The sequence below is a fragment of the Lontra canadensis genome, unplaced genomic scaffold (assembly GCF_010015895.1).
Source record: "Lontra canadensis isolate GAN:19392208 unplaced genomic scaffold, GSC_riverotter_1.0 scaffold53, whole genome shotgun sequence".
Taxonomy (NCBI): domain Eukaryota; kingdom Metazoa; phylum Chordata; class Mammalia; order Carnivora; family Mustelidae; genus Lontra; species Lontra canadensis.
In genome coordinates, this window is record NW_022631047.1 from 13,549,027 (window position 1) to 13,652,515 (window position 103,489).

The window sequence follows — 103,489 nt, forward strand, 5'->3', positions numbered from 1 at the left end:
TTTGTATCAGTCTCGCTCCTTTAATCACGGACCCATTATTGGGGCGTAACAGTATAACTAAGATCCTAGACATTAACACTTCAGAAGTAAGGCTTTTAAAATTGTTTTATTTATTTTTAGAGAGAGGGAGAAAGAGGGAAGGGGGTGGAGGTGGAGGGGGAATGGGAGAGAATCTTAAGCAGGCTCCACAGCCAGCATGTTGCCCAATGTAGGATTTGATCTCAGAAAACTGAGATCATGACCTGAAGGGAAATGAAGAGTCAGATGTTTAACTGATTGGGCTACTCAGGCGCCCCCCCAAAATAAATTTTTGAGAGTCCAAGCTATGGCCTTAGAATTCATTTGCTAAATGGAGTGAAAATGATTATTGGAGGTGGAGGTCCAGAAACGGTGAAGTCATCCATGATCAATGATACTGCCCAGAATAATGGTAGGGATGAAGGCAGAGAGGCACTTGAACCATCGAAGTCCTCCATAAATAAAAGAATAACCAGTGATGACAGTAATGAGGATAGATGGTGGTACAGCCGAATATCAGAGGCCTCAATGTGAGGCAGTGGCGATCAGTAACAACGTAAGCACAACAGCCCTTATAATCTACCAGTTCACACCCTGTAGTAGTAAAGTGAGAAAATGAGCACCCTCAACTTGAAATAGCCCTAAGGTAATGTAGCTGAGAGCCAAGTTCCACTTAATGAAAAAGTAGGGAAGTTCATAAAAGAATAGGGAAACCAGTCTCTATTTTATATATATAATCTCTGCGCATATATATATATATGTATATATATATACATATATATATATGTATATATATATATATATGTATATATATATATGGTCTCTGCACCCAACATAGGGCTTGAACTCACAACCCCAAGAGAGCCACATGCTCTACCAACTGAGCCAGCCAGGTGTCTCTCTATAATACAAGAAATTGGAAGAAAGGGCCGCAATGGGAACATGAATTGGGGATAGTAGGTAACAGCAATGGAATACAAGGAGAGAGGACTGATGACTGGATAGGCTTCTATCATTTATTCTTTCCTTATTCTTTTCTCTTATTGTAAGTAGGCTCCACACCCAACATGGGGCTTGAACTTAAAACCCTGAGATCAATACTTGAGCTGAGATCGAGAGTCAGACACTTAACCAACAGAACCACCCCAGCACCCACCCCCTCCAGACACCAATTTTAGATGGCAGTAATGAATTACAAGGATGAGAAGCCAAGTGTGTTAAACCAGCCTTAATGTTCCAACTGGAACTCTGATGTGTCTATGACAAAATAAATAGAAGCACTGAGCCCTGATCAAGACGAGGTGTGCTTGAACGGTTGTTCTGGGTTCCAAACAGTATTAGTGATAACCATCTTGTGTCTCAACAAAGCTTAGCCCCCAACTCAAAGAGGATGGCAAGCTTAGGCCAGAAAGAAGACTAAAGTAGCGTACCAAGACTGAAGACCAGTGAGTGACCTACTGGTTTCAGCACAGTGCAGCCTAGTAGGGAGAGGGAAGAGGCCTTTGCTTTGAGTGGTGGAAAGATATTACTAAGACCAAATACCAATTCAGGAGGAGGAGTGGCACACTTAGGTCCGTCAAAACGTATCTGATACTCTCACCTTCCCTCCGCAGAGCTGGGCACTGGATAGAACAGCAAGGTGCCAGTCTTGGTGCTTACATAAAAGTGCCTGATAAGCTCTGCAAAATTCAGACCCAAGTGAAGACTACGGGTAAGCTCTAATATGTAAGTGACTAAGTATGTAATATTTACATTTTCTAAAAGAATACTCAACTGTAGTCTGCATATTCCCTCATCAGAAGTACTGAATAGATCTATCATTAAATAGGGATTTGGACATGTCCAAAGTCCATCTGCCTCTTGAAATTCTGTAAAAGTTTTAGTAGGAAACATCCTTAAAAACCATCATCTGTCTCACCCTCTCTTAAGGGGAGGAGCTATAACTTAAATGTCTTTCTGTTCACACAAACTAGCCCGCACATGGTAGAAAACCCAGTCTCAAAAAAAAACTAATATAAGGGTGCCTGGGTGGCTCAGTTGGTTGGCCCACTGCCTTTGGCTCAGGTCATGACCCTGAAGTCCCAGGGTCCTGCATCAGGCTCCCTGCTCAGCAGGGAGTCTGCTTCTCCTTCTGACCCTCCCCCCTCTGATGCTTTCTCAATCTCTCTCAAATAAAATCTTTTTTAAAAATTTTTTAAAAAGATTTTATTTATTTGACAGAGATCACAAGTAGGCAGAGAGGCAGGCAGAGAGAGAGGAGGAAGCAGGCTCCCCACTGAGCAGAGAGCCTGATGCGGGGCTCGATCCCAGGACGCTGGGATCATGACCTGAGCCGAAGGCAGAGGCTTCAACCCACTGAGCCACCCAGGCGCCCCTCAAGTAAAATCTTTTTTAAAAAGCTAATATAAGGTCATATACAGAGCTAAAACCCATTATTTATTTGACTCCTAAATCTTTGTTCTTTACTTTATGTAATCCTAAAGTCCTCATCTTTTTGAAGTTTTTGTTCATTTGTTTTTGTAAACTACAAACAATTCTGACTTCATATTCTGGGGAACCCACCAGGGTTCCTTAATACAAGGTTTACGAGCTGGATCCATTAAGCCATTTTCTAGACTTCCTGTGGTGCCTTCTTTCCCTTAATAAGATATTCAACCTAGCTCCAAAGACAAGGTTAGGAAAAATCTTTGGTAAAGAAATTTCATGGAACTTTACTATATGGAAATGTGAATTAAATCTTTCTTCCTACTAAAAGTAGTGCAGAAATATATTTCAAAGAACAAGTAAAAAATAAATTCCAAAATCATTCTAAATTCATTCATATATTTTTTTTCTGTGTTCTCTTTTCTCTCCTTGTATCAAGTGCTGACTTCCCAATTAATGGCTAATGGCCAAGATTCAGGCTCTTCAACTTATTCATATCAACCACAACGCTAAGGTCCCATGAAATATTTGCTACACCGGGAGGATCCCACATAATTCTTAAACAAAATCTGTCACTGTATGGAATTTCAGGGGTCCTCTTTTGTTGGTAAGAAAAATATTTTCCAATTTAAGAGATAACCAGATTTTTCCCCTCCTTCCCACCAATTTTCCTCACCAATACATACATATACACAGTCACATACTTCGTATTTGAGGCCAATTTCACAGAAAGCAGAAACATTTTCAGCAACGCCTGTATGACCTGGTAACGTCAGCAATGAGTAAAAAATGCAATCTCTAAAGTCAACTGCAGTTTGAACTAGTTTAGAGCATTAGGAGACCAAAATATAGTACTGCCTCATTTTCCTTCTATTACTGGTTTGCTGCAAGGAAAAAAATGCTCAAGAATGACAGGCCGGGAAATGTCCGTTGGTCATCGCTGGATTCTTGCTGAAAACAGAGGAGAACTGAAATCTTCTGGAATCACTTCTTCCACTTCACACTTTCTGAAAACACTGTTCTCAGGAATAGGGTAAACACACCACTGATCAAATTATTTGAGGCCAGTATTTTATTTTATAGAGAGCAATTGCAATATTAGAAACTGCTTTGGCACAGGTTGAAAGTGGCTCTCGGATACTTGCCAGTTTTCCCCAGGTTCAATACTCATGACCAAAATAGACCTTTACTTGGTTACCATTTAGAGTTGCCACCAATGTAAATGACAGAGTAGGGGGGAACCTGAGCACACACACAAAACTTTTTATTTTTTCAGATGTAATGCAAATAACCGTATCTAATATTCTTTCAGAAAACAAAAGAAATGGAAAACATGCTCAAAAAAACAAGAAATAAAGTTATACTTTTCATAAGGCACCACCAAAAACCCTGGTAAATTAGAGTCCGTATTATATTTAAGTGTCTCACTAACAGTTAAATAAATATGTAAGAGGATAATCAATAGAGGGTCTTGAGGTTTACAAAAGACATTCCTGTTCAGACATCTTGGAGTATTGCAAAAGTAAGAATAAGCAGGCTCCATCTGAACCCGGCATCTCCTTTCCCAGTGCACATTATTCATTGCATAGTGGTGACTGGATATGATCCAGGCCAAGAGAAGACTGCAATTCCAAAACATATTCACATCCCATTCTTTCCTTCTCATGTTTTGAGTATCACTTGGCACATCCATATCCAAAGAAGTAATGATATGATTTAATTTTAAAAAGGGGGGCAGGGTTCAAAAGGTAAAAGACAAATCAGTTGCCTGCTTTTTAAAATTTAGCTTAACAGACCTACTGCAAAAGCAACTTTCTACACGCATACGAAGCTAGTTCCATATGTAAACCTTTATTGAACCTAGTTTATGTGGGATTTAACAGCTTAATTCTTTCACAGTTCACAATTTCTAAATCCCACTCCAAATTGTCACTTTCTCCTTTAAAAAGTAGATAGTCCCATCGTTTGAAAGAAGGGGTTTCTCAATTTCTCCTTTCATCTTCCCATTTTAAGTACTGGCTGATAGTCTCACAAATGTACTACAGAATTAAAATATTGACAAGCAGGGAGTTTCTTTTATGTGCACTGAAACTGTATCCAGAATCTTAAAATTAAGAAAAGCAAATAAACGGACTTTTTTTTGGACACCAAAGACAAAAGCAGAGAAGAACAGAAGTGAAGCACAGGTAAAATTATTCTAATCTTACAGGTCTGCTAGCCTTTGCTAAGATTTTGATTATTAAATAAGTAGATGGCAGGCAATAAGATTTAATGCTCATCTTCTCAATTATTCAAAGTATGACATACAGTAATTTGTAATTTTATTGAGGCACAAATTTGAATCATGCAGTGCAAAGGTGGTTTGCAGCAACTCAGGAAGGGAGCCTTAGCATCTAAATCTCAACGTGGCTTTGTTGCAGTAACTATCAGTAAGTAAAATAAACATTTGTGGGAAGAAAATGTCCCTTCTTCTGCCAACAAGAAAGCAAACTACTAATGCTATAGTTGTAAACTTGGGGATTTGCATAGCTCCAATGACCTACCCCTTTTGAGAATGTTAAAGACTTACATAGCATTTTTTTCATTTTTCTCTCTATAACCTTCCCCAACATAGTTATAATGAAGGTAGTAAGAAATACCTTTGATAGAATTAACATAGAAGTTAAAAGAGCAATGGTGAAAATTTGCAACTTTGGAGAGAAGGGTAAAGGAACATTTTAAATCAAGTTTTAATATAAAATGTTATAACATTGAAGAATGGAGTAAGTTGTAAGTAAGTAATTTCCTCTAACTGAAAACAGTGTTTTATATTATATCAGGACATCAGCATGCCTTTAAATACATGAGTCTGAGTTCATTAATTCCAAAATTACAGACTTGTGTATGTTCATTTTTCTTCCTCCCTCCCTCTCTCTCCCTTTTTAAATTGTTTTTAAATTAATTTCTCTTATCTCTTCTTCTCAGCCTTGGTCAGGAGTCAGACCAAATCCTTTGTGACTTAAAAACAAATACAGAAACGCTCATAGTATCAACTAAATGATATATTTAAGTTTCAAAATACCAGAAGGTAAACAGGGAGCTACTCATGGGGGAAGACTGCCTAGCATCTCTCTCTCACATCTCCAGCAGGTGAATACCATATTAAGGACATAAATTATTCCCTAAATAGCCACCTATAACCATCCACCATACTCCAGAAGCAGAGCACCTTAGCCATCTTTCTCAGCATCTTCATGCCCCTCCACTGATGGCTGAGTAAAGCTAACAGGTGACTAGGAAGAAAAATTAAGTATTTTTAAATGTAGTCTACCCAGGCAGCCATCACTTAAAACTGCAATTTTTTTACTCACAAGTATTTGAAGATCTTTACAGAGAGGATGAAAAGGCAAACAATATTGTGCTTTCTTTTATAACCAGATGAAATTATTAACTAAGTAATATCTTCATACAGATTGGCAAAATGAAAACTTACGAAATTGGTTAACAGTTACTTTGCAGTATCCACTGAAATCTTAAATCATATACACACTTAAGATGAGATCATGCACAGTGACACTTATGAACCTCTTAATAGGTCAAAATACTAAAAATGTTATATAAGATTAAGGGAAGAATGACTAAAAATTAGGTAGTATGAACCACAGAGAATGCATTTACAGAAACTGGGTTTTACAGGAAAGCTTTTGCTTTTTTGTAGTAAGATGCCTTTTGAGTTAAATCTCATACCCACTCAAACTGTAACTGGACAGTACATTTCACTTCTAGTTACTAGAAGACATTTCTTTAAAACAGATTAGGGCCAAAAGGGAAAAGCTGTTCTCTAGGCCCACCTTGCTCCTCCCTTTTAAAAAGAAAATCAATGAATTAAGTCAAACCACAGATTTTTAACCAAAATAAAGGGACACAGAATAGTGAAGACCAAACACTTCTTTCAGGGTTTTTTTTTTTTTTTTTTTTTTTTTTTTTTTTGTCCTTTAAAAAAAGATGAGTCCCCTTCTAATGAACATTTCCATACAGCTTACCTAACACCTTAACAAGAATAGAGAACACAACAGGAGGAAAGAGGACACAGCACCATAGTTTCAAACATTCACATACAAAAACAAAATAAAACAGCCACCACAGAAATAGTAGGACCAAGTCTCCCAACAGATAGGGACAAGTTCTAACACACAAAGGAAATGTAATTATCTATTTGAACAAAACAACATGGAAAATCTGGTCAGGCTAGGACGGATAAGGAAGTGCTAACTCCTTGTACTACAAGGAAGGAATGGGATTTCTTTATTGAAAAGCAAAAAAAGAGAAAGCAAGCCCCCAAATGGATTTTTGATGCTGAAACTCTGTCATATGCTGCTGGTAACAGTAAATATATATATTTATATATTCATATATGTGTATTAAAAAAGGAAAAATAATCTATTTATAGAACAGTCAGTAGTCAGAGACATTTAGAAAAAAGTAAAAACAAGTCCTTTTTTCTTTTTTTAAAAATGGATTTACTAAAACAACTTTATCACCCAGAGGTGCTACAACCCCACATTCTCTGATGAAGCCATGGTGTTATTCAACAGCATCTGCTGTGGGCCGCAATCAGAAATTGCCAGTGTTGGAAATAGCAGACATTGGGGTCAGGGCTGCAAGGCAAAAAGCTGTTATTTGCTGGTCTTGCTCATGGCCATGCCTGAAGCCTGGTGGTATCTGGTATACTTGTGAATGAAGGTTTCCCCGAAAAGCATGCATCACTGTGTCTCAGTAAAACATTCTGACTTGTCTTCTCTTCTTTAGCAGGAGCCTGGATCCATGTACCTGCTCACCTCTAAATAGCAGACCCAAGATAGCAAGACTTCTCAAAGCCAAAAAAGGGCTCCTTGACTTGAAATGAGAAAAGCTCTTCTTTGCAGAATCCAATCTAGTCAGATTTCTGAACTAGAGGACATACTTCTCTCCTTGGGAAGATAAGGGGATCTGCCTCTCACTTAGGGTTTTCTTCTTGGTACAAACACACAAGTAGCTTGGATCTAGACTCTGGCTACTATCCCATGATTAACAGGAGTAATTCTGGCCCTGTTGCTCCCATCGTTGTATCTGTAGGGCATTATATGACAGGTAACAGCAGAAGGGGAGTGGTACTCTCACTCCTCTCCAACTGTCCTAAGGAGAGCCAAGTCATCGGCACCTCCAGATGGTGCTGCCGCTAGGTTGTACTCCACTAATACCAACTGGCCATGAGCCACATCCTACACGCCCTGCTAGCATCCCAGTGTATTAATGCCAACCAGCATTCCAGAGCTCAATCACATGTCTGGCTGTAAAGTAACAAACCATACTCAGAGGAGACAAATTGAAATATTGGCTGCTGTACCAAAGACACCCTCTGCATAGATGTGTTGAAGAGAATGCAGATCACACAGTCCATGCAAAGAGGAAGTCAGCTAAGAGGACTTCCTCTGAAGGCCATTCGTCTTTGGAAGCAACATTCTGAGTGGATCTAAACCACTCTACTTGATGACTAAGGTCTCAACGTGGTCCATTTCTCCCCATGTCCCAAACTAACCCAGCAACTGCTAACTGGTCTCCTTAAGATCCTCCATTGGTAGTTTGTAGCTCATTATGTAGGAAGGAGGTGGTGCTTGACCTGGGCTATCTGGCCCTTGCTTCTTTGCACAGTTTATACAGATGTAATCTTCATTTTCAGCCATTTCTGGAGATACACCCACACAAACTTGATGAAACCACTCATCACAGCCACCATCACATTGTACCCAGTCTACCTGTAGGAGACAAGATTGGGGAATGTTTAGGTTACATAAACATTAAGCCTAGGGGAAAAAAAAAAACAACAACAACAAACAAAAAACAAAGAGCTTTCTTGGCTTAAATGATAGCAAATAATTGGGATGTCCAGAGACAGACAATGACTTCTTACGGGGCTACTTTTTAAAGATAGAAATTGGGAAGTTAATACCCCCAAATTCTATTTTACCATAATATGTCCACAAAATTGGGCCTCTTAGGTACTCCATTACCTCATAATTACCCGGGGCTCCTTTTGAGACAGAAACATTATTTGAGAAAAACTTGACAAAAAAGGAACTTCTAATAGAGCAGCCAAGTAGTTTTAGCTAATATTAACAATTTCTAGGCTCTAAGACAATGCAATTATCGATCAAGAAAGGAAGAATACAACAATGTGAAGGCAATCCTGTGTATTAGCTTTATTTCAAAGAGATAAGCCAAAGTACTAAGAGCATTAAATACCTTTTTAGAAAAGCAGTCACATAGGCCACTTTTAAAACTAATATTTTTTATTCTTCTCTTCTTCCGTTACAAATACAACTCCCTATAAAAAGTTAGCAAATATCAGAGGTCAAATCTTACAAATTATCCAATTAAAACAGTCAAAGTCACAGGTCAATAGATTACTCTGGGGTTTCAAATTAGAGTCTGTATTACTGATAGGTCAGTAGTGGACACTAAGCAAACTTTGACCCTCCAGAGAATATTGTGATTATAGGAGGCTAGACAGCGACTGTAGTTTGGTGACTTTAAGCCTTGGGCCTAGAGATAACAAGAAGGTGATCTGGGGCTTTTGTATTTGGAGGGTGACTGTTGGTAGTTTTTATAGCTGATGTCACAGCAGATGAGAACATTTAAGATTAAAAGAGCTACTCCTCAGTATGAAGTGGATCGTCTCACTGGCAACTTACAAAGCCACTTACAACACTGAGCTCCGCCAGTTTTCAGAACAAAGAGGCATGAAAGGGTATAATAGGTACCTCAGTGCAGCTTATGAGAAAGAAGAGGAAGGAGGTTTTGGCTAGGTAAATAAGTGTCAGGGAAAGGGAGTAGTTTCCAAAATTAGGTAAGAATTATCAAAATGAGGATATTCATATTAGTGGTTTTATGGTTGTGATATAGCATGGGAAAAATCATTGGTCAAAATAATCTTTCTGCTTCTACTGTTCCTATTCTAGAGTTCCAGATCTTAAGTGATGGTGTTGTGACAAATGAAGACTACTGAATTCAGTCACAAGTTTTGAGTTCTGATATGTATGGTTTGAGGCTAATAATTTAATCTCATTAAGGCTCAATTTCTTCATCTGTAAAATGGAGATAACATCTTGTTTACAGGATTACTTAGAGGAAGAAATGAAATAGCATATGGCAAAACAGCTAGTTCACTGCCTAGGATACTGGAGGCATTTTTTAAGATCACGGTTTCATGGCTCTCTCATTACCTTATCTTACACAAAAAGCATTTTGCACCTTGAATAACTGCCTACAGCACTGTTTCTCAAAATGTGTAGAGTACCTGCATAGAATTACCTATTGTGTTTGTTAGAAGTGTGGCTGAGACCCATCCCAAACCTACAGCCTCAGAATATCTTAGGGGTACAAGCCAGAAAACTACATTTTCAGTCAGATTCTAGGTAATTATATATCCTAAATCTGATCATCCCTGGCACTCTGTGATACTGTTTGCTAGTAAATTCACAGCCACTTAACAACTTGTCCTGAAACAAATTCTTTTTTTGTTCTGAAGTTATTTATGTAATATTTAGCTTCTGAAGTCTGTATAGTAAAGAAAATTGATCAAAATGTTCCTATTGCAGCAAACTAGTACGTGCAAGACAGAAAGGGGAGATAAATGACTTCTGGGCAACAAACTAAAAATACAGGTAGTACAGCTATGAAGATTTACAAAATGCCAATCTGATGATGGTAAGTGCTCTGGCTCTTTGAGCTGGTCAAGAGAACTGGGAAGATGATCCGTTTCTCTGAGCTGCCCAAATTTCAGATACTGCCCTCTTCATGATGCCACCCTGAACCAAGAGACAACTCTACTCCTACCTTCAACCCTCTTACTCCAGTTCAGTCCTCAGTCACGCTAATCCACAGAATAAGAAATCTCCTAATTTATCAGTTATCTGCTGCCAAGAAAAGCGGTTCCATGTTTCTTAAAATCTAATTCTTCATTACACTCACTGGCTTCCAGGTTTCCTCAAATTAAATCTGCCAACCTCTCGCAAGTAAGGAAGACATGTTCTCTTTTGTGATTTTGGCTAGAGATCCATTCCTAAGCCTAGCTCTCCCACCATTCCAAAAAAGTATAAACTTTTCTTGAGATACTCACCAGTACACAGATTCTACCCCAGCCTACGGATTACCTAACAGTTCACTTCAATAATCGAGCAGGGGAAAAAAAAAACAGTCCTTCCAAGTATCTTTTTTTTTTAATCACATTCACATACTAACAACCAAATCCAGTGCTATTTTTGTTTGAAAAGGCCCACTGGATCATAAAGCAAACTAAAGTCTGGAATGTCAACAGAATCCACTGATGATTCTGACACAGGGGCAACAGAGTACGTAGTGGCCTGAAGACACAAGAACACAGAATGTGGCTGACTGCATATTGAGTTCTAACAGTCACTTCCCCTTTCATTATTTTCAAAAGATCTACTTATCAAATCACAAAAATAATTATTAAAAAACCTCAAAGCTATAAGCTGTTCGAATCTCAAAGGATAAGAGATTTGTAAGTATTGTACAAACAGGCTACCAGCTCGATTTGGGGAAATTTTAAAAAAGAAATATGTTAAATAAAAGAAATAATGTTAATTTGGCATGTTTTGCTATATGGTTTGGAATTTACCCTTAAAAATATCTTGTTCACTTTGCAGAGCATACTACTGCACTGGGGAAAAAAGAAAGCCTGGAGATGTAGTGATATTCTTAGCTTAGTTCCCCTTACTGAGCTTTTATTATTTTGGCATTCAACTCTACTTCACCAAGATTCCTTGCAAAAACCAGATAAAAAAACTAAAACAATTTACTAAAAGTACAATGCAATAATGTTCAGAATCCTTGTGTTTATTTTTTTGGTGCTCTCAACATTAAGGGACTAAGCTTCCTAGCCAGCACAAGATTGCTATTTCCCAAGACACAGGAATTTCACTGCTAAAATTAAGAAAATCCAGGCAAATTGGAACAATTGGTTAGCCTATTTCCACATCACCATAATTTCTGTGTGTGTGTGTGTGTGTGTGTGTGTGTGTGTATTACACACTCACTCAGGGTAATCCAACCTTTGATTATCTGTGCTTTTATTTTTTTTTTAAGAGTTTTTTATTATTTATTTGACAGAGATCACAAGTAGGCAGAGAGGCAGGCAGAGAGTGAGAGGGAAGGAGGATCCCCAATGAGCAGAGAGCCTGATGCGGAGCTCGATCCCAGGATCCTGGGATCATGACCTGAGCCAAAGGTAGAGGCTTTAACCCACTGAGCCACCCAGGCGCCCCATGATTATTTGTGCTTTTAAAAAGAGATATGAACTAGTAACACAAACACTATAGCTGAGACATCACCATGAGAATCTTTTAAAATGAAAATGACTAACAATAAATGTGAGAGACACAGGCTTATAAACCTAATCTCTATTTACCATCCCAAACTTCTTATGGAAGTGGTAATGGGTATGGAAAAGGCCCACAGGAAGAGTTTGGTTAAAAAAAAAAAAAGGGAAAAAAGTCTATTTTCCTAAATAAGATGATTAAGTATTTACTCTAATACAGAAAAAAAGTTACCTAAATGTTAGCTTGAAAGAGTTTGTTCCTTCAAGTTAACTTGTTTTACTCTTGGTAACAGTTAAGACTGAATGAAAGGGGCAGACCTCAGGGAGAAAAAGATTCTGAACCTTAAAAACTAATTTTTTGAAAGTACTCCTTATTATTTTATTTTTTTTTTTTAAATTTCACCTTGAGGTTAATTTGACAATGATGGAAGAGACAGTTTTTTTTGCTCTTTTTTTTTAAAGCCCTTTACAGTATTATTCTTTTTTTTTTTTTTTTAAAGATTTTATTTATTTATTTGACACAGAGAGATCACAAGTAGGCAGAGAGGCAGGCAGAGAGAGAGAGAGAAGCAGGCTCCCTGCTGAGCAGAGAGCCCGATGCGGGACTCGATCCCAGGACCCCGAGATCATGACCTGAGCCGAAGGCAGCGGCTTAACCCACTGAGCCACCCAGGCGCCCTACAGTATTATTCTGATAATGTTTTTCTTTTCTCTTTCTAAAACATCCGGAAATTGAGCCTACATATATTCAGGTAGCCCTTCAAAGTCTTCTCAGTCTGCATGTTTTGGGGGAAAAGTAATAGTAATTACTGGTTAGAAAAATGGTAAATGTACATTTACCTAAATATGAATAAACTCAAGAAGTTATTTTTGCTGCATGACATTTAAAGAGCATAGACTTCTCTCAAAACATTCTTTTCTTATCATTTTGTTCTGAAGATATGTGTCATGCATGTTTTCTTAGAGAAATACTATACTTCACACTAAGAAAGTTGTAAGATTCTTTTACAAAGCAGTTAAAGAAATACACCTTTTATTTAGTGAAACTAGCGCTGAGAACAAACCTAGAGAACCATAAATATTGCAAAACAGCAACGATAGGCAAAATGTTTACAATCTGAAATAATTTGTTTAAAATTAAACACATTATAGAAATACAACATTTACTAAGTTTCTTTTATGTAGGATGATGACAGGTTAAGATATACCTTCCTCACTTTTGTATGTGTTTTAACAGTTTGAAACAGACATTTTATCTGAATGTTCAGCTAAGTCTCCCTTTGTTCTATTAAGAAAACTTTGTAGGTTTTTAAAAGAATACCTTTAGGGGCACCTGGGTGGCTCAGTGGCTTAAAGCCTCTGCCTTCGGCTCGGGTCATGATCCTAGGGTCCTGGGATTGAGCCCCGCATCGGGCTCTCTGCTCGGCAGGGAGCCTGCTTCCCCTCTCTCTCTGCCTGCCTCTCTGCCTACTTGTAATCTCTCTCTCTCTGTCAAATAAATAAAATCTTTAAAAAAAAAAAAAAAAAAGAATACCTTTAATTTTAGGAGCAAATCTTAAGGCTCATTTAAAAATAACCATCACATTTTAACACTGCATTTTGTTAGCAAGTACTTTCATAGAGATTATCTCCTCTTATTCTCATAACCCTGAGACTATGCAGGGCATGTGTTAACAATTTCATAGCAGACGAGGAAAAAAAACTTCCTGTTAGTGTTTATATGCTACAGGAAGATAACAGATGACCTGAGCGGTATTTAAAATACTGAGCAGAGGAGAGGGAAAAGATTACTAAGTGAAAAGGTGAAAAAAGAGAGAGCAAAAGGTTCATGATGGATATAAACATTGTAGGAAGGATGACAGGAAAACTTGAAAAAGAAACACCACTTCTTGCTGCCAGTCTGATACTACCACAAAATCAGTTAGAAGAGAAACAACGGGAGAAGGTTCTGCCAACACTAAGCTGCCAATACTTCAGCACCCAAAGAGAAACAGCCTTTCATCAGCCTCTTTACTGAACAAATTCAGATGAGAATAAATTTAAAATGAAAGAAAAATAAAAACACACATATAATGTAGCTACTAAAATACTTTAAAAATGTTTATAAAATAGAAACATATTTATGAAATCAATAAAGACACAAAAGTGAAAGACAGTATGACATGATATAAAATAAACTATATGGAAAAAGAACTAGAAGAAAACACACTAAAGTATGTATAGGTATTGTCCCTGGAAGGTTAGACTATGGGGATATGCCTCTTACCAAAATATATTCGTTTTCCAAAAGTAAGTGGAAAACATTTAATAAGTATAATTTAAATCTAAGTGTCATTTAGTTTTGGAATGTGTTTTTGTACTTACATCTTAATTATCGGTAGGGTGGGGATATTAGTGAAGAAAACCTGGTCTGGGAGCCAGGAAACCTCGGTTCTACTTTTGGCTCTGTACTACTTAGCACTGTGACTTTGGTCACATCATTTATCTTCACTGAGTCCTGGTTTCATCATTTGTAAAATGAAGACCTTGAACAAGGTGACCTCGTCAAGCTCTAACAAGTATTTGACTGAGGAGGGAAGTAAGGGAGTACCGATGCAGTTGTATTTATTCTGTTCATATATTCAAATTGAGGAGGTAATAAAATTTTAAATATCAAGTGGTATAATGAGCAAAATAAAATTAAAACTATGAATTACTAATCTTGATGGGAACCATAACAGATGTCTCCAGTCATTCAATGAACTGGGATTTTTCATAAAATCTATCCATCTTTCTCAGAAATTCTTAACATCAGTATTACCTAAAGAACGGCCATCATGTAGTAACTATACTTAAAATTTAGGGCCGAAACTTTTTTTTTTTTTTTTTAAAGATTTTATTTATTTATATGGCAGACAGAGATCACAAGCAGGCAGAGAGGCAGGCAGAGATAGAGGAGGAAGCAGGCTCCCCACTGAGCAGAGAGCCCGATGCGGAGCTCGATCCCAGATTGTGACCTGGGCTGAAGGCAGAGGCTCCAACCCCCTAAGGCACCCAGGCGCGCCGGGGCCGAAACTTTTAAAATAGTATCTTCAAAGGTCTTAATTATTTTTTGCAAGGTGTCTGGAAAAAATCTCACTCCATTTTAGAAGAATGCAGATAGGCCTGAGTGTGTGTAAGACACAGACCAAAAGTGAAGCTTTAACCCCTTAGTTTTAGGTCTTTAGAACAAAAATTTTAACACAATTTGCCAGAGCTCTTAAAACACTGGCTCAGAATGTTTTGAGGCCACTGTGACTAACTAACTGACAAGGTATTTAGTCCTCTGAGTCACCCTACAGGGAAGGCAAAAGGACTCAAGGACTACACTGAACCCCGCTATGCCAACCACACATGAAATGCACGGCCACCCAGGGTTATCACTCAGCTTCTCTCTGCTCTGGTCTTCTTATGTTCACCAGGTACATGATTTTTAAAGCACAACATTTCTACCATTAAGCACACTGACCTAAGAGCCTCATAATGAAAAACAGTTTATAGAAACTGTAGAAAACATTCTGCTGGAAGCCCAAATCCTGGAATCAAAACAAGATTCTCATGACCTCAGGCTTCTGTCTCGCGACTGCTGCTCCTTGGCCTCTCCCCCAGGGGGGTGGATACAGTTAGAGCTCACCTTGTCCTTGCAGGGCCGCTGGCAGTTCTGTGCGGCACACACGGCATTTTCGTCATCAGACTCCTCCGCTCCAGACCAGTCATACTTTGAGGGGATGTCCAGCACCTTTTTCTCTCTCTTCTTCTCAGTAGTTTCTTTCACAAGGTCAACTTTGGCTGCAGCAGCCTTCTCCTTCTTTTTCTTTCTCTCTTCTTCCTTTGCCAATTTCTTGGCCAGTTTATTCAGCTCCTTTGATTTTTCTGCACTCAGTTTTAATTTCTTCTTTTTAGGTTTATCCATTTTCTTTAACTCCTTGGACTTCTGTTTTCCTTCTCCAAAAAGTTGTTCTACTTTTTCTAACTTCCGTTTCCGTTTCTTCTCTGAAGAGTCTTTTCCTTTTATTTTTAATGGTTTCTCTTCCATGCTGTCATCCTTCAACAATATCAAATTAGAAAGAATTTTAAAGCAAGACATTTAAAAAAGTTTTATTCTCTTGTAGGAGGTACCCTGAATAGACAACTTCATAGAGACAGAAAGGACAAGAGAGGTTACCAAGGGCTGAAGGAAGGAGAAATGGGACTTATTGTTTAATGAGTGTGGGGGTTCTGTTTGGGATGATTCAAAAGTTCTGGAAATGGACAACTGCAATAGTGTAACACTGTAAATGCCATTAGTGACAAGTGAACTGTATACTTAAAATGGATTAAAATGGTAGATTTTATGTTGGGTACATTAGAACACAATAAATGTTATAAAGATATTTAAAAGACATTTTAAGAAAACAAATGTAATAGGGGTGCCTGGGTGGCTCAGTGGGTTAAGCTGCTGCCTTCAGCTCAGGTCATGATCTCAGGGTCCTAGGATTGAGTCCCGCATCGGGCTCTCTGCTCGGCAGGGAGCCTGCTTCCCTCTCTCTCTCTCTGCGCCTCTCTGCCTACTTGTGATCTCTCTCTGTCAAATAAATAAATAAAATCTTAAAAAAAAAAAAAAAAAGAAAACAAATGTAATATTCAATAAAAACAGAAAAAAAAGAAAAGCCTGTAGAAAACATGTGACTTAAGCTTAATAGGGAAAAAAGATCATTGTTAGCCTGTATCAGTATATGTGTAGCACCTCTAATTGAGATAAAACATACATATAAAGCTAAAAGTATTAAAAGTATTAAATGTAATAATTTTCTTGGTCTTCACTTAGCATTACGACAGTTCTTTATTAACTCATAATTCCCAATGGCTAAGAAGTTATTAAAATTGTTGGCAAGACAAAAAACTGTATCCATGATCTCACTACATATAGTGACTCTGGCAAGGGCTAGAGATGTTGATGTGACAAAGCAAAAAAAACCCTTATTTTTCAATTTTCTAATATTGTTCCAATTTCTACTATCTGCCGATGTAATACACATTAAAATTTTTAAAAAATTTTTTAAAGATTCTATAATTATTTGAGGAGGGGAGAGAGCGAGGGAGTGCATGAGAATGGGGGGAGGGGCAGAGGGAAAGAACCCCCACACAGACCCCCTGCTGAGCAGAGCCCAGTGCAGTGCTGGATCCCATAACCCTGCGATCACAACCTGAGCTGAAAACAAGAGTCAGGATGCTTAACTGACTGAGCCACCCAGGTGCCCCAGCATTAAAAATTTTTCATAGTGAAAGTGTGTCTAGCACACTTTCAGAAGAACAGGAGGAGGCAGAAAAAGAAATACTGAAACATACAAGCTTGATAATTAAATACCACTTGAGAATTCATTTTGTGACATATTTGAGACTGAAAAATCTTTGACGAGAACCTAAGAAACTGTAGAATGCAGAACACTGCATTATAAATGTCTTAAGTCAACCACATCTCTCAATAGTCTGTGTTTGCTTATGTGTAAAATAAAGAGGATCAGATGAGATAATGGATGTGAAGAAAACCCTTTGTATTTTGGAAAACAGTATCTAAATCAGGCTACCTTTAGTCTGAATTCCAAACCAAAAGCTAACTATCATCTGCCAAGTGTATCTGTATCAACTGTTGGTGACACCGTATCATTCCACTGCATCAAAATAAGAAATGGAAAAGAATAATGAAAAGAATACTCGAAGTGAAATGCCCGAGTTGGAATCCAGGTCTTTCTGTTTTTAATAAATGTGTGGCCTAGGCAAGTTTCCACATCTCTGACCCTTTATTTCTTAATATGCAGAAATAGGTCTATCCTTTTCTCTCACCCACTCAGGATTATTTACACTGAGGATAGAATGAGATCATGGATATAAAAACACTGTATAAACTGCAAACTGCTCTTTAAGTATTAATATATGAATGCAGACTTTCTTTCCCACCCCAATCTGCTGTTTAACCCTCCCCTCTTGTTCCCTTGTGCCTCCCCTATTTAGCCCTCCCCTTGCCTTTTTTTTTTTTTTTTAAAAAAAAAACAAAAAACTGAATTTTCTTCCACCTTCTTTTTTGGGCCTTTCAACAGTGGGAGTATGGGCTAAGGAAGTTGTTCCTTCCTTAGGAAAAAAACTAAGAGTTTTCAGTATCCTCCATTCTTTTTAGTGGAAATGGTGTTTGGTTCCCCCCCCAAAATATTACATAAAACTGCAATTAGACCATAAAGCAGAATTACATTTGGCTTAATAGGAAGGAGGACAGCCATAGTACTACCCACTCAGCCATCCCCATCCTGGCTTATGTGGCACCTCCAAAGAACCAAGGCATTCTAAAAAATTTTAAAACCACTGTTTAAGTAAGCTTTAACTCCTTGCCTCCATGATATGTAGGAATCTGTCTTCAGAGGGTGGGTGTGTGGCCTGCAAAATCCGCCAAATGTGTTGAGTCTCATCCAGAGATACTTCTAGGAGATCTCCAACCATCATAAGTTCTTCTAGCTGGGCTTTAGCTCCAGGTGACAACTCTAATACTGGAGGTTCCAAACTTCGGGGCACCAAAGGGCTCTTCCGAGGTTGTTTCCTTGGGGTGCTAGAACCTTTCCAGTAAGACAAAACAAAATAAGACAAAAAATGAAAACCATGGAAAAAAATGTCAGGTTCCGAAAGTATTTAAGAGAATGGTCCCTCCTCCTCCAGTACTTACTTTAGATATCTGAATTCACTATATCCATATGAAAGTGAAAATGAAATCTTCAAAAAAATACAAAACAAAAAGATCCAGAATTCTAATGCCCACTCTAAAAAATTAGTTAAGAGTAAAAAATTGGGGGGCGCCTGGGTGGCTCGGTGGGTTGAAGCCTCTGCCTTCAACTTGGGTCATGATCCCAGAGTCCTGGGATCGAGCCCTGCATCAGGCTCTCTGCTTGGCAGGGAGCCTGTTTCCCCCTCTCTCTCTGCCTGCCTCTATGCCTACCTGTGATCTCTGTCTGTCAAATAAATAAGTAAAAATCTTTAAAAAAAAAAAATTGGTCCCTTACTGATTCTTTAGTCTGTGACTAACAGTGGAAGGAGAATGGGAAAGAATATCTTATTTTCTCTCCACTTTAGAGGGGACCAAAGATTAAGCACCTGAGGTGCCCTATAAAAATAAGCTGCTATCCTCCTGATAAACCAACAGTAATATGCCACTCCGTAAGATTCTAAATTTTACTATGAAAAGAGAAACACCCTTTACTTCCCAGGCATGTGACGTAAAGCAGTGTGATATATTTTCAATAGGGAAAAGCAAAGTAGACATACGAGGGCAATTATCTACCAAGGAAAAGAGGAACTCTCTAACACTTGAAACTTTCCAAAACAAGAATGAATATTCTCAAAAAGCAACAAGTTCCTCGACAAGTGGTAATGAACAAATAGAGGCCTATCAGAGATTTTAGATAAATAGAGATGGCATTAGAAGGCCTCTAAAGTTCTTACTAGGATTCAGTAATTCCATGTAACTTTTTTAGGTTACCATCTAGTAACATAAAATGAACACAGAGACTTAGCTTTTCTTCTTTTTTTTTTTTTTTTTAAGATTTTATTTATTTGACAGACAGAGATCACAAGTAGGGGGAGAGGCAAGCAAAGAGAGAGAGGGGGAAACAGGCTCCCCGCTGAGCAGAGAGCTCGATGGGGGCTGGATCCCAGGACCCTGGGGTCATGACTTGAGCTGAAGGCAGAAGCTTAACCCACTGAGCTGCCCAGCACCCCGAGACATAGCTTTTCTTAATCAAAATTGCATTTTCAGGTTTTACAAGCATTTCATGGCCAGGATGTACATTTAAGAGAGATTCACAGTCTGGAGAGCCTGGATGGCACAGCTGCTTAAGCATCCAACTCTTGATTTTGGTTCAGGTCATGATCTCAGGGTTGCTGAGATCACGCCCGGAGTCAGGCTCTGCCCTTGGCATGAAGTCTGCTTGAAATTCTCTCTCCCTCTTCCTCTGGCTCCTCGTGCTCCCTCTTTCTAAAATAAATAACCTTAAAAAAAAAATTTAAAAAGAGGGATTCACAGCCTTGATTAATACAATGTTTTCTCTCCCTGGTTTCAGGTATATCTTTTTTTTTTTTTTTAAGATTTTATTTATTTGAGAGAGAGACAGAGATAGCAAGAGAGAATAAGAGCAGGTAGGAGAAGGAGAAGCAGGCTCCCTGCTGAGCAAGGAGCCCAATGCACAGCTCAATCCCAGGACCCCGGGATCATGACCAGAGCTGAAGGCAGACGCTTAACCAACTGAACCACCTAGGTCAGGTATATCTTCTTTACACTGTTTGAAAGGGTAATACCTTGAGAACAACTCTTTGAAGCTGAAGAATAAGCATGTTCCGCACAGAATGAAGGTGCTGTCCACATGTGAGTGACCACCTCTTCAGACTTGATGGGAATTTCTTCATCACAAAAAAGATTGGGCTCCAGACTACTGGAGGACTTCACACTGGCTGTGTCCTGAAGAAGAAACAAAGAAGGAAAAAAAAGAGGGGGAAAAAAAAAAAGAGGAAACGAAGAGGGGTATTCAGAATTAGAACCACTTCATCTACCCTGTGACAAGGACCTAACTACACGCTTTCAGGCTTGTAATATACTAAAAATATGACCTTAATGGAATACTACCAGCCATCAAAAAACTGAAATCTTGCCATTTGCAATGACATGGATAGAACCAAAGAGTATTATGCTAAGCAAAATAAGTCAATCAAAGAAAGACAGTTATCATATAATCTCACTCATATGTGGAATTTAAGAAACAATGCAGAGGATCATAGGGAAAGAGAAGAAAAAATAAGACATGACAAAATCAGAGAGGGAGACAAACCAAAACAGACTCTTAATCATAAGAAACAAATAGGGTAGCCTGAGTGGGTGGAATGGATGGGGTAAGTGGGTGATGGACATTAGGAGGGCACGAGATGTAATGAGCACTGGGTATTATTTAAGACTGATGAATCACTGAACTCTACCTCAAAACCAATAATACATTATGTTAAATAACTGAATTTATATTAAAAAATTAAATAAAAAAATTTTTAAAATATGACCTTAAAATTAAATGCACAGTATTAAATAAGACAGAAAATGCCCACAGTGGGGGTGAATGGTGGAGGGGGTCAGTAATGACTACAGTTTTAGGTCAAAATGGAAATAGTAAACCTCAAAAACAATCCAGAGATAATAAACCTATAAGAAAATTACTACTAAATAATCTACCTTCTACAGTCTACAACTAAAAAAAACTCCTATACTCCCAAGTTAGAGAACCTTGACACTTTTCGGACTTAGGAAGGGAAGAAAGGTTTAGATGTGACATCTGAAAGACACAAATCATTTAATCCTCTCTAAAGGTTTTCAAGCCTAGAGACTTATCAATTGCTCTTACAGACTTTTCTTTCTTAATACAATGAAGAGCCTAACTGACACCATTCAAATTATATACTTCTGACAGCTTTAATTAGTTCTCAGATGATTCTCCCCTGCAGTTAGTTTCCAGAAGCTCACATGTAGAGTTTTAATGGTAGAGCGCAATCAGGAAGACAGAAATCACCGGCCTTTCAACAAGGATAATTTAATGAACTGGTTAGATGTATATTAAAGGCTTGAAAAGACAAAAATAGCAGCGAGCTAACACCAAGAAAAAGTTGTCAACCCTAGAGTTTGAGGTAACAAAGGGAAGAAGTGGGGTTATTAGAACCTACAAGCTCAGAGAAGAGGCATTGCAGAGATGGGAGCCAGATCTCTAAGAAGGAAGTGTTGGCCAGTTCGTTCTGCTCTAACGGACGTGATATGGTTGGTTTCAGGGATGTGAAAAAACAACTACAAATTGGACCCAGTTCCCACTGCCAGAGCAAGACAAAAAGAAAAAGGAAAAAAAAAAAAAAAAAACATGCAGTTCAGATGATGACACAAATAGAGAAAAATAAAACATGGGAAAGATCACGTCCCTTCTCACTATTCAGGCCTTTTAAATATTTTCTAATGTCCTCTACTGGCAGAAGACAGGCAGCAGGCAGAAAACAAATGTGGAGAGCAGAGTTGGTTGGCATACTGCAACCCAGGTGGCAGCTCATTTTTTGTATGGCATATAAGGTAAGAATAGTCTATGTTTTTAAAGAGTTGTGGGGAAAAAAAAGATATCCACTAGGGACCATATGTGGCTTACAAAACCTAAAATATGGGGCATATGTAGGCTCAGTGGGTTAAGGCCTCTGCCTTCAGCTCAGGTCATGATCTCGGGGTCCTGGGATCGAGCCCCACCGTCAGGCTCTCTGCTCGGTGGGGAGCAGGCTTCCTTCTCTCTCTCTGCCTACTTGTGATCTTGGTCTGTCAAATAAATAAACAAAATCTTAAAAAAACAAAACCTAAAATATTTACTAAGCTGTGTGTGTGTGTGAGAGAGAGAGAATATACATGCACATACATATACACTATAAAAATATATTACTGCATATTAATGTGTATTGTCATATATACACTACTTCACAGAAAAAGTTTACCAGCCCATGGTGTAGAGCCCCAGTACCAGCATCATAAAGCAAAGTACAGAAGTCTAAGTTAGGAGAGGAGCCAACACCTTCATGACTAACGAGACACCTGATTCTCTTCATGGGGTGCACAAGAAGATCTGCTATTGTGAGATGATCCTTAATTAAATAGGATACTTAAAAGGTTTTATAAGAAGATTCTGGAAGACAATGCCACTAACTGAGAACAGAAGTTCCCAGTCTTCTTCCCTATTTAAGAACTTAAGCCCCAAACAGCAAGAGATGGAAGAGTACTTCAGTTCTGTCCTACTTTCATTCCCATAGCTTTTTCTCAGCGACTACAAGTGTCTCTTCTGACTCTGACTCTACTCATTTCGTTGTTACTCATACAGGGAACTTTCTGTTAAACTTCCAAAACAGAACAGACTGTGATCAAAAAATAATGATGGAAAATAATGACAGCTAAAGAGAGATTTGTTAAAAAAAAAAAAAAATTACTTCCCCAATATGAAGCTTGAAAAGTGAACATGTACAATACTGACTTTGGTAAGTTAAAGACACACCGTTAACCAGTTAACCATCCATGACGTGAATGGAACTAAAGAGTATTATGCTAAGCGAAATAAGTCAATCAGAGAAAGACAGTTACCATATGATCTCTCTCAAATGTGGAATTTAAGAAATAAGGCAGAGGATCATAGGGAAAGAGAAGAAAATATAAGACATGACAAAATCACTGAAGCAATCACTGAAAACACATAAACAAAAAGAGCTATAAGGCAAGAAGTCAATAAAGGAAATGAAATCAAACATCACATTTTTTTTTCAGGTAACCCAAAGAAATACAATAAAGGAACAAAAACCAGAAATTAATAAAAAATAAACAGCAAAATGGTCAACTTAAACACAACCATGTCAACAACTACATTAAATGAAAATGAACTAAATACAATTAAGAGAGACTGTAGTATTACTTAAAAAATAAAACATAAAAAACAAGACTCAACAGTATTATACAAATGCATACAGATGCAGAACTACAGTTCAGAAAGGACCCTACTATATATACTATCTTCAAGAGACACATAAAAAAAAAAAAAAAAAAAAAACCAGATAGGCTGAAAGTGAAAGAACTGACATACAACAAGCTTAAACAAATTACTCTCCCTAAGGAGGAAATTATAGTTCAGTCCCATTAATAGCAAATAGAAGAAAGGCAGAATGTACTCTTGGTGAGAAATGTGTTTTATACACAGATCTGTCACTCTATCTTATCTGGTATTATGCTGGACTAAACTCTTGAATAAAACGGACTCTATTTCCACCAAAGCTCAAGCAGCCCAAGCATTAAAAAGGGTGAAGAGGAAAACCTAAAAGAATCTAAGTGTTTTATTTGCCTTTCTCATTTTTTTAAAAAGATTTTATTTCTTTATTTGATAGAAAGGGAGAGAGGGAACACAAGCAGGGGGAGTGGGACAGGGAGAAGCAGACTCCCCGCTGAGCAGGGAGCCCAATGCAGGACTTGATCCCAGGACTCTGAGATTATGACCTGAGCCGAAGACAGACATTTAACAACTGAGCCACCCAGGAACCCAACCTTTCTCATTTTTAAAATAAGCAATTACTAGGTTGCAAGAAAGAGCTTCTCGGGAGAGAAACAGCTACTACTGTTGCATATCCTCCTTTCTGATGCGCAATTCTGCACATACATGCATTTGCAAAATATAAACTGTGATATGGATGGACAGTTTCAGTAAAGGGAAATCAATATGCCCTAAAAGGAAATGATCACATGAGTATGTGAAAGGGTATGCCAGCCACACATACAAAAGATCCATGACAGACTTTCCTTCATTAAACATATATTTTCCTAAGTAATGATTTTCCTGATTCAGTGATGATTCAGTGGTGATTACAAGACACTACATGCAAATGAAGTAATCCAACAACATAAAGCACAAATTAAGTGCTATGATAACTAGGATCAATGACTGAAGCTTTCATTAATCTTTCAGTAATCTAAATGCATGATTTTTCTAGTCCCTTTAGGCCACAAGGAGTTACAAGGTAAAGAAAATAAACACAGATTTTTTTTAAAAAACTCCATCCTTTAAAAAAATTGTTTTATCAGTCTGTATTCTGCAGGGCTTAGAAAAAAATGCTATCACCACAAACGCAGGATAAATAGACTAGCTTTCTCTTCTACTTTCAGGCTTCAAACATCAGTGTTCAGTAGTTTTAACAAGCCCAGTGATCAGGTATGCCTGTCCATTAATTACCTTCATGTCATAGCCATATGTCTCCCGGATATCTTCATCAGAATCTGTTTCTTCATCATCATAGTCCATTGTTTGTCGAGGGGAAGAAGATACACTGCTCACCACCCGGTTAAAAGCAGACTGCTGGAAACTAGGTAAGTGTCCCTAAACAACAAATAATTCCAACATGAACAGAGGGAAAAGCTAAATAAACAAGGGTAATTAATGTGCACTTAAGAACACCTAAATGTAATGAACTTGCAAGGTGACCAACAGAATTCAACAGTTAGTACAGATCAAATTATTTGGTTATGATGCCAAGGTCCGTCTCAATGGTATTTCCAGGTTAATGATTCACTAAAATGACCTAGGTATATACCCGAAGAAAATTCTGTAGGCGTATACAGAAAGATGTTATGGATAACATAGCTGCTGGCAACTTATGTTTTCCTAGTCAGCTGGTAAAATATATTTGATTTACAATTTATACACATAATCTCATGAAATAAAAAAAAGAAAGAAAACCCTAAACTTGCCTGTAAGTCTGGATTAGCAGCTGCTTTTTGGAGTTCTGCACTGATGATCTTTTCAGTCTTTTCTCGAGCTGCCTGCTCCACCATGCGCTGGCTCAACACAGACAGTTTGGCTAGGGCAGAGGACAGTTCATCTGTGGCTAGGGCCTGCCGTGCTCTATCTTGCCAACTCATAGCTCGTTCTGTCAAACACTGCAGGGCCTCTCCTTCAGGCAAACGTACAGGCAACTTCTGAAGAGATACCAGGAGTGAAAGAATAGTCTCTAACCTCGGCCTTCGAGACCGCATACAAAGAGGGCAAAGGAATTTTACTTCTTTAGCCTGCCAGCTAGACCCTTTTTTCTGGGAACCTGATTTAGGAAGGGGAACACAGCTGTTATGGAACCAGTCTTTGCAGAGCTCACACTGTAGCATAAACCCACTGGCCGTCTTGCGGCAAATGCAAAATTTTACTTCTTCTATACGGTCCACCATTGTCATCTTGGCTAGGTTGGCTGCTCTGAGGGAATGCATGGCTTCAATCTCTTTTTGCTCCCGTTCTTTGAAAACTGCCACCTGTACACAACAAACATTTAAGAGTCACTGAAAAATAGTGCAAAAATGCCAAATCCTCAGATCTGAGAGATCATCTCCACACTCTGCCCTCATTATGACAAGCACTGTCGTTAACAAACAAACAAACAAACATTTATCAATCATTTCCTGTAATTTGGGTGCAAACATTCCTCATCTGTGAAATGGGCGAAGTGCTGCCATAGTTGGCAATTTCTATCCGCAGAGTACCGAGAACTCTTCTGTAGGGCACAGTACAAAGATAATCTGTGTTAGAGTTAAGCAACCTAAGCACAAAGCCTGGCTCTTGTACTTACAGATGGTTGGTCTGGGGCACAAGTTTCCCAAATTTCAGTTTTCTGAAACAGGAGGATACCAACCAACCCCATTTTGTTGTTTTGAGGATTAAATAAGGTAACACATGAAAGTGCCTAACTTGGCGCCTCGAACAAGGTTAACACCCAATAAATATTACTTCTCATCCCCTTGTAATTCCTTCCTTGGAGATGACTTCTACACAAATCAATTTTTATTTCTTTCTCAACAGCTTCTCCAATTCACGCAGAAGTAGAATAACAAAGTCTGATGGCCAAATATAACAAGGTTTTACGTAATTCATTTAAAAAAATAAGTGAAAGTAAACAAAATTTAATTATCATGAACACTGCCAATGCATTTTCTTTTTTAAACTGATAGCACTGAAACAATTTTGAAATAATTTCCAGTTCTATTCATCTGACAGGACTGACTTGATAGGCAGGCTCCCTAATAAATCATTTCCACTGGCCTCAAAACAGGATCATTTGAGGGTGCCTGGGTGGCTAAGTCAGTTTAGCATCCAGCTCTTGGTTTCAGCTCAGGTTGTGGTCTTGGGGTCCAGGGATCGAACTCCACATCAGGCTCCCTGTTATGCCGGAGAGTCTGCTTCCCTGCACTCTCTCCCTCTGTCCCTCCCCCTGCTCATGCGCTCTCTCACTCAAATAAATACATCTTAAAAAAAAAAACAAAAAACCCAGGGTCATATGTAGGCAGAAACATCATATCAAGTAACTTAATGCATGCAATTCCCTACTGTTAAATAGGCCCAAACTCGTTTTTTATTTCTCTTTATATCCTCGGGCTCCTAAGTCATCTTCACACATTCCTCCTCCTCTCCAAAAACACCCATCATTCTAATTAGTTACAAGTATTTTCTTGAGCATTCACTATACTGTGAATGAGACTAAGAGAAGGGAGATATTTTAAATAGCAGCTGGTATCATTAAATGGATATAATTCCTTTTAAAAGCACAGTATTAAATGTCATAAAATGCTGTTAAATTCTAACCCGGTAATCATATTCCTAAGAGCCAAGTATATGAAAATAATCTGAAAAAAGGAAAAGACTTTATAAAGAAGTTCACTTTATATTATCCATAATAGCAAACAGTAATAATGTATTTGATGTATCAGAAAAGTGTTCAATAAATTATGGACAATCTGATGGAATATTAGACAACTATTAAAACAATAAACAAGAACAGAAATATGGAAAAGACAGTTTCACAGGGAATGAGCAGACTAATAAACTTGGATTATAAATATATAAAAATGAAATATTCTACTATAAAGCCAAAGATAAAAGTAAAAATAGTTAACATAAAACCAGCGAATCTAATAGCTTTAAAGAATTCTGTATTCACGATGCAGACTCAGAATGCATTACATAACTTCTTACCACCATAGCTGTATCTCTGGTTTCCTCCAATCCTTCCTCCAGATCACTCAGAGGCTCAAGGTCCAGATCCTTTTCTTTTTCTATTAGTTCTTTTACTTTTTTCCTCCTGTTTTTACCACTCCCATATATACCAATGTCAGTCCGGGGACTCAGCACCTACAAAAATAAAACCAAACACTGAGTTCTGGCTTTTAAAAAAATCTTAAAACTGAAAATAATAAAAAGGAACCATTTACTGACCACTCATCTTGTCCTAGGCACTTTCTTATGTACATTCTACGCACACCTAATGCAATCCTCACAACCACCTTCTTTTATAGGTGTATCACCTGTATTTTACAAACTGGGGAAACGAAGGCTCAGAAAGGAAACAACTTGCCCAAGGACACAGGGTTAGCAATTAGAGAGCCAGTTCTCAACACGAAGTACCTTACTCCAAAGCCTATGCTCTTTAACTACTAGGGCGTCCCGACTGCTCAAGATGAAAAGGGTAACACATATAAGATATTACAAGGACAGAATCCATTAGTAACAGAGATAAGATCCAGGCTGATTCCTTTTTCTGGATGCAGTACAAGATGAACTGCAGATAAGTCTGCCTAAGGCAACAGATTTCCAGTCAACATTTGGTATCACTTAATAAGAATCACTTATAAAACCATGACCAGATAAATTGAAAACAACCTTCACAAATGAAACTCCTACCTAAGGGTATTAAATTACTAACTGTTCTTTACCTGCAACAAGGTATGGCTAGAATTCTTCTTAAGGAAGGTCCTCCCAGTCCGTTCTCTCCATGCCCGAGCAGCTGCCACTTGTGATTCCACCTGGGGTAACGCGTCCAGACGCACAGGGATAGGTCGCCCTTTAGCAGATAAGCTCTCCAGCTGCTCTAAGTAAGCATAGTTGCTGCCACTCTGAAACACAAAAGTGCATTCTCACATGACTTGCACTTTCTTATGGGGTCTAGTAATATTGGTCAGAAGTTCTTACAAAGAATTTAGTGTTGAGTTTTTTTTTTATTAAATGTTGTTCTTTAAACCTAGTTCTATCTCTTGAACTAATAGAGCTTCCAATGTCCTTTTTAAAAAGTCTGAAAATTCATGCTGTTAAAGATTTCTATTAATCAACGAGGGAGCCAGTCAAGAAGTAAAAATCAGTTCAAAAGATAATCTAAAGAAAAGACACATAGGGGCATCTGGGTGGCTCCACTGGTTGAGCATATGACACTTAGTTTCAGCTCAGGTCATGATCTCCTGGTAGGAGATCAGGCTCCACGTCCAGCTCCCTGCTCAGCAGGAAGTCTGCTTCCCCTCTCCTCCTGTGACCCTCCCCCATTCACACACACTCTCTAAAATAAATAAATAAATCTTAAAAAAAAAAAGAAATTTATAAATACAATCAGGAAATTTGCTAACAGATGGAAGCATATTTAATATCATATAGGACAATTCATCTTCTCTACCATGAAGAAATCAATTGTTTCATTATAAATGTAATTGTCTTTCTACGGACACAATTCATTTGTATTACTATAATTTTTCAATAACTGACGAAGTTGTAAAATAGCCTGGTCAAAAAAAAATCCACAGCATGCACTCACAGAATAAGATGATCCTGGAGAGTTCTCCAGAAAACTTCCAGTACTCCACTAAAAGGACACCCATAATTTCTTTTGCCTATTTCAAAGGCTTTCAAACTTTTCCAATGACTACAGAGCAGTATTTTAGTGCTGATAACCACCTCCATTTTATGTTATATAAATACAGATGAGAACAGGTATTTGCCTAAGTCACAATGGTTTAATATCTCCATATAATCAAATTACTGTTTTTAGAACTATTACTGCTTTAAGTTTACTAAAGAAATCATTATAAAGAGGTGAGAGGGTTAACAAGTGATCCATTTCAAGGACGTGGCAAGAACACCTGCAGTGGGTCGGCAGCCAGCAGGCAGTACTTCAGAGTCACACCTTAGACTGGATGAAATCTCCAGGCAGAGCCCAAGAAACTATATACATGCCCTTAACATTCATTGTTACTAAGAAGCCCTGAATGAGGGAAAGGCATAGTTACATGCTATAAACAGACATTGCAATAAAAGGTTATTTCCTATGTTAACTGACTCATTGGCCTATAAATTCATTTTGAAAGTTATACTGAAACATTTGGAAAAACAGGCAAAATACTTAAGTGATTTTTTTTTTTTTTAAGTAGGCTCCACACCCAGTGTGGGGCTTGAACTCACAATCCCGAGATCAAAAGCCACATGCTCCACCAACTGAGCCAACCAGGCACCCCAACTTAAGTGAATCTTCAGTAATGATAATGGGAAGGTTCTAGCCCTAAGTGATATTACAATGGCATAATTAAATCACTGTGGTACTAGGATTAAAGAATAGACAGGTAAATGAAAGAGAAAAGAAAGCTCAAATAGATACAGCTGAGAAATACCATGTTTACTGCTATCCCTTCTTGTACCTAACTATAGCCATTTGACTACGAAAGACCTTCTGGCTAAGGCTTGACTTAGCCTGTTCCCAAGCTCTGTATCTTACAGAGTATGCCTGTCAACAGAAGTTGTCCACTTACTTAGATCTTATGAGTCAAGTCTTCCCACTGAAGGGAGGGCTTGGTGGAGGACAAGTCCTTCAAAATTACAGAGGAAACACAAGACAGCCATCTTGTAGACTTGGACCTACAGTCATAAATTAACAGCCAACTAAGGGTTATCAAATATTTGAGGACAACCAACCTCCTGAAATGGGTTAAAGATGAAACAGAGAATGGGGTGCCTAAGTGGCTCAGTGGGTTAAGCCTCTGCCTTAGGCTCAGGTCATGATCTTGGGGTCCTGGGATCGAGGCCTGCATCGGGCTCTCTGCTAAGCAGGGAGCCTGCTTCCCCCCGCCTGCCTCTCTGCCTACTTGTGATCTCTGTCAAATAAATGAAAAAATCTTAAAAAAAAAAAAAAAAAGATGAAACAGAGGAGCTGTCCTGATGAAAACAAAGATAATTTTTTTTTCTCCCAATATTTTTTAAATTCAAGTTAGTTAACATATAATATAGTACTGGTTTCAGGAGTAGAATTTAGTGATTCATCACTTACAGAGAACACCCAGTGCTCACCACAACCCATGCCCTCCTTAATGTCCATCATCCATTTAGCCTATCCCCCTATCCACCCATCTCCCCTCCAGCAATCCTTAGTTTGGAAAATACAGATAATTTTAACAATAGTATACAAAGAGCAGAGCTAAGAAGCTCCCAGAAAGAGTTAACTGAAAATAAACTAAAACAGAAGTCATTAGAACTTGACACCTAGAGTATGTTCTTTCTTGGGACAGCAGAGAGTTGGTTTCCTTTTCTTTGGATATAGTTCTACAATAAAGAGTACATACAAAAAAAAAAAAAAGTATATACATACTCAACACTGAAATGCTGCAAGGTTTTTGTAATTCAGGAGGTATGTTATATATTGTTTTAAATTAAAATATATAATACATGTCTTTCTGAGTGCCTGGGTACTATCTTTACACCCTCCCCTCACATTTCTACTCCCAAACACCTAGAATAATATCTATTATAAGTGCTATGGTGTTCAGTAAATTTTAATTTCATTTTCTTTTTTCTGCCTATTTTAAAATTTATTTGCACACATGGCAAAGATTCAAAGAATACAGCAGGGAATAAACTCCCTATTGCTAAGAGTTAAATAAATAACTAATTCCGTCATCTTTCATAGCAGGGAGTCGAGAGAAACAAATAACATTTAAATAGGTAATATTTATTCTGAATGACAGAATCAGATGGAAGAACAACTGAATTTTAAGTAGCATTATTTTATTATGGTTATTCTATTTTAAAGAATTAAAGGCTTAAAGGATTCATCTGTGAGATAGCCATTACCCAAATCATAGAGGCTCCTTACCTGAATAGCTTCCACTTTAGCTGTCCATTCTCGAGCTTTTTGTAATGCTTCTTTCAGGGACAATACATTGGGTAGAAAGGCTGGAATGTTTTTGGCTTCATTAACTATGCTTTCTAAACTTGCCACACTGTGCCGTGGTCTTAAAAAAAACACAAAGACAGGGCAGATGCATAAGGAAAAGTCAAAATGCTACCAACATTTAAATAACATTTTAGAACATGCAGAGAAATTTCATATATATGATTTCATTTAGTTCTTATCACAATCCTGTAAGGGAGGCAAACCAGCTATTACTTTAATTTCCAATTTACAAATAAGAAAACCTTAACTCAAAAATCAATTTTTTCCCAAAATCATTTAATACAGTGAATGGCACAGCTCAAACACTGATTCAGAATGAGTCTCAGACACCTTACTCTTTCCACTACACTAAATTGCATCTATGTGGGACGCCTGGGTGGCTCAGTTGGTTGGACAACTGCCTTCAGCCCAGGTCATGATCCCGGAGTCCCGGAATCGAGTCCCGCATCGGGTTCCCAGCTCCACGGGGAGTCTGCTTCTCTCTCTGCCCTTCTCCTCACTCATGCTCTCTCTCACTGTCTCTCTCTCAAATAAATAAATAAAATCTTTTAAAAAAATAAATAAATAAAATAAATTGCATCTATGTTAGTTCTCCACAATATCTGAAATTGTCAGAGATCTGTGTCAGACAGCAGTGTGGAAAGCAACAGTCTAGGAGTCCAGGAATAGTCTCTAAGTCCAGGAATTAATTCAACCACATTCAATACCACCTAGTTAAAAGATGAATAAAATAGACCTTATCCTCAATGAATCAGAATACAAGGTAAGAATTAAACTTGTACTGGGGACAAAGAGCAAATCATTTTAGGCTCACCACTATGGGAAGTTGTGATTAATTCTGCTTAAAGGAGCTGAGACAGGCTTTGAGCCGAAGCTTAAAAAAGAAGTGTGATTTTCTCAAGTGAAAGGTTAAAGGAAAAAAAAAAAAACCCAGGAATATAATGAACAAAGACATGAAGAAATGTTTTAAAATAAGTTAAAGGTCCAGGAACGCCTGGCTGGCTTATTGCGTACAGCATGTAGCTCTTGATCTCAGGGTCATGAGTTCAAGTACCACTTGGTGGGGAGGTAGAGATTATATCTATTTTTTAATTTAAAAACTAAAATCTTAAAAAAAAAAAAATAGTCCAGTGTGAGGATGGGAGTGAGGTAGGAGCAGGAGTAAGAGCAAGAAGTAGGGGAATTTTGACAGGAAAGAAAGTTGCAAACAGATATAAGAGATTTTGAGAGCCATGAATTTCGCCATGGAAGCAATAGGAAGCTACTGAGGGTGGGAACAGTTTCATTATCCATGAATCCTACCATGTGCTAGGCACCGTGCTAGGTTCTGGAGAGTATTAATACACAGGAGTGACAGAGTGACAGAGTGTCAGAGCCCTTGTCTCATTAAACATTTTAATCTTGTGGTGTCAGAGGGGGATTATTCATAGTGTTGTTAAGATGCTATCAAAATATAATAGCAGGGGGACCTAAACTGACTTGGCAGGTGATGGAAGGATTCCCAGAAGTGACGTCTAAGCTTTCTTAGCCTTTCTGAATAGGAGTGAGTCAGGAAAGCTGGGACCAGAAGCTGGGTAGAAGTATACCACAGGGAATGGGGAGAAGGGAAGAGTGTTCCAGGGGAGAAAATGAGCACATGCAAAGGCCCAGAGACAAGAAAGAACATGGCATGTCTGAGGAAAGCAGGGTGATCACTACGCTTGAAACACAGAATGCAAAGGAAGAATAGCAAGGGATGAGGCTAGATCCTTAAGCAAAGGGCTAGATTACAAGATGGCCTTATGAATTAGATGAAGGACTCTAAATGTCATCCCCAGGGGAATGGGAAACAGTGAAGGGCTCTAAGCAAGGGAGTGAAAAAAACTACACCTGTATTTTAAGAAAATACTAGTTGCAGTGTAGAGAATGGGTGAGAGCAGGGTGAGGTCCCAGAGCCTGTGGCTATGATTTAGGCCAACTATGACAGTACCCCAAAGAAGAATGAAAGTGAAAAACATCAAGGAAATATAATCAACGTGACTTGGTAGTTAACGAAGGTTGAGGGTATGGAAATGGAAAGGAAAGGTCAAAGGTAATTTCCAAAGCTTGTTTAAAGGAGAAAAACAATGGTTTAATTCAAAGGAAAAAGGAGCAAAGGACGAGATGACGGGAAAGAGTTAATGAATCCAATTTTGGATATGGGGAATCTGAGGTACCAACAAGACATCCAATGGAATAGGCAGACAGTATCTATGAAAAATATCAATGTTATAGATAAAAATTTGGAGTTAATCAGCACACAGATGGCCAATGGAGCCAGAAAATAAGAAGAAATTTCCAGGGAGATGTACAGAGTGAAAAAATAAGTGGTCTAGGCCAGAATCTTGAGGAAAGACATTATTCAAGAGGCAGGCAGAGAAGGCCAAAAGCAGAGGAGGAGGATACTGAGAAAACAGTCGTCAGGAATTAACCAATCCAAAAGGCCAAGAACACTGTAGATGTGTTTCAGAAATCTAACTTTGACAAAAGTTAGAAAACAAAAAAGATTCCACTTTCCACTCTCCCCACCAAGCCCTCTCCCCTATTTTCTTACTAATTTTATTTTCTTCGTGACACTAATTATCTGAAGTTCATTCAAACATTCATTCACTCACTTATTCACCTGTCTCTCCCCACTAGAATGTTGGCTCTATTGTACAGCAGGGACTTTGTGGGTCTTTTCCCCTACTATCTCTATTGCACTTAGAAATAGTACTTGGCATGTAGTAGGTACTCCATAAACACTGAATTGCAAAGATTAAGGGAAAATACAAGAACACCATACCTAGGTCAGTGACAATGGAGTTGAAGAAGACAGATACGAGAGACATTTTACAGGTGAGCTCCTTAAAACTTAGTGACTGGTAAATGTGGAAAATGAGAGGAAAAAAGTCTTCAAATACTACTATCAACAAAATCTCATTCTGCAGACTACACTAAGCTGCATGAGGTGTATCAAATCAGGTTTGCATTCCAGTTATTTAGCTTTTCCCATTTACTACACTCCTGGAACTGCCATGAATAATTTGAAGGTTTCAAACGGGAAAAGCTATGGATACATTTTAGTATGTATTCCCCATGACAACTAGACAGCAAAATATCCAGCAAAAATATATCCAGCCTTTTCTCGGTTAAACAAAACTGTGTCCGTTATATAACACAGCTCAAATCTATTTATTTATTTATCATCTCTCTGGAGGTCTTACAATGGACTTTTTTTTTTTTTTTAAGATTTTATTTGCCAGAGAGAACGAGAGAGAGAGAGAGCAAGCTTGAGCAGGGGGCAGCAGGCAAAGGGAGAAGGAGACTTCCCGCTGAGCAGGGAGACCAATGTGGAACTCAATCAAGGACCCTGGGATCACAACCTGAGCCAAAGGCAGATGGTTTACTGACTGAGCTACCCAGGTGTCCCAACACAGCTCAAATTTAAAGCCTTTTCCACTTCATTCCGAAGTCTTCGGGTACTTAAGTACTTTGCCAGCCACTTATTTTTGTTGCAGTTGACAGGGAAAGCTGTGTTATTTACTAACTATGGGCTTTAAGTATGCCAGGTTCCTCATCCTCACAAGAGAAATTATAGATCTTAATTTAGATCTTAATTTTAGCTGAAGAAATACTTTCATAAAGAACATTACAGTCTAATTAGTTGATACACAATCAAGTATGGTGAATGCTTTACTGAAATCTTGCAAATCCGATGAGGGTACCAATGCTAATGCAACTGTGTAATGGTCTCCTGTCTTTCTTGCTTCCCCTTTCCCACTACTTTCCTACATAAATCCTTACTCAAATAAAGCCCATTTAACTTTTGTCGCCTAACACACCCTATATATTCTTTAAACTTAATAGCTTGATCTTTCTTACTCCCCTTCCACTCAACCCCACTCACGCTTCAAAGCTTTACCTAAGTTCTTTGTTTTCTCTCAAGCTTCTCTCCTGACCACCAAAGCTAAAAATGACCTCTCCTCCTCTGAATTCCTATAGCATTTTTCTGTACCTTTCCGTTAACAATAACATATTGCAGTGAGCATTACATTTCTTAGCTCTGAACTATAGTATAGGTAATGGGAAGGTTCTAAACAAAATACTATTTTGTTTCACTTAAACTACTTAGCAAAGTACTCTGCACAAACATGCACACAATATTTGAAACTGTTTATATGCAGACTTATTTGATAATTTAGTGACTGGTCAGCAAAGGCATAAAACATCTAACTAAATATTTAATGAAACAGATACTTATGTTCCTCCTTCAGTTCTACCTTAGTTATTAAAGAGGCAACAGTCATCAATATATGTGTTCACCTTGCCTGTAGGCAGACCTTAGCCTTTTCTTCCCATCGCTCAGAGACTGTAAGGAGCTCCTGTAGTTCAGCCATTGCCTTCTCCACGGCATGGTGGGGGGCCAACCCCACCCCAGAGTCTATCAGTTTCTTCATGACATCCAAAGTGACCTGTTGTGGATCTGACAGGGTCAGTCTTACTTCATCCAACCATCGAGCCTGCTGTAGTTCCTGCTTTAGTCGGGCTAATTCAGGTAGCTCCACATAGAGACTAGAGCCCATGTCTATCAACATCTGAAGTTTGGAAGAATCCGGGGTTTCATCCATCATGGCCTCTTGAGCACGTTCATGAAACTCTTCCACATCATCCAGGAGATTCTGAAAAAGTAAAAAAAATAAAAATAAAAACAAATTTAAAAGATACAAAATGAGTATGGAATAGATGTAAGTTCAGGCAAACTATCAAATTCTAGACTAATAATTCTAATCCAATAATCCAATAGCACCAGATATACTAGTTAAGAACATAATTATGCTTCTCTGTAATTACTTACACACTTACTTTTAAAATATGATTAATTCATTCAAACAATATTTAATGACTGCAGACTACGATGCAGCCACTGTTCTAAGCACACAGCACTGAAACAAACTGAAGTCCTTGTCTTCAAGGAACATATACACAGTCAGACACTGCATATAAAATATTTCAGTTAATTTTAAGTGCTGTGAAAATAAAACAGGGCAACACAATACAGAATGACCAGAGAGGCGGGCATATTACTTTGCAACGGTGGTCACAGGAAACAGATGAACTGACACTAAAATGAGGAGCTAGAGGTGAGAACCATATGAAGACCTTAGGAGGAAGAGCAGTTCGGGCCAGGCGGATAATAACTGCACAACCTTTCACAGAGAAATGTCTTGCTCTAAAGTGGATGATGGGAAGCAAAGGGGAGAAATGCAGTTTAAAAATAAGCAGAGTTCAGATTACATAATGCCATACAGATTAGGAGTTTAGATTTCATTCCAATGGTTTTGGGGAAGCACTGGAGAATTTTAACCACAGAGAAGTGATATGATTTGATTTACATTTTACATGGATCACACTGGCTACCAAATGAAAAATAAACTGTCAGGGACAAGAGAAGAGAAAGGGAGAGGAGTTAAGAGGCTATTACTGTAATCCAAGGGGCAGAATCTAGCAGTTCAGAGCACAGTTTAAGCAATGGAGATGATGGCAAATGGTTCACTTTCGGAAACATTCTGAATATTCACACTTGTTTAGAGACTGGATGTGGGCTATAAGGGAAATAAAGGAATCAAGGATTTGATTCACTAAAAGGCTTTTAAGATGCCTTTTAGTCATAGGCAGAGGGATACAACTCGATAAGCAGAGTACACAACTGGATGTACAAGCCAGTAGGAGAGAACAAAAGCATTGAGAGCTGGTGATCTGGGGATCAATAAGATACAGGTGATATTAATGTCACTGAACAAGTAAGATGTCAGGATCTAAAAAAAGAGCTGAGACTCCTAATATACTCCAACACTTAGAAGTCAAGCCAAGGAGAAAACAAATGACAAAGAACACCAAAAAGAAGGAACTGTGAATGAGGGAAGAAAAACGGAACGTGTGATGATGTCACAGATATTTAGAGAAGAAAGTTCTCTCAGGAAGGAAAGAGTGGTCAACTACTAAATGCTCCCACAACATAGAATAACAGCAGAAACACAACTGATACTGGAATTTGCACGCGGATAACACCCCCCCCCTTTTTTTTTTAAGATTTTATTTATTTGACAGAGAGAGAGTGCACACAAGCAGGGGGAGTAGCAGGCAGAGGAAAAGTGAGAAGCAGGCTTCCTGCTGAGCAGGGAGCCTAATGCGGGGCTCGATTCCAGGACCCTAGGATCAGGACCTCTGCCCAAGGCAGATGCTTAATCAACTGAGTCACCTAGGTGCCCCTAAGCTGATAACCTTGATAAAAACCATTTTAGATACCCTGCCCATGGCCAAATCACAAACCACCACAAACTACCAGAGGATTACTAACTATGCTGATTAATATATTTGATATATACTTTTTAAGACTGTACATATTCAAGAAGCCATCAGGGCCCTAGTAATTTCAGAGCTCATATTTTTAAAAGCTCATGAACTAGTAACTTACTGATACATTCAGGTTCTTTTAACTATTTTCTTGCATCTCAATTACATCTGTGCTAAATGAGGATTCCAATCTAAAATCAATGTAGGAAAAAATTCTAAACTAACTACCTTGGTTCCAGAACTTGAAAAGGAGAATAAAAGGCTAAGAGCAAAACCAGGGGTTCTTAGTACCTACTGAAAACCTTCAAACAGCAGCATTTATGTGACAAACGGAACAAAAAGCTAGTCTAGACATACTATTTTGTTTACCCAAAACAGAAACCCATACTACAAAGGATATTACCCAAGAAAAGAACGTAATACTCCACCTTTACTTGTCGAGCTTGGCTGATGACACATGGAAGACTAAAAAGTTGTTGGACAAAGGCCTTCAATTCTTCCACTGTCAGTTTGGTCCGAGTTCTCCCACTATCTGGGCTCTGCCTGATATGAAATAATATTGAGACATAAGTAAGAAAAATCCATAGTCACCTGATAGCAAAGGAGCTTCTAGTCTCTCTAGAATTCTCACCCAAGCAATCCCAGAATACGAATGTTTGAGAGGTTCTACTGTAATGGCGATCACTTCCAAATTAGGTTTTTACCTCATTAGTTAATGACTCAAAGATTCAACTCTCCAAGTTACAGTTCCTCCAATCTTCCAAGTATTGAGCACTTTAAACAATCAATAAATTCCTCAGAGTAAAATACTATGTTTATTATTAATAAAACTAAATCTTCTACCTCAAACAGCTTAAAATGTGGAACAAGGACCTTTAACTTGGCTAGGGGACGATAAACCCCTCTGAAACGGATTCGGAATGGTATGTGTATATACATTTTTCTAAGAAGAGGGTCCCTATGCTTTTGGCAGACTCCCCAAGGGGGTTAGTAACCCAATGACAGGTGAAAATTCCCTGATCAATGCTTCAAAGAAAAGTTCTCTAGTCAAATGGTAAATAAAAAATGTACAAAGTAATTTAGAACCCAACATGAAGGGCCATAGCAAAAGCCATTCAGGAAAGTGTTGGCATGGATACGAAACAGTACCACAGAAAATTTAGCACATGTGAATTCCATTAAATCAAGGATGCATACTTCTACACTTCTTAATAATACAGCCTCTCCAGCATCCATCAAGGTTAGTCTTTGCTGCCACCTGCCTTCAGCATGTAGTATCATTTATTTATTTACAAATATTTATTGCACATCCAGTATTTGCAGGACACTATTCTAAGCACAAGAAACAGAGCAATGAAAAAGGATAAAAAATGTCTGCAACATTCTAGTCTAGAAGGTGTCTAGTGGGACTGGGAAAGAAAGGAGGAGATAATAAATAAACCAGTATATCGGGATGTGACAGGGCTAAGAGAAAAGAGCAGGAAAAGAACAAGAAGGTTGCAGTTTTATAAAGCGTTGTCAGAGAAGGCCTCTTCAAGAAGAATGTGTCAACTATCTGAAAAAGACCTGAAAGAAGCAAGGGAACAAGCCACTTGGATATGATGGAAGAGAGTTCGAAGAGCAAAGAAGTGCGAAGGCGCTAAGCAGAAGCATGCCTGGTGTTAAAAAGCTCAAAGGGGAAGAGGACTCAGAGTGGAACAAGAAAAAAGGGAGAGCAATAGGAGAGAAAATTGGGACATAATTGGAGGGAGAGAAATGACCACAACAAGAGGTCAAAGATATATAGGGAGGGGCCAGTTACACTTCTGGCTTTTACTCTAAAAGAAAAGCAAACAAGCAAAACGAAAAAATGCACAGGAAACCACTGGAGAACTCTTCTTAGTCTTACCTATGCTTCTGCTTTTTGCTCAGAAGCAGCTGAGCCACAGAAGCGCAAGTCTCAGCTTCCTTCACAGCATCTCTGAGTTTTCTGAAGAGATCATTCTCTGGGTATTTCCTATCCTCAGCATCTTCCAGCATTACTCGTAATTCAATCAAATCTGTAAAAACAAAGCTACATACTAAGACCACAGACATAAAAAGCCATTTAAAAATACTCACCAACCTCTCTCAAGTTAGTCATCAAGTTAGTGGAAACACTGCAGCTGTGAAAATCTCACTAATGCAACAAAAGCTTAAGAACAGGTGCCCATTCCTAACCCTTACAGACAATTTCTCTCCAGGAAGGTAATTCCTCTTTCTTAACCTTTAGTGGCAGTCCACTGGTAACAATGGCTCCCCAAAATACGTATCTACTGTAAGTTAGTTGTCTGTCCCATTTTATATTAACTATTTATGTAAAAGAAAATTTTCAAATAGAAATCTATCCTACCTACTAGTTGCAAATCCCATATGAAGCCTACAAGTTTCCCTTACTGGAGGAAAAGCACATAAAACAAAATAAGGCCTCTTTCAATGTGTATGCACACAAAAGCTTAACCTTTCTTGTGGTTGAAGTTGGCAGATAATGCTTCTGTAACACGGCTGACCCAAGTGTCATAGGACTGTGCCCTGACCTTCACACCATACAGCAGAGAAGGGAGGTCCTCTAATGGGTAGCGGTATCTAAGCACAAAGAAAAACAAAACAAATAAACAAAAAACACAGAAATTAAAAACGTTGCAAACCAACAACAACGTTAAAATAAATTTTAAGTAAAATCAGCTTAATAAACGACCAAGGAAATGGGGTCTTAGATCAAAGCCACTCACAGAGTTTTAAGGCAGGGAGAGACAGGGAACATGTGAAATCAATTGATAAAAAAAAATCTAACATTAGTTGCCAAGTTTAGGGCCAACTTTAAAGGACTGGTCCTCAGCAGGGAAGCAGAGACAAGGAAAAGTTCCCAGTGCACACGCGGGGAAGGGGAATTACAAAGAACAGTGCACTCAGTTTTAAAAGAAGTAACAAGTTTTACAAGAAACTTAAGGATACCTAAGACATTTCTTCTGCATGGGGCAGGGGCACAGATCAGTTGGATGGTAGAGACACACGAGGCGTTCAGGATTACAGGAGCATGTGAGAGCAGAGAGAAAACATGTGGTTCTGCACGCTGAACACTGTCGCTCATCATCAGGAACAAGTTCAAACACTTCTTCTTCTGACAGCAAGACACCCTGAAAAACAATTCATGTCACTGCATCAAGTCTTTATAAGCTCTCAAGCATCAGAACTTAGAGTTATTAAATTTTCTTCTACAGGTAAATCTGACTTAAGATATAAACACGAGGGGTACAATGGCACATCATCAAAATACTTTCTAAAATTAATCATTCTTAATTTTTTTTAAATGGGAAACATTAAACCTTTGTGTGCAAGAATACACAGTTGACTGATACAACTATTTTTTAAATGCAGGGAACTTACTACAAAGGTCAAAGCAGTCATTTTTGAGGAGAGGGAGAGAAACTGTAATTGGGAGATAATTTTGGGGTGGCTAACAAAGTCCTATTTCTTGACTAGAATTGTGATGACAGCAAAGTTTACTATATAACAACTCATGAAGCTATATATTTTGTTTCATATGATTTTGTCTTCTCCTTAAAGCAAGAAAAACATCAATTAAAAAAATTTTTTTTAAGATTTTATTTATTTGACAGAGAGAGAAATCACAAGTAGGCACAGAGGCAGAGAGAGGGGGAAAGCAGGCTCCCCACCGAGCAGAGAACCCGATGTGGGGCTCGATCCCAGGACCCCGACATCATGACCTGAGCCGAAGGCAGAGGCTTTAACCCACTGAGCCACCCAGGCTCCGCCCCCCCAAATTTTTTTTTTGTCCCAGGGATAATATACCCTTGAATCTTGAATATAAATATATTAGTAATCAATGATCTCAAAATAACATGGATATATACAAATATATGCAAAGATAAAGTAGTAAGAATTACTTCAACTATGCAAATCAAAATATAATCTACTTCAGCAAGACATCAAAAAGAAAATTCAGTCTGCCAGCTTAAGAAAATAAGACCATTTGAAGTGCATTTTATAAAGACTTCCATTTAATATACAAGGGTTCTCTTTAGAGTCACTACTTATGTAAGCAAGGTACTTATGAACCTAATTTCCCTATGAAAGCAAACTGTTTTCACTTACCCAAGGTAAAAACCCAATAATTTATTCACTGGCAGACACAATTCAGTTCTTACAAAACAGATCTTGTTTTTGATATTGGTTTTAATCTACATGTCTCTTAACCATACACCCGTATCTTCCCATTTCTGATATTAGCATTTAATATTTGCTTTAAAAATTATTTCATGTAGGGAAGCCTGGGTGGCTCAGTCAGTTAAGTGCCTGCCTTCAACTCAGGTCATGATCCCAGGATCCAGCACCAGGCTCCCTGCTCAGTGGGGAGCCTGCTTCTCCCTCTGCCTGCTGCCTCCCCTGCTTGTGCTTTCTCTCTCTCTCTCTCTCTCTCTGTGACAAATAAGTAAAATAAAATCTTTTTAAAAAATTATTTCATGTAAAAATGGTTCCAAAATGCACTGCAGGTATTTCTGAGCTTCTAAGAATTTACACAGCTTCAGAACAGCTGGCAAACAGGACATTAATACATCAAGAAATCTGGGGCACCTGGATGGTTCAGTTGGTTAAATCGGCTTGGGATTCTCCCTCTCTCTGCCCTGAGGCCCCCACCCCCTGCCACTCACTTTCTGTCTATCTGTCTCTGTCTCAAATAAATTTTACACCAAATCCTAAAGTATGCTCCAGGAACCCCTAGCCCTAGAAGATACTCTGCAAAAAATTAAATTGTCTATGGGAAAACGCTATGTATTACCCATATCACTCCCAATTTAAGAGATTAACAATGAACACCAGCATATCATAGAAGTTTTACAGTAAGGAATCATTACTTCTTTATCCCCAAGTAATTTTTTATTTTTTCTTTTTGAAGATTTTTAATTTATTTGACAAAGAGAGAGTGGGCAGAGAGGCAGGCAGAGAGAGCAGAGGAAGCAGGCTCCCTGCTGAGCAGAGAGGCTGACTCGGGGCTCCACCCCAGGACCCGGGGATCATGACCTGAGCTGAAGGCAGAGGCCCAACCCACTGAGCCTCCCAGGTTCCGCGCCCCCCAAGTAGTTTTTTCTTAATCTACTATTTCCCAAGCTTTGCTATCACAGAACAATTTTTCCTTATAATACTTTTCAACATTATATAACTCAGAAAATTATAAATTATTAGGAGGGAACAGAGAGAAGAAAAAAGAGATACAAATTAAAAGGCTATTTGAAATAATCAAGGTGAGAAAATTAAGGAATAAAACCAAACGGTAGCAGTAAAGAAAAGGGGGGTGGGGGTGGAATTAATGAGACATTGCCCAAATAAAAACTTCAAACAAGATAGCAGATGACTGTGAAAGAGACGGATGAGTCAAGGATCGCATCAAGTTTTAAAATAATGATCCTGATACTGGCAATTAGTAAAGTGGTCTGTGAAAGGGTAGATGGAGAGGAGATGATATTCTATCTCAGATGCTGAAAGTAAGATGACAAAAAACTAAACAGAAATGTCTCCCAGGGAAACCTGGATTACAAGTGGGTGACTGGACATGACACCTTTTTCAGAGTGACAATAATTCCTGTGTTTCCATAAACTAGGAGGAAATATCAAGACCTGAGAAATGAAACCACAAGGTAGTAATTGAAAAAGAGGTAAGATTCTAAGAAAAGCTAAGAATTCCTTGTAAAGTAGCACTAAAGGAAAACAATAAAAGGTCAAAGGCTGCACCCTGCAAACACTGGCAATTGAAGATGAGGAAAATAATTAAAAGTGACTGGCAAGGGGCACCTGGGTGACTCGGTTGAGAGGCTGACTCTTGGTTTCAACTCAGGTCATGATCTCAGGGTCCTGGGATGGAGCCCCAAGTTGGGCTCCATGCTCAGCAGGGAGTCTGCTTATGGATTCTCTCGCTCCCTTTCCCTGTCTCTCCCCCAGCTTGTTCTCTAAAATAAATAAATAAATTTTTTTTTTTTTTTAAGTGACTGCAAGTGTTATCTGGTGCAAGAAACAGTAGGCAAGTGTTAGGGAAAGGAACAAAGAAGCAAAATGTAGTGCGACAAAGAGGTCATGGGGATAAAAGACAAAGAACAACTAGATTTTGGCAATAAAGTCACTAGCAAATTCTGAGAATTTCAGAATGACAGTGACAATGAAGGGATAAAAAGGAAACAAGGGCACTAACCACAGAAAAATCACTCGAGTTTTTTGGTAGGAAAAAAATGAAAACTTTCTTTAAGATAGGAAAGACAAGGGCACAATATGCAAAGAAAGGGTTGAGATTAGAGTCTCAAGGGCATAAGAAGAAGTTGAGTTTATAGGAAAAGAGTCCTTAAAGAAATGTGGTCAAACAATAAATAAAATGATCAAGAGATGCAATACTCAAATTACTGCAGAACAAGGAAAAACGATACCCCATTAATAACAAAGGTTAAACCTGAAATGAGACTATACCACAAAAACCGACTTCATGAGTCTCCACCAATGTACAGGCAGACCTTGGAGATATTGTGGGTTTTGTTTCAGACCACAATAATAAAACGAGTATCATAATAAAATAAGTCAAATGAACTTTCTGGTTTCTCAACACATATAAAAGTTATATTTACCCTATACCGCAGCCTATTAAATATGCAATAGTATTATGCCTAAAAAAGCAATGTATATACCTTAATTTAAAAACCCTGTATTGCTAAAAAATGCTCAACATCATTTGAGCTTTTCACTGGTGGAGGGTCTTATCTCCATGTCACTCGGGCTGCTGCCTGATCAGGGGGATGGTTGCTGAAGGTTGGGGTGGCTGTGGCAATTTCTTAAAACAACAGAGTCTGGGACACCTGGCTGGCTCAATTGGTAGACAACAACAACAACAGAGTCTGCCACATCAACTGCCTCTTTCACGTGTGACTTCTCTGAAGAATGCAATGCTGTCCGATAGCATTTTATGCACAATTAGAACTTCTTTCAAAACTGGAGTCAATTCTCTCAAATCCTGCCACTGCACTATCCACTAAGTTTATGTAATATTCTAAATTCTTTATTGTCATTTCAATAATCTTCACAGCATCTTCACCAGCAGATTTCATCTCAGGAAACGACTTTCTTTGCTTGTCCATAAGAAGCAACTCCTCAACTGCTCAAGTTTCATCATGAGATTGTAGCAATTCAGTCCCATCTTCAGGCTCCACTTCTAATTCTAGTTTTGCTACTTCCACCATCTGCAGTTATCTCCTCCACTGAAGTCTTGAATACTCAAAGTCGTCCATGCAAGGACTGCAATCAGCTTCTTCCAAACTCCTGCTCATGTTGATATTCAGGCCTTGTCTCATCTATCAGGGATATTCTTAATAGAATCTAGAATGGTGAACCTTTTCCAGAAGGTTTTCAATTTATTCTGCCTGGATCCGTCAGATGAATCACTCACTATCATGGCAGCTACAGCCTTACAAAATATGTTCCTTAAATAGTAAGACTTTTGGGGTGCCTGGGTGGCTCAGTGGGTTAAAGCCTCTGCCTTCAGCTCAGGTCATGATCCCAGGGTCCTGGGATCGAGCCCCGCATCGGGCTCTCTGCTCAGCGGGGAGCCTGCTTCCTTCTCTTTCTCTGCCTCTCTGCCTACTTGTGATCTCTGTCTGTCAAATAAATAAATAAAATCTTTAAAAAAAAATAGTAAGACTTTTTAAAGTTGAATTACTCCTTGATCCATAGGCTGCAGAACAGATGTCCTGTTTGCAGCATGGCAGAGTAGGTCTAGATCATTTGTAAACAAATGTGCTGTCATCCAGGCTTTGTTGTTCCAGTTACAGAACACAGAGTAGATTCAGCTAATTCTTAAGGACCCTGCTTTTCAGAATGGTAAATAAGCACTAGCTTCAACCTGAAGTCATGAGCTGTATTAGCCCCTAACAAGACAGTCAGCCCCTCCTTGGAAACTCTGAAGCTAGGCATTAATTTCTCTCTAGCTAACAAAGTCCTAGATGGCATCTTCTTCCAAGAGAAGGCGGTTTCTTATACACTGAACATCTGTACTTAGCGTAGCCACCTTCACCGACTTCAACTAGATCTTCTGAATAAACTCATGCAGCTTCGACATCAGCACTTGCTGTTTCACCTTGCATTTCTGTGGTATAGAGATGACTTCTTTGAACCAACCTCTGCTAGCTTCACGAACCAAACTCTGCTAGCTTCAAACCTCCCTAGCTTCTTTACCACTTCTAGCCTACGTAAAACTGAGGAGTTAGGGCCTTGCTATGGATTAGGCCTTGGCATAAGAAAATACTGTAGCTGGCTCCATCTTTTATCCAGATCACTAAAACTTTCACCACATCAGCAATGAGGCTCTTTTAGTTTATTATTGTTCATGTGTTCATTAGAGTAGTACTTTTAATTTCCTTTAAGAACTTTTCCTTTGCATTCACAACCTGGCTAACTCTGGCACAAGAAGCCAAGCTTTTGACTCATGTAGGCTTCCCACATGCCTTCCTCAGAAGCTTAAGCATTTTTAGTTTCTGATCGAAGTGAGAGGCATGTGACTCTTCTACTTGAACACTTAAAAGGCCATCGTAGGGTTATTAATTGGCCGAACTTCAATATTGTTGTGTCTCAAAGAACAAAGAAGCCTGACAAAAAGAGGAATGAGGAAATAGCCAGTTGGTAGAGCAGGCAGAATATATAAAACATTTATCTAATAAGTTCACTGTTATATAAGCACAGCTCATGGCACCCAAAACAATGACAACAGTAACATCAAAGATCAGTCATCAAAATGACCACAACAAATATAATAATGAAAAATCTGACCAATTAAAAAATGGGCAGGGGTGCCTGGGTGGTTTAGTGGGTTGAGCCTCTGACTCTTTGATCTCAGTTCAGGTCTTGATCTCACGTTTGTGAGTTCAACCCCCACGTTAGGCTCCACCACTCCACCCCCACCAAAAAAGGGCAGAAGACATGAACAGACATTTCTCCAAAGACACAGAGATGGTAAAGAGACACATGAAAAGATGCTCAACATCAATTATCAGAGAAATGCAAATTAAAACCTTGAGATATCATCTCACATTTATCAGAATTATTAAAATTAAAAATACAAGAAACAAGTGTTGGCAAGGACGTGGAGAAAAAGAAACAGTCATGCACTATTAGTGGAAATGAAAACTGATGCAGCCACTGTGGAAAAATACGGAGGTTCCTCAAAAAATTAAAGACAGAATCACCGTATGATCTAGTAGTTGCACTACTCAGTTTTTACCCAAAGAATATGAAAACACTAATTTTAAAAGATATATGCAACCCTATGTTTATTACAGCAGTATTTATAATAGCCAAATCATGGAAGCAACTCAAGTGTTCACTGATAGATGAATGGATAAAGACGATGTGGTATATATACACTGGAATATTACTCATCCATAAAAAAAGAATGATAACTTGCCATTTGCAACAATATGGATGGATCTAAATGATATAATGCTAAGTAATATAAATCAGTCAGAGAAAGACAAATACCATCTGATTTCACTCATATGTGGAATTTAAGAAACAAGACAAAGAAAAAAAGATAAACAAATCAAAAAGACTCTATTAAGGGTATTCCACTTTTTTAAGTAAGCTTTATACACCCAGCATGGGGCTCAAACTCATGACCCTGACATGAAGAGTGCCCCAGATTCTACTAAATACAGAGAATAAACTGGTGCTTACCAGAAGGGAGGTGGGTGGGGGGGATGGGTGAAACAAGTGAAGGGGATCAAGAGAACACTTATGGTGATGAGCACTGAGTAATGTACAGAATTGTTGAATTGCTATATTGTACACCTGGAAACTAAAATAACACTGTATATTATGAGATAACTAAAAATAAACAAAATAAATAAATGATATAAAGTAAAAAGTCTGAAATATTGTGAGAATTACCAAGCGTGACATACAGACACAAAGTGAGCAAATGTTGTTGGAAAAATGGGACCAATAAATTTGCTTACTGCAAGATTACCACAAACTTTCAATTTGTAAAAATCACAGTATTTATGAAACACAATAAAGCAAAGGTACATTAAAATGAAGTGTACCTATGCTTAAATTTCAAGCTTCAACCGACACCAGGCAATGGGAAAGGAATTCCCCCCGCTTTTTTAAAAGATTTTATTTTTAAGTTAACTCTACACCCAATATGGGGCTCAAATTTGCAACCCCAAAATCAAGAGTCACACTCTACAGACTAAGCCAGCCAGGCACCCCAAGGAATTCCATTTTAAATAAACATACATAAAATGAATAACCTAAGTTTCCACTTTAGGAAACCAGAAAAGGAAGACCAAATTAAATCCAAATAAGCAGAAGAGGGGCACGGTGTCTGGGTGGTTCAGTTGGTTATGTATCCAACTCCTAATTTTGTCTCAGGTCATGATCTCAGAGTCATGAGATCAAGCCCTGTGTTGGGCTCTGTGTTCAGCGTGTAGTCTGCTTGAAGTTCTCACTCTCCCTCTCCCTCTGTCCCTCACTCTGCCTGTACTCTCTCTAAAATAAATAAATAAATAAAATCTTTAAAAAAAAAAAAAGAATTAGAGCGGAAATTAGTGAAATGAAAAAAGGGAAGTGAGTAGAGAAAAAAATCAATAAAACCAAAAGCTGGTCCTAAGAAAGGTCAATGATGCTGATAAGCCTCTAGCTGGGGGAAAAACAAACAGGACACAAACTACTAAAATCAGAAATGAAAAAGCAGACATTGCTATAGATCCCATGGATACTGAAAGAATAATGCAAGAATACTATAAACAACTCTATGCCCACAAATTTCATGACCAGATGAAATGGACCAATTCCTGGAAAGATAATCTGTCAAAATTCTCTCTCTCTCTCTCTCTCTCACACACACACACACACACTTGCAATATCTGAATAGCTCTATACATCTATTGAGGAAATCAAATCAATAGTTAATAACCTTCCAAAACAAAAAACACCGGACCCAAATGGGTTTATTGGTGAATTCTACCAAACATTTACAGAAGAAATTAAGCCAATTCTCTATACTCTTTCAGAGGACAGAAGCAGAGAAAACACTTAACTCATTCTATGAAGCCAACATTATCCAGCTACCAAAACCACTACAGGCCAATATCTCTCATGAACATAGATGCAAAAATCTTCAATAAAACTAGCAAGTTGAATCCAACAATATATATTAAGAATTACATGGCCAAATTAAGTGGAATTCATCCCAAGTATGCAACAATTAGAACTTTTCAAAATTAGAGTCAATCCTCTCAAACCCTGCCACATGATTCTATCAACAGATGCAGAAAAACCACTTGATACCCATTCCTAATAAATTTTTCTACTAAGATCAAGAATAAGACAAAAATGTTCCCTCCCACCACTCCTTTTCAACAGGAAGGCCTAGTTAATACACGAAGACAAGAACAGGAAATAAAAAGGATACAGACTGGGAAGAAAGAAACCAAACCATCTTTGTTCGTGGATCGTAAGATCACCCATGCAGAAAATCTGAAAGAATTGACAAAACACTCCTGGAACTAATAAGCAACAATAGCAAGGTTACACAGATACAAGGTTAGGATTCAAGTCAATCTCTTTTCTATATACCAGTAATAAACAAGTGGAATTTGAAATTTAAAAAAAATTACTATTTATATTAGCACCCTCCAAAAATGAAATACTTGGATATCTAACAGAATACGTACAAGAAAGAAAACTACAGAACTCCTATGAACAAAATCAATGAAGAGCTAAATAAATGGAGAGGTGTTCCATGTTCAGTGTTGTCAAGATGTCAGTTCTACCCACTTAATCTATAAATCTAGTACAATCAAAATCAAAATCCCCACAAGTTATTCTACGGATATTGACAAAGTATTCTAAAGTTTATATGGAAAAGTAAAAGACTCATAATGGTTCAATACTGCAGAACAAAGTCAGAAGACTAATACTATCTGACTCCAAGACTTAGATAAATTGTACACGTGAAACTAAACTGTGTGTCAACTACACTCAAATAAAAAAATCAATAAAATTCTTAAAACATTATAAAGCTACAGTAGTAATGAAGATCACATGGTATTACAAAACAATAGACCAATCAATGGACACAACAGAGGATGTAGAAACAGACTCACATAAATACAGTCAACTGATCTTTCACAAAGAAGACAACACAATGAAGCAAAGATATTCTTTTCAATAAATCATGCTGGAACAACTGGACATTCACATAAAAAAATGAAAGGCAATCTGAAGACTACACACTGTATGATTTCAACTATACGATATAAAGACAAAACTACAGAGATAGTAAAAAGATCAGTATTTGCCAATGGAAGGGGGGGCAGAGATAAACAGATGAAACATGGAGGAATTTTAGGCAGAGATAAACAGATAAAACATGGAGGAAGTAAAAATAGTCTATACTATAATGATGGATACATGTCATTATATATTCATCCAAACACAAAGAATATACACCAAGAGTGAACCGCAATATGAACTATAGACTTTGGGTGATTATGATGCGTCAATGCAGGTTCATCAATTTTAACAAATGTACCACTCTGGTAGGAGACATTGATAATGCAGAAGGCACTGCATGTGTAGTGATGGAAGACATATGGGAAATCTCTATAATCTACCCTTTCCCTTGTTTTACTGTGAACTTTCAACTATTCTAAAAAGACAGTCTTATTAAAAAAATTAATAACCGGGTACCTGGGTGGCTCAGTCGTTAACTGTCTGCCTTTGGCTGAAGTCAAGATCCCAGGGTCCTGGGAGGGACCCCCAAGTCAGGCTCCCTGCTCAGGAGAAAGCCGGCTTCTCTCTTCCCACCCACCCTGCTTGTGTTTCCTCTCTTATTGTCTCTCTCTCTGTCAAATAAATATATAAAATCTTTTAAAATAATAATAAATAGGGGTGCCTGGGTGGCTCAGTGGGTTAAAGCCTCTGCCTATGGTTCAGGTCATGATCTCAGGATCCTGGGATCGAGGCCCACGTCAGGCTCTCTGCTCGGCAGGGAGCCTGCTTCCTTCTCTCTCTCTGCCTGCCTCTCTGCCTACTTATGATCTCTGTCTGTCAAATAAATGAATAAAATCTTTTAAAAAGATAAATAAATAAAGATGCAAAGTCTTTCCCATGTTTGGGGTGCCTGGGTGGCTCAGTGGGTTAAAGCCTCTGCCTTCAGCTCAGGTCATGATCCCAGGGTCCTGGGATCAAGCCCCACATCAGGCTTTCTGATTGGCAGGGAGCCTGCTTCCCCCACTCCTCTCTACCTGCCTTTCTGCCTACTTGTGATCTCTCTCTGTCAAATAAATAAATAAAATCTTAAAAAAATAATAATAATAAATAAAAATTTAAAAATAAAATACAAAAGTCTAATAAAAAATAAGCAATCAAAGAAAACTTTTAAGAATACAGATATAACATGAGAATATTAACTTTCAAGTCATACATTCATTTTTCTCAAAAAAATTTTTTTAAAAAACAAAAATATTCACTTTCATCTTGTTCTTTCTTCCTCTTCTTCTTTTTTAAAGTATTTATTTATTTGAAAGAGAAAGCATGAGCGGGCAGAGGGACAAAGGAAGAGGGAGAACCAGACTCCCCACTGAGCAGAGAACCCACCTCGGAGCTTAATCCCAGAACCCTGAGATCATGACCTGAACCCAAGGCAGACACTTAACTGACTGAACCACCCAGGCAACCCTCTTGTTTCTTATCACAGGTAATTCAAATTAGAAAAAGAAATCTAACCATTTAGCAAAAATTCTAATTTCTAAGGTAACATAAACTCTTAAAAATAATTAGCTTAGGGGCACCTGGGTGGCTCAGTGGGTTAAAGCCTCTGCCTTCGACTCAGGTCATGATCTCAGGGTCCTGGGATCGAGGCCCAAGTCGGGCTCTCTGCTCAGCAGGGAGCCTGCTTCCTCCTCTCTCTCTGCCTACCTCTCTGCCTACTTGTGGTCTGTAAAATAAATAAAATAAAATCTTTTAAAAAATAATTAGCTTATAATATTAATATTTACATCATTTGTAATATGTATAGCTTTATACAGCTTTATATAGATATATATAGCTTTGGTTTAAAGATTTTTCCCCCATTTATGCCCATAAAAAGAATGGTGAAATTGATTTTTCTTTTACTTTTCAGATTCAAATTCCTATCTACCACAGTATTTTTCTTCAGCTTAAACCTTTATTTCCTCAAAACTCTTCAAATCTAAGACAGCCCATTATTTGAAATTCTTTTAAAATAGACAAAGTCCTTAACTTTGTGATTATATAAACTTTTCTAACTGAAAATGGTGTTTTCAAGAAAATTCTGATTTTACTGAGAGGAAACAAGACTTCTGTTATATTCTACCACTTGGGATATGTCAAAAAATAAAGTGTCTTCTCAACCTACCAATTGTTCTTATTATTCTTGGTTACTTGGTTATTAAATTAGCTAAAACCAATTATGCCAAAACAGGAGACCTCAAGTTAGTAATCTCATAAGTGGGCTTGAAATCGTAAGTGACATATGCAAGAAAATAAACTTTGATCCATACCTCATTCCACATACAAAAATTAAACTTGAAATAGACCATACACATAAATGTATGAGCTAAAACTAAAAAATTTCTGGGAAACATAGATGAAAATCTTCATGATCTTGAGTTAAAGATTTCTTAGGTATAGCCAAAAGCCACGAGCCATAAAAGAAAGAATTGATAAACCAAAGAAACTCCTGTTCTTCAAAAAAATACTATTAAGAGGGGCAAGAGGGTTAAGCCTCTGCCTTCGGCTCAGGTCATGATCTCAGGGTCCTGGGACTGAGCCCCACATCGGGCTCGCCCCACATCGGGCTCTCTGCTCAGTGGGGAGCCTGCTCCCCACACTCCCTGCCTGCTTCTCTGCTACTTGTGAGATAGCTCTCTCTCTCTCTCTCTGTCAAATAAATAAATAAATAAAATCTTTAAAAAAAAATACTATTAAGAAAAGGAAAAGACAAGCCACAGATGGGAAGAAAATATTTTCAAATCACCTATCTGGTAAAGAATCTGTATCTAGACTATATAAAGAACCCTCAAAATTCAGTAAGAACCCAAGTTTTAAAAGTTGGCCACAAGATCTGAACAGAACCTTCCCTCAAAGATATACAGACAGCGGGGCACCTGGGTGGCTCAGTGGGTTAAAGCCTCTGCCTTCGGCTCAGGTCATGATCTCAGGGTCCTGGGACTGAGCCCCACATCGGGCTCGCCCCACATCGGGCTCTCTGCTCAGTGGGGAGCCTGCTTCCTCCTCTCTGCCTGCCTCTCTGCCTACTTGTGATCTCTGTCTGTCAGATAAATAAATAAAATAAAATAAAAAAAGATATATAGACAGCAAATAAGCACCTAGAATGTACTCAACATCATTAGTCATTAAAATTAAAGCCACAATGAACTACCACAACAAACCTCTTAGAGTATCTACCTAAAGTTGGGAATGCCTGGGTGGTTCAGTTGGTTAAGTGTCTGCCTTAGGCTCAGGTCATGATCCTGGGATCCTGGGAACAAGTCCTGCATCGGCCTCCCTGCTCTTGGGGAGCCTGCTTCTCTCTCTCCCTCTGCCTCTCCCCGCAGCCTGTGTGCTCTCTCACTCTCTCTGTTCAATAAGTGAATAAAATCTTTTAAAAAAAATCTGAAGTTAAAATTCCAAGTGTCAGGGAGATTGCAGGACAAGTGGAACTCTCATATTCCTGGCAGAACTGTAAAAACTATTTTGGAATACAGTTTGGCAGTTTGTAGAAAAAATCAAACATACAGATGTCATATGACCCAGTCATTCCAGTCCTAGTATTTATCCAAGAAAAATGAAAATATATGTCAACACAGAAATCTGTTCAGAAATGTTCACAGCAGCTTAACTGGTAACAGGAAAAATTCTAAAAACAACTAAAATGTTCATTTGTAAGTGAAGATATACTATATGTATATCCATACAAAAAATACAACTACTACTCTTGGCAATTAAAAAGAATAAACAATTAATACATAAATACATAAATGAATCTCAAAGTATGTTAAGTCAAAGAAACTAAACAAAAAGTATAAACTGTATGACTCGATTTAAGTAAGACACTTTTTAAAAAGGCACAAGAAAGAAAGTAGATTGGTGTTTTCCTGGAAGAGGGTGGAGTGGGAGTAGTGAAAAGGGGGAATGGGACAAGAGGGAAGGATCATACAGGGGCCTAAGAAAATTTTTGAAGGTGCTATGTTCATTAACTTGATTGTGACAAAGGTTTAGTTTATTTTAGGCATTCAAAATCCCAACACCTGTGGGGATGGTATGGCCACCCCGCTGCCCAGCCACCATCACTGTAAGAAACTCCATCAGAAATTCAACTGGCTTCCAAACTGGGGGCGGAGCGTGGGGGAAATCCGGGGGGGGGGGGGGAAGAGGGGACAAAACACATCAATCTACCAATCCACTCTGACAGTTGGAATCACCAGAAACACAACTTTTACTCATTTCAAAGCTCAGAGTAAAGGTTCTGAACTTTCTTATTTAAAGAAATAATACCGTATGTAAAAGGTTTAAAAAAGAAATATATCTAAGAAATTCTACATGATAGGATTCCATTTTTTAAAATCTAGAGGTGACATAAAGATTTCTAAAACTTTTCATTTTGTAGAACCAAAATAGCAAGAATAAAAATATACCTTCTCCAGGGTGCCTGGGTGGCACAGTTGGTTAAGCGCCCAACTTGATTTCGGGTCAGGTCTTGAGCTTGTGAGATCAAGCCCCGTATCAAGCTTCGTGCTCAGCAGCAGAGTGTACTTAAGATTCTCTCTCCCTCTCCCCACTCCATTGTACACTTTCTCTCTCCCTAAAATAAATAAATCTTTAAACACACACACGCGCGCGTGTGCGCACGCACACACACACACACACACACACACTTACTTTCTCCCAACGTGTGATTTTTGTGTTCATCTTCTAAAGGAATCAAAGATGAAAATGGATTCTTTCTACAAGTTCAATTTTTAGTATATTCCATGAGCAGTATCAAATAGAGAAAATGTGGTCCACAAACTCACCATTTGTACAACAGACTCTCTTAATCTTGTCTCTTCTTCAGTCATGAGAGTCAATTCTTTGCACACCATGGCAGCCAGCCCCACATCTAAGCATTCTGGATCTGCTGCCATCTTGAAAATGAGTTCTTCATGGGAAAAGACACAGTGACGCCTTAGCCGTCGGTAGTGATTGACACACTGACGTCCAATGGGCAACTATAAACAAAATTGTCAAATTAAATTACTTGCTTATAACATATCCCAGAACAAAAACCAGTATTTAGTCTACAGCTCCTCTGTTTTATTACCGAAAAAGGCAGAGTAACAAATTCCATTTGAACATAAAAGGAAATGTAAATATAAAATATTTATGGCCCAGCAGGAATTTCAAAGGCCTTCCCACAGAAAATTTCTATAATTTGAGATGCTAAGCTTCTAGCCTAAGCTATTGATTTTCTACTCATTATGTAAAACAAGAAGTACAGTTCCTTGATACTTAAATGAAAAAGCAAACTCTTTTAGACCACTTCAACATAAGCTGCCTTTAAAGAATAAAGAAAAAAACATTTAGGTAATAAAAGGTTAAGTAGATAGCTTCAGCATGGAAGTTTCCACAGACCAAAAAGCAGAGATGTTATTAAAAGTTAAAAAAAAAAAAAAAAGGAGAAAGAAAAGGGGAGGAAAAAAGCACTACTTCAACGATTCACATTAACTTTTATTATAAGAACCAAACCAAAAGACGATTTATATAAAGCATCTAGAAATTCTTTTAAAAGGATCAGTCTGGTCTAAAGAGAACCCACGTGAAATCATGAGATTATACACTTTATTCTCCCTAAGTGAATAAACAAATCACTAGATGCTCACTTTTCATAAATCAGATATACCTTTTAGGATAAATTCTGAAAACTTTTTAACCATCAAGCTTTAAGCCAAATTATGATACTGGTTACACTATATAGGCACACCTTGGAGATACTGTGGGTTGGGTTCCAGACCACCATAAATAAAGTATCACAATAAAGTGAGTAAAATGAATAATTTGGTTTTCCAGTACATAGAAGTTATGTCTACATTATACTGTAGTGTTTAGTGTGCAACAGCATTATGTCTAAAAAAAAACAATGTACACAACTTAATTCAAAAATACTTTCTTGCTAAAAAATGCTAACCATCACCAGAGCTTTAAGACCTAATTTCTAATCACAGATCACCAGAACAAATAATAACAAAAAAGTTTGAAATATTGCCAGAATTCCCAAAATGTGATACAGAGACATGAAGTGAATAAATGCTATTGGAAAAACGGTGCCAACTGACTTGCTCTCGACACAGGGTTGCCACAAGCTCTCAATTTGTAAAAAATGCAATTACATGTGGAATGTAATAAAGCAAAGTGCAATAAAACAATGTATGCCTGTACATAAAAACAAACACATATATGCACACACACTTCCTCCCTCCTATCTTTCCCCAACTTCTACCCTTCTGTCCAGCAGAAAAACCTGGGTAGTTTAAATGGGAGTTTTAGTTTACATTTGAAAACTATGACATAAAAGAGAAAAAATAAGAAAATGGACCTTTAAGAACCTTGAAGAATTCACCTCCATTTTGAAAAAGGCAGAAGATAATCAAGGGAATTACATTTTGAGAATATAAGACTATCTCTAAATCAAACAGTATTTCCATGCTCTTTTTTTGTTTTTTGTTTTTTTTATGGAGGCTCCACCCCCAGCATAGAGCTCAACGCAGGGCTTGAACTCAGGACCCTGAGATCATGACCTGAGCCAAAATCAGAGGTGGATGTTTAACCAACTGGGCCACCCAGGTGCACCTACTCTTTTAAAGAAACAATCTTTCGGAGTGCCTGGCTGGCTGAGTCATTAGGTGTCTACCTTTGGCTCAGGTCATGATCCCAGAGTTCTGGGATGGAGCCCTGCATCGGGAGGGGGAGAGGGGGGGCACACAGTCCCTGCTCAGCGAGAAGCCTGCTTCTCCCTCTCCCATTCCCCCTGCTTGTGTTCCCTCTCTCACTGTGTCTGTCAGATAAATAAGTAAAAATCTTAAAAAAAAAAAAAAAAAAAGAAATAATCTTTCCAAAGAAAATAATGATACTGAACTTAGACATTATCCTTTTAACACACAACTCTTCCATTTCCTAATTCATAAATATTTACTTATTAAACATTTTTCATGTAGCTTATTAACAATGACAAGAAAATATGAAGATCTTAATTATTATAATCTGTAAAGAAGCCACATAAAATAGAACTGATTATCCGTTGTGGCTTATAAAACTTAGTACCATCAATCACCAATTCCAAATCTAAAGCTGCTATAATTTTTCATATCTAGCACACCCTTCTTTTCAAGAGTTTCAAGGATTTCTACATATATCATCTCACTTGTTTGAGGTTATTAAGAGAATCTTAGTATCTTCACATACAAGGTAAAAAACTTAGGCACACTGAAATTAAGAGAGTTGCCAAAGGTCACATATCAATAACAGCAGACACATTAAAGGCAGAAACCATCTCGAATTCATTTCTGAATTATCTTTATTTCCTACACTACATCCAGCCAACAAGTAAATCATAAACATTTTAATAAATGTTAGCTGAATTTTAAAAAATAGACCTCAAAGCCAAGGGAAAGTCCTAAGCTCAGTCTTGCTCATCCTGCTTCCTAGGCCTAATAATGTTTCAAATTACTAGATCAAATAAGATTACTCATCATGTCATTCATTAACCAAGGAAACAAATATCATGAAATCATGAATCATGGAATTTAATAAATTAATGTGCCCACAGAAAACATAAGACCCAGTATTACTAAAAATATCTCCCCCTCGGGACACCTGCGTGGTTCAGTCAGTTGGCATCTGACTCCTGATTTTGTTGAGGTCGTAATCTCAGGGTCCTAAACTCAACAAGAGATCAAGCCACATGTCAGGCTCTGTGCTCAGCATGGAACCTGCTACAATGATCTCTTCTCCCTCTGGGTGCGCTCTCTCTCTCTCTTAAAATATGAAAACAAAAACTCCCCAAATACTGAGAGGAGACCAAAAAAGATCACAAAATGACAATTAAAGTCAAAGAGTGTATTATAAATTTGCAGTCTTTTCCCAACCAATATGACATAATCATAACTAGTCACTTTTTGATATCTACCTCATACAAAAAAGCAAAATAGCAATCACTGGCATGATCATTTATTTTATTTTTTAAAATATTTTATTTATTCCTTTGAGAGCAAGAGAGAGCACGAGCAGGGGGGAGGGGTAAAGGGAAAGGGAGAAACAGACTCCCTCCTGAGCAGGGAGCCTGATGCAGGACTCGATCCCAGGACTCCAGGATCATGACCTGAGCTGAAGTCAGAGGCTTAAATGACTGAGCCACCCAGGCACCCTTGGCATTATCATTTAAACACAAGTATATTCCACAAGAGATCTCAGTACTATAGTTACTCTTTAATTTTTTTTTAAAGAAATACAAAAAAAAACAAAATGGTAGGAAGAATAAAATCACTTAATTGTCTATAAGAAGGGAAGTAATAAAGGGGTATTTTAAAATAAAAATCCGAGTTAGATACTTGAAAATACAGGTAAAATTAATTCTTAAAAAGATCCAGTTGTCAAAAAAAAAAAAAAGATCTAGTTGTCATTATAAAATCCTTAAGTTGCTCAGAGAAGGCAAAGACTAGAGGCACGACAGTCTCTCAGAAAAGATTCAAAAACTAACAAGTGCTCATTTAAAATTCAAACAGGGGGCGCCTGGGTGGCTCAGTGGGTTAAAGCCTCTGCCTTCGGCTCAGGTCATGATCCCAGGGTCCTGGGATCGAGCCCCACATCAGGCTCTCTGCTCGGCGGGGAGCCTGCTTCCTCCTCTCTGTCTACTTGTGATCTCTATCTGTCAAATAAATAAATAAAATCTTTAAAATAAAATAAAATAAAATAAAATTCAAACAGAATGGGGGAAAGAATCAATGGATGAGAAGTAAAGAACTATAAAATCTTCCAAATAAAAACTGCAAGGGAAACTCTAACTGAATTTTCTAAATTACAACACCCATTCCAGTCTCTACTAAAATATTCATGAGGGCGCCTGGGTGGCTCAGTTGGTTAAGCGACTGCCTTCGGCTCAGGTCACGATCCTGGAGTCCCGGGATCGAGTCCCGCATTGGGCTCCCTGCTTGGCAGGGAGTGTGCTTCTCCTGCTGACCTCTCTCCCCTCATGCTCTCTCTCTCTCTCTCTCAAATAAATAAATAAAATCTTAAAAAAAAAATAAAAAATAAGATATTCATGAATCCTGCCCTCCCCACCTAAGCAAATATGGCCACTAAGATGCATTTTCCAGGGGTGTTAGTAGACGTACAACAGCTACTTGCTATAGAACAGACCCAGTCAGCAGTACAGAAGTTCACAGCTTCAGCAAAGTTGTAGCCCTGGTTAAATCCAGAATGATAGGCACGAGGAAACGTCACAACAAACTCGCCAGCACACTGATTGGTCCTGTACACCTAAATGCAAAGTGGGAACAGGGATACAAAACAAAACAAAATAAAAACAACAAAAAAGAGGAAGAGATTTTATCAGTCACTTTCAGAGGCATATTCTAAAACTATAAACAGGAAAGCATTCACCTACCCATATCAGAAAATAATATCAGTGTTTAAGAAGCAGCCTGAACTCTTACCTTCTTAAAAGAGTCACTGATAACAAGCTACAATAATTCACAAGAAGTAGCAGACAGGGTGCCTGGGTGGCTCAGTCATTAAGTATGTGCCTTTGGCTCAGGTCATGATCCCAGGGTCCTGAGACAGAGCTCACATCGGGCTCCCTGCTCAGCCGGAAGCCTGCTTCTCCCTCTCCCACTCCTCCTGCTTGTGCTCCCTCTCTCCCTGTGTCTCTCTCTGTCAAATAAATAACTAAAATCTTTTTAAAAAATAAATAATAAAATAGTCATTGACTTCAAAAAAAAAGTAGCAAATTCTCAAAAAGAAAATGTTACTCTCACTGGGCTACTAGTTTCTGAAATGTGATAAAATTTTTACAATTAGGAGACTTTTTCTTTTATTCCTTTCATCCTTATGTTGTCAATAACATTAAAAAATGGAATTGCCTCCTACTCTTGGATATTTTTTTGGGAATTAGGTAATTAGTTCACATGTTATATGATGATAAACCCAAAATCAGTTTTCCTGGATCCCACTTATTTTTATGGTAAGATTATATGTCTTTATTTATTTTAGAGAGTGTGTGTGCGTCACCCAGCCACCCCAATACTATGTGTCTTTAGAAAAATCCCAGATTCTAGTATAAATTCACTCTGCCTTCAGCTCAGGTCATGATCCCAGGTCCTGAGATCAAGCCTTATATCCGGCTCCCTTCTCAGTGGGGAGTCTGATTCCCACTCTGCTCCTCCCTGCTGTGGGCGTGCGTATAAGCGCTCTCTCTCGCTGTCCCTGTCTGAAACAAGTAAGATCTTTAAAGACAAAATAATACTGGGCGCCTGGGTGGATCAGTCAGTTAAGCATCCAACTCTTGATTTCGGCTCAGGTCACAGTCTCAGGGTCACGAAATCAAGCCTCACATCAAGTTCCATGCTCAGTGCAGAGTCTGCTTGAGATTCTCTCTCTCCTTCTCCCTCTGCCCCTCCCCCCATTCATGCTTGCACACTCTCTCACTCTCTAAATAAATAAAATCTTTTTTAAAAAGGTAAAGCAAAAAAGGTATTCATAGTATTTGATTATCACATATTAAAAAAAAAAGCTGTGAAACCTTTAATGAAATATGATCTCCAAAGGATAAGTATTAGTTACAAGTATCACTTAAAATACTTTACACTCTGACGAAACAAAAATACAGATAATAAATAAGAGAATATTATTATATACACTAGATAATAAAGAATGTAAGATTTTTGTCAAAACCAGGATATAAAGGTTTACTGAAAACAGAAGCCTATTCAATACATAAAGTAAGATTAATACTTTAAAACACCTCTTTCTTGGGGCACCTGGGTGGCTCAGTGGGTTAAGCCTCTGCCTTCAGCTCAGGTCACGATCCCGGGGTCCTGGGATCGAGCCCCGCATCGGGCTCTCTGCTCAGCAGGGAGCCTGCTTCCCTTCCTCTCTCTCTGCCTGCCTCTCTGCCTGCTTGTGATCTCTCTCTGTCAAATAAATAAATAAAAATCTTAAAACAAAACAAAACAAAACACCTCTTTCTTACCAAGAAATGTTGTTCCCTTCAGAATATAAATTGTAATTTGTCTAGAAGATGAAATCTTTTGCTTCCAGTTATAAAACAAAAGAAATGTGTTTCTGTCTAATGAAAAGCTAACAGAACCTTAAAATGAAAATACTAAAAGGAGACACAAAAAGACTCACAGGCACACCATGCTCCATCAGTACATTGGGGTTCATGATGGTGACTAACTGATGCAAGAGATCAGGCTGGGACTCAAACAACTCAGGAGCCAGCTCCCTCATCACCTCCTCCAGCTGTTCGGCAGCATGAGATGGCACACCATACCATGTCTTTGGCTCCCCCCTAGCAAAAAGAAATAATTGTTTAGCTAGGTGAGCATGTTACCAACGAGGCCAGTCTCTCATTCAAATCCACTGAACTATAATTAATTTTGTCTTGTTCCATGGTCACAGATTATATACCCTGAATCTTGGCAAACCAATTCATGAATCTGTTCATAACAGGAGGTAAGGCAAAGTATATAAATACGTAGACATATACTTATCACTACTATTAAAATTAATTCTAAATCAACTTAATTAATGCAATTCAAAGCACATGAACTCTTTAAGGTGGATCAATAGTTTCTTCAAAGAGGAAAGGCACTGTATGAAAAATAAACATCATTCCAAAGGATACTAACATACTACCTTATTTCCTAAGTCCCCTGGACATTCCAATTTCCCCACAATGATCAAAGTTGAAGTCAACACTCTGTAGAATACCTTTACATAACTTCACTAAGTTGAATTTTACTATCCAAAAAACTAAGGCAAGGGTAGAAACTGTTGAAACCTTGAAAAGAGTTCCATCTACAAATCTTAAGAACCAAAAACTTGGCATCATTAATACACTAGACTTTAGTGAACTAGAGTTCATTTATGATATGATGCTGTACTTCTAGGAAATGGATTTAGTGAGTCATAGTATTTATAAAATAGCTGAATTGCCTAATCCTAATACAATCCAGTGCTGTCTCCAACAGAACTTACTGCAATAATGAGAATGTTCTGGGGTGCCTGGGTGGCTCAGTGGGTTAAGCCTCTGCCTTTGGCTTAGGTCATGGTCTCAGGGTTCTGGGATCAAGCCCAGCATTGGGCTCTCTCTCAGCAGGGAGCCTGCTTCCCTCTCTCTCTCTGCCTGCCTCTCTGCCTACTTGTGATCTCTCTCTGTATCAAAAAAATAAATAAAATCTTAAAATAATAATAATAATGAGAATATTCTATATCTGTGCTGGCCAATACACAGGGCTCTAATCACCAGTGACCATAGAGTACTTGAAATGCTTCCTGTAACTGGGGAAGTACATTTTTAATTTTACTTAATCTTAACTAATTTAAAAAGCCACATGTAGCTAAGAGTTATCGTATTACACAGCACAGTGATAAAGCAGAGAAATAAAATCACTACAGTTTTCCAATACTGCATAGTGTGATTTTAGCAGTATTTTCCAAATGGAGAAAATCATTTAACTGATGTCATGATAATTTACATGGGCAAGTAAATGAAAGCTGTGGGGGAGGCACAAAAAAAATTCAGCCAAAGAATTTAATAAATACGCATATAACAGGCATTTTTAGGGAAAATGGCATTAAAAAGAAAAAATCTTTTAATAACTTCCAATCCTGAAGGTTTAGTCAGATCTCAATTATACATACTTTTTTTTAACTATACATACTTTAAGATCCTACCTTGCATATCAAAAGATATACCAAGGTAATTTCCCCGTACACCAAATTAAGTATCACATGGCCTAAAACTGCAGGCTCTGCTGCATGCTGCATGTACATACTTTAAAAGGGAAGGTGTCTGAGATATACATACTTTTAGGACCTTCTATGGTTCTCTATTTATTACCCTCCTTTGGGTAGGAATAATTTTAAATTCAGTTCTTGCTAATGTATCACCTAATATCATTACACCTTTAAAAAGATTCCTAAGCATGTAACAAAAATCATACATACCAGTGTAAGTAGTTGATTGAGTAACTCCAGTGATCTTCAATGTGCCAGCAGAAAGAAGAGAAACACATTCCTACATAGAGCCATGGCACCTTCATACCAGAGATGTCTACATTAATATGTGCAAGAACAGACTGCTCTAGGACAGGCATATTATTCAAATTCCAACCAGAAAGCGCATATTCCTATCAAGAAAAAAAAAGATATATATGCAAGATCAGAAACGACAAGTGCCCAAATTCCAAGGGAGTCTTCAAAAAAAGTAAAAAATGTATGTAGTATTTATAATAATCTAGTCCAACTGTGCTCTTTGCTCTGTAACAGGTAACTCATGTAACTATCTTATCCAGGTGGTATTCAGATTTCCCTTTAATTATTTCAGATCCCTCTGGTTTATTCTGAAGGATATAATAAGCATTTTTACACTATTCCTCCCTAGCTTACTGGTAAAATAATGTGAAACTCATTTTAATAGGTCAGTATTATATTTCTATTTTACCCCCAGGAGTGTAATTTCCCAAAATGTTTACCACTATGTTTATAGAATGGTGTCAGATGCTATGAAAACAAAAAATAGTAAGACACATAATCCTGTATTTATGTCAACACCAAAGACTAAGATGATATAAAGTTACCACTACCACCCTCACTACAAACACATCCAGAAATATTAAACAAATTATAACAATAACAAAAACATCTGTTTCACAGATGAACTCCGAAGAATAAAGAATTCCCAGTTTCCAGAAACAAAGAAAGGAATGAAAGGCAGAATGAAAAAGGAAAGCTATTATCTGAGTTTTCACTGAGGTTTCTAACTGGACCAGACACCAAGTTTCAAAAACCTACCCTTGAAGCCATGTGAAGTAAAGCCTTAAAGTGCTTATCATCCTTGTGGAGAGCAATTCTCAAAGTGGGGTCTAGGGAACCTAAGACTATTTCAGGGAATCTGCAAAGTCAAACTCTTTTCATAATAACTGTAAGATGTTATTTGCCCTTTTCACTCTCATTCTTGCAGGAACATAGTGTGAGTTTTCCAGAGGATACAGGGATATGTGACATCACAACAGACTGACAACAGACTGGATGCAGAAACGGGTAAAGAATCCAAATGCCTTCTAATAGGAGGTTGATAACCTGCTGAACCTGGATGCCAGGTACTGGAAGGAAGAAGGGAAATTCCTTATTATGTACACTTTCATACATCTGAAACTTTCTATAATACAGAGTTGAAAAATAAAACCTGCAAAGTAAAGGATTTAACAGCAAACGACAACGGTGAAGAGAGAATGTGTCAACTAGAATTCAGATTTGAGAGTATCATCCATAATGTAGCACAAAACAATGAAAACTATATTTGTGATTAAGAGTCGCAGAAGATAGAATAAGAAAGTCCGGCACAGGTTTAAGTAAGAACTCCATTAAAAAATAAAGACATGTGATTCATACCCTCAATAGGCTTTTTAAAGAAAGCTTTTAGGGGCGCCTGGGTGGCTCAGTTGGTTTGGCGTCTGCCTTCGGCACAGGTCACAATCTCGACCTGGGATAGAGCCCCACATTAGGCTCCCTGCTCAGCGGGGAGTCTGCTTCTCCTTCTCCCTCTGCCTCTCACTTTCTCTCTCTCTCAAATAAGTAAAATCTTAAAAAATAATAATAAAAATAAAAAATAAAAGAGGCTTTCAGTTACTTCTTAAGATTTTATTTATTTGAGAGCAAGCAAGACACAGTATGCATTAGTCTGCTTCTCACAGGAGAAAGCCTGACTCAGGGCTCAGTCCCAGGTCCCTGAGATCATGACCTGATATGATGTCAGACATCTAGCCAACTGAGCCGCCCAGGCGCCCCCAAAGCTTTCAACAATTACTACTCCATATGCTTTTTAGTTGGTTGGTCAGCTGACTGCCTGAAAACATAATGAATCACCTGAAGAGATAAGGCCCATATACAGAGTTTCAAGACAAGACTGTATAGGGACACCTGAGTAATTCCTGAGTAATTCCCTGTTCAGCTGGGGATCTGCTTCTCCCTCTCCCTCTGTCCCTCCCCCTGCTTGTGCTCTCTTTCGCTCTCTCTCAAATGAATAAATAAAAATCTTAAAAAAAAAAAAAAAGAAGACAAGGCTGTATATATTAAACTCCAAATACAGATAAAAGAGCAATTTCTTTAGTTCTTCAGAGGACAATAGTAATCAGTATGGGTTTGCATCATTAAGAAAACTTCTATGAAAAGGAAGAAGCGGAGTACAGCTTGGAAAAAATAGATAAGCTTTCACAGTAAATGACGGAGGGACCAAAAATATACTGTTCTGACAGGTGAAAGGGAAGAGTAGAATAGTCATACTCAGAAATACAGGAAATAAGATTAGAAAAGAAGAATCTTGGACCTTTAATCTTATGTTTCAAACTAAGAAGCTTGGATTTTATCCTATGTTCAGAAGAGAAATCAGACAGAATTTGAAAAATGAAACAATATAAACATAGTATCTTCAGTGTTTTTAAACTTTTGATTATGGAAAATTTTAAACCACTTTTAAACTACTTTTTTAAAAAAAAAGTAGACAGAATTGCATACTGAACTCCCAAAGACCTTTCGACCTTAAAATTTTAAATAAAAGCAATAATAAAAAAGATTGCAAAGAGAAGCAGTAAGCAGAAAATGGCTACCATAATAGGCCTAAGACTGCTTTTCTTCAAAGAGCCTGCTTAAAGTTCTGTCAGCTGGCATATGCAGACTTACATCATCAACAGTTCCCTCCACTAATAAAGAGTGATTCACAATGCCTAGGCTATACAATGAGGTTTACATATACCTGCTTTCCTTCTGGGAGTCTGGGGTGTTAGTATGTGTTGAGTAGAGGATGCCTTCATCACCGGCCTCCAATAAAAACCTTGAGCACTAAGTCTCTAACGAGCTTCCCCGGTAGGTAAAACTTCATACACTGTCAATTTGATACTAGTGCAACCTGTGTAACTCCACTGGGAGAGGACTCTCGGAAGCTTCTACCTGGTTTTCTCTGGACTTGGACCATGCATCTTTTCCCTTTGTTTATTTTGCTTTGCATTCTTTCACTATAATAAATTATAGCCATGAGTCCTCCCAGAAAAATCTCTGAACCTGGAGATGGTCTTAGGGAATCCCAACACAAGTGGTCATAAAACTATGGTAATCATCCCAACATGATATGATAGGACCTAGACAAGGATGGTGGTAGAGGGTATGAAAAAGAAGGTAATCCTATAGAAAATAATGAAAAGTGAATTAACAGGATTTAATATGGAGCAAAGACAAGGAGGAAAAAAAAAATGTTCCCAAGGTTTCAAGTCCTATGCCTCTTTTTATTTCTTAGAAGCTCTGTTGGTAAGCACACTGTACTCATAAGATAAATACGTTAACTTTGGAAGTACTTTTCCAGTAAACTATGATACCAGAGAAATATGCTATCAGATATCAACAGGTAACCCATATGTTCAACATAAATGTACAACTCCTGGTGAAAAGCTGCAATTATCTACTATTCTAATACAGTAACTTTCAGAGAGGAGTAATGAACTGATATAAGTATTAAAAAGTCTGAAGTGTTTGGTTTTTTTTAAAGAGAGAAAGAAAGAGAACATGTGGGGGGGGGCTTGGGGGGATGCCACAGAGGAAGAGAGAATCCTGAAGCAGACTCCCCGCTGAGCAAGGAGCCCAACTCAGGACTTGATCTCACCACCCAGAGATCATCACCCAAGCTGGAACCAAGAGTTGGCCACTCAACTGAATGAGTCACCCAGGCACCCCTAAAAAGTCCAAAGTTTGGGGCACCTGAGTGGCTCAGTGGGTTAAGCCTCTACCTTCAGCTCAGGTCATGATCTCAGGGTCCTGGGATCGAGCCCCATATCGGGCTCTCTGCTCAGTGGGGAGCCTGCTTCCCCCCCACTGCCACTTGCCTCTCTGCCTACTTGTGATCTCTGTCAAATAAATAAATAAAATATTTTTTTAAAAAAAGTCCAAAGTTTTATACACATTGTCTAATTAGTCCTTAAAATCCCTTTGTAATAAACAGGTTCTCTCATTCCATCTTACAACACAAAAACAATATCCTGAGAAAAACATAATTGCTTAGAAAATAAAGAGCAAATCCATGACCCAGTCTCTGCATACTATGGTTGGTTACTACCCAGCATTTCTGCACATTCTTTTTTTTTTTTTTTTTTTAAGATTTTATTTATTTATTTGACAGAGACACAGTGAGAGAGGGAACACAAGCAGGGGGAGTCGGAAAGGGAGAAGCAGGCTTCCGGCTGAGCAGGGAGCCCAACATGGGGCCTGATCCCAGGACCCTGGGATCCTGACCTGAGCTGAGGCAGATGCCCAGCAACTGAGCTACCCAAGTGCTCCCCTACACATTCTTTTAAGAAGGTAAATAGAGCAAAACCAGAAACAGATAAATGAATATTCATTCAAAACTCACACATGGAGGATTATTTACATTATTAATATTAATCACTGAGGTTTGACACTGAAAACAATCTTTAAAAACTCTATGACCTTGTCTCTAAGATTAGAAGATATAAATATCCATTCAACAACTTAAAAATTCAAAACAGAAATAAAATTCAGAAAAAGGCAAAAGTTATATAATGAAGTCTCTTCCCAATAATTCGGTAATTGCCTACCATTTGGCAATGGAAGGGTATAAAGAAACTCAGACTAATGCATCTCTTTATGTTTATACAAACCAGGTCTGATTCAGTGATGCTGAACAAACCATCCCTATATAATTTATGTTCTCCATCTACTGTAATCATTCTCTTTCTCCTTTGGTAAAATCTAGTACGTATTCTCTAGTCTCTATTATCCCAACCTGATCAATATAACCCGTACTCCACCTTCACAGCAATTAACAAGACTAAAATAATTAAAAAAAAAAAAAAAGGCACTCGCAACTTTTGATCATAAAAATGAAACAAAATGAAAATTTCACTCAGCACATACTAAAAGCTCAGATATTGGTTGGCATAATAACACGATGAGATGGTACCATGAATAAACTGGGTAGGTAATGCTATAAGGAATTAGTATGGACTGGATAAGGCCTGAAGGACTCAAAAACAAAAAACAAAAAGGGTAAATCGGGTACAGACCATGTAAGTAGTATACTCCATTTCTGTTTAAAAAAGAGTATGTAAGGGGTACCTGGGTGGCTCAGTGGATTAAAGTCTCTGCCTTTGGCTCAGGTCATGATCCCAGGGTCCTGGGATCGAGCCCCACATCAGGCTCTCTGCTCAGCAGGGAGCCTGCTTCCTCCTCTCTCTCTGCCTGCCTCTCTGCCTACTTGTGATCTCTGTCAAATAAATAAACAAAATCTTTTTTAAAAAAAGAAAAAAAGAGTATGTAAGGGGTGCCTGGGTGGCTCAGTCAGTTAAGTATTCAACTCTTGATTTCAGCTCAGGTCATGATCTCAGGTTGTGAGATGGAGGCCCCCATCGGGCTTCATGCACAGCAGGAAGTCTGCTTGAGGTTCTCTCCCTATCCCTTCGCCCTCTGTGCACTCTCTAAATATAAACGAACAAGTCTTTAAAAAATATTTAAAAAACAAGTAAAAAGGAATATGTAATTCTGTATGTGTGATGTATAAAGGCTTATGTAGATAGATATCTGGAAGAATGCACTAGAAAATAAAAGAGTCTTCCTCTGTCACACTAGAGACTTGGGTACTTTTTTTTAAGATTTTTTATTTATTTACTTGAGAAAGAGTGCAAGCAGTGGAGGAAGGGAAGGCAGAAGGAGAGGAAGAAACAGACTCCCCGCTGAGCAGGGAGTCCAATGCAAGGTTCATTCCCAGGACCCCAAGATCATGACCCAAGCCAAAGGCATATCCTTAAATGAATGAGCCACCCAGATGCTCCAGGAGGGAGATTTTTTAATTGTGAAGAATTTCCAGCAGTGGTTAATATGAAGAGATTGGGCAATTCCCCTTCACAGACAACAAGATAAATCTGGACAAAATTACCAAAACCACCATTTTCAAGGCACTAGAAATAAAAAGGAAAAAAAAATTGATAACAATTTACTGTTAAAAGACTAAAAGAGGCTGAATAAAAACGTTCCCAAATAAGCAAAGACTGAAAGAATTTATTGCTTAGAATACCCACACTACAAATAAAAGCAGTCCTCCAGACTGAAAGAAAATGAACCCAAAAGGCAACCTGAATCCCACAGGAATAAATGAAGAGCATCAGAAATGGTAAATTTGTGAGCAAATGTGTAACAGGGTGTATGTGTATTTTTTCCTTTTCTTTTTTAAATGTAAAATGGTTTAAAGTAATAATTATACTGCTATGTTTTTGTATTTATACATGTACATACAATGTATAACAATACACAAAAAGATAGTAGGAAACGAAGAGACACTGTTTCAAAGTTGTTATATGCACCAGAATTAAGTCAATATTAACATGAAGTAGGCTGCATAAAGATGTACATTCTCAATAAAACCATTTAAAAAAATGTATATTATAATTCTTAAAATCACTAAATAACTAAAAAGTATCCAACCAAACAAAAAAAAATCTGGAGAAATTAATATGGTATTATAAAAAGTATCTGTTTAACACTAAAAAAAGGCCACAAAGGAGAGATAGAGGAAGACATACAAAATCACAAAATGGCGGACATACATCAGTATCAATAATTATGTTAAATGTAAATGAACTAAATAATTCCAATCAAAAGGCAACCCTCAGACTAGGTTTAAAAAAGCAAATCCAGTCATATGCTGCCTACAAGAGACACACTTTAGATCCTAAGGTAAAAACAGCTTCAAAGTGAAAGAATGGGAAAAGATATACCTTAATCTTAAGAGAACTGGAATGGCTGGATATACTTTTAACTGTATATCCTATTGTACTATGTAACCCCTTTTTTTTGTTTTGTTTTTTTAACCATGTGTAACTCTTTTAATAGGAAATAAAACTATTAATCACTGCCAATTATAGAGGGAGAGAAAAAGTAAAAAGAACCAAAATAATGAGAAAAGGAAATGATCATCTTAATTCAGCTTTGTACATAGAGGTTTATCACCAATGCGACAGGATTCCATTGTACATTACAGCTTAAACATATTTGAAAACCTACAGGAAAGAAAGAAAGTACTGAAAGAAACTTAATTTTGGACCTGTCAATGAAATGTAATTTTTTTAAAAATTCTTAAAAATAAATTAAAATTAAAATTAAAAAGTACTCTTAAAGCACCTTCTAGATTCTCAAACAGAAAGAGGCAAAATTCTTTTAACTGGAATCATAGTTTTAAACTAATTAAATTGGTTTTAAGATGCAAAGGTAAACTTTTAAATTTTTAAATTGTTTTAAATTTCTTTTAAAGCTTGAGTGCTAGTACAAAGCTCCAAAGGAAGGGACCCAAGAGGGTTACCCTAAAGTTAAATTTTTAAAGATACTCTGAATGTATTATTTTTAAAACTGAAAATTACTTATAATGTCCAAATCCTACATAGTTAATATTTTAAATGAACATAAGCCCGTAAGATTAGAGAAAGGTAGTTTTCTACTATGCAAAGACTGAATCAACTTGGAGTAAGTGTGAATTACTACTCTCTGCTCTGCACCTCTTCTTCTGGCAGCATCTTTCTCCGACCGTCCTTTACAGGAAATCCACTTCCAAAGTCTTTTGAGGAGATATCTGCTCCATACTCTACAATAACATCTTCTTCAATGCTGCTCACCAGCCGCCAGAATTCCTTTTCTACTAGTTCTGTAGGAACCATCTACACAGGGAAAACAAAGATTACAGATTACTAACTCACTATAAGCATAACCTTCTAACACATTATATGCCTGTCAAATGAACACATACCCATGATAAAATGAAAAAATCCTATTTCCAGAGCGAAAAAGACCAGGGTCCTAGCTCTTCCCACTAAGGACAGGGAAAAGCTAAAGACAAACTAGATATTGAGAAAAACATAATAAACTTGCACTGCCTTTTTGTGTAAGCTATTTCCCAGCTAAGAAATATAAAGATGACCCAGCAAGCACATCAAGGAGGAAAAAGGAAATGCAAAATTCAAGGCTGAATTTTAATAGCTTTGCCAAATTTTTTGGATAGGGATTTTAAAAAGCCCAAGATCCCCTAGGAAAAGCAGCAAACTTCATATTACAAATAACCAAGCAAAAGGAAAAACGGTCATATACTTCATGTTTTTCTATAAGATTACTCACAGAAGTCTAATAAACAATTCAAAGATCAAAGCAGATTTCTCAACAGGAGAGTACACAGTGCCACATTAGTGAGTGAAATAGAAACAGATGTCAGGCCCCTTAATCTTCAAGATTTAATATTCTATCATCTTTTTCATGCCGTCCGTTTTTCCAAAAAATGATGAAAGCAAACCAAAAGCTTTAGACTCAAATATTCATAACTCCCCAAAATGACCTAAATGACAGATACTCACATGAACTGGCATATTGAAATAATCAGACTTAAAATTATCTGCCATCTCTCCAAAGCTCTGAAGTGTATACTCTCGTACAGCTTGTTCAAATCCAAAGGCCTCTCGAGGTTTATTACATTCCTAAGAAGGAGAAATACCTAATATTAACTTACTGAAAATGAACTAACAAAATATTAGTATTACCTTCTTTGATCATTTCCCTAGGTGAAGCAAATCCAATCAACCTTAGACAGCAGAATAAGTATTAACTACTTGCAACACAGAATCAGGAAATAATATTCTAGAACCTCAACTACATTTTCACAGCCTTCCATAAGGAAGGTGGTAACAAAACAGCTTCAGACTCTGGAGTTGACATTAAGCTCTGGCACCAAAACAAACACTGGGAGAACTACTCCCATGCCATGAAGTCCAAGGATACCTACCATTCTCAGTTTCTCAGTGGATTTAGCTACAGAGAAAATAAATGTTCATGGATGAAGAAAATATAATGGATAAAGGGATATCCACTGGATTGCAAGAATATCTAGCTATAGGAATGGCTGTTTCATATCATCAATCACCCTGACCAGTATATTAACACAAATTCTCACAGCAGAACTGCTGCTGAATCATCTTACCTTGAGAATAATAACTCAAAGCTCTGAATACACCCAAATACAGCCCAGCCAAGCCCTTCCCTTCCATGTCCTATCAGAGTATTTTGTTAAAATAAGTAAACAAATTAGGTATTTCAGGACAATAATGTCTTTAGACATTAAGAATAACTCAGGATTGGGGCGCCTGGGTGGCTCAGTGGGTTAAAGCCTCTGCCTTCATCTCAGGTCATGATCCCAGGGTCCTGGGATCGAGCCCCGCATCGGGCTCTCTGCTCAGCAGGGAGCCTGCTTCCCCCTCTCTCTCTGCCTACTTGTGATCTCTGTCTGTAAAATAAATAAAATCTTTAAAAAAAAAAAAAGAATAATTCAGAATAATAAGTAAAAATTAAACTAATAGAACCATCAGTTTATCTGGTAACATGAAAACTGGATGAATCCTAAGTTCTAGAGCTTCATGTCTGACTTTTTTTTTAATTAAAAAAAAAAAAAAAAAAAAAAAAAACAGGGGCGCCTGGGTGGCTCAGTGGTTTAAGCCTCTGCCTTCAGCTCAGGTCATGAACTCAGGGTCCTGGGATCGAGCCCTGCGTCAGGCTCTCTGCTCATCAGGGAGCCTCCTTCCCTGTCTCTCTGCCTGCCTCTCTGCCTACTTGTGATCTCTGTCAAATAAATAAATAAATTCTTTTAAAAAAAAAACAAAAACCTACAGTCTTTCTTCATTTTTATTATTTTCCAAGAATACTAATCTGAATAAAAGTATCATTCATCTACATCAACAAACAGAATTATCTAATAGTAAAAAAAGAACTTACGAAAGGTAAGCTGCTGCAATACAATTATTATATTTTCATTCAATATTGCTCTTAAAAAATCCCAGAGACTTTAAACATTGAAGAACAAAGTAAGAGCTTTTAATGGATTTACTGTATGTGTTATGTGAACATCACTGTTGTTAATTAAGAAAGGATCTGTAAAATTTAGGCTTGTACCTCAGCAACACACTTAGGACACCTCCAATCTCCTTTGGGCACATCAGGTAGTGGGGGAATTAAACAAAATGTATGATAGCTGTCATCACATCCATCACACAAAAGCAATTTATCTTCATTATTTCCCCGACCACAAAACATACAAACATAGAGATCAACCTGTTAGAAAACAAACAAAATAAAATAAAAGTCTATTTTCTATATTAATAATATTAAATTTTTACCAGGAACTCCTTAATTGAAACAAACAAAATAATGTACACTAAGAGCACACATAACTTAAATCCTGAATATTTTTTAAATGACTGTATTTAGACAACTTTTCATAAGACTTCCTCAATTTCCTCAGTGCTTCTCAGGCAAGTTAATAAAAGCGTATCAAGTTATCAGAATAAAGAAACACCACAAATCCACGTTACTTGAAAGTCAATTATATAAATAAAATACACCATGTCATCCTATACACAAACACTCTTCAGTAGAGAATGAATACTGAGCACTGTCTACAATACAGCTCAAGAATTTACAGATTCATATTCATTCTCTCACTCACAAGGTATATGTGAGTATAACTCAGGGGAAGAGTCAATGTAAACAGACAAAGCAGGGTTCACATTACATTAACGAAAGCTGCGACTTTAGATTTACCATCTAGTCTTCTAACCAAACGAACTAACTAAACGGCATACCAAAATACAGCGAGATAAAAAGTGCAAAACTAAAAATAAATCCTTTCCCTCCTGACACATCTCAGAACACTTACAAAGTTAACAGAGAGAGTTCCTTTCCGTTGTCTCATTTGCATGTTAAATGCGTCTGACCTGTTGGTAACTTTTCGTCTTCGGGAGACCTCATCTTGAAATAAAAATAGTTATATAATAATAGTAAAAACTAATGTTGAGAGCTTACTATGGACCAGACACTATTTAAAATAATTTATATTAAATCTCAAAAACACTATGAGGTAGATATGCTATTATCCCCACTGAAGATAAAGAATCTAAAGTCTAGAGAAGTTAGATAACTTGCCCAAAATCACACAGCCAGTCAGTGGCAGATCTGGAAATCTAACCCAGGCAATCAAACTCCAGAGAGCTAAACTACTAATTCTATACTGCCTGTATGTAGTGTTTATCAGGGACTAATTTGAGACTAGTTTTAAGATCACTGCCAGCCAATACAATAGGTACGAGAATGAAAAAGATAAAAGTGCTTAATTCTTAGAAGGGTGATAATAAACATCGTTATGTATGTAGTGCGTCCTATCACAATGTCTTTAGAGTGATGGGACAGTATCATCTGACCCTCCAGAGTTCTTGTCCACAATCTGAATTGTGATGTAATTTCTCATATCATGAAAAGGGTAATAATACAACCCGTGATTATAGTATTTCATTAAATTCATATACATTAAAAACAAATCCAATACAATCTTTACAGAGTTTTTAAACTGACACATATATAGAGAGAATAATGGAACTTGATCTCTGCATTAGCAGTTTTACTGAGAGTTTCAAACATACTAAAGCTGAGAATACAAGGCTTTCTACAAACATAGAGTTTATTTAAATGAAGTGTCATAATATATCAAGGCAATTATGGAAAAATAACAAAATCAGAATTGGAATTTTAATCATAAGCTCTCCACAGTAAATTTTGATACTAAAGGTCAGAAAATCCGATCCTTAAATTTAAAAGTTATAAGGTATGGATCACCAAGTGAGAATCATTCATTTCACCTTTCTCTCCTAAACTAGCCTTTAGAAATGACAAATTTCTGTCACATATTAGACATGGAAAAGGAAAATTTCTCTCTTCCAAATATTACAAAAATTCAATAAAATATGGTTCCTCAAGCCTTAAATTCAAGATTAAATGCCATAAAAGGTGATCCGTCTAGGAACCACATTCCAAGTTTACACTTAAGAAAATCCCAAGGCAAACTTCAATTCAAATATTATTTAAATCTTATTAGAACCATATGGCTAGACCTTATCTCTTTTCGTGACCGAATAAGAGATTTTTACCTTCTTTATCTTTTGCTCCCACTGCCAGGCCCACGACCTTAGGCCCAGCCCCAAAAATTCGAAGTTTCTTCAGTTCCGTGTTTCTGTTCACTTCTCCAGATTCTGACTAAAAAAATAAATACATAAACAAAACTCCATTATCTAACCATTCTGATTCATACATTTACTTTCTTACCGAGAAAAGTTTCAAGATCCTCTTCAATATGAAGAAAAAAATATTTTATCTTTGCTCTCTAAATCTACTCACCGCCTCATTACAACAACTGGATAGTCACCAGCTTCATTTCCACAAAAGGAAATCTACCTTAATTAAAACCACAGTTGTCAATTAGGTTCTGTCCATAGACAAATGCTACTGGTTATAACCAGTGTGCTACTGGTAATAATAGAAATTCTCACTTCTACCTTGCTAATGGACACCCATCTTTGATCAAAAGGCAATATGCCCATCCTATTAGATGAATAATGATTATCCTAAGCCAATCATGCCATTTCTCTTTGTTAGTGATGACCAAGCTAGGAGTAGAAATGTTAATCTGGTCTGGACCAATGAAACATCTTCTAGAAGCTTCTGGGAAAGATTTTTGTCTCCAATAAAAGAGAAAGCTTGTCAAAGAGTAATAAGCCTTTTACCCTAACCTCCTTCCCTACTGTTAGGAGATGAAGCCTGGTGAAAGCACTGCATGGACTCTAGCAGCCACACTGCAGCTAAGAAGAGATCTATTACCCCTACACACTGAGGAAAGCAAAGTAGAAAGATGGAAAGAGCCCAGGCCCTTCATGGCAATGTGCAGTTGTTGCGTCAACCCTAGAACTACCTATTTCTGGAAATCTTATGTGAAAAATGTGTCCTCGTGTGAAAATTGTGTTCCTAATGTTTAAGCTGATATCATCTGCCACTGTAGTACTTGAAGATGAGAACATTCGGATAGTTAAAGTGTTATACCATGAATTCAAATGAACCATATACTCTGAATGTACACTAAGTAAATAACTAAAACTTATTAAAAAGAGTCAATAAGAATAAAAATGAATCAGGATAAAATACAGACTTTGTAAGTCTATGATCATATAAGAATCAACCAATGAAAACAACATCTTAATATATTTAAAATTTAGTAGATGAATTTAATTATATTAATCAACCTCTACAGTCTGAGGATAATGACATGACATGACATGACACTATACATTCACCACTATTAATGCACAGTACATAAGAAATCCTAACTGTGTACCATAAAACATACAGTAGCAGATACTACTGTACCATACCATTTTAATCAATTAATCCTCACAACCTTTCCAGGCAATAAAGTTCCAAAAAGTAGAAATAATAAAACATTATCTGATCTTAATGGAATAAAAGCTAGAAGTAGCAAAAATAAAAAATAAAAAGACCGGTCAGAAATCTTTAACTTCCTATTAAAAACTGGTAACAGGGGCACCTGGGTGGCTCAGTGGGTTAAGCCTCTGCCTTCGGCTCAGGTCATGGTCCCAGGGTCCTGGGATCGAGCCCCGCATCGGGCTCCCTGCTTAGTGGGGAGCCTGCTTTCCCCCTCTCTCTGCCTGCCTCTCTGCCTAGTTGTGATCTCTCTCTGTCAAATAAATAAATAAAATATTTAAAAAAAAAAAAAATAAAAACTGGTAACAACGGGGCACCTGGGTGGCTCAGTGGGTTAAAGCCTTTGCCTTCAGCTCAGGTCATGATCCCAGGGTCCTGGGATCGAGCCCCGCGTTGGGCTCTCTGCTCCGCAGGGAGTCTACTTCCTCCCCTCTCTCTCTCTGCCTGCCTCTCTGCCTACTTGTGATCTCTCTCTGTCAAATAAATAAAATCTTTTAAAAATAATAATAATAATAAATACAAATAAAAACTGGTAACAACAACAATAAAAGACTATAAATCAGAATATCCAGAATAAATCAAAGCAGTGATCACAGGGAGTTTTATAGTCTTAAGCATCTCAGTCAAAACAGAAGAATAGAAATAAATTACGTTGCCAACTCAAAAAACGAGGAAAAGAGCTACAACACAAACCAAAAGAACTTTGTGATGCTAGATTAGAAATGAAATTATCAATCCATTTCTGAAAATATAAACTCATAATGTTTTTAAATTTTATTTCCCAGCACTAACCACTAAAAGGACCTACAAAAGCAATGGCATCCCAGTAGGAACAAGCACACCTTGTGCTCAGCTCTTGGTTAATGAATATTATTTCACACTAAAATGAACCAGAATTCCATGTAGAAATGGCTGATTCCAAGGCTAAAGCAAGGCAAGAAGACAATGAGCCTTTTTGTGCTAAAACAAGTGCTCAAAGAAGGATGGAGTCAAGTCAAAAGAGTATCATGAAGCAGCTTGATGTGGTTCCCATTAGCCAAATTTGGAACAACAGGATTATCAAAAAGGAGTAAGAGATGGTAATAAATAATAAGACATTATATTTTTTTAAAAATCATGATCTATAGTGACTATAGTGGGGGAGTCAGTCATGGTTCCACAGGTACAGACATTTATCGAAATTCACAAAACTGTACACTTAAGATATAAATGTTTTACTGTATGAAAAAAGTATCTCAAGAAAGTGTGGGAGAAGAGTTCTCCTTTAAAGAAAAATGTTAACAAATATAGAAAATGACAGAGCTAGAAAATCACCCAGCTTGCAACCACCAACATAACTAATTCAGGTAAGGATCATCAATGAATGTGAAAATACTGGGTAAAACATAACTGGAAGACAGGTTATTCACACTATCTTACAGTGTATTCTGATTACTTTTATTACAAAGAGAATAAGTATAATGGAAATCTGGCTCAAACTTAATGTCACCAATAATGAGACATACTGGGGCACCTGAGTGGCTCAGTGGGTTAAGCCTCTGCCTTTGGCTCAGGTCATCATCTTGGGGTCCTGGGATCGAGCCCCGCATCGCGCTCTCTGCTCATCAGGGAGCCTACTTCCCCCTCTCTCTACCTGCCTCTCTGCCTACCTGTGATCTCTGTCTGTCAAATAAATAAAGAAAATCTTTAAAAAAAATAATAATAATAATAATGAGACATACTGGCATCATGGGCTTCGTACTAATGTATAAATGTGTTAAGGGTCTAATAACCCTTCATACAGACAAACTGTGACTCCAGGTTTCAAAAAGCTCACTAGTGAGGTCAAAGATGAAAAAAACAATCATTGCAGGGGTGCCTGGGTGGATCAGCTGGTTAAGTGTCCAACTCTTGACTTTGTCTCAGGTCATGATCTCAGGGTTGTGAGACAGAGCCCTGCATCAGGCTCTGTGCTCAACAGGTCTGCTTGAGATTCCCTCTCCCTCTGCCCCTCCCCCCGCTTGCATGCACTTTCATTCTCTCTCTCTCTCTCTCTCTCCCTCTTTCTCCAAAATAAATATTTATCTATTCTTTTAAAAAAAAAAAAAAAAGAGTAAAAACAAGAGTAAAGCAAGTGATGTGATAGAGCTAAGAAAGGGGAATAAGATAACTTCTGTAACTTCTGTTTCTTGTTTAAAAGACTATCAGATGGCTGTGCTTGTCATGGATACCAGGCTAGAAAATAATAAAGGAAAAATAGATTTAGAGAAGATGGTCATGTTTGAGATGTACTGAATTCAGCATACCTGCTGTGGCCACCAATGGCCACCAATATGCACACACACATCTTTGGTAAACACAAAAGAAACTTGAGCGCTACAACATAGGAGTCTTGCGTGTACAGGTAGTAACTGAAATCATAGGGTAGTAAGATAGCTAAGGAGAGCAAAGATAGGAAAAGACTTAAAATCACCATGTAAAGGGCAATAGGAAGAGAGAACAAAGATAACTGAGGAGAGGTCAGAGTGAAGAGGATAACCAGGAGAGAGGCATCACGGGAGCCAAAGAAAAATCAAGTTAACTGAATTTCAAAAAGGGGAGTCAACAACCCTATTAAATGTATATATCCTCAAAGATGAAGAAGAAATAAAAAGTCCTCAGCTTTTGACAATTATTAACTCAGTGGTAACTTGGGTGGTGCAGTTTCAACAAAATAATTTAGCTCAGTGTCAGATTACAGAGTACAAAAGCTAAACCGATACTGAGGAAAATGAGACAACATTGACTGTTTTTCAAGAAACTTCATGAAAAGAGGCAAGGAGTAAGGCACTATCGAGGAAGGGAGTTTTCGTTTTAAGATGACAGAGACTTTAAACATGTTTACACGGGGGGCGGGGGGGGGTAGGAAGAGATTCAGCAGGCAGAGGAGGTAGGAGAGAGAGGATCTCACAAGCGGTGTGTTAAAATCCCTAAAGAAGCCAGAAAGGACAGATGTGGGAGGATTATCCTTAGAGACAAAGGTACCTTTTGCCCACAGAAACTGGCAGAAATTCAGAAGGAATACCAACAGTTCTGTGTATAGGGCAAGAAGTCAAAGGAGTTCTACCAGAAAGCCTTTCTCTTCTTTCTGAAATTGAAGAATAGGAATGAGGCAGACCAAGCAATATAGAAATTAAGGACAAACTGTGAATTGAACAAATTCTTCACTGAAAAGCCTATAGTAAAGAAAAAAAAAAAAAAGAAAAAGAAAGAAAAGCTTACAATGGTTCTAGTTTCTACCTGGTATCAACCAATCTGACTACATTACCAATTATTCCAACGAGTAAAAACATTCTATATTGTCCTTTTCTTATATACAGGCAATGAGCAGCCGAGCTTTTTCATGGTTTCAAAAGGAACATCAAAAGAACTTTCATCACAAGTAGTCAACTGATTAGAGGAGCAGGGCCACCTGGGGCAACTCTTAGTGAGTCACCAAGTCAGAGACTACTAGTATTCAGGTGTTTCAGGTCTTGAAATAGAATCATCACTATATACCCAATGACGGTTAGAACTTTTGAGATCAGCCACAGTAACAAAAATCACTTAATGACCAAACCAGAGTTTACTAATTTATAATGGTTTATAACTAAAAATTCTCATTATGCTAAATATAAATTACATTATTATAACGCAATAAAATACTTATTTAATTATGAATTACCAAACAATTTATAGTACATACTGGTAACTTACTAATAAAGGTACATAAATTTATAATTCACTTTCCAGTGAATTTCCATTAAATTCACATTCTCCATCCAAGACACCTACCTTTCTGTTATCAAAGTACCTAAGAAGCTAAATTACCATGGAGGAGATTTAAGGAGCAATTCAGAGCAAGGAAAGCAGCATCTTACTGTCCCAACCTACAGACCTAACTTTACAACAACTTTAAAAGCACACTTTGAAGACCACAAATGAGAATGGGGAAAGGAAGACAGGGCAGGTCCAGACAAAAAGAAATTAGGGCATTTTTCTTCTGATGAAATTATTTTTGGCTACAAGAACACTATAGAAGTTAACATTGGAATGGTTCAAACACTAAAATTTATACTCCAGCTTTTAAAGGAATGAGCGAAAAATAAAACCACCCATTCCTACTCCTCTCATTTCTGCTAACCATGAAAATAAAATATACTACAGTTCATCAGCATGTCTGTAACACTGGCCTTACACTGATTTGTCCTCCTCATCAAAACTGTTCAAAATTAACAAAAAGCTTTCTAAATCGAATCAGACTGAATTTTACAATTTCCTCCTTGTTCATCTTAAAGGTAAATGAAAGACAGGTCTCTTCACATTCTAAAGAACAACAGTATGTGAATGCCTCCAATAACCACATAATTGTTCTGCAGTCAATGGACTTAAAACTCCTATTAAAAATGATCCATGGAAGTTGATACCTGAGACTTGACACGCCTTGTTCTCTTCGGCAGAATGTTCATTCTTGTGCCTGGCTCTGGGGAAGTTTGGACATCAGTGCCAAGAACCTCAGGCTCTACTTTTTCCTTAAGATCTAAATTAGGCATCTGTATACCCTAAAGAATCAGAGCACAGAAAGAAAGCAGGTTCACTGATAAGAAGTAAGATTGGAGAATCAGGAGAGAAATAATAAATTTCCAATAAATCCCAAAACTACGTGAAACCAGATGACAATTCTACCCAGCAAATCCATCTACAGATTCAAGACAATCCCTATCAAAATCCTAGCAGGCTTTTGTTGCAGAAATTGAGAAGTCAATTTCTAAAATTTATGTAGAAATGCATGTTCTTTGGAAATTCTGAAGAAAGAAGAAGGAGTTGGAAGACTAACACTATTGGATATCAAAACTTACAATACAGCTACAATACTCAAGACAGTATAGTACTGGTGTTAGGGCAAATATATGACCAAAGAACAAAACAGAGACCAGAAATAAACCCACATTAATAGTCAACTGATTTTCAAGAAAGGTGCCAAGGTAAATCAATAGGAAAAGGGGAGTCGTCTTTTAAACATATGATACTGGTACAACTGAATATTCATATACATATACATTTCCCCTCCCCTCACAAATGCACTTACACTTTTACCTCATACTTTACACATACAAAAAAACAAACAAAAAAAACTCAAAATGGATCTAGACCTAAATATAAAAGCTAAAACTATAAAACTACTAGATGAAAACAAAAAAGAGTATCTTTGGGGACTTGGGTTAGGAAAAGATTTCTTAAATATGACAACAGAAGCACAATCCATAGAAGGGGGTTAAAGGAAATTAATAAACTACTCTTCAAACAGACACCATTATAAAAATGAAAAGATAAACCACAGACTAGCAGAGAATATTTGTAAAATCATATACCTAATAAAAGACTTGTATCCAGACTACATAGCAAACTCTTAAAACAAGTGTAAGATGACAAACAATCCAATACAAAAAAGATCAAGAAGATATACAAATGGCTAATATGCACATGAAAAGATGCACACCACTGGTCATTAGAGAAATGAAAATTAAAACCACAATGAGATACCACTACACACCCACTAGAATGGCTATAAGCAAAAAAACTGAAAATACCAAGTGTTGGCAAAGACGTGAAGAAACTGGAAGCCTCTACATTACTGGTGGGAATGTAAAATGGTTCAGCCACTTTGGAAAACAGTTCGGCAGTTTCTTAAAAAGTTAAACATAAACTTACCATATAACCCAGCAATTCCACTCCTAGGTATCTACCCAAGAGAAATGAAAACATATGTCCACACAAAGACTTATACATGAATATTCATAGCATTTATTCATAATAGCCATAAACTGGAAACAATCCAACTGTCCACCAACTGGTAAATGGATAAACAAATATGGTATATCCATACAAGGGACTATTATTCAGCCATAAAAAGGAATGAAGTACTAATAATACAGGCTAAAACATAGATGAACCTTGAAAACATTAGGCTAAGTGAAAGAAGCCAGACACAAAATTATACTGTATGATCCCATCTATGTGAAATTTCTACAAAGGCAAAAAAATTCAGAGCCAGAAAGAAAATCAGGTGTTTATCTGGGTTTGGGGTTATGAACAGGAACCAACTACAACCAAACACAAAGGAACTTTCTGGGCTGACGGAAATATTCTAAAACTGAGCTGTGGTGATTACTGCATAAATGTATAATTTATTAAAGCTTACTGACTGTGTATCTACAATGACTGAATTCTACAGCAGGCAAATTATAACCTCAATAAAGCTATTTAAAAAATACATGAAGTCAAGAGGAGGAATTTTTCAAAAAGCTTAAGAGAATTTATTTCAAATAAATAAGAAAATCACCTTCATTCCCATTGACCTTTATCTTGTAAACCACCAAAAGTAGCTGCAATTTTTAAACCACACCTTGCTACCCCAAATTTTGGTACCCAGAGAAACCTTTTTAACTTTCTACGCTTAGCAAACTGCTACCTTGTTACAGTGAACACAGTCTAACATTCATATTTGGAGGACTGGATTTATCCACTCCTGAAAACAAAAAATGATGCATCTCACCATAAGGCTGACACCAGATTGGAAAAGTTCATATGGGTAGAGAATTCTTTCATAATGTGATTTCAAAAGAGACCCAGTTCCTTTTCCTGGCAGATATCCCAAGCGACTACCCACTTTAGACCATTTCTTCTCTTTTGTAACCACTTCAAAACCTCCTTTGCTGGCAACGATCTGAAAAGAAAGTAAAAATCATTTAGAAAAAGAAGGCAGATTCATGCATTCTGACTCTGTATCTTGCCTGCTTAACAGAAAAATTGTTCTGAGCTTAAGAAATTAGATTTCTAATTTCCTTTCCGCATACACCTGACATTGAAATTTGTCAACATTTAAAGCATGAAATAAAGAACGACTTTCAGAAGTTTTAAACTCTACTATTTAACTAATGTTAATGTGCCTATTTTCAATGAATTAAACAGTTTTATGTACTCCATATCCATAAGGAACTCAAAATATAAAATAAGAATTAAAACAACAAAAATAAACATAAACATAAATGTAATTATATAGCATGAAATAAACATAGGAAATGAAATTGGGAAATGTACCAAATAACTTACAGAATTTTAACAGAAATGTCAAGGAAACAGTGGATTCAGAGACTATTTTGGAAAAGGCTATAATTTTTCAAAAGAAGTTTTACATGGAAGATTACAAAGGAAAGATGGGGAAAGATCAGATTACAGTGGTAGACTTACTAGAAAACATAGTACAGAATGTATTAACATAGGAAGAGTTAAGATAAATTGAACAATTTGGCTGAATGCTCACATCAAACCAGGCACTATATAGAACATACATATGTAAAGGTTCCCTATCTTTCAGAAAGTGATACTGTACATCTCTCACACTCTAAAATACAGGCAGTGTTCAGGGGACTGATGATAAAATAAAAAGGACTGTGACATAGTTATCTGAACTCAAAAAAATATTTGAGTGCACACTACTGCTATTTCTCTTCATCAAAAAAGTTAAGAGAAGGGTGCCTAGCTGGCTCAGTTGGTGGAGCATGCAACTTGATTTCAGGGTTGTGAGTTCAAGCCCCACACTGGGCATAAAGCCTACTTAAAAAAAGTTAAAAGGAAAATTAAACATAGAATTACCTGACTCAACAATTCCACCCAAAATAACTAAAAACAGAGAGTTAAACAGATACTTGCAAGCCAATGTTCACAGAGGCTTTACTCACAATACTCAAATGCTGGTAACAATGATGGAAAAAACCCAAAGGTCCATCAAGAAATGAATAATCAAAATCTGATATACACATATAATGGAATACTATTCAGCCTTAAAAAGGAATGAAACTAATGCATGTGACAACATGGATCCTTGAAAACATTATGCTCAAACACAAAAAGATGAATATTATATGATTCTACTTATATGAAATACCTAGAATAAACAAATTTAATAGAGGAAGTAGAATAGAGGTTTTACCAGAGGCCTGAAGGGAGAGGGGAAGTTCTGGAAATGAAGAGTAGTGATGGTTGTACAACATTTTGAATGCACTTGAAGTCATTAAATTGTACACTTAAAAAATGGTTAACTGTTATGTTATGCATATTTTACCATAATTTTGTATAAAAAGGCTAAGAACATGGACTGTGGAGCCAGATTTCCAGAGTTCAAAGCTCATTACTTAATAACTGTGTGACCTTGGGTAAGTTACATCATAATTTGCACTTTGGAGCCCTATTATTAAAATACTAATAACAGCACTTATACTTTATTATGAGGCAGTTATAAAGAAAAATGAAATAAAACACGAAAAGCACCAGGACAAAATAAGCACAGTGTCAACGTTAGTAGTGTTATTATGTCTGTGTGTATAGGCACGTGGGGTCTGTGCATGCTGTAAATAAACGTTTTCAGCTCTTGTACTCCACAGTGCTCTTATACACAAAAACGAACCTATACCAAAGCAAAATTTCCCTCAAAGCTTGGTGGGAACACGCAAGTTCACATGCACAAAAGTTGAACGTATCTCTAATTCTTTAGCTTCTTTTAGCACATCCTCAGAGAAGCCGTCTCTGTTAAAAAAAGACTTGCCAGGGAAAAATTGTAAGGAGAAAAAAGTTTATTTTTCCAATCTTGTAGTGTAGAGGAAAACACAATGAGGGTGTTTTAGAGGGCTATCTGGAAACAAGTGCATGAATCAGGATGCCTTTCATTCACATCTTTCCAACGCTTCTATACTGTCAGGTACTATTCTGGGTACTTGGGATACACCTGTGAATAAAACAAAGATCTCTGCCCTCATGGTGCTTATATTCTACCAGGAAAAACAGCCAATAAACATAGTATGTAAATTTTAAAGTGATAAGTCCCCTAGAAGAAACTTTAAAAAAGCAGTTAAAAGACCTCACACATGAGGGTTTAACCAAAGTATAAATGGTCACAAAAAAAGTTCATTATAAAAGTGAAATTTGAGCAAAGACTTCTTCAAGGTGAAAGAGCTACCCAAGCAGATATACAGGGAACAGTCAGAGCGCAGGCTCCATCTCAGAAGTATACCTCAAATGTCTGAGGAACAGTAAGGAAGCCATTGTGGTTGAAGCAAGTGGGGAAGAGTCCAAAAGAAACAGAAGCTCTCTTAGTAGTCTACATTATACGATACATTTATCACCATTACATACTATTCTAGTTTGTATGTAAAGCACCTTAAGTTAAATTTCCATTAGTAATGATATATCTGCATGGATCCAGTCATGCTGTACCACCCAGTTAAGATGCTTACTGGCATGCAGCTGTGAAAATGACAGCCAGCACAGAGTACGGCTAAGAAATAAGATAAAACTATCTCACAAAGAAAGCAATACTATGACTTTGTCTTCGTGCATGTAACACTCTAATAATCTAACAGGGCCTGATACTATAAGAACACACAAAACTTTACACTTATTTTTCTTCAGCTGACAGATTCAAGAATTATCATGTATAATTTCAAAATATAAAAACCATTTACTCCTAGTATTTTACCATGAAATATATCACACCGTTATCACCAGAAAAATATCACTTGTAAGCCATGTCCTATAAAAAGCTACATGACATGCAAAGATAAACTGAACAAAATGGAAACAAGCCCTTCAATCAAAACTTGAGTGAAAAATAATGTCAATCAAGGCGAAAATTTCCATCCAATGTAAAACGAAGTCTGGCCAGCAGAGGACAATCTTAACAGAATTAAGTAGTAGTCTCCTACTTAAAACCTCCCTCTCAAGCCTCCGCTGAAAAGATAGTTAAGGTACAAAAAGGCATAGGACCAAGAGAAAGCAGATACATTAAGTGATAATCTAGCAGGCAAGAACAAAAACCAACCAAGCACCTTCAACAGAAGAAAGCCACGGAGAAGCAGAGCCTGGAAAGGCCTAAGAAATGGAAGCAGCAGTCCCTTTAAAATCAGAGATGGGGGGCACCTGGGTGGCTCAGTGGGTTAAAGCCTCTGCCTTCGGCTCGGGTCATGGTCCCAGGGTCCTGGGATCGAGCCCCGCATCGGGCTCTCTGCTCAGCGGAAAGTCTGCTTCCTCCTATCTCTCTCTGACTGCTTCTCTGCCTACTTGTGATCTCTGTCAAATAAATAAATAAAATCTTTAAAAAAAAATAAAATAAAATAAAATAAAATAAAAAATAAAATCAGAGATGGCGGGGCACCTGGGTGGATCAATTGGTTAAGCATCTGCCTTCAGCTCAGGTAATGATCCCAGGGTCCTGGGATAGAGCCCCAAGTTGGGAATTCTTGCTCAGCAGGGAGCCTGTTTCTCCCGCTCCCTCTGTCTGCTGCTCCCCCTGTTTGGGCTATCTCTCTCTCTGTCAAATAAGTAAAATCTTTAAAAAAATAAAATAAAATAAAATCAGAGACAGCAATAAACAGAGAACAGGACTGGTTGAAAATCTGTATAAAAGCAATTAGACCTCCTCCAGTCAGCACAGCCAAGCAACTATTGCTCTCTAACCCCAGGACAAGACTAAAGATTTACTCTCAGGAGTCTGAAAAGAAGGAACTCTAATCGTTGTGAAATGTGTAAGCCTAATGATTCACAAACCTGTACCCCTAGGGCAAATAATACATTGTATGTTAAGAAAAATAATTAAAAAAAAAAAAGAAAAAGAAAAAGAAGGGACTCTAACCTAATAGAAACAGGTAAGCAAACTTAGGATCAGTCAAATACTCTAATAGTCTAGAATCAATTTATCAGTCTAACATTTAACTAATAAAAGTTCAGAGTGTGAGAAAAGATAAGTGGGAGATATAATTATCAAAGAATACAAAAAATACAAGAAAAGTTGTAAGACCTCAAAGACATGAGTTCAGATAAGAAAACTTAACAAGTGGGGAAAGGAGTGGGGACGGATAGGGTGGCTGGGTAATGGACACTGGGGAGCCAATGTGCTGTGGTGAGCACTGGGTGTCGTGTAAGACTGATGAATCACAGTCTTGTACCCTTGAACAAATAATACGTTATATGTTACCGTTAAAAAAAAAAAAAAAGGAATTAAACATACATGCCTGAGTGCCTATACCAAGTTAAAAAAAAAAAAAGAAGAAGAAGAAAAATTATCAAGTGCAATCAAAGTATTAAATGAGATAGTGAACATTCTCTCCTCAGAAGTGATTTCATAAGGAAAGGTACAGGAAAGCTATGAAGAGAGCAATAGTTTGGGTATAAATGGAGGAAGACAACATGGCACATTACATGGAGTTAAAATTGGATCTGAGATCGAGGGCTACCACAATTTTGCTTTAGCCTGGAGAGGTTTCCTGCAGTTGTGCCACTGAGAAAGATAGCAAAAAGACTGAAGTCTTAGGATCACTGACTGGAATGATTCACAAATTCCCTTATGATGACCCTACTTACAATAAACTTCATAAATACTTTGACAAAAATAAAATGTACTTGATCCCAAAACCAGATAAAGACCCCATCAAAAAAGAGAGTTACAGACCAATATCCTTGATGAACACCAATGCAAAAATTCTCACCAAAATACTAGCCAACAGAATCCAACAGTACATTAAAAGGATCATTCACCACAACCAAGTAGGATTTATTCCAGGGCTGCAAGGTTGGTTCAACATCCACAAATCAATCAATGTGACACAATATATTAATAAAAGAAAGAACAAGAATCATATGATACTCCCAATAGATGCTAAAAAAGTATTTGACAAAGTACAGCATCCTTTCTTGATCAAAACTCTTCACAGGGTAGGGACAGAAGGTACATTCCTCAATATCATCAAAGCCATCTATGAAAAACCCACAGAGAATATCATTCTAAATGGAGCAGAACTGAGAGCTTTTCTGCTAAGGTCAGGAACACAGGAGGGATGTCCATTATCACCACTGCTATTCAACATAGTAACAGAAGTCCTAGCCTCAGCAATCAGACAACAAAAAGAAATTAAAGGCATCCAAATTGGCAAAGAAGAAGTCAAACTATGACTCTTTGCAGATGATGTGATACTTTATGTGGAAAACCCAAAAGACTCCACTCCAAATCTGCTAGAACTTGTACAGGAATTCAGTAAAGCATCAGGATATATCCATCAATGCACAGAAATCAGTTGCATTTCTTTACACCAACAGCAAGACAGAAGAAAGAGAAATTAAGGAGTCAATCCCATTTACAACAGCACCCAAAACCATAAGATACCTAGGAATAAACCTAACCAAAGAGGCAAAGAATCTGTACTCAGAAAACTATAAAGTACTCATGAAAAAAATTGAGGAGGACACAAAGAAATGGAAAAAAGTTCCATGCTCATGAATTGGAAGTGTCTACGCTACCTAAAGCAATCTACACGTTTAATGCAATCCCTATCAAAATACCACCAATTTTTTTCAAAGAAATGGAACAAACAATCCTAAAATTTATATGGAACCAGAAAAGACCTCGAATAGCCAGAGGAATGTTGAAAAATAAAGCCAAAGTTGGTGGCATCACAATTCCAGACTTAAGCTCTATTACAAATCTGTCATCATCAAGACGGTACGGTACTGGCACAAAAACAGATACATAGATCAATGGAACAGAATAGAGAGCCCAGAAATAGACCCTCAACTCTGTGGTCAACTAATCTTCAACAAAGCAGGAAAGAATGTCCAATGGAAAAAAGACAGTCTCTTCAACAAATGGTGTTGGGAAAATTGGACAGCCACGTGCAGAAAAATGAAACTGGACCATTTCCTTACACCACACACAAAACTAGATTCCAAATGGATTAAAGACCTAAATGTGAGAAAGGAATCCATCAAAATCCTTGAGGACAACACAGGCAGCAACCTCTTCCACCTCAACTGTAGTAACTTCTTCCTAGAAACATCGCCAAAGGCAAGGGAAGCAAGGGCAAAAATGAACTACTGGGACTTCATCAAGATCAAAAGCTTTTGCACAGCAAAGGAAGCAGTCAACAAAACCAAAAGACAACCGACAGAATGGGAGAAGATTTTTGCAAACAACATTATCAGATAAAGGGCTAGTATCCAAAATCTATAAAGAACTTATCAAACTCAACACCCAAAGAACAAATAATCCAATCAAGAAAGGGCAGAGGACATTTCTGCAAGACATCCAGATGGCCAACAGACACATGAAAAAGTGCTCCACATCACTTGGCATCAGGGAAATACAAATCAAAACCACAATGAGATACCACCTCATACCAGTCAGAATGACTAACATTAACAAGTCAGGAAATGACAAATGCTGGTGAGGATGCAGAGAAAGGAGAACCCTCCTACACTGCTGGTGGGAATGCAAGCTGGTACAGCCACTCTGGAAAACAGCATGGAGATTCCTCAAAAAAGTTGAAAATAGAGCTATCCTACAACCCAGCAGTTGCACTACTGGGTATTTACCCTAAAGATACAAGTGTAGTGATCTGAAGGGGCACGTGCACCCGAATGTTTATAGCAGTAATGTCCACAATAGCCAAACTATGGAAAGAACCTAGAAGTCCATCAACAGATGAATGGATAAAGAAGATGTGGTATATATATACAATGGAATACTATGTAGCCATCAAAAGAAATGAAATCTTGGCCTTTTTCAACGACGTGGATGGAACTAGAGGGTATTATGCTGAGCAAAATAAGTCAGGGACAGACAATTATCCTATGATCTCCCTGATATGAGGAATTTAAGAGGCAACATAGGGAGTTTGGGGGTAGGGAAGGAAAAAAAAGAAACAAGATGGGATCGGGAGGGAGATAACCGTAAGAGACTCATAATCTCACAAACCAAACTGAGGGTTGCCCAGGGGCGGGGGGAGGGCAGTGGTAGGGAGAGGGTGGTTGGGTTACGGACACTGAGGGTATGTGCTATGGTGAGTGCTGTGAAGTGTGTAAGCCTAATGATTCACAGACGTGTACCCCTGGGGCAAATAATACATTACATGTTAATAAAATTTTTTTTTAAATAAAATGTAAATTTTATTGTTCATTATGAAATGTTCAGCTGGACTTTAAATTAGTGAAGTAGATTCTAGACTTTCATTTTAAAGATGACAGATGAACAAAGATGAAACATCAAGGAATACATGATGTCCACCTGTTAACTGTTTAAAAATGTGATAAAAATCAAAACAATAAATAACTAAACAAACATGTATGTATAAATGAAAAACACATACTAATGCATATAACACTGTGAAATCTCAAGGCACTGGGAATAAAGATTAGATTCTACATCTTCAAGAAAAAGAAAGCCACATAGGAAGGAACAAGAATTAATTTAGCATCATTCTTCTCAACAGCAACACTAAAGGCAGAAAGATTATGGAGTAAAGCTTTCAAAATATTAAAGGAAAACAATTTAAAATTTAGACTTCTAAACACTAAAGTGTAAGAGTAGAGCACTTTGAGATGAGCAAAAAATTTATATTCCATTCATCTTCTTCTTCATGAAACTAACAGAAGAAATGCTTCACCAAAATAGGAGGAAACCAAGTAATATGGACTTGAAATAAGGGGAGAGAGAAAGGGAGTTCCCAGAACAGTAACAGCAAAAGGAGGTTCCAAGCTGACAGCTGACCTTAAAAAACAAGGAATGTGGATCGCAGCAGGAAAAAAGAGCTCCAAAGGAATGGCCCCAAGAAGAAAATGGAACTGATAGATTACCTGACAGGTAAATCATGTGGAAAGATTTATACTGCTGCTGGAAAATCTGAAAATAAATTTTTGATGGTTACAAAGAAAACTTACAAAATGACCACAGGGAGGGTGATTATTAACTCTAAGAAAAATAAAAATTGGTATAAGGAAAACAATCATAGCACACTACAAGGCTCAGGTACAAATAATATTTGTATTTACAGGCAAACTAATAAATTTTGATTAATAAAGAACTAATCTGGGACACTAGGCTGGCTCAGTTCATGGAGCATGCAACTCTTGATTTGGGGGTTTAAAAAAAAAATTTGATCTAACTACACTAGAATAGAACAGGGGCAGTAAGTAAGGATTTAGGTTTCTTACACCCACTCTCCATCTCTAACAGTAGAAAATCAGTGTATAATATTTAAAACTGAAAAGTGAAAAGCTAGCATGAGTACATTATTTGGAAATACAAAGATCTAAATCAGAAACAGCTAAAAGAATTGAAAGTAATTAGTTCTGAGGACTGGGAATGGGAGTGGAGAGGTGGAGAGGAAGATTGTTAGTTTTTATTTTAAGTCTGATATTTTACAAAGTATTACACTGACCAAAAAAGTTGCTTGTTGTTTTTGAAGATTTTATTTATTTATTTGACAGAAAGAGAGAGAGAGAGAGCATGCACAAGTAGGCAGAGCAGCAGGCAGAGGGAGACGAAGAACCAGGCTCTCGGCTGTGCTGGGAGCCCAATGTGGATTCTGATCCCAGGACCCTAGGATTATGACCTGAGCCGAAGGCAGCCACTCAACCAACTGAGCCACCCAGGCACCCAACCAAAAAACTTTTTAAGGGCTAGAATGAATGTTCCTTGCTGCACTGATTGTAAACAGTAATTGCTAATTTTAAAACTCCATTAAGTTATAGACATTCCAAGTATCACTTTTTATTATTAAAAATAGTAAGACAAAATTATAATTTAATCAACAAGGAAACTATCAAAATGAGAATTTAATGACTCAGACTGATGACTGAAAATTTGTTTCCCATTATAAAGTAGTGGAAAGCAAAGTGTTTCAAAATCATGTCTATAATAACACAAACTCCAGAGATGATAACCAGCTATCAGCCAAATCTTTTAAGTTTCAGTATAAAAGTTAATATAAAATTTTTAAAGTGGGGCGCCTGGGTGGCTCAGTCGTTAAGCGTCTGCCTTCGGCTCAGGTCATGATACCAGGGTTCTGAGATCGTGCACCCCATATGGGCTCCCTGCTTGGCAGGAAGCCTGATTCTCCCTTTCCCACTCCCCCTGCTTGTGTTCCCTCTCTCTCGTTGTGTATCTTTAAAAAAATTGTTTTACAGCATTCTGACCTGACACTAAATTTAAAATGTATCACAAAAAATAGCTTAAATATGTTTGTCTTGTTTTCCCTTGAAAATGAAATCTCCAAAATTAACTCTATAATTTGAGTAACAATTTTATTTCAGAACAATGTATCAATCAGAGGATATGAAAGACCACAGAGAAAGATATTTTCAAAGTTCCTCAGATAATCAAGCTATCTTCACTCATAAATCAGAAGGATCATATATTTTTATTACTATATCAACAAAACATGTTTTCAAGGAAATTTTTTTTTTTTAAGATTTTATTTATTTGACAGAGATCACAAGTGGGCAGAGAGGCAGACAGAGAGAGAGGAGGAAGCAGGCTCCCTTGTGAGCAGAGAGCCCGATGCGGGGCTCAATCCCAGGACCCCGAGATCATGACCTGAGCCAAAGGCAGAGGCCCAACCCCCTGAGCCACCCAGGTGCCCCATTTTTTCAAGGTAATTTAAATGCTGCTGCAGATCAGTTAGTTCTTTTCACATTAGGAAATAAAATGTTACAAAATTAACAAGTTTAGGTAAAAATTAATCTAAACTCTTCCCTCTTAAGTTTTCAACTCTTACTCATTCTGGATAATGCTGGCTTCACTTACCCATTAACACTACTTATAGCTATTAATACAATGGATTCATATCACACATGAGAATGATGATATGAATTTCTTTTAATGTAACAAAATTTTCAACTAAGAAACAGAAAAAAGATGACAAGGTCAACAAAAAACATTATACACTCAACACAAGATAATATTAACAGATTGGCATCATTTCTCTTGCATATTGATTATCACAGAGCCTACTAATTTGCCATTAAATATGTTAAATCTTTTTTTTTTTTTTCAAGATTTTTATTTATTTGTCAGAGAGAAAAGCCAGGACCCCGGGATCATGACCTGAGCCGAAGGCAATAGCTTCACCCACTGGGCCACCCAGGAGTCCCTAAATATGTTAAATCTTACTATAAATTATAAAATAATTTTAAAGATAATTTCAAAATTTTTCATTTACATTTCATGGTCAAACACACAAATCCTGCCCAGGAAGGAATGTTTTCCATCAAGTTTATTAGAAATTCCTAATTTCATAGATTCATTAGCCTCTGTTCCAATTTCTAAACCAAGTACAAGCCTCACCTTGCTCAAAGCATACAGATCCAGGATTTTTCTCTCCACCACTGGAATCTTCAAAGTAGATCCTTGGAGTTCCCAAAATTTTGCTAATTGATCCAAGAAGTCCAGTCTCACTCTGGTCATTGCCTAAGATTATTAGAAAACAGAAACCAGAATTAGGAATTAAATTATGATTGAAAATAAATCAGCTTTACTTAACAAAGGTACTCATTTTTCTAAAGAAATCCAAAGACCTCATTATTGCTTAGTCCAACCCCCAATAAAGAAACAAAACGCTTGTAATAAACTTTACTCACTAAGGCCAAAAATCACTCTAATATATTAGAAATGTTCTTATATTTTATAAACCAAAGCAATTTTTTTGTAATAGTTGGCTTAACTTTTAGCTAACCAGAAAATGTAGTAAATTGGATTATTCTGTTTTTAAGCATTCTATCATCTCATCCATAGAAAATATGCCTACCTCAGATACACCAATTCTCCACCCTACTGATATTAAAATCCTTCATGTATCTAATTACAAGAGACTAAGGGGAAAAAAGGATTAAAATCCCAGAAAATAAATGTCTCAGAAACATCAAGAGGAAAAAAAAACTTCACCATGACATATTAAGCCTCAGCTAGCTAAGATTTCTCTTTTGTACTCTGAAACACTTTTCTACTACACTGAAATATCTTTCAACAACCCAGCAGAGAGGTATAACAGCAATATTTAAATAGATTTCAATCTAGAAAATTTAAAAGAGACCAGTAATACTTAAAGAGACATGTTAATAAATCAGGTAAACAGTCTTGGAAAAGTTCTGTTAAAGCTAAAAATAACCTTTGAAAACCTTTCATAAAATATTAAAACATACTCTTCCAAGACCCCAAGAGAGAATCTTCCGACATTAACAAAATTTTAGTAGAATATTAAGTGCTAAAGGAAGTAGAACTTAGAATTTCAGGATCTCAAAATTTAAAAGAAAAAAAGAATTCCAGGTCTCTGCAGGTAAGCAATGGATAGTTCCACTATGAAACACATAGCTAGAGAGTGTTTTCCGTAGTCCCAGTTAAGTGAAAAAAAAAAAACAAAAAAACTGTTAACAACTACTTTTTACAATTTGATCTCAGCCCAAGTCTTGACCTCAAGGTTGTGGGTTCAAGCCCCACATAGGGCTCCACCCCAGAAGTGGATCCTATTTAATAAGGAAGGAAGGAAAGGAGGAAGGGAGGGAGGGAAGGAAGGAGAGAGAGGAGAAAAAAAAATGAAAAGGGAAAAGAAGAAGAAACCTCCTTCCATTCAATCCCAACTAACATTAATTCTAAGCCTGGTACATGAGTTGCTCAAAGTTCTCTGCTAGAGCCCGAAATTAAGAATGTATCAGGAGGAAGGCGCCTGAGTGGCTCAGTGGGTTAAGCCTCTGCCTTCAGCTCAGGTCATGATCTCAGGGTCCTGAGATCGAGTCCCGCACTGGGCTCTCTCTCAGCAGGGAGCCTGCTTCCCCCTCTCTCTCTGCCTGCCTCTCTGCCTACTTGTGATCTCTGTCAAATAAATAAAAAAATAAAATCTAAAAAAAAAAAAAAAAAAGAATGAATCAGGAGGAAGAAATCCTGATATAACACTCACCTCAAGTTCATTCAGGCGCTGGACTCTGGGAGTGAAACGAAAACTTTTTACTTCACATGCAAATGGAGGTTGCCAATCCTAAATAGAAATATATACATATATAAAGAAATATATATATATATATTTTTTTTTTTTTAAACATACTGATGTATAAGCAAAGAATGCATTATTCACTCCCTTAGTTTAAGGGGATGAATAGCCATAAATCATAATGAAAACAAGTCAACTTTAAGTATTTTTCATTGTAGAAACAGAAAGAATAGTATTTTTCAGATGAGGTATTTTCAATATAACTTATCTCCAATCACTTATCTCTCATATTCCATTATTAAAATTATTTTACCTATAAATCCTCCTCAAATTGCACCAGTCCCATTATTTATAAGCCACAATTATGTTTTCCCCAATCACTCAAGTGGCATGCAGTGAACTCATGTATCACAATGGTGTCTAATAAACATCTAAGTTTACCAAATTTAAAACAAAACAGAATCTGAAAGAAACTATAAAAGGTAAAACTGAGGATTAAAAAGTAATTTTTTAAAGTATTTATATAATTTTTTGAAGTACTTATATAATACATATATAATCTTTTTTTGTTCATGTGTAATGTGACACAGCACTTCACAGTCTATGTTACATAAATGTTTTGTTCAAAGCCTGGTTTCTCAGCATCCAAATATTAAAAAAAAAAAAAAAAAGTAAGCAATCCACAGAACAAGAGCAATTTCCAGATTGGAGCCGTGGTATACTGAAATGAGATAGCACAATTCAAGTAGGGTTCTAGAAAACGTATTTTGATTTGGCCTAAATAAGAGTAAATCTACCTAAAAATGTGAGAAGTAGTCAAAAAAATTTTTCTTATCTTGGAAACTAAAGAACTTCACCAATATTGAAATTAAATTCTGCTTATAAACAAGATTTATTTTTAATAGTAATATAACATACAAAGAAAAGCTATATTATTTCAATCTTTTAGTAATAAAAGGCATATATATATACACATACACACACACTTTTTTTACCTGAAGGTACCCTAATACAATTTCTAATTCATAAAGGCAAGACAGGAGATAAAAACATGGTTTAGGAAAAACTTCAATCTTCAAGTTTTGCCAGTATTAAGTAATTTTGATAGCTAAACAGTTAAATGAAGCTTTAGGAAGATGGCAATGCACATCCCATCAATTATCATAGCAATCAGTTTTTAATCTTTTGCCTGTGATTAACAGTTTATAAATCTTAACCGAATTCATTAAGCACAAACAGGTTTAGCAGCGTGTCTGGGTTTTAGAATCAAACAGACTGATCTAGGTTCAAAATCTACCTTGCCACTCACCCAAGATCATACATTTGATAAGTTATGTAACTTATTCGGACTTGTCTCATCTGTAAAATGAGATGTTATTTACCCACTAAGGTTTCAAAGAATATTAAGTGAAAAACTCTGCTCCTGCTCCTCCCTCCTATCTTAAACTCTTTATTCTCTAGGGTGCCCACCACTTGTGGTTGTCTATGGTGAGAGCAGACACTTTTTAAAATGCAACACGGAAAACAGTACTTCATCTTTTATTCTGGTTAGTAGACAAAACACAAAGCAAGGAGTCCCTTTAAGAAGCACGGAAGGCAATAGTTCACAAACTTTATTGCGCATTGAGCATCATCTAAGAATACGTGCTGGAAAAGCACATTCTAGAACTTCCACATCCAGAAATTTATTCTAGTCTGAAAAGGGGCCTAGAGATCTGCATTTTAACAAGCATCTGGTTGAGCCTTGTGCAAGTGGACCAAGAATAGCATTTGGAAAATGCTGGTCTAACGGGTAAAGAAAAAAACCCTTTTGACCTTGAGCAAATCACACAACCTCTTGGGGCACTAATTCCCCCAAAGGCGTAGTCTTGGCTTTCCTTGCTGTAAAGACGGAGGATTATAAAAACCTACAGGCGAACAGGAATTTGCAATAATTGCAATTCATAAATCTTTGAATCTTGGTTCCTTATGTCAAAAGATTCATCGTTTTCTTCCACCTCTATTGTTGACTAATTCCTAAGCCACCAAATTCTAAAATAAATGCTTCTCCTTTTCCCCTGGGAAGCCTCTTTCATTGCGGCAACAGAGTCTAGGGTTCTTGTTTGGAAATACCATCTTAGGGGACAACTAGATCTCAGATTACCGTTTAAGAAACCTTACCCTCGAGATGAGGCCTGCAAATACTTAATAAATTAAGCACTAATAGAACTTGGATAAAAAGAAAAAAGTAAATGCAAGGGCAGTTTTTACTACAGCACCATAATGAGAGAGCACAGTACAGGAGGGTAAGACGTGTCATGCCCTAACACTTCAAACGCCATCTCGGCCAACGAAAGGCCTGAAGTCTTTTGTTACCCCTGCCTACAATCAAGAAGAGAAGTACCAGCTCCCAAGTTCTAGGCGGAAAGGCCCCTGGGACACCACTCTCGCGTTTAGACGTGCCTATCACAGAAAACCTGCAAAAGAAATCAAGGAAAGAACATCGAGAAACTTAGCTTCTAGTTGTTGAGAAACAAGAGAGTAAATATGAAAGGGCAGAAGGACCCGAAAAGTAAAGCTAAAGCACTCTCCCTGCCCTCTCTCCTCGGACTCCGGTACCTTGGGCGGTCGGATTTTGCAGATGCCGGTTTTTTCCGCCAGAGGCCGGATGCGGCCGATAAAGCTGAGTGGGTCCGTGAATTCCTCCCAGCTGGGCTCAAAGACTGGGCACTCGGGAGGTGGCACAAACTCTGCCGCGTAGCCCCCCGGCCCCACGCCAGCCATGGCAATACCCGGAGGGGCCCCCGGAGGGGAGGAGGTGGGGAACAGGTGGAGAAAGGCTGGCTGAAGCCCTCCGAACCCTCTCACGTCTCCTGACAGCGGCCAAAGCTCATCTTCTCGGACAAGAACTGCTCAACACAGGAACCCCACAATCGCTTCCCCTTCTCGTTTGTTATTGTTTCCTTCGGGGTTTTTCCTCTCTGGGTCAGGACTTTTCCGGAAGTTAAGGTACTGTCAAATCCCTCCGCCACCACAGAAACAAAATCCCTCCGCAGCAACGCGACGCCTCGTCGTAGGACCTTTCTTCTTCCTCCCTTTGCCGGCAGCCGGGTGTGGTTCCTAATCTCCTTGTCTGCGAAAGTTCTGCGCTGTCCGGCGGCTTCAAGCGGCAGACCCCGGAGGTTCCACGAGCGTTCCTGTAGGAAAGAGAGCGCTGAGAGGAAAACAGCCGGAGCTCAGGGGGAACACACTCTTCCGGCGCGGAGGAATGTGTAATGCCCCAGAGGGCAGAGGTTCTGCTTCCGGTGAGGAGGGTTCTGTTCCTCTTTGTGTACAAATGACACGAAAACAAACTCAGCCAGCCCTAGGCGGTACTATCTCCTTGCCCGGGTACCGCGGCGTGTTTTAACCTTCCTGTCTTTTTCCACGTAACTCACTTTTTCAGCATCTCTTTCTTTAGTCTTTTGATTGTTAGTCTCCCTCTGAATACTCTCGCTCGGCCAATTTATAGCCGCCTCATCTCCATGACAACAGGTTCAGGTCGAATCTAACCCCCCAAACCCTGCCAGCCGATTTTAGCCATCATCTAGGAATTGCTTTTCGTGCACATGGAAGCAACCGCTCTTGACCTTGTTTTTCCGGCAATTGATCCCAAGTCATCTCAACAGCAAGCACTTCACTCTGCTACCACACGCTCCGTAAACCTTTGTCAGTATGCTGTAAAAGCTATTGCAACCTTCTGATCCTGCTTGTCAAAAATTTCTATGCCAGTGTACATCTCCACTTACTCCAAATTGTGGGCAAATAACGCAGAATGAATTAAAGAAGAAACCATGAAGTGGTAGTTCCAGTGTTAAATATTTACTGGAAGACTTCCTTTCCAGGGCTTTTCCTCATACTCCCTGGACAACCTCAGCTACCCCAGGACCTAAATTGCCAACTATAGTTGATGATTCCCCAAACTGTATTTCCAGCCAAGATTTTTCTTTCGAGTTACAAACCAATACATCTCGCTAAATACTAGATAAGCCCACTTGGTTAATTCAAGTACCTACAGTTTTTTCAGTGTTTCCAGTTTCCATGAATGACTTCATCCTCCTACTCAGCTGCCTGAGCCAGAAATCCTTGACTGCTCCCTTACTATGCATAATCAGATGTCAAGTCTAGAGACTGTGTCACCTAAAAATCTTGAATTCACCCATGCCTCCCTATTCTCATTCTCTCTATCCTAATTTAAGTTCTCTCCCACCTGAACTATGATAGCTCAGTTCTTACCCCCATCTCCAATCCCATTCTACTCTGTAGTCAGATTGCTTTGTCTAAAATCCATCTTACTCCCAAACTTCACTTGCTATTTCTCCATATACCACACCAAGAGTTTTGTGATGGCTTTAATACACCATGCTTTCTCTCATCTCTGAGCCTTCACAGATATGTTTCGTCTGTCTGAAATAAGTTTTACTCTCCTGATCCCACCCCACAGTTTCATATATCTCCTTTCTGAACTACTCCTCTTTCTCTCTCTCTTTCTTTCAAGATTTTATTTATTTATTTGAGAGAGAGAGAGCATGAGCGGGGTGAGGGGCAAAGGGAGAGGGACAAGCGGACTCCCTGCTAAGCTGGGTGCCTAGTGTGGGGCTTGATCTCAAGACCCTGAGATCATAACTCGAGCAGAAGGCAGACATTTACCTGAGACACTAGGTGCCCCTGACCTACTCCTCTTTCATCTATCAGGTTAAATATCACTTCATCTGGAAAACTTTCCCTAACTCTCGAAAGTTATTTACTCAGCAGCAACCTGTACTTCCTCATCAGACTTTTTTGGAATTACTTAATTGCCTTTCTTCCTCAGACTTTAAGCTATACAAAGGCAGGTGCAGAGTCTGTTTTGTGGACCATTGTAGCCCCATTCCTAAAGTAGTGGTTGGTGTATAAAGGCGTGCAATAAATATCTGCTAAATAAATATCTGTTGAATGAGCGGATGGATTCACCCAATAAATTTACCTTGTGTTTCACTGACTCATCCTACGTTTACATATAACAAATTTTGAGACTCTACCAGGGTGTGGCATATATAATATCCCTTAACTTGATTTTAGTATCCATAAAAATGCACACCCAGTTACTCACACCCACCAGTCTAAACCCCATACACACTTTTTTTTAAAGATTTTATTAATTCATTTGACAGAGAGAACACAAGCAGGGGGAGTGGCAGAGGGAGAGGGAGAAGCAGACTCCCCACTGAACAGGGAGCCCGATGTGGGGCTGGATCCCTGGATCCTGGGATCATGACCTGAGCCAGAGACAGACACCTAACCGACTAAGCCACCCAGGCCCCCCACACAAACACTTGTTTCAGTTAGTCTTTGTTATGTGACAAACCATATCAAAACTTAGTGGCTAAAAAAACTTAATGGCTAAAAATGAAAACTATTACTGCAATTCTGTGGGTTGGAAATCTGTTGTTTGCATGGTTCCCCTGGGATCACTCATGCAGCTACAGACATCTGACAGCTTAACTGAAGTTGGAGGATCCAAACTGGCCTCATCACATCTCTGGCAGCTGGTGCTGGCTGTTGGCTGTGTCCATTCTCTGCATGACTGCTCATGCTTGATAGAATAGACTGTGCTTTTTCAGAGGATGGTGAAACATTCTAAGAGTATGAGAGTAGAAGCCTGGGCCTAAGTCCTAGGCTCCAAAGTATACAAGATCACTTCTGTCATATTCTGTTTGTCAAAGCAAATCATAAGGCTAGCCCAGATTCAATAGGGCAGTGAAACAGGCTACGTGTTTTCATGGGAAGAACAATAATATCACATTACAAAGGCATGGAGAGAAAGAAAAGTGTAATTCATTGCATACAATCATAATGATTCACAACAAAGTCAGATTTTGTACTATTTAAACCTGAAAATCCGGATTATTCACCAAAAATGAGAAATAATGAAATTCTAAGTAAAGTAACACTGAAATAATCATTAAATATGTAATTAAAGTATAACGGTTTTGCTTTCATGTTATTAATAGAACAGCAAAGCCATGACTGACCCTCAGAATAAGCACAACTCCTAAAAGCTTTGTTTCTCTTTATTTCCTTTTAATCTTTTGAATTATACTTACCAAGTACTTTATTTTAAATTGTCTCCCTAGAATATAAAATCACAGAATAATTATCCTCAATCATGTCTTTGCTTTGATATGCCCGAGAAATCTATAGCAGTCCCTTAAGCAATGAGTCTATAAGAGAAGGGCAGTGAATTATCTCCACCGGGATGGGAAAAAAAAAACTCCTCCAGTTTCTCCCACAGGAGATTCTGATGCTCCCCTCAGGAAAGGAAAGTGAAGCAGCTCTCACCCCCTCATGCCCATCCCTTTGAGCATCACTACCGTAAAAATCTCAGACTTGTGTTTAATCAGCTCCTATGAGGGCTTTCTGCATACAGGTTGTTAAATTGACTGTCCGTAGTATTTAGTTAGGTCTCTGGGCAGAACAGTTCTGTTTCTCTGGAGTTTAAAAGTGCTATTTGCATTATCTAAGCAGTTCCTGAAAACTTTTGAGAAAGAAATTAAATAATATTAAAGTATTAGGTGTTATCTAAAATTTGCTGTCCTTAGCATTAGAATTGGATAAAACGAATACCCAACTCTAATAATCATTTAGCTAGGCTGTGATCTCTGAATTAAAAAAAAAAATTACAAAAGTTCATAAATTCGGACTAATAGAGGGAAGGCTAATTTCAGAGAGCCAACAGTCAAAATTATTGAATTTTTAAGGAAAAGCTATTTTGTTTCAAATACAGTTTTTACCAGTGGTTCTCAAACTTTTTGGTCCAACTTTTGGTCTCAGGACCACTTTTTTTAAAAAAGATTTTATTTATTTTTTTGAGAGAGAGAGAGACAGAGTGAGAAAGCATGACAGGGGAGGTCAGAGGGAGAAGCAGACTCTCCATGGAGCGGGGAGCCTGATGTGGGACTCAGTCCCTGGACTCCGGGATCATGACCCAAGCCAAAGGCAGTCACTCAACCAACTGAGCCACCCAGGCACCCCAAGTTTCAGGACCACTTTTATTAAGAATTATTGAGAACCCCCAAACCGTCTTGGCATACATGGATATTTACTATATTAGAAATTAAAACTAAGAAGTGTTTAAAATATTTACTCATTTAAAAATAAAAATAATAAACTCATTGCATGTTGTATTGGTCAGCTTTCTCCAGAGAAACAGGACCAACAGAATGTGTATATATGAAGAGAAAGTTAGTGTGAGGAATTAGCTCACCCAATTATGGAGGCTAGCAAGTCCAAAATCTGCAGTGTGGGCTAGCAGACTGGAGTCCCAGAGAAGCTGATGATTATACAGATGAATTCTGAAGGCACTCTGAAGGAGAATTCTGTCTTGCTTGGGGAGGCTGGATTTTTGTTCTTTTCTTTTTTTTTTTAATATTTTATTTATTTATTTGAGAGAGAATGAATGAGAGAGAGCATGAGAGAGGAGGAGGTCAGAGGGAGAAGCGGACTCCCCAAGGAGCTGGGAGCCCGAGGCGGGACTAGATCCTGGAAGTCCGGGATCATGACCTGAGCTGAAGGCTCAACCAACTGAGCCACGCAGGTGCCCCTTGTATTTTTGTTCTATTCCAGCTGATGAAATGAGGTCCCCCTACATTATGAAGAACAATCTGCTTTACTCAAAGTTCAATGATTAAACACTAATCTCATCCCCAAATCATCACATATGTTGATATAAATATATTTTATATATAATAACAATATATTCCAAAAGACATTTAATGATAGTGGCTTCGGTTTACGTTTTTTTAAAAAACTTTTAAATGTTGGCTTTGTGGGATCAAGCTGGATTCTTATACATGTTTCTGCACTCAATCTTCTATGATATGTTGTTTGGGTTGAAAGACATGAAAAAATGCAGCATCACATATAATAGGAAAGGGAATAGTATTTTTTCAAAATTCGGCTTTTTCAGATAATTGTAATTTCTTAAAGACGAGCAATGTAGAATCTAAAACTTTATCAATGAACTTTTTGAACTCTGTTACATTAAAATGGTAATCAACATTGTCCTTGAATGGGTTTATTTATTTATTTATTTTTAAAGATTTTATTTATTTATTTGTCAGAGAGACAGAGAGAGCACAGGTAGACAGAGTGGCAGGCAGAGGCAGAGGGAGAAGCACACTCCCTGCATAGCAAGGACCCCGATATGGGACTCGATCCCAGGATGCTGGAA

At 37.7% G+C, this 103,489-nt stretch overlaps 1 protein-coding gene and 1 long non-coding RNA gene across 2 annotated transcripts; one reads left to right on the top strand and one right to left on the bottom strand.

The window, feature by feature from the left end:
• Positions 1-1,441: 1,441 nt before the first annotated feature.
• On the top strand, positions 1,442-3,847 carry LOC116877844. Its single transcript, XR_004384722.1, has 3 exons — positions 1,442-1,463; positions 1,632-1,729; positions 3,755-3,847. It is a non-coding gene; the product is annotated as an uncharacterized LOC116877844 (long non-coding RNA).
• A 1,170-nt stretch (positions 3,848-5,017) lies between these two features.
• Positions 5,018-98,503, bottom strand: KDM5A (lysine demethylase 5A). Its single transcript, XM_032874917.1, has 28 exons — positions 97,858-98,503; positions 95,230-95,307; positions 93,624-93,746; positions 83,010-83,180; positions 80,881-81,015; positions 75,112-75,217; positions 73,848-73,939; positions 73,085-73,243; positions 71,500-71,619; positions 70,654-70,812; positions 63,050-63,231; positions 61,226-61,388; positions 59,237-59,356; positions 54,859-55,053; positions 40,721-40,902; positions 40,227-40,351; positions 39,636-39,786; positions 38,176-38,290; positions 35,717-36,072; positions 31,313-31,451; positions 28,122-28,301; positions 27,385-27,540; positions 25,119-25,670; positions 24,604-24,747; positions 20,135-20,294; positions 18,182-18,402; positions 15,453-15,863; positions 5,018-8,216 (listed from the first exon to the last, which is right to left on the bottom strand). The coding sequence occupies exons 1-28, from the start codon at positions 98,020-98,022 to the stop codon at positions 8,010-8,012; spliced, it is 5,067 nt and encodes a 1,688-aa protein (XP_032730808.1). The 5' UTR covers positions 98,023-98,503; the 3' UTR covers positions 5,018-8,009.
• Positions 98,504-103,489: the final 4,986 nt, after the last annotated feature.

What these genes read in the sequence shown, in the direction of transcription:
- KDM5A (XM_032874917.1), bottom strand. Translation starts at nt 98,022, where the DNA reads ATGGCTGGCGTGGGGCCGGGGGGCTACGCGGCAGAGTTTGTGCCACCT. An exon ending in AGCAAAAAGCAGAAGCATAG is followed by an intron (nt 38,291 to 39,635) that starts GTAAGACTAAGA and finishes ATTTCATATCAG; the next exon opens with GCAGAGCCCAGATAGTGGGA. An exon ending in AAGGTCTGCCTACAGGCAAG is followed by an intron (nt 31,452 to 35,716) that starts GTGAACACATAT and finishes GTTTTTTTTAAG; the next exon opens with ACCACGGCACAGTGTGGCAA.